At 38.0% G+C, this 144179-nt stretch overlaps 1 non-coding gene across 1 annotated transcript; it reads right to left on the reverse strand.

The window, feature by feature from the left end:
* Positions 1 to 89074: 89074 nt before the first annotated feature.
* On the reverse strand, positions 89075 to 89177 carry LOC111765400 (small nucleolar RNA U13). The gene has a single exon (XR_002797758.1). It is a non-coding gene; the product is annotated as a small nucleolar RNA U13 (small nucleolar RNA).
* Positions 89178 to 144179: the final 55002 nt, after the last annotated feature.

Below are 144179 nucleotides of genomic sequence, written 5' to 3' on the forward strand. Positions count from 1 at the left end.
ATAATGGGAAATCATTGAATAGTTTTAATAGTTGTGATATAATTTAATTTACATTTCCAAAAAAATCTCCTGGCCACTGTGTGTAAGGTAGCTTATAGGAGGGCAAGAGTGGAAGCATGTAAAACAATGAGAAGGTCATTGACATGATCCCAGTGAGACACCATGGCCCTTGGAGTATAGAGCTGGCAATGGAAATGCAAGTATTTGATAGACATTTTGAAGTTAAAATCAAGAAGTAAAGGGCAGAGTCAAGAATACCATTCAGAAGTTTGGGCACAGAATTAGAACTCAATTTGGATACTTTTTTTCTCTAATTTCTTATTTTGTTTATTTCTTTATATCTAATTTCTTATATTGAATGTTTAGTTCATTTATTATTATTTTTCTAAATTATAGCTTTTCTGTTTGATCTCATTAAGACTGGTCATTTTTGTTTTTTGAGTTTTAATTTTTTTTTTACAAATAGCCTATTGTATTTTTTCATTTGCTCTTTGACTCAAATTTGTTTAGAAGAATAATTTGGAATATCTAAGTGATTCTGGGTTTTTGTATTGACTTCTTTTATTGAATTGTGTTTGAAAAATGAAGCCCTTCAAATTCTGCTTTACAAATTTGAGATGCTCTTTGTTTCTAGCATAAAATTGATTCTTTTGGAAAGCATACTTATTTATCTCTATTTCCCTTTACCATGGCTACTATGTCTCAGAAGCACAACCAGGATTTCTTACCCAGATCTACTTCAAGGAAGAACAATTATGGTTCTATTTAGAATAATGGATGAGTTGTTCTGTCAATTAAAACACCTTATAGGAAATTAATCTCACGAGAAGGTAAAGTCAGACCATTTTTTCACATATGAATTTTCAAGTTAAAACAGTGAAAACTTGCTAGCCTACCATTTACTTCAGATTAGATTTTGACAAAAGTTTAACCTCTTCCAAGGGATTTAAGTGACTGAAGCGAGAGCGTTACAGAAAGTCCCAGGACACTTTCTCATAACACTTCTGTGTTCAGAGTCCATGTAAAACTGCTGGTTCCAGGGACATGCTGCTCTTTCCACCACAGTTCTCTCAACTGTGTATTTTCTGTGATTTCTGCAGATGCTCTTGCCTCTTTTCCCCACAGATCCTCATTTCTGTGAGTTCTTTGATAGCTTTTATGAAGTAGTGAGTCTCATGCACATCCATTTCTTGGAACTTCCCTTTATAGTTAAATACAGCTACCACGCAATGAAGTGACTGTCTTGGCACTGCTCTTTCTAAGGGATCTTTCAGCCTCCTTTCTTTTCTATTCAGTAAGTGGTCAAGCAGAGAAAACTCTGGCCAAACTCTTGCTTTAATTGTATTCACCTGATTTTTTTTCCGGTTTTCTTCTTATGTTCTGCATAACGTTAAAAAAAGCTTATTTTGCAAGCATAGATAATATTTTTGCATTTGTCATAAAAATAATGTATTCAGTAATAAATAGGTTTGTATATTCCCCATTATTTTGGACTTCAACTTACAATTTTTTATATCTCTTTGTGAATAGTTCTACTCATTTTCAGTAGAAAGAAAATATTGAAGAGTCTAATGAAGTCATCTATAGTAGAAGCTCAAGTGGGAAGAGATTCTGTTTCAGGCAGTTTATGAAATATCACCAAAGTGAAGGTTCTGCTAATGGTGAGACAGGGTAAAGAATTAAACTTAAATGCTTTTCCCAATCATAGTGAATATTTCTAAGGTACATTGCAAATAAAGTACTCTTCCAGTTACTAAGTAGGTTTAAATGCATTATTATAGAAAAAATTTATATGGGATTTAAGTGCAAGCTCAGGAAAAGAGATGTCTAAGTTAGCTTTCTCGCCTTCTCTGGTCTCCATTTAGTTGCAGCTTGCTTCTGAAAGAAGCAATCAGCATGGTTTATGATGCTCAAACATTTCTATGATGTGCGTTCACTGAAAATCATTGATGTTTCTGCTTTAACTAGATTTAGCTACTTTGAGTTGAAAGCACTGCACGGCCTGAAATCCCATTTTACTAAACCTGCCAGTGAGTAAAACCACTGAGTCCTTCAGGAAAATTCCATTGCACAGCTAGAGGAAACTGTTAATTACAGTTACAATCAGCTCTAAAGCTCTACCTTAAAGGTACAAGAATTCTGCCAGCTCCAGCTAGTCTTTGTATCCAGCCTATGTGATGCCATTCAAGTGGCATCATGTGGCTTAGCTTCTTTGATGTGTTTCCTGGGAACCTATGATTTTTTTGTCCCTGCAAAATGCTTTGAGGGCAAGGCCACACATCTTTTAGACACATTGTCTCTTTTCCATTCGTGGGATTCCAGGATTCCCCCACCTGCATCCCACCCCCCCTTAGTAAAATAGCCAATTCTTGAAAAAAAAAAATCTAAACTAGCCTCACATGCAATTATTTGTAGAAATAGTCCCCCTACACTGAAAATGTTACCTGGGGAACTGAAACAAATTGTAGGCTTATGGATTATAAAGATTTTTTTTAATCTTAATGAAAATTTAATTTGTTATGGATGGTTCAACATAACATATGCCAAAAAGAGCGTGCCAGAAATAACAATCTGAAGGAACACACGGGATCTAACGCTTCCATACTTATCCAAGAGTAAAAGAGATCATTGAAACAGCACATGTCAGATGCTATTACTGTCATATTGTTGAGGCCATCTGCTAAAAACCAAGATCAGGACCTGCTGGGTTCATTGAATTTGCAGTTCTGGAAAGGACAATGTCAAATGGAATTAAGTTGATTCTGGTAAAAGGAGTGTACCTGAGGGCTTAAAATTTCTTTCTTGCAAAGATAAATCCATGTTATTTACGTAGATGTACATACAAACCTAAAAGCCCTTAAATAAAGCACAAAAATTTCCATCACTATACGATTTAGTTTTTGAAACACAAAATTGCCATAATAGTATATTTAGGTAGGTATTTGAATGTATCTATGTAAAGATGCTGTATATGGAATACATACCTGATAAAGTTGGCACTTAGAGCACTTAGGAGTTTTCAGAATGAATCAAAGAAGACCATAAAAGAATATCTGATAGTTTATAAATGAAAAAAAGGTTGTTTCTTTTGATATTCTGATGAGGATGGAAAAGTAAAATTTTAAAGTGGTTTTTAACGAGATGCTTGCTCACTTTTCAGCTTTTTCCCCTATTATGCTGAAATATCAAGCTGGTTTTATTAAACAATAACTACATGGACCTTCTGATCTCCTAGAGTGTTTCTATGGACAGTATTTGAAGTGTCCCTGCTAACATTTCCATTTGTCTGTATTCTATGTCTTAAAAAAAAAAAAAATCTCCCCCAGTACACCCTCCCCTCACAGAAATAACAGAAGAACAAAACCTTTCAGCCTCTTTTCTTAACTCTCATCAGGCTCTGTGGATGAGGTTCTTTAGTAAAAGCACATTCGCCCAGTGCATTAGATCTTAACCAGTGGCCAAAGGCATTAGACAAGTCATGGACAATCCTTAGATTTTAGCTTCTTCATCTATAAAATATTTGGACTGGATCTTAGAGAAGGTAAAGCACTGTATATATTCATAAAGAAATACAAAATGTTCTATTTTAATTTTATTTCAGTAGATGATGTAGGGTCAGTTATATATAGCAAAATGGCCAAGAAAATTGAAGATTTTGAATAATAATGTTTGACAAAAAAATTCACCCCTTGAAGATGAAGACATAGTTTCTGGATAGTTCTTTAAATTTTCTTTAGATAAATATTTCCACTGATAGTTCTTCCATCGTCTCTCATATTTTACCACAAATTCCTATCTATCTATCTATCTATCTATCTATCTATCTATCTATCTATCTATCTATCTATCCATCTATCTATCTTAGGTAAGACATCTATTCCTCTGAGGTAAGAAGAAAGGAGGGAGGAGTAAGTATGGATACAGAATAATTTTATATTATATTTATACTAATTTTGGAGATCAGGAATTTGAAGGTAGAGGGAGTCATATCTGTGATGGCATCTATGCTTTCTATGAAATAGGAAGCAAGTAAAGTCCAATGATAGGGAAGGGGATGGCATGAGTGTGGGGTTATGAGTGGGTAGGAGATAGAGTAGAATGATAAAAACTTGGAATAATTGCTCAGGGAATGAGACAGAAATTTGAATAAGAAGAAAAACTAGAAAAAAATTTTGCTCCTTTGAGATTGGAACCATAACTAGTAGCAACCTGTGCATCTGTTTGGTTCTGACAGCAACTCTTAGCAACTGAGGTATAGGAGCAGAAGACAGGAAGGACTGTAGGATGGCTCAAGGGTTGAATTGTTTTGGGAGGTGTAGATTAATAGGGAAGAAAGTGAAGCCAAGAGAGTACTCACAGAGAAAAAGGAAGTTGGGGTGGTCAGGAATTGGAGGACTTAAAGAAGATCACTAAATTTGATGGGAATAAGAGAATAGACTGTGTGGAAGTTCAGGAAGCTGTGCTTGTCACACAGAATACTAGAATTTTGGGTGCTTAAGCTAAGCCATGTCCCAGTAGTAGAAAAGGAGTAATGTAGTCATCCACATTGATTGACATCAAATTAACTATGCTTCCAAAATCCTCAGTGATTCTTGAGAAGTGATCTGATGCTCAATAGTTGATTATAACAAGGAAGGGTGGAGGGAGTTATAGCCAAATCCAATGCACTTTGAGGAAGTAAAGGCAGATTTTAAAAAGTTGAGGGTGGGAAGAGCAGAGAAAATCTGTAAGAAACAGTGGGAAAATGGAAAGTGATGTCCAAATTTTCAGTTTAAAGTTACGGGCTATAGGAGAATGAGTACCTTACATCTGAAGGGTATATGAAGAAAACAATGGTTTTAGGGGAGATGTGATAGGTAGGAAGTTAGTATTCTGGAGTAGATTATGGACTTTGGAGTCAGAGAAACCTGAGTCAAATGCAGGCTAGAGAGCTGGATGACCCTGGGCAGCCTTGCCTTGATGTATCTCAGTTCCCTCATCTGTAAAATGAGGGTAAAGATAGTACCTGATTACTGTAAGGATTAAATACTACAGTGTTTTTCCTGGTTTATAGATCTTTCATCCTTCGCTCTTTTAATTGATCCTTCTTTTTTCCTTGGGATTTTAGGGTTGGAATGCTTTGGGGTTCAGAACTTGTTCTACTTTCTTGTTATTTCTTCTACTTTCTTCTCTTCTCTTCTCTGCTCTTGTCCCTTCTCTCTTATCAGACAACCTCAAGGTCTTAAATACCATCCATATGCTGATCACTCCTAAATTGTTGTTTCCGATAGAGCCTTTTCTCCCAGACAATAGACACTTTCAATTCAACATGTCCAGAACTGAAATCCTGATCTTCTCCATCAAACCTGCTTTACTTGCAGCCTTCCTCATTTCACTGATGTCAACTTTATTCAGTTGCCAAGGCCAAAACCTTTGAAGTCATCCTTGCTGCACTCTTTTACTCAGACCTACATCCACTTGGCTCTGACTACAAAGCTCATTTTGAGTTCAGCCACTTCTGACCATTTCCACTGCTACCATTCTGATCTGACTTATTTTCCTACAACTGTTTCTATCATTGGTCTCTACAGTCTTTCTCATCAGAGCTTGAGTTTGCTGTAATGAGTCTTTAAAAATATTAAGTCAGATATCACTCTTCTAATACTTTCCAGTGGATTCCATTTCTCTCAGAGAACCAAAGTCTTTACAAAGGCTTTATATGAGCCACACTCTCCTTAGCTTTCTGACATCATTATGTGTTGCTTTCTTTCTTGATTTCTTTGTTCCAGTTGGTGCAGCTTCCTTATTCCTTGATCTGGTCATTTATGCTCTCATGTTAGGGCTTCTGTGTTAACAATTTTCTCTGCCTAGTTTGTTTACTTGGCTAACTTGCTCACTTTCTTTGTTCAAATCTACCTTCTTAATGAAACCGTCCCTGATCACTCATTTAACAATGCAGTTCCTATTGGCCCACCTTTGGCATTCCCGATCTCCTAACCTTGCTTTATGTTTTTATTATCACCTCTTTATATATTATGTAATTTACTTTTTTATTATGTTTGTTTTTTATTGCCCATGTCCCCAAGCAATGAAATTTCAATGTGAGCAGAGATCTTTATCTGCTTTCTTTATGGATATAACCCAAGTACCTAGTATAGTGCCTGGCATGTGATAGGTACTGAATAAACATTTGTTGAACAAATACAATAATGAAGAAATTAATGGATGACTATAAAGCACTTTCTACATGCCAGGCATTATGCTAAGTACTCCATAGAGTTACCTGTTATTATTATTGTTATTTTTTTAGTTGGGGGGCAGGAATGGAGAGTATATTATAGGCAGGTTTGAGAAAAAAGAAAAGGTTTAGGGAGGAAGGCTTTTAAGTTGACATAGTTTGGTAAAATGGATTATGACCTTAAAATAAACCCTAGCAGGCTATTGTTTTCTCTGGAAGAGCTCTCTGGAAGAAGGCACCTTTGGGAGAGCATAGGAAATAATTTACCTAGGGATAATTATTACTAGCAGGAATGAGTCTTTTCCCTCCCTGGTTTACTCAATGGAGCCTACTTTTAAGCAATTATCTTGGTTAAGTTTTATTAATCTTTTGGCACTGAACGCAATGGTGCACTTTATTGGAGGACACTGTTCACCATTGAGGTTTAAAAGCTCTTGGGGGAGCATTTGAATGAGAATAGAATTTGATAGCAGGATTGATTTAGAAGTGATTGTTCACATTTTCCTTACTTTCCTTTTTTTATATCTTGAATGTTTGGGCAATTAGTGAGTTTAAGAGAGATTGCAAAATTTTAGTTCAGAGAAATGGGATTTTCTGATTACTTTGAGTGAGTTTTTATGCCTTTTGAATATTAACGCTTCATTCTTCTATTGTCCATTCCTTTAAATACTGAAATGACTTAATTACTATGTTAGACTTGGGAATTTCATGATAGATCCAGGGACCTAGGTAGAAATTTTTAAAAAAATTAACCTTTTATATTACTGAAATAATTCATGGTCATCATAGACAATGTTGAAAATGCCAAAGAGTTATAAAGAAGAATTAGCACTTATCTACCCCCAGAAATAACTACTGTTAGCCAATTCATTTATAGTGCATGTTCTCCCTTGAATTCTTTAAAAGACTGGAACTTGTTCACTAGCTATCAAACCATTCTATAGGGCAGTGGCTTTTAACCCTTTCTTGCATTATAGACTCCTCTGACAATTTAATAAAAGCTATGGATTCCCTCCCTGGAACTTCCTTTATGGTCATGGACATAATTTTTTCACTTACCATCAGGGGTTTTATGGACAATCTAAATTCAATAATGGCCTTTGGATTCTAGGTTAAAATCCTTGTTGTAAGGCAAGAGTTCCTTTCTCAAAAATTTAAAATCTAATAAATAACAAAAAATTAAAATACTTTCTTATAATGCTTACACTTGTTCAAAGATAATTACAGTAAACATCTGCCATTTTTAATTTGTCTAGCTCTGATTTTATCCATTTCTTTTGGTAACACCACCTAACCACCTTGTTATAAGGGTCAGCATATGTCCCAGTTTGCACCAAGGTGAAACCTGATCTAAAAATAATTAATGACCTAAAAATAAGTAAAAACCTGACCTGAAAAATTAAAAAGACTGACATTTTACAAAATAAGGAAGATTCTATACATCTGAGTGTTTCTTTTCCATTGTAATCATCTTGGGAGATTTCATTTCAATTATATTGTCATGGTTCAAAATATTTCTGAAGTTCTTTTTTGGAAATGACTTTAAATCATATTTATGAGCTATATAAGAAAATCAGATTATCAGAATTCTTTTATGAAAGTTACAGAAAACCCCATTCAAATTACTAAAACAAAAAAGTGAGTTTTTTTTTTATGGAACTAGAAAGATTAGGGAGAACTCTATTTTTAAATACAGGTGGATCTGTATTTAAGCAGTGCCATCTGAATCTAGTTTCTCTCTCTTTGATTCTGACCCCTGCTTCTTAGTTTTGGTTTCATTCTTATACAGTTTCTTCCTACATAGTGGCAAAAGTGACCATAGTAGCTGCAACCTATATCCATCAAGAGTAGAGTATCATGTCTGGTAGCTCCCAGAATCTTAGGCTGGATGACCACAGTGAAACCATCTGTGGGATGAAAGGAATGCAGTATGATTTTTGGTTTAGTTCTGGACCCGGTGCTTTTCATGGGGTCTTAGTTCTATCCAAAATGCACAAACTAAGAGTAGGGAAGTAAATTAAAAGCTAAAATAGGGCCTGTTGCTAGAAGAAGGAAGGATACTGAAAATGTTCACTCTACAGTCAGTGTAATTCCTTTAAGGTCACAACTTACTTGAGGCTCAAAACACCTACCTCCTTTACATTCTTGGCACCAAATAACTTTTGACTATTTTCTTTATAAATCATCAATAAAGAATGATGATTTACTACCATAACAGGTGGCCAAAAGTCCATGTTTCTAAAAGCCACTCTAAGGGAGGTGGATATCAAAACTTCAAAATACAGTTTACTCAGAGAAGACTTTTCCTAACTTAAGTAAAACATAAGGGATAAAGAATAAGATAAAGAAATCATAAAATAGCATGTAAGCAAATGTTTACTCTGAGTGTGCATTCTTAAAGGTCATCTCTTAAAAAGAGATTGTGAAATCCTCAAAGGATGTTTCCAACATTGAATTATAGACAAACTTACAATCTAGTAAGTATAGTAAATCTGAAGAAATGTACTGAAATATGAATTCTTGTATGTTCCTGTAAGCTCAAAATATTTACAGTTTGTATTATTGGTTCTAATGTGCTATGTGATAAATTATTTATTATGGAATTTATACATTGGATATTTTGCTTATTTTTTTCTATTGGGCTAGCAATTTCTCAGAGGAAATTGTTCTTCACCTGTAATTGCTGATTTAGCTCTTTATTTCTCCTAATTTTTCAGTCAGTGAAATATTATATATATTTCAAGGTTATATGATATTAGGTATACTTTTTTACTTTGTTTCTTCCCCCTAAAATTCACTCTGAAATTCTCTGTCTTTTGATTGATGAGTTTGACTCACTTATATTTATTGTAATTACTTTTATTAAGTCTTATTTCTTTTTGTATTTACTATTCTTCCTTTTCATCAATTTCTTCTTTTATATAATCCATTAGGTGGATGATTTTTTTTTTTCTGGTAGGTTGAAAGCTATACAGTTTATTTTTATTCTTGTGGTATTTACTTGCAACTTATTAAGTTATACTTGTGCTTATTTTACTTTATTGAAAATTTGGGAAGCTTATTGATATCTATATATTTTTTTCACTGAACAAGAAAAGAATAAGAACCTTAGCACATTCTAACTTCTCTCATGCCCCTTTGATGTCTTCCTTCAAATTTTGTTTCTTTTTCATGTTATTAATGTTTAGAATTTAGCTCTAAGTTTTTATGGATATATTTTTGTTATTGTTTATTAGGTTACAATATATTTTACTATGTTTTCCCTCATCTTTACTTCCCACATCTCATTATTTTCTTCTAGAGTCATTCCTTGTCATGTAGGAATATACCTTTCAAGAATTCTTTCAAAGAAAGTCTTTGTATGGACTTTTATGACTTCATAAGCCTACGAATATCTTTATCCCATCATCACATTTAGGTAATAGTTTATCTAGATATAAATTCTAGGTTCATAATTCTCTTTCCTCAATACTCTGTAGAAATTATTATAATTTCTTTATGTATCAATGAAACTGTTGAGAAATTTGATATCTGTTTCTTCTTATTATAAGTGATCTCTTTTTTCACTCTGAAAAATTCCAGTATAATTTCACTAGGTATGGATTTTTAAAAGTCTATCTGTTTGATACTCTATTGTTTCTTTTCCTGTTAGTTTCATTCATTCTTTTTTAAAATGTAAGTTTAGTTTGATTTAGTATAGTTTTAGTGTAGTTTATTCCTTTTATTATCATTCTTTCAGAATGTGTATTCTCTTCAGATATTTCCTAATATTTTTCTGGATGCATCTTTCACTCTTTTAAAAATTTCAGCTGCCTGGACTGGTAATGTCTCTACAGATGGACAGGCATAAGTCCAGACCTTGGTTTGTGATTCTTTAGGTACTTATAAGACATCAGTAAGTGTAAAGAGACCTGGGTGTTATATTCTGGATTTCACCCATCCCAATTTTCTCTGCTCTAGGTGTCACCGTCCTTGCCCCATCTAGAGCTCATCTCCTTTGTATGTAAATGCCTAGCTCAAGGAGTAGGGAGGGAGATCAGAAGAAGGAATGAGGGCAAGGAGTAGGGAGGGAGATCAGAAGAAGGAATGAGGGCAAAGCCCTTCTGCTAGGTCTTATTACTCTACGTTCTTCATCCCAGCTGGGTTCCAGTGCTTCCTGATTTTATTTCTTTCTTGCATTACTGTAGTGAAATGACAGTCAATATTCTCTAAGTTAATGTAGAGGAAAGAAAAAAAATTAATGGAAAGCTCTTCTAACCTATTCTCTGCTGTGACTTCTTCTTCTCCAGCATGCTCTTCTCTCCTTCCGTGGAACCTAACCATCTTTTGACTCCCATTGCTTTGTTACAGTTTATGTATAAGCATGACTCTGAGATCTATCTACCTTCTCACTTTTCCTGTGAGAAGGATAAGATGTTTTGGGAATGGGAGCCATCAGCCTATACTTGGTGTTCCTTCTTGTTATAAACTGCTTGCTACTTTGTTGAGAACTGGAAACCATTTTAAGTTATGAACTTTTTGCTACATTTATTTCATATTGCAGATAAAAGCAAGGCCTTAAGTATGGTGAAACAAAACTATAGCAATACAATGTTTTGAATATTTTATTTTCTCTGCATTGGGTGCCTCAATATTTCAGTCAAGGATCTGTATCAGTAGTTGGGAAGTTACGTATATATTGATCAACAAATTTTCCTAAGTAATCAGTGGTAGCTGTGATCTGGAGTGGCATTCATTCATTTCTTAATTCCCGCAACAAACATATTAAACACCTGTCATATGTGAGACAATGTCCTGGGTGAAGTGACAGACAAAAAAGTAAATGAGGAGTTATCTTTGCCCTTGGGAACTTACAGTCAAGTCAGATCAACAAAAAAACAGACATAAAAACAATTTTAATTCAGAGCAGCCTATGATAACACTTCCTTCTTTGTACTCCATCATCGCATCTTCTTCCTAATAGCAATTTGCCACTTTTTACGTATTGTTTAATTTTTTTCCCATGAGAATATATGACTCTTGAGGGCTGTAACACCCTTATTTGTTCTTTTCTCTCTGTCCCTCTCTCTCTTTTTATCATAGGCTAGGTGCTAAACATAAATGTGTTGTTCTAGGAATTTGAGAGAGTTGAAGAAAGCATTCCTAGACTACCAGTAATAGTGAAATTACTATTTGAAGTGGATTATTCTTGGCTTGAACTCAAGTTCTCTTTCTTCAGGTATGCTTTCAAACTTTTTTGATCATCTTAACTCATCTTTTCCCTCTGAGCAGAATATACTACAAATTCTCAAGAATACCCCAGCTCCCAGGAAAGAGCTGACATGTTTTTGTTATCACTTCTGTCTTTTAGATTCAAATTGCTTTTCATTTGAAAAACAAAAATTTCAAATGACATAACTGAGAAAACCCTTTAGCGTGGGCTACCTCTAACAGCTCATGGTCAGCTTGGCTAAGCTATTGCCAACACCCACAAACCCCTCATTGCCACTCTCAGCACTTTAATTTAAATAGCATAAAGGTTCCACTTTATTTTAAATAGCATAAAGGTTGGAGTTAGTGGAAGAAGACAATATCCAATTCGACATTTGAAATAAGTATTACAAACATACACTATAGAGATTCTAGGAAGAAGGATGGTTGATGGTCCTTGTTGAGAGTGAGAAATTAGAATCATGATATCATTGAATGTTGGAATTGGAAGGTATGTTGGACGTTATTAATTCTACTCTCTCACCTCAGAGATAAGGCAACTGAAGACCAGGGTAGTGAAATGACTTAAGAACCAGTCCTGTAACTAGAACTTCCATCTTTTGCCTCCAAACTAATTTTCCTCTGTATTTCAGAGATGGAAATCAATGATAGTACATGGGCATGATATTTTCCTATAGAGCTGGCTTTTAAGGCAGAAAAATTTAAATGAGGACATGGAGAAAGTTGCAAAGACTTGCTGTTCTTATACTTAATGAAACATTTACTTCTCTAAGCCAGCAATTAGACCTTAAATATTCATATCCAAAGATCTTATCTGATGTTTTGGGTCATCATGTGCAATTGTATATCCTTTAATGCTCTGTAAACACAAAGATGTTTCTCTCTTTATTAGTATTAAAAAGAAAATTATAAAAAATCATATCCTTTTTTCTTCTTTAATCATGGAGATCATTTCATAACGGTATTCCAACATGACCTTGTCAAATTCTGAGACCAGAGTTGCTGGCTTTACCTGTTGAAGGATATGGCAGCTTTTCAGCTTAGTTGCCATTGAAGGTAAGAGAGCAAGCACACAGCAACTCAAGTTCATACTTTTTCTGAAAAATTATTATTCTCCTGCCTAGTACCTCATCCTACTCTCTCAAAATACTACCAAGTCCTCTGTATCCTCCTTCTTTGCATTGGTTAAGCCAAAAGAGAATTTTATTTGCTTATGTAAAACAACAACAACAAAAAGGCCAAGGGGAGATGTATCATAGGTGAATTCAGAGCCTTAAGCATTGTTGTCAACTTCCAGTCTCTTTCTAGCTCTCTGCATGTTTTTCCTATATGTTGGTCAATTTTTCAGCAAACTGAGGTGTCCCAGCTGACATCCAGAACAAACTGCCAGGTATGTGAGAAAGGCTATCTCGGACCTCCCAGCACAGCCTATCTAGCTGAATACAACTGGGTGAATGAAATCCAGCTGAAACCCATGGAGGACCTGCCCAGTCAAAAGCCAGAGAATTGTTGGAAATAATAAATCATTGTTGCTTTGAATCATTAAGTTTTGGAATGTTTGTTACATAGCAGAGGCTAACTGAGAGTTATCTCACATTCAGAAACTTTAGGTATAAAACCTCTGAGGTTTTGTTCTTGGATTATAATATGGTAATAAGCAGGTGACGATTGCCTATATGCAGTTTGCATTTTTTCCCCCTTCCACACATTACCTGTCAGTTACTTTCATCTTGTCATATTTCTACACAGCTACTCACATATCAAGAAAATCTGATTAATACCAGCCTACTTCATCTCTCCTATTAGCGTGTGGAATTTCTAGTGATAGCTGACAAAACAATTTAATGGTTTCATGTAGATATGTACCCATCCCTGGTTTCTTAGGTTAATATTTATGTAGACTTGAATCTAGACAAATAAATACTTCAGTGGAAAAACTCACATTACTTTATTCTAAATATGGATATCCAGAATTTGAGCTCAAGAAGACTGTTCAAACCATCTTTTTGTTTTCTGAGACTCATTCAACTCTTATCACTTTTACTTTTGTGTTGATTCTAATGTTAACACCAGTGATAAATCTCTAACCAAAATAGTCTGAAAGGGTACATTATTTCAGAAATTCTAGGAAAGTGTCTGGGCATAGAGAAATTTTTATTAATAGTGAAGATATGAATGAGCTTATACTTTCTGGCTCTTTATATTTCTCTCTTAGACAGAGTAAAGGTTCATCAAATATACCAGTGAATAGATCTTTCTCCACATAATGGTTAAGAAATCAGTCTTTAGACTTAGACTCGCATAGTGAAGTTCTTATTATATCATTTACTCATAGTGTGACCCTAAGAAGGTTACTTAATCTCACCGTACCTTGGTTCCTGCATCTGTAAAATAGGAATAATATACCTGTTTAAGGTTTGCTATGAGGATTAGATGGGGAAATTGATAATTCCTGCTACATAGTAATTATTCAAATGTTACTTAACACTATGCCTCTTTACTTCTTCTCAAGTACTACCATTATTACTCTTTTTATTTACTCTCCTTGGCACCTAATATCAAATTTCTTAATCCTACCTTCTTCTCTTAACTCTAGGACTCTGAACATTTAACATAAGTCTAATAACTTGTTGTCTGGTTCATATTTTTAATTATTACAGTTAAATACATGCTTGGGATAAGGTCAGAAATATGTAGCATGAAAGACGCTCTCGATGGAGTTAAGAGGATCACCATGGTGTGTTTGTTGTCATAGTTATCTATCTTCCCTGGACATCTCTGCCACTTCCTATGAGGGAGCAGATCAATAAAACTTTCTGAAAATTGCTGTCTCCTGATCCCTTTGGTATCAGGGGAAGACTAGTTCCCTTGAAATGGAAACCAAAGTGCAAGGTTTATTTACATTTGTTGAATCATTGGCCATGTCATTGATTCCCTCACATACAACGAGGGGCTAGGAATGATGACAGCTCAATCCTTAACAAGATTCCTCCTACTTTCCTCTGAATAACCATTATTATCTTTGGTTGCTAAGTTCATCACAAAGTATATTCTGGATAAAATTCCAGGTCTCCTGGGTGCAAGTGGATCTCCAAATTCAGATGTAAATGAAGGGTAAATCACTATGCTAGTGTGACTGTAGTCTGGAAAATGAATATGAATCTATTTGCCCTCCATATTTCTGTGTCAGCATTGCCATACCAAAGTGGATTCTGTAAAGCTGATTGAATCACAGCATCTAGAAGCTTAATAAGCTGCTAAAATGTAAATACTGACCTGGAGAATTTTCCATGGCTAATAAAATGCAGAGTTCAGTGTCCATCATTATATTGCACAGCTTTACTGAAACAGCCAATAAATGTTTACAAATCCATTTGATCTACTCATTTTGTCTGCTCACAATATAGGTGGGATGATTATATTTCAGTAACAATTTAGCTCCTTCAGCAAGAATGACTTGAAGGGACTGAAGCAATACACACTGGATGAGTGTCTGCTTTGAAACCTGGTTTTAAGAATGGCTGATATATAATCCTCAAAATATTCTGTTTGGTGATTACAGAATCTGCTATGAACAGGGAGCTTTTGGCCAATAAGTCTTGCAAGTAGTTTAGTTCTGGAAGGAAATTGAGGGGAGAGTGGAAAAAAGAGAATACAAATGCTTTGTGCTATGAATGTTGGACATTTCCATCTGAAATCTGTAAATACAATATAGATTTTCCTGGCATTGAGTTAGATTTGGAAGATCCTTCATTCCATTGATCTTGAGAGTAATAATATTTATCATGGTATAGTCGTTTAGTAGAAGCAAAAATACTTCTGACCGAAGAGACATTCTGATTATTCATGTTCCTTTATTATTGTGCTATTATCTTTATGTTTGTTTTGTCTGACTGTTTTAGCAAGAGAACAGACTGAGAAAAAAAATGGAATATGAAATGGTTCAGGGTGGACACTGGAAAAAGATAAATGCATACATAATTTTTCACTTTGAATTAGAGGCAAAGTTCATCCCAAACTAAAAATGTAATTAGACTAATGACAGCCTATTTTGTTTAGATCGTTCTAAAGTTTGAAATGTTGCTAGATGCGTAGATTCTTTCTTCTCATCTGTTCTCCTGTGTGAATCTTTGCTGAAAGCAAAAGCCTTGGCTATGAAACAGTAATAGAGCATAATGAACACAATTGGGAGGGCAAAGACTTGGTGGAAATTAAGCTGTTCTAGGAAGTGGTCCTTAGATACCTTCCTTTAGATATCTGGATATGCTCAACCAATATCCTGTGGCTTACAAGGGTGAGGGGTCTGAGGGAGATGTTAATTCCCTGGCTATTCTTGCCTGCTGTGATCTTTAAGGGTATCTTTCTGGAAGAAGTCCTCAGACACAGACAGGCTAGCAGATGGAAGTCTGAGCACACCAAATCAGGGAAGTCCGAAGGGTATGGGTGTGTGTGTGGGGGAGAGTCTGACAATGTCTCTCAGGCACGAATTACATTATTCATTCTCATGTTTTCCCTAACCAGCACTGTGCCTGGCACATAGTATATGCTCAATAACTGTTTATTGAATTCCTTAATGATGAAATCAAATTCAGCTATGTTGATCTTGCATGACAGGAAATGAGCCTCCCAGCAGGCTAGAGAAGATGAATGTGCTGTGGCTCAGGTCATTTCTTATTTCTGGAAGAGAGACTGAAAAGGGTCAAGCACACTTATACTCAGTTCTCAAAGATTAATGTAATACTTGGTTTCCCTGATAAGCTCTAAATTAAAGTTGGAAATTACTGGTGCAATTCACAAAGGTGCATACACAAGAAGGGAGAAAAAAAATTCTGATTACGGTTTTATTTGCTGACACTCCTTAACAATTTATGTTCAAGTGCTATTTTGCTAATTAATGGCTGCTCAAGAAATGCCATGTGTCAGCAATGAATCACTTACCTTCATTGCTCTTCGATGGTATATGGATAATGAACAAGGACAAGTCATATAATTAAAACTGAAAATTGCCTGGCTGAGGAAAAAGATTCATCAATGAAAGCAAGATATTGTATTTGCCAGTGTCCATGCTAGGCTATTATCAGTTGGACTAGGTAAAACACAAGAGGAGACACTGACATATATAACCAAATAACCAAGGTAAGGGAAAGATGAGTGGAGCTGGCTTCAGAGACATTTGGAACCAGGGAGCAGGATCTCCTTGGGAAAAGGATATTTCAGATAAAGGATGCTAAATGAATAAGCGATTCAGGGTTGAGTGTGGGGCACTTGGGAGACTGGCATAGCTGGAAGAGAGTTGGCTATGTGGGTGTAGAAGGGAAAATTAGGGAAAAGAAACATTCTAGACAGATATGACTACCAGGCAGGGAAATCACAGTAGAATTTTGAACCAGAGAGAACCATGATAATAATCAGGGTAATAATAGCAAACACTCACATAGTGCTTCTTCTGGGCCAGGAACTGTTTTAAGTTTTGCATGACAAATCAACTCATTTAGTCATCACAATAACCTTATAAGTACAATTATTCTCATTTTACTGAGGAGGAAACTGAAGCACAGGTCTTACATGGTCAAGATCATATTAAGTGGCAGTCTGGCTCTAAAGTCTGCTTTTAACACTATGTTATACCACTTGAAGACAAAATAGCTTAAGTGTAACCTTAATAACATGTAACATTTGTTGGTGTTTTACAAACTACACAGTACTTTCTTCTACATCAATTCGAGTCCCTTAATAACCCCACGAGTTCAGTAGAACAGATATTTATTTCTATCAATGTACCCCTCTCATCCGAAATTTTGTGTAAACTCACATAGGTGGGAAGTGGTTGAACTCAGATGAGAGTTCAGGTCTCCTGAGTCTGGCTAGTATTTTGGCCTCATTGCCTGAACGTTAATGTATTGACAGTGGAGACATAATAACATGGGCTGGGTATGCAGATGATTCAGGAGGCTGTCTAGAACATCCAAGGGAGATGTGGTAAGAATCTGAGTTACAGTAGTACTGCTTACATTCCGAATTAGATGGAGGAAATATTTTAAGTTTTAAAATTAAACTCAATGGGTATATGGGAACTCTGTACTTTTGCATGATTTTTCTGAGAAACTACAGCTGCTCTAATTAAAAAACAATTAAACTCAACGTCTTATGTGTCTTTGAAAAAGCAAAACTAATCATATATTGATTTTCCATACCAAAAAATAAACTTGAAGTCACTTATTTTATGAATTAATCATTGCAAACCTAAGACTTCATTTGATAATTAGGAAAACTGCTAAAATACTCCTGAGCTTTTAATAAACTTAAGGTACCTTAAGTAAAAGGTGAATAAAAACAGTAAAACAGAAGTGAAGCAAAATAAATGAGTCAAAAGAACAATACACCGAGAGAACAACAGAAAGGCAGAGAGGTGAGAGGGGAAGTTAGGATGAATGAGATTATGTCTGTGAAAGAAATTAGCACAGACCCTGGTACATTTCTCTCTCTCTCTCTCTCTGGTCTTTACATATAAACAGGAGAACTTAATCAGGGATTTGATCCATGAGCTTCAATTGAAATTCAGAAAAACATTGTTCTTCTGGGGACATGTTGGTGTGGGTGTGATTTGTTTATTAAATAATATACGGTATATAGTGTGGACTTAGTAAGGGGTCTGTGGATTTCACCTGACTGGCAAGGGGTCCGTGGAACAAAAAAGGTTAAGAACCCCTGTATATAAATATAATGAAAGAATCTCAGTGCTCCTTTAGATATATTTTGGCCTATGTAGTTCAAAGTAAATGACTTTTAAAATGGTGATTCCGCAGAGATCTTTACTTGAAGATTTGAACACTATATTCTACTCTTAATGAGATAGAAAGGAAGATCCACTACAATAATGGAATTGTACTACTATTGATAAACTTTTTTTTGGGGGGGCGTCAGAGCTTGGGCCTCTTTTATTTATTTATTTATTTATTATTATTATTTTTAAAGATACCTAAATCACACAAAATGTTACAATAAAAAATATAAGAGGTTCCCATTTACCCCACTCCTTACACCCCCCACTCCTCCCACATTGACAACCTCTTTCATTAGTGAGGTACATTCTTTGCACCTGATGCTCTAAGGTGTACTCATCAGGTGCCTCTTACTTTTGTCCTTTTTCCTGACAGGCTGGTTTCCCAAGCTGTGCCTTGCTGAAGTATGATTGAGTCCCGATATGGTGTAAGGTGCTTGTTTTTACATTGTGAGCCTCCTTTGCCAGGAGCCATTTTGCAACCCAGGGCCTGGTATTCAACTTAGAGACCCTTTAGGAGGTTATCAATTTCTTTCTAAGCACTAATTTATCTGACATCCTATAAGTTTTGATGGACTATTTCTTCATTGAGTTCAAAATATTTTCTAATTTTTATTGTCATTTCAACTTTGAGCCTTGGATTATTTAGATATGTGCAGCTTAGCTTTTACACATTGTATTTTTCTAGTAGCAATTTCATAAAGATTAATTTCTAGTTTAATTCAACAGTCTTCTGATAACTTACTCTACATGGTTTTAGTTCTATGAAATTTCTTGAGAATTGTTTTGAGCTAGCATATGAGCTATATTAGCCACATTCCAGCTAGACGTGAAAACAGCAGGAGTCTATTTTTGTGAGCAGTGAAGGTTCTAATGGTCTTGTTCTTGATCTTATAAATCCTTACTGATGTTTTTCTTTTTTTCCCTTTTTTAAAATCTCCTTTTCTTTCTTTTGGTTGCTTGTTCTTATGTCTATCAAAAGAGTTGGGATAGTCCCTCGTTAATGTTTTAAGATTTACCTACTTGTCAGTCTGCCCTTTGTTCCTACAGAATTGGAAGGCATGATAAGGGGTACATAGAGATAGAGGGCTGTGGCCTTCTGCTCATGGATTCAGCCCTTTATCTTTATGAACAATCATGCCTCCTGACATCTGGTGAGGTTTCCTATTGAAAGTCACCCTTGCCTGATATTCACTGAGCTGCATCAGCTTTATTGGGCTCAGTGTTTACATGGTATACATTTTCCCTTCTCTCTTTCTCTTTGAATTAATTTTTATTTTTAAAGAAGCTTTATATAACATAAATGTTACATCAAAAATATAGGGGATGGGAGCAGATGTAGCTCAGGTGGTTGAGTGCCTGCTTCCCATGTATAAGGTCCCAGGTTTGATCCCTGGTACCACCTAAAAACAAACAAACAAACAAACAAATGAAAAAAAACCAACACTCATTGGGGAGCAGATGTAGCTCAGTGGTTGAGCACCTGCTTCCCACACACAAGATGAGATCCTGGATTCATTCCCCGTTACTTCCTGAAAAAAAAAAAAAATCCCACATACCCTACCTCCTCCCTGCTACCACACTTTCCCCCATTATCAACATCTTTCATTGGTGTGGTACATTTGTTACAATTGATGAACACATATTGAAGCATTTCTACTAACCATGAACTACAGTTTACTTTATAGTTTTACATTTTGTACCACACAATTTTATAGGTTTTGACAAAATGTATAATGCCCTGTATCTGCCATTGTAATGCCATGCAGGACAATTCCAATGTCACAAAAATGCCCCCATGTTACACCTATTCTTCCCTCTCTTTCCCCTCAGGACCTCTGGTGGCCACTCCCTTTATATCAATGATGCAAATTCTTCCATTGCTAATAATGTCTACTTTAGTCCATAGTTGCATTCCTCCCTTATGTTTAATCATTCCTAAATCTTGAGGATTCGGGGATGGTGATGTCCCCTCTATTTCTGATTGAGAGGGGGCTTTGATCCTATGGGGCAGATGGATAGAACTGTCCTGCTTGCAGTTGTAGATATTTTCTGTTTTTTTTGGCATGGGCATACCTGTCACCATGATGATGATGATGATCATCATCAACTATTTTGTTAGTTGTCCTGTGTCAGTCCAGTGAACTGTCCAGTGAACTGGAGAGTAGGTGCTGCTACTCTGCTGAGATTCAGGGCTCAACTGGCATATGAATCTTCAAGATTTAAGATTTAATGAGTATAGTGCTAATTATAGGTGCAAAGAAAAGGGACTCACGAGTCATGTGTTGGGAAATTGTAAATGAGTCTAACTCTGTTACATTGGGGAGTGTATAATCTAAAGTAAGGCCCACTGGCAGGCACCGAACTCCTGAGCTGTCTGCTCTGCCTATAGTGTCTGGATGTCTCTAGAGCCCTCAGGAACCCTGGTATTTGAGGCACTATATACTGTGGCAGTCATTGAGATTCTGCTGAGACGTACATAAAAGTAACCTATGGAATGACCTCCTGACTCACTTTGAAATTTCTTAGCCATAAAAACTCCTTTGTATTTACCATTTCCCCCTACAGTCAAGACCTTTTTCCAAATGCATCACTAGTTGGTGCTTGGTAATTATCCCTTGGTGCCAGGGAGGCTCATCCCAGGAGTCACGTCCCATGCCAGAGTGAATGTAGTGCATTTATATGCTGAGTTTGACTTAGAAAGAGGCCACATTTAAGCAACAAGAAGGCCCTCAGGAGGTAACTCTTAAGCAACATTTAATACTAGCTTAAATTTCAATATCCAAAGAAAAGGTTCATAAGTATAATCATCAATATCAAGAATACAGCTTAATGGTCCATCCTCCTTCACTAGGCACTGCTTCTGTACTTGGGGGATTCTTGCTGTCCCTTCAGAGAATGTACCTATAGTTAATACTGTACTTGATAGGTGTAAGTCCAAGAGACTTAAATCTTTGGCCCATCTATGTGCCATTTGGGCCCTGAATCTGAGCAGATTTGCAACATCTACTCTCCATTACTGGACTCACCCAGGACAACTAACAAGGTGATGATGATGGACAACACCCACCCCAAGGAACAGAGAGAGTCTGTAACTGTAAGCAGAATAGTTCCATCCATCTGCCCCAGGGTATCTAAGCCCCCTCTCAATTAGAGGCAAAATGGGCATCACTATCCCAAATCCTCAGGATTGGGGAATGAAGAATGGAGTAAAGTAGACTTCCTATTATTCTACTACAAATTTATTGTTATTCTAGATATGAAAATACTTGTATAAAGGCAGTGGCCACCAGAGGTTCTGAAGGAAGGGGAGCGAAAAATATGTGTAATGTGGGGGTATTTTCAGGTTGTGATTAGAATTGCCCTGCATGATGTTGCAATGACAGATACAGGACATTATATATTTTGTCATAACTTACAAAATTGTGTGGGACAGATTGTAAACTATAATCCAGGGTTAGTGGCAATGCTTCACTATGCGTTCATCAATTGTAACAAATATACACTAATGAAGGATGTTGTGAATGCGGGAAAGTATAGGAGGGGGAGGGAGTGGGGCATAAGGGAATCCCCTATATTTTTTATGTAAACTTTATGTAATCTAAAGTTTTTTAAATAAAAAAGAATGGAAGGGAGAGAAACTAAAATGTAGATGGCTTTGTTTTTCACAAATGTTGACAAAATAGGCATAATATAATATAAGAGGTATTATGAACTCAGAGAACTGACAGATATATTCTTTTCAGGCTAACATCATTCCACTAGCAAAATGGACAGACACTTTATTTTTGCCAGTAGTCACTAAGCTAATGTGCATGCCAGCTTTGATGTTTCAGCTTTAAGAAAGTTGCATTAATGGAGGGCAATTATGGTAATTTGAATTAGGAATGGAATTATGGTAATTGGAAACTTCTACGGTGACAGGTATTTGTGAGACCCCCTTGTTCTGGTGCAGTTCAGAAGTGCTATTAAGCATATGGTAATTAGCATTACCCCCTGAAATGGCTGAAATAATAAGGGAATATAAAACAAAATTTGACAGTGTGAGAAGGGAACTGGCAACAACATCAAAACCTACAGTCAATACAAAGAAACACAAATACACCAACAGTGGTGGGCTTTTTACAAGTAGAGAATCTAAGGAAAATCACAGCTTTGATTGGGGCACTGGGGAAGCTAAACGGTTACATTGTGGATCAGCAGCGTAGAGCCTTTTATAAGGGAAAGATGGAGCAGAGAAAGCTATTCTCATTTTCTGGCTTCATTTCCAAATCGAATTCTTGCAGAGACAGCATAGGTCCCCAAAATCCAAAGCACCAGAAAGCTACAACGAAGTTAGATGAACCACTCCACAATGCTTATGCAGTTATTCAACAAATATTTTTTGATTGTTTACTAAGTGCCAGGCTATATTGCAAATAAGACTACGACAGAGTGTTTGCAATCGACAGTCCCACCTTAAAGGCAGGGGAGCATCCTGTTAGAACCAGAGCTTATAATATGGGCTTCCCTCACCCTGGAATGCTTAAAACTGCTATTTTAGCTCTTAATCCATAGATATAGACTTCATTTATATCTTGGTGTTTTCTCCTGAGCCCTCTAGGGATAATAAAAGGATACAGTGTCTTCTATAAAGTAGGATATGCTTGGCGGCAAATAAGAGAATACCTGATTGAAAGTACACACACACACACATATATATATGGTTTACTAATCTTACATATTAGGTAGGCAATTCCAGAGTTGGTATCTCAGTCATATCACCAACAGCCCAGGCCAGTCTCCTATTCTTTCTGACCTGTCCTCTTCTGTATGTTGGCACTGTCTCCGTAATGGTGACAAATGGCTGACAAACTTGCAAGCTAGTCTTTATACACAATGTCCAAAGCAGGACGATGGGGAGCAAGAGCAAAAACGCCTTTCCCCTCAAAAGGAGAAATCCTTCCTAGCGAAGATACTTTTTGTTCCCAGAATCCACAAGAAGATGTCTGTTAATGTTTTAATGGCCAAACCTGGGTCACTTGCCTATCTTTAGAACTTTCATTGACAAATGGGAATAGCATTGGTGTGACTGGCTTAGAGAAGCTACTCCCCACCTGTGCCTGAGCACAACCTCACTCCAAAATGTCGTGGCTGCGTGGTGTCGAGGTGCAGTGCTGACAGAAACGATGCAAAGGACTGCAGATATTTTCCCTGTACTTGCCCTTTACCATTTGTAATTTTTTCCTTCTGGGTCAAATAATCTTTCAAAAATCTTTCAATAAAAATTCAAATGCTTCTGGAATGGCACCATATCAATTTCTTAATCCCTAGGTAGGCGAGATAAACTTTAATAGGAGACTGTGGGGCACCAGGAGGTCACTGGGATTCTGCAAATTCTAAGATAAGGTTAGTATTGAAAAAGGGGAAAACCATGTGGAAATAGAAAACTGGGAGTCCTGAGGACACAGTTTCCTATATAATGATTTTATAAATACTGTATTCAGAATTCGATTACCTTGTTTTAGAGGGGCCATATTGTTTGAACCACTCTGTAGAGTACTTTATCTTGTGGCCATTTAATCCCTATAATGTCCAGGTACAGGAAGACCTCCCTTTACCCATGAGGAAGATAAGACACAGAGATGTTAAATTACATGTGTAAGGTCACTCAGGGATTTGAACCCACCCAAGTATGATGTCAAAGTCCATGTTTTTTTTTTTTAATGGCATCACATTTCCGCTGAAAGTCCAAAGGAAAAGTGAAGGACATTTGTCTCTATCTGAGGTTGTGGTTTCCTAGGTATTTCTAATCATCGTTGTTGTTCAGTGGTAATTTCAGCATAACATACCTCAAGTCCAGCAAGATTACAAACAAACTGGAAGGAAATTTAAAAGTTCAGGGAAGCAGATTTGGCTTAACAGATAGGGCATCTGCCTACCACATGGGAGGTCAAAGTTCAAACCCAGGGCCTCCTGACCTGTGTGATGAGCTGGCCCACGCTCAGTGCTGAGGCATGCAAGGAGTGCTGTGCCACACAGGGGTGTCCGCCACGTAGGGGAGCCCCATGTGCAAGGAGTGTGCCCCATAAGGAGAACTGCCCAGTGGGGAAAATAGTGAAACCTGCCCAGGATTGGTGCCCCACACACGGAGAGCTGACGCAGCAAGATGATGCAACAAAACGAGACACAGATTCTGGGTGCCACTGACAAGAATACAAGCAGACACAGAAGAACACACAGCAAACGGACACAGAGAGCAGACAACTGTGGGGAGGAGGGGGAGAAATAAATAAAAAATAAATCTTAAAAGTTCAGCTATCAAATATCAAATATGTTAAACAACATTAAGTTATTTTAATAATATCCAGGCAATTAATGATGCTATGGCTCTAGGTGAACCTACCGCCACTGTCCCACCATTATTTCTTTTATATTAGCCATGGTTAGGAGCTTTTACATTGAGCAAAGTTGTTTCAATATGGACAGAGGGAAGACATATTGATACATAATTCCAATAGGAATTTGCAAATGAGTCTAAACGGTCAGTAAAAATTTGTGTTATTGTTTTAATGGAAATCAATGATGGAAAACAGGGAGAAATCTCAATTTGCTCAAATGAGAATTATGTCCTATTAAGTTGGCAAGTGCAAGTATGTCTCTTTTCCTATCACTCCTGAGCAATCTATGTTTTGAAATACATCCTATAGATGTCAGTTCAGCAGAGGGTAATTGACCAAGTCAACTTAGCTGCTGTCAGTGCTTTTTATTGCCAGCTATTCTATGTCCTTTGCGAGGCATCTGAGGCACAATTCAGTTATTGGAGCCTCACTTCTAGAGAACAAGTGTTTTCTTGCTGCTGAACATTAACTGATATTATAGATATGATTGAAATGACAAAGTAGGTGATCTCAGAGTGCAAGGAGATTGTTTATTGATGATCTGATTGCTGCATTCTGATAACATATAGGAGTCCATAAGTGTTTGGCTGCTCCTAGCAATAAAAGGAATGTAAGCAAGAGAAGAATCTGTGTATTAACTGTTTTTGCTTAGTTTCTCACACTACTTAACAAGCTTAGAAAAAGGTAAACCTTTCCTCAATAATTCAGAAAGGCTATTTTCTTGAGTCCTTGTGGTAGAAAGCAGGATGAAACAGATTATTTTACTTGGAAGAAAATCACATTTGGAGGTGTGAAAGAACAATATGACAATTATCTCAATAGTTTTAAGGTCTGAGGGAGAGAAATGACAACATTTTATTATAAAATACTTTTAATGAAGTAATTAGAAGTAAAAATACTAGTACAGGCTGAAAGATTATCAGAAGGGAAATGGATTTCTGGTCAAGTTTGCTAAGCTTGGAGGCTCCTGATGAACTTACATTATAATAATTAAAGTAATACTTCTGAGGCATTTTCAGCCTTGCCAGAAATTATTTTTCTCTGCCTTGTTCTTACAGACAAAATAATAATGCTTAGCACTTAACCGGCATCTTTCATTCTGATGGGTCCCCTGGTTCTTAAACAATTTTTCTATCTCCACATGTGTGAATATGTGTCTACACAGAGTCATTTCAGCAATTGCCAAAAATCTCAGCAATCCCACTGGGTAACACAGCGCAGCTGTTCAGTATTATCCAGCAAATCTACACAGTGTTTGGGGGTGTATACATTTTTTTTTAAAGTTAAAACCCAATGTTAATATTCTAGGGAGAATCTGGAAAGTAGAAATGTATATATACACAAAAGGATTTGGTTAGTGTATACTCACTCCTGCCTCTAATGTATGAGCCATGGAGTATCTGGGGACCAAGAGGGGATTGCAAACTCAGTTTTTAAGTACTTTTGAAATGTGATACTGTCAGCAGCAGGGTTTCCTGATGCTATACTGGGGCTTCCACTCAGCATTGATAGAGAGCAACACATGCCACTTCATTGAATTTGCAATATACTTTCTGTATGCTGCATTTTCCTTGTAGGTCTCACTCAAGGACAGGCCATGCCTGCTATTTAGGTTTTAGGAACCAATAAGTTACTGATTACCTATTCGGATTTCATTTGTGAAGAAAGAAAATCGTTTAGTTGCTTTAAAAAGTCATGTACACTTACAACATTGGTGTAATTGGAATTTGAGAAGTGATGGCTGCATTTCCTCAGAAAACAGTGTAGTACGAGGCACATAGTAGGCACTGTTTATTAAATGAATGAATGAAAGCTTTGAATTCCTGAATAACAACTTCCATATTTGTATAGTGGCGAGTACTTTTCAATGCACTTTCACAGATACCAACTCTTTTTTTTCAGTGGTGGGGAGGCAGGGGAGTCAAGAGTTTATTAAGAAACAAAAGAAAAACAGTACACAATCTGAGACATAGATTGCCTGCATGCTGCAGGGGGACATATGTGTGGGGTCGCAGGTTAGGCCTTTTTAAAACCTTTCCCCCACCTACTTCATAATGTTGGGGAGGGGCCCAAGCAGTTTACTGTTCTGATTGGTTGCCCCACCTGTTAGCTCTCAGGGGCCCAATGAGGAAGCCTGTTTGATACTAACTCTTTTTGATCTCCTAGATATTATACTTGACTTATTTTGATATTGTGAATCCCAAAAGAATTCAATGTAAGAATTTCATCATAGTGAAATCACTTTCATTTCTCTTTAGCAAACTAGTTAATGAAGTAACTAATACTTTCAGGCCTACCCTGCCCATATCCCACTCCCTTCTGTGGCAATCAGTCATTCTCAGAGACGTTGTCACCTGTGAAGCCATGATTTAAACCGTCTGATCCATTTCTGTTTTGTTGCCTCCTTCCTCACTTTCTGGGCCTAACTGGACCCTAGGAATAGGCCTCTGACTCAAGAGTAGGCATTGCACAGGCAGGCCTATGATGTATGACCGAAGGTTTGGTTTTCAAAGAGGATTTGAGTCAGGTAGATTTCCTCTTAATTTGAAATTAGAAGTGACGCAGGGCCTCGCAGCAGGCAAGACCGACGAGAGAAGTTACTTGGAGACTGGCTGATGGTGCAGGTCTGCTTTATTGCGGAAGTACACACATTTTATAGGGCACAGGGTGACGTGTAAGCCGTTCATTGGCTCAACTACTAGAAGCTTCTAATTGGCTACCATAAGCAGTTGCTAGGGAAAGGTTTGAATTAGGGGGACGGTTTTTAATGGGTGGCTAGCAGGGTTGGTGAGCTGCGGAGATGGGCAGAAGAAGGCTTGAGGGGAGGCGTTGGCCACCTCGAACCCTGACACCTTTCAAGGGAGACGTTTTCCCATCTCATACCTTGGACTCTGCCAAACTCGTCAGCCACACCTGTGCCTGCCGGGGAGTAAATGGTCCCTCAGTTCCCCCTCTTTTTTTATTTAAGGCAATGGTTGCAGCGGCTATAAGTTTTTGGTCGCGCTTCACTATCGCTAAGGATTGGTAAACACGTTTAGCTATTAATACTACAATAAGGATTATGATGAAAAAGGAACCATAAACGATAAGGGAAGACGGAGACAACAATGAACTTATTTTGGATATGATGTTGTTCAATAAGTTGGATGACATGGTTGGGATACGGATATTCTCCAAGGTGTTGAGGTGATTTTGAAGATTTGTGGTAAAGTTCCAAAATGAAGTATTATAAGAACTGACAATCCAGGATCGCAAGTTATATCTGGTATGATTCTTCACAGGAACAGGCGTGATGCAGAGAGAGGTAAAGGAATAGCGTCCATCACAGACTGTGCTGGAGACTTGCCATAGCGCGGTGACGTCTTCGGATAGGAGGTCGATTTGTTGTTGGAGGTTTAGAATGGCTTGATGGGTTAGGAAGTTTATTTGCTGTTGCTCTTTGACAATGACAGAGGTAGTGTTAGTGATATTTTGTAGGGTCTCTACGGTGATGGCATTCTGCGTAAGCGCGAGGGCGGCTGCGGTAGCGGCTGCCATGCTGAGAATGAAAATGCTTGCTGTGGCGGCGGTGATTCCAAAATCTCGTTTGGCTGCGTCAGACCGGGTACCTGTGGGGAATATTGGCGATAGACAGGGGCAACCCAAGAAGAAACGTTCATAGGGACCCATAGAAGTGTAGGTTGTTGTATGATAAATGCGTAGGGATATATGGGGTTCCAACAGTTGGATATGTTACAGACTTTTGACTCACTTAGCGAGGGACACGTAAGGAAGGCAAAGGGAGGTTTAACGCAAGGAAATGCAGAACAGTTGCGTGTATGTGTAGTATAAGGTGGACAGATGGTTCCCACGTATCGTTAGCTGTATATGTTCCATTGTGGAAGGTGCAGTTGGGAAAGCAGAGGAAGACACGGAGGTTAAGGCATGTACCTAGGCTCCCACAGAATTGATGTGCACCAAAGACAGTGCGAATGTGTTGTCTAGGATTGTGTTTAAAGAAGGGTGCAGGCGGTGGTTGGGAGTGATGGAATCTAGCTGTGGGATCTGTCCACAGCGAACCTTCTGTATTACCGGGGTGCAGGGTATATGGAGCAGAAGTAGAGAGGCAGGGTTGCCATGTAAAGTCCTCTAATTGAGATGATTGGTTGCGGATAGCTGTGCAAAGCGGGAGCGGAGGTGGTGGGGCGGTGCCAAATGTGGTTCTGTTTGCCTCGGGGAGGAGCCAAGGCCAAGTACCGTTAATAGCGATGTACTCTTTGCGAAGGAAGAAGTCTCCCATGGGGTTAGGGGAAAAGAGGATGGTATTGTTATAGCCTGTTGAGTTTGAAGTGTTAGTTCCTGAGATATAGTGGAGTAGCAGAGAATCCTTCGGTGGATCTATGGTTGCATTTATGGCTCTGGAAGTGATGGGTATGTGTGGGTTACAGGGTAGAGAGGTACTGCAATTTGAGGAGTAGGGTTTGGGAAAATTAGGGCTGTCAGGGGTAAGGAATAGGAATCCAGGAGGGTGGCGAACTGCACCCCAGATTATTTCTGCATTGCCAGGGGTTAGCAGAGATAGAAGAATGAGCAGGGCATGTAGCGTCGTAGGGGGAGAGTGATTTTGTCGAGCTCACCAGTAAAGGGAGTGGAGCTCTGTCAGGAGCCGGTCATCGGACGGTGTTCTCGGTATCATGTTGGTGCTGAGTCGCCTCATTTGGTAGATTACGGTGCGCAGGCGACGTCTCTCGCGGCGCGATGACCGGCGTGCCGGTGTAGGGCTTGGTGTTTCTGCCCAGGACCCAGATAGGTTGCAGTTCGTCATCTGGAAAAACACAAGCATACCCTCGTCCCTGGGTTAAGAGGGGGCTGGGTCCCTTCCATTGCTGAGATTGTGGGTCTTTCCAATATACTAGTGGAAGTGGTGTGGGGACGTGGGAGGGTCCCCAATGTTTATGTATAGGGGAAAGGCCTTTATCATCAAATGTGAATAGATTGATGTGTATAAGTGCTCTGGTGATGATTTCATCCGGAGATGCAGGCTGGAGGGACTGCTTCTTTTTTATTAATTGTTTGAGCAGATGATGGGTGTGTTCAATGATGGCTTGTCCTTGGGGGTTATATGGAATGTCGAAATGATGTGTAATATTGTACATTTGGATAAATTGCCTGAATGAGTCGCTGCGATAAGCAGGCCCATTGTCTGTCTTAACATCCCAAGGCACACCCATAAATAAAATAGCTTGTCGGAGAGCCTTGATGCAATGTTTCGTTTTTTCTCCCGCAAGTGCAGCGGCATACGTCATGCCAGAGAAGGTGTCTTTTATAACATGTACATATTTAAGTTTGCCAAAGCTGGGCACATGGGTAACATCTAACTGCCATCGGGCATTGGGCTTGAGCCCTCTAGGGTTTACTCCTTGTGGCTGTAGGGGCCCTCAGGGTAAACACATGTGGCACATGATCGTACAAGATGTTTGCATATTTCTTTGGTCAGGTTGGGTAGTAATTGATGGAGAGAAGCTGCAGAAAAGTGAAACCTAGCATGTAGATTTTTGGCTTGAGTTATAAGGTCTTCAGAGAGTATAGAGATAATGAATGTTTGTACATTCCTATCAGCTAATTTGTTCCCTGCGGTTAAAAGTCTGGGAAGGTTGGAATGACTATGTATATGGGATACATACCATGGGTGATATCTCTGTTGAATAGTCTCTTGGAGAGTGATGATAGCTCTATCTAACGGTGCTTCCTTGGGTGTAAATATACTAAATGCTAGAACTTTACATAATTGACATGCATATTGGCTATCTGTAAAAATATTCACTGGGCAATTGGGATATGCTTGCAAGGCTGCTACTATAGCCAGCAATTCTCCTCTTTGGACTGAATCTTTTAAAGGGAATTGTTTTGTCAAGGGATTGGTACAATGGTGGTACACAACAAAGCCATAAGCTGTTTTCGATGCATCAGTAAAGATTGTTATGGCATGTGGAATAGCTGTTCTTGAGGGGATTGCATGTCCTGGGCAAAAGGACAGGTGCTGGATACCTTGTAAAAGTTTATGTGAAGGGTAATGATTATCCCATGATCCCATATATGTGGTTAGCAGTGTTTGAAAAGATATATTGTCAATTAATAATTGATTTGTTTGTAATGTATTGAGGGGCCATATTATACAAGAAGGATCCCGATTGTATGTTTGTCGGGAAAGATGGACTAGGTTAGAAGCTAACTGTATGAAGGCTTCTATAAGTGGGGTGACACGACTAAGCTTGGAGAGGGAGACGTGGGACCAAAGCAATGGCCCGTCTTGCCATAAGACTCCCATAGGTACTTTCGGCGCATTAATGATAAGGGCGAGGATTGGAGATTGAGAATCATACTGCTGGCCAGGACTTGCGTAAGGGCTTGTGACACTTTGGACACGGCTTGTTTTGCCTCTGGTGTTATCTTAATTGATTTTGCTGGGTTGCTAATGGCAGATTTTGGTAGTCTTAAAAGGTTAAATAGCGGCTCCAAATCCGCTGCTGTAATAGGTAGACTGGGTCTAATCCAATTAATGTGTCCACATACTTGTTGTAATTGGGCGAGAGTTAAGGTGTCTGGGATGTCGATTTTTGGGGAGATGGGCCTGATATTGCTTTGGTTGATGTAATATCCTAAGAAGGTGAAGGGAGGTATTTCTTGTATTTTTTCTGTTTTAATGTGTAAGCCTATCTTTTGAAGATTGGATTGTAACTGTATAAGTCCTTTGTTAAGAGTAGCTTCATTTTCATGAGCTATGAGTAAGTCATCCATGTAATGAATGAGGTAGTACTCTGATCTAAGAGGTTTGACAGCTGCATTGACATAATTTTGACATATGGTGGGGCTGTTTTTCATCCCTTGGGGAAGTACCTTCCATTGGTATCTAGGGTTTGCTCCTTGATGATTTGGGAGGGGTACTGTGAAGGCGAACTTATGTTTGTCTTTTGGATGTAAGGGTATAGAATAAAAATAGTCTTTGATATCTATGATATAAATATAGTACTTCCTAGGGATGGCAGAGGGATGAGGTAGCCCTGGCTGAGTGGAACCCATTGGAAGAATGTGCTTATTAATTTCTCGTAAATCATGGAGAAGCCTGAATTGGTTTTTGTCCTTCTTATGAATAACAAAGACAGGAGCATTATAAGGGCTTACAGAGGGCTCAATGTGTCCTTCTTGAAGTTGTTGGTGAACTAGTTGTTGTAAAGCTTGAAGTTTGTGGGATGGAAGAGGCCATTGTTCCACCCATATAGGCTCCTCTGTGTCCCATTGGAGAGGAGTGGGTTGTGGTTGCTCCACGGGGACAATGGCCAACTCTATTGGGGGGGATGGCTGGTGGTAAGACAAACTGTAGCTTGCTGTAATATGTCCCGACCCCAAAGAATAGTGGGGAGGGAAGGCACGAATAGGGGTTGAAATGTGCCTGAATGTCCTTCTTCATCCTCCCAGGGTATGGGTTGTGTGGTTTGTACTGTGGCAGCCTCTCCTGTAGCTCCCTGGATAGGTGGACCGGGTATAGTGTCCCATAAATGTTGATAACACGCAGGGAAGCAAGACACTTCTGCTCCTGAATCTAAGGTGCCATGAAACCACCGATTGTCAGCTTTGATAGAGAGGAGAGGCTTTTCCTTTGTTATGGGAATTGTCCACATTATGGTTTTGGGGTGCTGCGAGTAGGGGGTACCCCTTGGGTGTGGGGCTGGGGTGTGCCCCATTTGGAGTTTAAAGGCTTCCCCTCCCTATCAGTTTTAGATCTGCAATCTTTAGCCCAATGGTACCCTCTATGGCACTGAGGACAGGGAGTGGGAGGTTTAGGACGTGTAGGTTGTCCTTTTTGTGGACATTCTTTAGCGAAGTGTCCTGGGGCTTTGCAATTGAAACAGGATGCATTTTGAGAGAGGGCCATAGCTTCTGCAAGTGTTTTTGCTAGGGTGGTAGCTAGTATTTGTGTATTTTGGTCTAAGTCCTTGCAGGCTAAGATCCAGTCATGGATGTTGGCAGTCCTAATGGGGCCTATAGCTTGTTTACATACTGAATTTGCCCCGTCTAAGATAAGTTCGCGGGCTAAAGCCTCTTGGGCTTGCGCGTTTTCTACCTTTCTAGTGCAAGCTTCTTGTACTCGAGATACAAAGGTGGAAAAGTCCTCATCTTTCTTTTGTATGAGTTTAGTAATTTTGTCAGTTTTAGTAGCTGAGCAATTTTTAAAGGCTCTTAAAGCACAGTGCTTACTTGATCCCAGTACTGCGGAGGAGCTTGAACGTACACTGCTGGGTTGGAATAGATTCCTGTCCCGAGGAGACATTCTAGGTTAAGCTGTACTCCTCTGGATCGATTCTCTTCTGCTTGTCTTTCACATTGGTCTTGATAGTGGGCCTTCCAATTAATATATTGTCCTGAAGTAAGGACTGCTCGTGCTAATTGATGCCAATCTCGTGGGGTGTTAAGGTTAATGCCTATATTATCTAGTAACTCTTGGGCATAAGGGCTATTAAGCCCATCATCTCGGACCGCTTCCCTAAGGCGTTTTATATCGGTATGCTCAATGGGATACCAAGGGAGTGGTCTTTGTGGTGTTTGGTTGAGATTCACTGGAAATATTTGAGCCTCGGGGGTGAGCGTAGGCCACAAGTTATCATCCCCTGAGGACAGTTTTTCTTCCTTAGACTTATTAGTTCCCAACATTGCGTTATAAGCACTCTGACTGGCGGCACAAGCACGGCACATTTCCTGAAAATAAGCATCAGGCAACTCGGGCCATAATTGGGAGTGTTGTTTAAAATCAGGTTGTCCGAAGAGGGCGAATAGGGGATTCCTCTCCTGAGTTGCCTTTTCGATATTAGAAGCTCGGGCTACTTGGGGATAATTAGTGCAATGTTCCTCCACGCCACCAGGTGGCGCTGATGGAAAGGGAGCACTCTCTGAAGAGGGAAGCTTGGCGTAGCCGTGCTTCTGCTTTTGTTCCGGGGAGGAGGGCGGAAGTTCAGGGTATAGGGACTTCCGGTTTTGATCTGGAGAAGAAGGCGGAAGTTCCTTTGTGCGGCTAGAAGATGGGTGATCCGCCATCTTAGCTTCCGCTTTTTCTAAAAGATTATTCATTTGGAACACCAGAGAGACCTCGTCGTCCTCGTCGGAGGAGGCAGATTTCTTAGATTTGGTCTCAACTGGGAAGGTTTCTGCGGGGGAGAGGGGGGGGGCACTGCCTTGAAGGCAGGATTTAATGGTGATTAGGGTAGGGATTAACCCTGGGGGAAAGGTTCTTTTTTCATGCTGCATGGAGGTAGTTACTCTGTCAATTAGGAGTCGGTAAGTATCTGGATCCCACAGGTTCGCTGTGAGGAGCCAGGGATTGAAGGGGAGAAGGAGGTCCCAATAGCATTGCAGTTGTCGGACCAATACTTTACAACGGTGGCAATCTAAGAGTGCGGCAAGTGCCCGTACCTGCGGAGCCTGTCGCTTAGAAAGCGCGGAGCCCATGATGTGGGCGGGGGGTCTTACCTGAGGTTTGTCGAGGGTCCCTGTTCGGGCGCCACTTGACGCAGGGCCTCGCAGCAGGTAAGACCGACGAGAGAAGTTACTCGGAGACTGGCTGATGGCACAGGTCTGCTTTATTGCGGAAGTACACACATTTTATAGGGCACAGGGTGACGTGTAAGCTGTTCATTGGCTCAACTACTAGAAGCTTCTAATTGGCTACCATAAGCAGTTGCTAGGGAAAGGTTTGAATTAGGGGGACGGTTTTTAATGGGTGGCTAGCAGGGTTGGTGAGCTGTGGAGATGGGCAGAAGAAGGCTTGAGGGGAGGCGTTGGCCACCTCGAACCCTGACACCTTTCAAGGGAGACGTTTTCCCATCTCATACCTTGGACTCTGCCAAACTCATCAGCTACACCTGTGCTTGCCGGGGAGTAAATGGTCCCTCATAGAAGCATAGAATGAATCTTCCTATTAGCAGGGAAACAGAAAATGAAAGGAGAGAATGAGTTAAGGCCTTGTGTGATGACAGAGCAGAAAAGATATTGTTGAGGGGGAAGGCTGTTTGGTGGTGAAGAGAAGGGAAGAAATATGCAAAGATGCCATGTATGGCTGAATGAAATAATGAGCCCTCTGAGAAAGAGATAGAGATTGTGACAACTTCCTATTCCTCGTGAACCCTTTTATTTCTTGAGGTGACTTAAGTGGGTCCTTGTTCCTTACAACCAAAGAAGCTGAAGGAGACATTGGCATGGAGCACATTTGATGATGCAATTAGAGTTTCCCAAGTGAAAATAAAATAAGAAAGTTGGTGTTGAGCTTGAACTTCTCTTCCTGGGTGGGATGTTATAGTAATTGACATGATGGTAGTGGAAGGAGTATACAAGAAATTGCCTTGAAATATGGGGTCACTTTCTATGTGATCGGGTGCTCTTCCTTTTCTACCAGTGATTAGGTGCTGATCAGCATCTGGTGACCACGAGGGAGGATTATGCCTGAGGCAGTGTGAAACATTGGTCAGAAATGATGTTTCAGTACAAGAATAATTAAATATTTTTTTAAAAAATTGCTTTCACAGTGAAAGTAATGCATTCTTAACAGAGAAAATTTGAAAAATGCAGATAAGTAGAAAAAAGAAGAAAACAAAGCATCCATGAACCTGTCCTCATCAAATCCCAAATGGTGTTAGCAATTTGGCATATTTTCTCCTAAACTTCTTTCCTGGTTATGGTTACATAGTTGTAATCATGCTGTATATATATTTACCCTGATATTTTTTTCATTTTTTGAAGACCCTTGAAATTTATCCTATTCATATAAAAACTTTAAATGTTTAAATTTGTTAATACTGTTAAAGCATATATATCTTTCTTTTTTAACAAGTTTTTTGAGGTGTAATTAAATGAAATAAACTATTTGCATATAAAGTGAACAATGTGATTAGATTTGACAGATTTATACACCCATGAAACTACAATCACAATCAAGATATTGAACATTTCCATCACCCCCAAAAGTTTTCTTGTTCCTGGTTATAATCATTCTTCTGTCTTCTCCTGTCCCTAGGCAATCACTGATTCATTTTCTGTCATTGTGTGTATTTTCTAGAATTTTATGTAAAAGGTGTCCCACAATATATTCTCTTTTCTCTCTGGCTTCTTTCATTTAGTAGAATGCATTTGAGACTCATCCATGCTGTTGCATGTATCAGTAGTTTGTTCCTTTGTATAGTGTAGAATTTTCTCCATAAAATTTGCAGAGAACAAATAAGGTCACACTGAGATTCAGATGCCTGGCACCTCCTATACAGTAGCACCTATATAGTTGATTCATAGTGCCAGCACACCAAATTCACACATCAGTGTAATTACATATTTTCATATGTCATAGAATTTGGGGTTACATGCATATAATAAAAATCACTAATCTCTGAAATATTCATTCATTTAAAATCTATTCATTAAATTATTTGAAATATATAAATTTATTATATATATAATTTATATAAAATCTATGTTTTAGTTCTTTTTTCAGCTCAGCTTTGGAATTAATGTTTCTATCATCATAAAGTAAATGGGAAGTTTCCTCTCTGTTTTTCTACTCTCTGTAATAGTTTGGTTTGGGTAGACATTGTTGTTTTTTTGAAAGTATAATCCAGTTTACCTGTAAATCCCCTATCTAGATCTTTATGGTGGGGAAAATTTTGCATTACTCTTAATTTTTAAATTGTTGTTGGCTAATGCAGCACTTTTATTTCTTGATATTTAATGTTATTAACATATTTATATTCCCTATAAAAGTATTTCATCCGAGTATTTAAATATACGGACATGTAGTATTTATGACACTGTTTTATAAATATTTAAACTCTATTATAGGTATAGTTCCTGTTTTCTCTGTTAATAGTATTCTTTATTTGATCCTTCCTTCTTTTATCCTGATCATTTTTGCCATTTAAAAAATTTTTGTTTTTAATTCATACTTTTAAAGAATCAGGTTTTGGTTTCATATTTTATTTCTTTCGGATTTTAAAATATATACATATATATATATTTACTTGTACATTCTTAGAGTTGTTTCTGTTGTTTATCTAGTTTTTTGAGCTAAATATTTAACTTAATTAAAAAAAAATTGAACTGCAGTTGCCCCCATACTCCTGAGTTCTATCCTATTTCTGAGTTCAGGGCAAGTGGTCATCACTAGGTAAGAACTTCACTCTAATTCTTTTGCAGTTTCCTTCCTCTGCTATCTTCAATCCTCCTTTTCTCTCCAAAATCCACTTCTATATATTTAATGTATATGCTTCTATTCCATTTATTTTTTTGGTGTAATTGAAAAATGCGTAGTATTTTTTTGTGCTTTTAAAGTTTACATGAATAGTTTCTGCCCAAGAAGGAATAATGGGAACTGGATTTATCCTCCTGCCTGAAATAACCAAACAACAACAACAACAACAACAAAACACAGACTAAATGTTTTAACCAATGGTTTCAAGGCACTTGACATGAGAAAATGAAAAGGAGTGATCCCTGAGGATGGAAAACAAACAAGGTGATCCTCATGATTTCTCCAGGTTCCTGCCTTGAGAGAATTTCTAAACCATAGCACAAGGGAGGGGGAACCCAAGACCATACTGGAAGACTCCTTGAATTGAAGAAATGGAACTGAGAATTGGGGAGACCAAAGGAGCTGTAGTTCACAGAAGAGGGTAATGGAGAGAGCTACAAAAATAAAACAAAGCAAAAATACAAAAACGAACAAACAAACCCCCCAACTCAAATATCTGAGAGTGCCCTGAGTGTGTTCAGCAAACTACTGATCAGTGCATGTATGTGAGGGGAGTGCTCAAGGCCAGGGAAAGAACCAACAAAGAGCAAAGAGAATGAAAGAAAACAGTGCCTTGTGCTCATACCAGGCCATGAACAGTATCTCTTTCCATTCTCTAGTCTAGAAAACCTCATAGTTCACAGTACATTGAGCAGAGTCTTCAAAAAGCTCTTGCTTCTGAAGGAGGGTATTATTAGCCCTAGAATAATTGCTGCTCTGGTCCTTTCTAACAAATCCTAAATGCAAGACCTGAAGAATCAGTTTTTAAAAGTATCTTAACCATTCTGAAATAAAGCTCAACAACATTTATAGGAATAAAAAAAGATCCAGCACCCAACAAGGAAAAATTCACAGTGTCTGGCACCGAGTCAAAGATTTCCCTGCATGCAAAGAAGCAGGGTGCAATGATCCATAATCCAGAGGAAAAAACAATCAATTGAAAATGACTAAGAACTGACATAGATGTTAAAATGAAAAGGCAAGGACATTAAAGCTCTTGTTATAACTATTTCATATATTCAAAAATTTAAATACAAACAGAGTCCTTAAAAAAACTCACTTGAACTTTTAGAGATTAAGACATATGGGATTAATGTAGATGAGGCATTGCAGAAGGAAAGATTAGTAGATTTGAAGACATTGCTATAGAAATGCTCCCAAAGGAAACAGAGAAAAGAGGTTTTAGAAACCAAAAGAGCATGAATTAGCTGTGGGACAACTTCAAAAAGTTGAATACACATGTAGTTGGGGTCTGTAAGCAGGGAGATTGCTGAAGAAATATTTTGAAGAAGTGATGGCTGAAAATTTGCAAAATTTGCTGCAAACTTCAAAACCATACATTTAAGAAGCCCAAAGAAGCACAACAAAAGAAAGAGTAAGAAAACAACACCCAGGCACATCATAATTGAATTGTTGAAAACCAGTTTTAAAGAGGAAACCTTAAGAGAAGCCAGAGAAAATGTCATGTTATATGCAGAAAACCAAATATACACAAACGCAGAAAGCCAAAGATAAACAAACAAAAAACACAGCAGATTTTTTTTTGGCAGCAGTGTAACATCTTTAAAGTACTGAAAGCATAAAAGTCCACTTCCAACTCTATACCCACCGAATATATCTTTTAAAAACATAGTTAAAATAAAAAAATATTTCAGATACACAAAAGCTGAAAGAATTTATCACCAGCAGCCCTACACTAAAAGAAATGTTACAGGAAGTTCTTCAAACTGAAGAAAAATGATACCAGATGGAAATATGGGTCTACAAAAAGAAATAAAAACAACAACAACACTGGAAATGATAGCCACAAGGATAAGTGTATGAATTTTTTTTATTATTTAAATGTTGTTAGGCCACATTTACTTATCCAGTCTTCTAGTGATGAATACCTAGATGGTATTCCACACTTTCTTAACATTCAGAACATTGTGATAAACTGCCTCATATTCTTTTGTGCATTTATGCAGGATTTCCTTGGGATATATACTTATTGGAAAACTATAATTTTTATAGTTTGTAGACAAATGGTTTACTGAGTGCCATTATTTATCAGAGAAATTTTGGATATATTTCATTTAATGGGAAAAAGATGAGGGTGACCACTTTGACTGCTACTACTCTTCATTCAACATAGCAGTAGAAGTCCTGGCTACTGTAAAAAAAATAAAGAAAAAGTAAATAAGTGTTTTGCTTGAATAGACAAAATTTTTATTATTTGTAGATAATATTATTATTTTTTAAAGAAACCAAGAAAGTCCAGTAAGACTGCTGGATGCAAAGTTCAATAGTATTTCTCTACACTGGTCAAGACCAATTAAGAATGTAATAGATACAATTCTAAATTGAAAAAATCATAAATTACTTAGTTAAATACCTAATAAAGTATGCACAAGACCTGTGTAGAGAAATACAAAAGCAATTCTATTGAAGGACATAAAATAAGACCTTAAGAAATGTAAAAATGTATTGTACTCATATATAGAAAGTTATCATTTCAAAAATGTCATTTTCCCTTCAGATAATTCTATACATTCAATGTTAAGATAATTTTGAAAAAGAAGTGCAGATATGCAAAATTGCCCTCCTTGATATTAAGACAAAATACAAACCCTTGTTCATAAAAAGAGCATGGTATTGGTATTGCACCAAACAAGTACACTAATGAGAACTGGTAACAGAAAAAAAATAGATTGTTTATAATAAAGTTGTCAGATGGAAGAAAAACCAAACAAAAGAAAATGTAGGAGAACATCTTTGTGACCTTGGGATATGCAAGGGTTTGCTAAACAACTCCCACTTCCCCCAAATAGTCCTAGAGGCAATATTAATTGCTTTTTTTACATTGAAATAAAAAATTTCTGTCCATTGATGAACACCACAGAGTTTACTGATGGATAACAGACTGTGGGAAAATATTTGCAAACAAACAAAAAAGAGCTCAAGAAATGCAATAGAAAAATGTGCAAAAGATATGATGAATAAATATATTCAAAGATTCCCAACTTCACTATTATTCTGAAAAATGCAAATTAATGAGGCAGTAGACAACTTTATAGCCCTGAGCAAAAATCAGAAAGCTAGGTAATATCAGCTGCTGGTGAAGACAACAGGAAACTAGAACCTTAATGAACTCCTGGTAGGATTAGAAATTGGAGACACCCTTTTGGAGAGCAAAGTGGCAATAACAAGAATATATTCACATATAGGCCTTTTCATACATATTGCCAAAATTGTTTTCCCAAAAGTGCAATGCCTTATATCCTTTCTAGTATTTTAGCATTTGTGGTAGTAGTTAAAAGTCCATATATACTTTTTAAGTTTAGCAAAAAATTATATTATCATTTTAATTTTGTAATTATAGGAAAGTTGAATATATTTGAACAATTGTTGAATGATTTGTTGAATAGTTGTTTATTAAGCTGAATAATTTGTTCATTAATGGATTTCCTCTTCTGTAAATTACCTATGTACTTTGCCCATTTTTCTTTTCAGACTTGGCATGTTCTTCTTATTAATATGAGTTTTTGTAGAAAAAATATTTTTATTTTGACATATTTATAGCAAAAACATTTTGATTGTTTGTGTCCATCAGCTGTGCTGCAGTTATAAATTATCCCAAATATCAATTACATGTGACAGGTTTTCTAGGATTTGCCAGGCTCTCTGTCACATGTGTTTTCTGTGCTGGGAAGCCAGCTTAGGAAGCAGCCCTGATCTGGGATGTGCCTATTTTTGTGGTAGAAGGTAAAAGTCATGAGAACTGGTACAACTATGGAATGGCTCTTAAATCTTCTGATCTATCACCTGTGCTCATACATCATTAGCCAAAGCGTGGAGGGGAAGTGCTCTCAACCTACAGAGATGCACAGCAAATCACATGGCGATGGGTAAGAATGGATAAGCCTCACCAGAAATGGAGCAATGAATGATAGGGAACAATAATACAGCCTACTCTAGAGTTGATTTGTAGATGACTAATATTTAAAAATGGATTCTCAGCTTTATATTCTTCCTCCAGTGATGTAAAAGTGGAATAGGTGTGTCTCAGGGGGAGGCTATTTTAACAATAAGAATTATCATTGGACAAAAGAATCCTGTTTTATCTTTTGGAGGCTGAAGCTTGCAGCTTGGGTGGGTTAATTGAAGCAGGAACTGTGGGGAGCCTGCTGGTTTGCCTGCTGGAGGCTGGTGAGGCCAGCTGACCAACTGTAGTAGTACTGACAATTAATAGCACCTGAAAAAAAGCACTGGGATTTCATAGCCAAGTGGGGTTTTCAGAGTTTAAGGGTACAGCAATTTTGAGAGGCACTGGCATTCCCAGTCTTTCAGGGGGCATTGCTTTGGGATGCCCAAAAGGATCTAGAATAGCAAGTCAGAGCAGGCATATCCAGGTACAGAATTTAAAAAAAGGTAGGGACTGGTATAGAGTCTCAAGACAAAAGCAGTTCCCTTTCCCAATCCCCAAATCTTTCCTGATTAATAAAAGTTCTTTCAATGTTAGTGAATCTTACCTCCTGCCAACACACTGCACTCACACTCCAACACTCCAAAAGCAGTTGTTGCAAAGAACTAGCACAATCCTCAACTCTAAATCTGCTCCACAAATCAATCGTTGGCATTTAGGAAGATTATTTATTTTGGCAAATGTTTATGGAGTGCTTACACGTGTCAGCTCTCAGCTGAGTGCTGAGGACACAGAAATGCTTAGAATCTGTCCCCTAAGGCATGGACATGAGCACAGCTTATTATCTTTTAAGACAGACAGAGAGATACTATAGGAGAACCCAGAGGAAAGACATATTATTTTGGCCTGGAGGAGCTGGGTCAGAAGATGATTCATAGAAAAAGTAACATTTGACCTGGATCTTGATGGTATGAGAGACAGCATGAACAAAGACATGGAGATGAACAGAAAAAAACAAAACAAAACAAAACCACAGGACAGTCAGGATCATGTGGCCAGAGCAGTGAGAGTATGGAAGGCAGTGCACAAGACGAGTCTACAAAGGTAGACTGAGGCCATAACAAAGAGTATGGGGCCACTGAATTTTTTGAATATATACATATAGTACTGACACACATAGACATGTGCTTCAGAAAATAGTTACTGACAATTTGAAGATGATTTAGAGAAATAAAAGATGGAAACTTGGGAAACCAGAAGGAGGCTAATGGTACAGTTCAGAGAAAAATTGAGTACTATGATAGTAGTTTCACAATGGATGAGGTGGGTAAGACACAGGAATCAATGGTGGCTGAGGTTTCTACCTTGGGTGGAACAGTGAGGGATTACAAAAACAGACTTGGGAGAGAGAGAGGGGTTGGATGGGAAAGATAATTTCATTATCCCAGAAGATGTCCTTTTACAGAATGTCTAGGCTAGAACATTAAGCACCCCCTGCAGTTATCCAATATCTTAGAGTATTTTTACATCTGTTGGCTGAACTTCACCATGGGCTAAACTTACATGGACACCATGGCATTTATGCTACACATGTGGTTTGGATGCTGATACTGAGGTCCACAGCTGGGCCACTAGTTGTCCCTCACTGCTTCTAAAACTTGCCCATCTCCTGATGTATGCTGTAATGGGTGTGCTTGGTTCTTGATGGAGTATTTAAGTGACTTACTGTCCCGCCCAATCTTGGGCTAGTCTCACTGCTGGAACTGCAAAGGCTAAGGCTTTCCTTTTCTTACAACAGCTGCGTCTTCTTCACCTCCACCTCAGCTTTTCCCTGAGTGGCTATTCTATATGCAGAGAGAAAGCAAGCACTGGAGATAGGTGATATTGCTGACTACAAGGGAGCAAACTGACTTCTCTAGGCTTTTGTTTGTGCTGGCAGCTAGAGTTGTTAATTCACTCCTTGCTCTAATTAAAATTAGAGTGTGCCAGGTCCTTGGTCAAATTTTTCTCAGGAACAAACTTGAATATCTTGTAATGGAACTGATGGCTTTTCTTAATTGTCACTGGCACAGACTAATCTCTGATTTTCTTCCCCCTAGGATTTGGATCAGAAAAGAAAGTGTGGTTTGAAAAGTCAAATCAAGGAAATAATTTCCTTGCTTTTGGCCTTTTTTCTTCTTAAGTTTATTTCTTGGAAGACTCTGGAAAGAGGCCTGGTCCCTATTGAGCTTCACCCTAAAAATAGGGTGTGTTCTGACAAATTTGCAAAATCCATCTATTGCCCAGGCTCAAGAAAAAAAGTAGTATGATGGAGAGGATCTTGGGGGAAAAAGTAGGAGAGGATCATGGGAAGAAGGTAAGGGTTATGTGAGGAAGAATGAGAGACATGGGAAAATCCATGCCAGCCCTGTTACATAGGGTTCGAGGCAGATTTACTTTAGCTTCAGGGATCCTCACTTGTATGGCCCCCTTCGGAGGTACTGAAAGGGGCCCTAGCAAAGTGTTGGCAAGGACATATATATTTGTAAAACTTTATTTGGGCTTTCTGTTTCTCAAAGAGGTCCCCCAAATTTTATAAGCTTTAGGCTCCACAAAACCTGGCTCAACTTTATTTTATGGCCCTAGAAAAAGAAGAGAAAGGAAAAATCCTAAAGTGTAGGAGTTTTCTGTGCTCCCTCTATGCTACATGTTAGCTTTATCTGGCTACCGTCATCCCACAATTCTAAATGGAGCTATTTTCAAAGCAGCAAAGTTTGGAGTTTGGTTCTAGGGGAGGGGATGGGAGACAGATTTCAGCTGGCCTCTTTGGTTCTGGAAATTGTATAATTTCAGATAAACAAATGATGAAAGCAGTGACTAATAGTCATTGTGATACTGCCTTAATTATTTCAAGCCAACAAAATGGTAATATGTTATTTGACGCTACTCTTCATGCGTTCTCTGTTTTGGATATATGTGTGAGCTTTAAAATTAGGCATTGCAACGTGCAAAGCTCTGTTAAAAAAAAAAAAGGCAAGGATGTGAGTGTGAATGTATAAATGCATCAAGCTCTCACATAAAATCAGAAGAAAACTGGCAGTGAGCCCAGGGTTTTTGGAATTTTAGACTCTAGCTCAGTCACTCAAATTTGGCACTGCAGTGTCATATACTACAGGCAAAATTAGAATGACCAGGTCTTTATAGCCTGTCCAGCTTTACCAGTTCTCTTCTGTTTATTAGTCATTTGTCATGTGATTTCCAAACATTTCAGCACAGTCTTCTCTGAAGCACATTTCCATTCATTATGAACTCTGCGGAACTCCCATGGGGTATGATGCCAGCTTTATTAGCCTGGTCTTTCCATTGGTAATACTGAGACAGCTTGCCTTAGGTCTCACATTCAATCAATACTCTTGACAAAGCTCAGCAGTAAGATTTTGATTTGCCAGTCCCATACCTGGCTACTGGGTTATTCTGCTTCCATGCTTGTGTGTGTGTGTTTGTGTGTGTATGTGTGTGTTTAACCTTCAAGTTATTTTTAAATAAAAGGATCAGGAAATAATGTGTTCTTATCTTAGCTGCCTTGAGTTCTGAAAAGACTCACAAGGGCTATTTATTGGTGATAAAATACAAGTGCCTTGTTGTGGGATGAGATCAATAAGTAGTACACTCTAGACTTCCCACTGAACTCTGAGGAGAGATTAAGTTTGCTCTGCCTTCACTAAGGATTCTTCTCCCTTTAGAACCAACTGCTCTGTTCCCATTTAGGTCTCTGACTAAGTTATGTTGATGGGACAGATGTGCTGCCACTGTGGCTTTGACTCTGTACAACCCCCTTTTTGTGATCAGTACTGACATCATAGCACTGGGCAGTTCAATAATGGCAATCTCGGGACTTATTCTTCTAGACACATCTGCTCTTCTGCCTTTGCTGATGGTAAGAATGCCATTCGTTTGCATCAACAGGGCTACCATCCTTGTCCTTCATCTGGGCCATGAATTTGTAGTGAAAGACTCAGAACTCAATTAATTTAGATATTTCTGAAATTTCTGAACTGAGCTTGGCTGGGGGAGGGAGGATGATTAGGCTTATTTTCAGTGCACAATATAAGCAGCTCTGTGCTATGAGGCTATACGAACATCTGCAAAATGGGCTCTTTATGTTTTCTTAAGAAACATGCACTGTAGTGGAACAGAAGCATAATATAGTCCATTAGCATTAGTGTCAGCATAACAGCCTCTGAACTGCATAATGGTGGGAAAATATTGATAGCAAAGTGTAAACAACTGCAAATGGGAAATGCAATAAAGCTCTTTTTATAGGGTCTGTAAGTTACAATTAAATAGGCAACATTGAAATGATATGAAGTAGAGGCATGTATGTTCAAAGTATGGGGAATTTAAATTAAAGCCTGTGCTTTGTGATTAACTTTTAGAAGAATAAAAACAAAAAAGTAAGGAGTAATGTAAACTTAGTGGATTGCAAGGCCTATAGTAGTACAGTTAATGTTTTTTAATCATATTTTGGGTTTGGGTTAAGTTTTCAGATTAATATTATTATATATAATCTTAATGTAGTAGTTTAATGATGGCAATAAATTGTTTCATTGGCACATGCACTTTCCACAGTGAGGGAATAGCTTATTGAAAGGAAGTGTTCTTATAAACATGCAGCTATTTTTTGGGAGAGTGAGCTTGCACTTAGTCTTACTAAATCCCTAGGGCTTGAGTTTCCTTATCTATACATTAATGGAGTTGACCTAATCAGTATTTTCCAATTTGTTTTTTACTCTGTCACTCCTGTGTCATGTAATAAGGTAACAACGTATAAGACTTCCTGCTCTGGATTTGGAAATAGTCAACTTCAGACTATTTTATTGTACGATTGTTGGTTGAGCATTTGGAATCAAAGCAGCATTATTAAAATTTTCATCATTCTGGGGTAGGGAATGCGGTAGGTGCTGGGATGAGGGATGAGGGAAGATGGAGGCTCTTTCTAGGTCTGGTGTTCGGGGTTGGAGACATCGGCCAGACAGACGTTGAGTTGAGGCCTTGTGGGAAGCAGGGTCTTAAGATAGATATGGAGCAAATGCTATCCTTGAATTTCCAGGGTTTTCCTCCTTTGGACACCAGAGGTCGAAGTAGAATATACTCTGTTTGAGACCCAACGTCAAAGGAGTATGATTCTCAAACCTTATGAGACAGTTCAGAGAGAAACCATGACGGAACTTTTTGCCCCAAAGGCGGCAGTGTTCTCTCTCTGAGGTTGTAGAGGAAACCTCTGTCTGGACATGCATAGGCTGAAGCTCAAAACTTCTGATGTGGTGTCCCAGTATACCCTTAGGAAGATGGCATCTTGTGTGCTCAGATGAAAGCAAAGTGTCATTATGGATCTATAACACCCCAGTGGTTCCTTGATAGATAGGCAGCTAGCAGTAGTATGGAGGAGAAGACTCCAGCACCTACTTTTATGGGAATTTATAGTGGCACAACCCATACCAGCTGCGAAGTGTTCTCAGGCCTGGGGTTGCTAGCTGATTGCAACACTTGTGGGGGGAGGCATCTTCTTCCTGCACCCTGAGAAAATACTGCCAGACCCATGACAGCAGTGTGTGCCTTGGTCCTTGCAACAGGTTTCTGGACCACCTGTTCTCCCATGGTGACATCATAGGGCAGTATAAACAGCAACAGCAAGTGAAATGAAGAACAGATTTTCCATTTCCTCTCTGGGAGCTGTGCCCTTTGGAAAGGGTAAGTCCTGAGGGCGTTTGTGCTTATCATAGGAAGGCATTCTCAAGGTAGCAAGTTGAGGACTCAGAGTTATTTAAGGTACACTTTCTAGGATATGTGGCCTGATTTTGAGCCCCAAGCTTGTGAGGCAGGACACTTGAGAAATATCCATATGTAGGACAGGCTGCCATTAGTAAGTGGGTTCACCCAGGGTCACTGTGTAGATAAGGTGGATTGTGAGTTAAGTTAGTAATATGCCTCCATTTTCTTTCTCAGGAACCCTGGTAGTACCAGACTGAGATGAGAACATCAAGATTCCTTAATAATCCCTACAGTTCTGATCATTTCACCCGTGCTTTGGAAAGAACCACTAATGATCTCCTCACTGCTTAAGGATTCTTGGAAGGAATACAATAAGGGTACTTGCCCTTAAGAGAAGGGTGTTTAAGAGAGAAGGGAAATTAGGTAAGGGGGAGAACATGGTATGATAATATCATGATACAGTCATCTTTGTGCTCTTCTTTTCTGCTTTTCATAGTGTAAGACCATTTTCCGGTTAGAACTATTCTCCTTCATGAGAATTAGGATTGTTAGAGCAGGAAGACAAAGAGAAACAGACATTGTTTTGTTTGCAGCTTCCAAAAGAGGTCCTGGAAGGTCACTTGAGAAACAGTAGTTTTGAAAGTCAACACTTTCTACTTTCAAGAGCCAATTTTTGCAAATGCTAAGTAAAGCATTTTCAATTCCAAATGGAAGACCCTGAAGGAAAGTTGGCATATAGTTTTTATCATAACAATAGATAAGAAAGAATAAAAACCCAGTGCTTCTAGACCCTGGTTGAACAATTGAATAATCCAGAATAGCTATTAAAATGCCTTTCCTGGGCCTCATCCCAGGCCACTTGAATCAGAATCTCTCAGGGTGCTGATTGGGCATTGGTGCTTAAAATCCAAACCAAACAAACAAGCAAACAAAAAGCTTCCTGGATTTTTGTAATGTGCAGCTATGGTTGAGAACAAATAGAATCAGGGGAAACCTGAGACCATCCTGATCTGGGAAGTTGAAAGAGAGGGTATAAGGTATGCACTTGGCGGAGGTGTTTGGGAACTGAAATCAGGAGAATAGGCCTAGGCAGACCACATGAAGGGAATCTATTTCAACTTGAAAAACTGTCCAACTCCATCTTTAGCCAATATCAGGTGGCTGTGTGGGACGTGAGGCAACATCTACAGGCCAATGATATTGGCATTTGAGTATGTGGCTGGCTGAGGAGTCACATTACTTGCACACTTCACTCACAGGAAAGGACACTCCTCAGCCCAACACTAGTTGGTCATCTGGATTGAACAGTAAAAGTGACACTTACCCGTGCCTGCAAACTCCGCTGAATCCTACCCAAACTGTTCTGGCAGCGGACATTTCCATCTTCAATGGCCTGAAACAAAAGGAGGGTATCCTTAACAACTTGAAGAAATGTGGGGTCATGCAAGAAGCAGCACCTACAGTTGGTGGAATATGACTATGTTAAAATTCACTCTTGTTATATGAAGCAGAGTTTCTCAATGAATTCAGATGGGAAGCACTAAGTTTATTTTAGAAAGAAAATGAATTGTGCCAAGATAGTCTTTGTCATGCCTTCCCCTCCCCTAATTAGTGGTTGTCATGGTGATTTTGAAACAATGCTTGATGCACCTGGACATATATCAGTGCTTGACTTTCTAGTTGGGTGAAGTTGAGGTGTTCTTTTTAAAAGGACATTTAAAATTACAATGAGCAGAATGAAGTGTTAAAGGAAGAAATACAAAGGAAGATGCTGGCACAATTTCTAATTCTACCACAAAAATTTAAATGACAGAACTAATTTTTATTTTAAATGTGTAAATGGCTTTTAAGGCTAAATTCAAAAGGCAATGTGTTTTGCAGACAACATTTTAGGTTTCTGAAAAGTTTATAATGATAAAAAGTGTAGAAAAATTATAATAGTCATACTTGCATGAATGTAATGTTAATAGGGTGATAAAACACCAAGGTGTGTGCTTTAACTAAGTGCTTTAACACTCAAAGAAAGAGATAAGAAAAACCTCACCAGAGAAAATTGTGGATTATTGAATCGTCCTCAGTGTCCAAGTGTAGCTATTATGAATAAAAATGTTTCTAGCCAAAGGAAGAAATTTAATTTTACATAGAAGGAACCTTAGGAATATCACAGGTGGTGGTGATGCTGAACCAGGAAAATATAATTCTCTGTTCCTTGTGTCAAGTAAGCTGCCACTAAGATCAACAGCACTATGCTTACTAAAGCACTGCTGGATCAGTTCCTTATTGGAAATCAAATTAGGCTATTGTGAGAAATAGTCTTTTTTAATGAGAATATAATTATCTTTATTATGACTAGTAACAGCCATAATATGAGTGACAGAGTGTGTTAAGGAGCTGGCCGACTTGGTAATCGGCCTGGGAATTGTGGGGTTGTGCATTCTCAATATGCCTTATTTTTCTGAGCTATAAGCTAGGGATATTCATTTCAATGGATAGCAAGGGGTTTTGGTAGAAACAGCCCATAAAAATGGTATAAATCCTTGGGTAGAATATAAAATGTGCTTAAACTTTTAAATAAGCCAGAGGATGAGGAAGGAGAAGCTGATGTGAAGGGCTAAGTACATTCTGAAAACAATCAGAAAACTACTATAATGTAATAGGTTTGCTTTATCAAAACAATTTTCCCTGCCAAATAAAAATACAGGATGCCCAGATAGTCAACAAAAACTATAAGGGCATCCTGTATTTTATCTGGCAACCCTAATTAGCTGATCACCTAGGAGGTGAGACTTGAGCAGAACCTCAAGGAAGTTTTCTGTAATATGTGTTATATATTATCTTCTCCCACTACCTGGATCTCACTTTGTGAGTCCTTACTATTCTCCAGTTCCTGACAGTTACAAAGAAAGCCTCTTACACCTGTAGGCTTAGCTCTCTCCATTCATTATCTAGTCCTAACTGTTGCAGACAATGTTTGAAAGCTCAGAATGACCAGCAGTGGGTTCATGAATTCATTTTATATACATGGTTTCAATTTTGGGAGAGCCTTGGCTTCATTTTAGTGAATTTTTTTTTGTTGTTGTTGCCACGGAAGCTGCAGGCTTCACTCGTTCTATGCCTCACACTCAACCAAGTAGGAGGGATGAGAAGGCTCGTAAGTAATGGCTTCTTACACTTACTGCCAGAAACAGGCTGAAGAGATAACTGTTATAATGTATAGGCTACGGTAGACATAGGCTCTGGATGCCCTGGGAGTACATGAGATGAACTCCAAAACCGAATTAGAGATATTAGGGTAGACTATTGAGAAGGTGAGACTTTGAGTTTTAAATGATAATTAGGAATTGAGCAGAGTGGGTGTAGCTCAGTGGTTGAGTGCCAACTTCCCATATACAAGGTCCCAGGGTCAATTGGCCTGGGTAAGAGGCTTTGGGGAAGGGGAAGGGCATTTTAAGCGGGATTTACCCTTGTAGGAAATCAGAAGGGAAAGAGCACCATGTGTTCAAAGGAATACAAGTAGTGAGTTCAGCTGAGGTCTTGGCTATCAGTCAGGTTTGAGGTACAGGGTATGAGAGATAATTCTGGATCAGCAGGAAATAGATCAGGGGGATGTCTGTTTCATGCTGAGACTTCTTTGCCACAGTTTCCACATTAAGTTGACTGATTAGATCCCTTCTGCATTCTTTACAGTTTTCATGTGTTCTAGAGTGTTGTACAGGAGTCATGTAATCCTTCTTGACTGTTTTAGTCTGTCCTTAGTAGTGATGGTGGTGGGATGAGTGTTGTGTGAGCATGCGCATGCGGGTAGTGTTTAGGGGATGAGCTGGATCCTATTTCTTTAATTACTGGATTGGGCTCTGATGCTAACATAGTTAGTACTGAGAAACCCCAAGACTGCACCCCAAATACATTAGAAGTATTTCCTGTGAGCTTACTACTGCTGCCTTGTTCGATTACCAGATTAGGTCCTCTTTATTACAGAGGCTAACCTTATTGATACTTAAGTTTATCACCCACTTTTGGAACCGATTACTGTTTTCGTGGAGCCAGCCTATAGGTAGTTCCCTAGTCCCAGTCCTATGCAGTTCAAGTTTCCTAGAAAGCCTGTGTCATCTTGTCATACCTCAAAACTGAGATTCTAGTGTGCAGCCAGATGAGACACAGTGAAGAGAGGAGGAATTTATTACTTTTAGGGAGGACATATAAAACAAGAAGACTGAATCTCTAGGAGGCCATGGCAGGGCTCAGTGGCAAAGGGAAAGAAATACGGGACAATGAGAAAACTGGATATTCTGGGCTCCTTCTACTTCTGAATTTCCATTTCTACCTGTCCCAAGTACATGGCTCTTTCTAAAAAATGTGTTGCTCTTACTGTATCTGATCCCTTATTAGGAGTGGACAGTTCTCCCCTACCCAAGGTATGATATAATACCTCTTCCATTGAGTTCATCACTGAAAAGTTTAAAATATTTCAAAAGAAACTTTTATTAGGAAATAAGAACACACAGCAAAGCACAATCATAGAGATAGATTCATAGCTCAGATTTTTTGTTCCATCTTCACTGAGGTTTAAGCTTCAGTTTGGCTTGATTAGTACAATTTATAGTACAACCCTTAATGTTCTTCCATTCTTTCAGACCTCTCTGGGTTAGATGCCAGAATATAGATATTGGCTACGAAGAATTAAACTTCTCTTTCTGGGTATATTTGGGATGGGAGTTGCCATCTCTGCTCCGTTTGAAGGGATATTCAAACTCCCTAGGTTTAGATCCTCTTGGAATATACTATTCTCCCTAACAGTCTCCAGGCTTAAATATGCTTCTACCTGGTAACTTCCCCAGGTAAGATTCTGCTCTGTTCCCAATAGCATTGTCTTTTGAATAATGAATTGTAAGTTTTCTTCATATATTCAGGATACAAGTCCCTTATTATATACACAGTTTGCAAATATTTTCTTCACATTTTAGGTCGTCTTTTCACTTTTTTAATATCATTTGCAGCACAAAAGTTTTAATTTTGGTGGAGTTCAATTTATTTTTGCTTTTGTCTCTTGAGTTTTTATTGTTGTATTTAAGGAAACATTGCCTAACCCAAGGTCATGAAGATTTATTCCTAAGTATTGTTCTAAGAATTATATTGCTTTAAATCTTACATGTAGATGTATGATCCATTTTGAGTTAGTTTTTGTGTCTGGTGTAAGGAAGGCATCCAGTTTCATTTTTTTGTGTGTGGATATCTGGTTGGTCTAGCACAATTTCTAAAATAGATTATTCTTTAAAGTTTTAGTTTGCTAGGTTTCTCAAAGTATATACCATGAAATGGATTGGCTTTTAGCAAAAGGAATTTATTAGCTTACAGTTTGAGGCCGTGAGAATGTCCAAATCAAGGCATCATCAAGGTGATGCTTTCTTTCTGAAGACTGGCTGCCAGCAATCCTTGGGCCCTCTGTCATATAGCAAGGCACATGGCAGCAGCTGCTGGTCTCTCCCTACTCTTCTGGGTTTTGTTCCTTACAGCTTCTTGCTTCATAGTTTTCTCTATCTTTCTCTTCCTCTCTCTCTCTCATTTCTCTGTATTTATTCCATTTACAAAGGACTCCAGTAAAAGGATTAAGACTCACCCTGGGCCACACCTTAACTGAAGTAACCTCATCAAAAGGTCCTGTGTCCAATAGGTTTATACCCACTGGAGTGGATTAGCTTTAAGAACATGATTTTCTTAAGAGTTAGGCCTAGAGCTGCAGGGTGCCTAAGAGTTACCTCCTGAGAGCCTCCATGTTGCTCAAATGTGGCCAGTCTCGAAGTCAAACTCAGAAGGTAAATGCATTGCCTTCCCCCCAGCATGGGACATGACTCCCAGAGATGAGCCTCCCTGGCACCAAGGGATTACTAGCAAGTACCAGCTTACCATGTGGCTGGAGAATGACCTTGAGTAAAAGGGTCAACTCAGACCAGCAGAATATCTCAGCCTACATGTAATATCAGGAGTTAAAAATGCTTTTTGATCTTGAATAAAATGGGGAAATGGAAAGGACAAATGAGTTTGTTTGGCTATGAGTCTCCAAAAAAGAGCTGGGAGGTCATCAGAGGGGTCACACTTACGCACACCTCAGCAGAGTTCCTGAGACAGCTAAAGTAGATACAACCCCAGGTATTGGTTCTTCTGAGGGCTTCAGAGACCCACAGGTTCTATGGTCATAGCAGATGGAGTTCAGTGCCATATCAGTTGGCCCTACTTTGGAATTTGTGTTCCTGAGTGTGATGGAGTTGGACTCAGATGTGATCTTTGTTCACAAGCCTCTCCTGTTACTTTTACTGAACCTGTGGTTGGTGCTGGGGTTTAGTGTATACTCAGGGGACCTGAATCTCTGGACTGTCCATGTGATAGCCAGGCCCTGAGCCTCAATAGACTTGCAACTCCTACCCTCTGGTTTATTGTACTTACCCCAGCAAACTAACATGGAGGTGAAGAAGGTCAACCACCACACCAGGAAGCGAAGAGTGCCTACAGTTTCAAGCAGGAGAATTACATCCATCATCCATGTGGAATCTAAACTCCCTCTTGTTATAGAGGTGGAGTGGACATAACCATTCTAGGGTCCACAGGATGGAGGAATAGAGTATGGATTTGAGTGATCTATTATGATTAGTAATTGAAGGAAATGTATCATTGATGTGGAGAAAGTGGCCATAGTAGCTGCTGAGGGTAGGGAGTGGGAAGAAGAGATGTGATGTGGGGGCATTTTCAGGACTTGCAGTTGTCCTGGGTGGTACTGCATGGACAGTTACTGGACATTGTATGTCCTCCCATGGCCCACTGGGTGGACTGGGGGAGAGTGTAAACTATAATGTGGACCATTGACCATGTGTTACAGCACTGCTCAGAGATGTATTCACCAAGTGCAATGAATGTCCCACGATGATGGAGGAGGTTGTTGTTATGGGAGGAGTGGGGTGAGGGGCATGGGGGGTATATGGGGACCTCATATTTTTTGAATGTAACATTAAAAAAATAAATAAATACAAAAAAAAACCACATGATTTTCTGCAGTGCATACAGTTCTAGATCACCATCTTTACCCATTGAATTGTCTTGGCCTCCTTGTTGAAAATCGATTGACCATAAATATAAAGTTTTATTTCTGGACTTTCAATTTTATACTATTAATATATATGTCTCGACCTATGTTAGTACCAACTTGTCTTGATCTCTGTAGCTTGTAATAAGTTTTGAAATTGAGAAGTGTGAGTCTTTTTTCTTTTTAAGATTGTTTTGGCTCTTCTCAGTTCTTTGCAGTTCCATAAGGATTTTAGGATCATCATAAAAACCAACTGGGATTTTGATAGGGATTGCATTGAATCTGTTGGGGAGTATTTACATCTTAACTATATTAAGTCTTTTGATCCATGGTTATTTAAAGATATTTTGTTTAATATACACACATTTGAAAATTTCCAAAATTTTCTTCTGTTGATTTCTAGTTCCATTCTGTTGTGATCAGACAATGCACTTTTTATGATTTTGATTCTTTTAAACTTACTGAGGTTTTTTTTTTTAATTAAAAATTTTTTCACCTAGCAAATGGTCTATCTGGAAATGATCCAGGTGAGTTTGAGAAGAATAGTAAACTGCTACTCTTGGTTGGAGTAATGTCAGTTCTCAGAAGATGTAGCCATAAGCATATGCAGAGTCTTCTTGACCATCCTGCCTTCTTTACCCTTCCAGGGCTGTCAGTGGCTTTTGCCAAGCTCTCTTCAACTGACTGTCTCTTTCTTGGACCTCTCTACTAAGGTTCTGGCTGATCTATTGGTATCACATACAGTAGTTAGCTACTTCTAATTGTCAGCTGATTTCTCTATTGCTTTTATTTTATTTTATTTTTTTTTAATTTTTTTATTTTTTATTGACTTTGTAATAATATTACATTAAAAATATATATGTGAGGTCCCATTCAACCCCACCCCCCCACCCCCCCTCTCCCCCCCCCCAACAACACTCGTTCCCATCATCATGACACATCCATTGGATTTGGTAAGTACATCTTTGGGCACCTCTGCACCTCATATACATTGGTTCACATCATGGCCCATACTCTCCTCTATTCCATCATGTAGGCCCTGTGAGGATTTACAATGTCCGGTGAAGCACCATCCAGGGCAGCTCCATGTCCCGAAGACGCCTCCACCTCTCATCTCTTCCTGCCTTTCCCCATACCCTTTGTCCATTATGTCCACTTTTCCCAATCCAATGCCACCTCTTCTATGTGGACACTGGATTGGTTGTGTCCATTGCACCTTTATGTCAAGAGGAGGCTCAGATTCCACCTGGATGCTGGATGCAATCCTCCCATTTTCAGTTGTAATCACTCTAGGCTCCATGGTGTGGTGGTTGTCCTTCTTCACCTCCATCTTAGCTGAGTGTGGTAAGTCCAATAAATCAGATTGTAGGTGCTGGAGTCTGTTGAGGCTCAGGATCTGGCTATCACATTGTCAGTCCAGAGATTCAAATCCCCTAAATATCTATTGCTTTTAACAATGCCCTGGAACCCAAATTGCTCCACAGTCTGATCCAGTTAAAGTTGGGCCTTTTTGTTGAGGTGGTCTTTGAAACAGTCCTTGAGGCTTTCTGTGATCCCATGAGGTCTATTTTTAACTGGCTCTTTCCCTGGTTCTCTCAGTTAAACTTCTAGCATATCTACTCTTTTACTTGTTGTTATCATGGAGCTACCATCCACATTTTAATTGCTCACCACCAAAATTTCCATTGTTTTTATCAATGCCCCTATGCTTGAACATGCCTCTCTCTGTTGCAAATCAAGTCTGCTCCCTTAGAGAGAGTTAAGAACTCTTTTCTCTTGCAGCCTGCCTCCCCTCCTCCCCCTCCTTCAGGAGAATGTTTGTGCCACTCTTCTGGAGCTGGGATCAGATTTCAGAATAACTTCTTCTTTTGGAATGACAATCCTGCTCCATGGTGAGTACTGGGGAGGTGGGGGATACCATAGCTCCTGCTCTTCACAGCTTGCCCATTCTGGTGTGGAGCCTCTGCCCTATAAGAGAGTTGAGCTGTAGGTGATCAGGGCCCAGTCTTCTCAACTTGCTGTGCCTGTCGTAGAGCCTCTGTCCTACTAGTGATGACTAATGGACGAAGGGAGTCCCAGACCTCTTTGTCTCACTTGCCTTGAATAGAACTTCTGCAACACAAATCAGAGTGGGAGGTGGGCATGATAAATGCTTGTGGTCTGCCCCTTCCAGGGAGAAACCATCACCATCACCTGGATCCTGAGGGGAGAAGGTGTGTTTCTTAACTGCATCTGCCAGAGTAGAGAGCTGCTATCATACTGAGCTGTTCTTAGTGAGGTTTACTAGTTTTTAATGAATAAACATTTCTTCATTTGCTATAAGCCTTTAGGACAATTTCCACAGATTTTAAATAGTTTTTTTTTTCTTGAATACTTTTTCTTACGTTACAGTTACTTAGCTGAGGAGAGAGTCCATGGAGATTCTCATACTGCCTTTCAAAAGTGCTTCTCTTCTACATCGTTTTTTAAAATGTCATGAATGGGGAGCAGGTGTAGCTAGTGGTTTAGTGCCTGCTTTGCATGTATGAAGTCCTGGGTTCAATCCCTGGCACCTCCTAAAAAAATGTATTTTTTCTTAATGGTATTTATCTTAGGAATTTATCTTAAGGAAGAACCATAATTTATTCAACTTCTCTTCTTTTTGGGGGCATTTTAATTTATTTACAACACTATGAAACACTGCAAATCAATATAGCTTAAACATTGTATGCATCCTAAATTATTTACTTAGGAAAAGGCCCTTGACATTTTATAGACAGTTCTAAGCTAGCACTTGTCTAGATTCTCACAAAAGGTCTACGTGAGCTTGATGGCAAGTATTATTTTTTTCTTAAATTATTTTTTTCATGGCATCAATTTTGTATAACAATCAAAAGCAGACTCCTAGGCTCCTCTTGTTTCAAAGACTCTGGTCCTTCCTGTATGACTCATTTCATTCTGTTTCTTTATGAAAGCCTCTTTCAATCTTTAGCTCATTTGGACAGCAGAGATGGCTTTTGAATTTAGAAAATGATTAAATATTTCCAGTCTTGATAACTAATTCCTCCCAGTTCTGGAGTTTCTTTTTTAAAAGTTTTAAATTTATTTTTATTTTTTAATATTGATATAGGACATGTTAAATTTCACCAAAAATATATGAATGTCTATTGGCTAAAATATAAACCATAATATAATTAAAAATTTAGAAAATTATACAGCCTAAAATATAAACCATAATGTAAACCAAAATGGAATCATGTTTGGTAGCTATGTTTCAATATCTGTATATCAGCTACAGCAAATATAACATGGACATGTATTTTTTTTAAACGATATTTAAATTACATAAATATTACATAAAAATGTAGGGGATTCCCATATGTCCTGTCCCTACACCTCCTACATTTTCCTACATTAACAATGTCTTTCATTAGTGTGGTACATTTGTTACTATTCATGAAAACATTTGGAACATTGCCACTAAACTTGGATTATAGTTAACATTGTAGTTTACACTTTCTCTCGCACATTTTTGTAGGTTATGGAAAGATGTTTAATGGCCTGTATCTGTTACTATAATGTAATTCAGGGCAATTCCCAAGTCCTGAAAATAACCCCGTATTTTTTTCTCTCCCTGACTTCAGAACTTCCAGTGGCCACTGTCTCCACATCAATGATATAATTTTTTCCATTGCTAGAATTGGAGTTTCTTTTTGATATCTTTTTTCCTCATCTGTTCTTCCAATTGAATATCATCCAAATATCTTAAACAAAAAACATAATAACTTAGGATTTCCACCAAAATTAAGAATTGTTTCTTTGTAGGTTTTGGAATTTTAAGTGGGAATTCCTAAAAATAAATTTTTCCTACTTTAATTTCCTCTAAAGACATTCCTGGTGTTAGACATACTTAAAATTTTATCTTGTATATTTAGGCATTTCCCACTACTAGAAACATGCCACAATAATAACAAATTAATAAAGGGATTAAAATAAGCATGTGATATTGAAGGTATTTAGAAATGAGGTATATTTATGCCTTATATATGAAATTGGCTAGACAATGTTGAGAAACCAAATTTCTTATTTTGTTAAACATTCAAGAAAATGTATGTGTCCTGCTATCACCTTTTCCTTATTTTCCTTAATCTTAGACTATTTTAATAAGATTCCATTCCATAATTTTCCCATTTCTAACTTATTTGGAAAATAATCATAATTATTACATAGCAATAATCTTTCCCCACACTGCTTTGATAATGTTAGTATCTTGTGCAAAATCCTTCAGTGTTTATAGGGTAATATTACTTACTCTGTCAAACACTGCTCTAAATTTATTGTTTCCAACTTCCTCACACAAACTCTGTTCATTTGTCCCTGCGTATGTAATGACCAATCTCATCTCTTATGTATGCTGCCTTCCTTAACCCTCTTTCCATCTGTTACTCCTAATTATTATTTCAAGGCACACCACAGTAACAAGGGGAGGCTAACCCCTTCAGATCTGAAAACATTTAAAAACATTTAAAATGGGGTAGAATTAAAACAATGGTGCCAAAAAGCAGTAAGCAATAGATCTAAATACATAGGAAAGTTGGTATGTGAAAATGTAGTTTTCAAAATAATTGGAAAAGGGTTTATTTACATGTCTACCCATTTGGGAAAAAGAAGATACAGTTTTACTTCATCCTTATGTTAGCAGGGAACACCTCCTTCTCTGGACGCACTTCCCATGAGAGGACTTCTCAGAGCGTAACCCTCCTGGCCTCTTTTGGTCTGCCTTACGCACTTCTCCCATGAAAGGTGACTTACTCTCTTCCCCGTGAAAGACGAGTGACTTCTTTTCTTCCCATGAGAGAAAATGGGACTTTCTTGACTGAGCAGATTTAGAAAGGATTTGAGCAGCCTCAGTTCAGTTTCTTCTGGGGTCCTCTCATTTGTGGAGTGGACTGTTGGCAGGATGTACAAGTTCTCTTTCGCCTTGCACTGCTTGGACAAGGCCTGCAGTTGTGCACTTTGTTCAACCTGAGTGCTAAATTTACTTAAGGGAGTATGATGGCGACAATAGCCTGAGCTGCATTATACAATACAATCTTGTATGCAGTAAAGCTGATTTTTTCAAAATCTCTGATATCTCTGATATCAATATCTGCTTATGAATTGGCACTGAACTCAGAGTAGGAGGGAAACATGAAGATCACTCTAAAATCACAGTACCTTGTTCTAAAGTACTTGCCACATGGACCAAAGACTTGGATTTAAAAATTAATAGAATATTAGAAGAAAACATGGCAGAGTATATTTATAATTTTGAACTGGCCTTTTTTTTCCCCCAAGATTTATTTATTTATCTCCCCTCCCCATTGTCTGCTTTCTGTGTCCATTTGCTGTGTGTTCTTCTATGTCTGCTTGTATTCTCATTAGGTGGCTCCAGGAACTGATCCTGGGACCTTCCAGAGTGGGAGAGAGGTGATCATTCTCTTGTGCCACCTCAGCTCCCTGATCTGCTGCATCTCTTATTGCCTCTCCTCTGTGTCTCTTTTTGTTGCATCATCTTGCAGCATCAGCTCTCTGCATGGGCCGGCACTTCTCTGAGGGGCAGTGCTTCTCTGTGGGGCAGCACTCCTGTGCAGACCAGCACTCTACACACACCAGCACTCTGCGTGGGCCAGCTTGCCAAATGGGCTAGCTTGCTTTCACCAGGAGGCCCTGGGCATCGAACCCTGGACCTCCTATATGGTAGACAGAAGCCCAATTGCTTGAGCCACATCTGCTTCCCTGAACTGACCTTTCTAAATATGGATTATAGAGTCCAAAAAGCCATTGAAAAGGATAAAAAAAACAAAAAAACATCTGCCTATCAAGGCTAAGACACCTCTTGACTATTGAGAGTCATGGTGAAATCTTTTACTTCTTTCCTATCATTACCCATCAGTGTCCATCATCTGGTACCTATTTACTGACATTTATTGACATTTTATCTGTGTTAGGCTATCTTTATTACACTGTGTACTTATTGAAGGAACACAATATTTTATTCATTTCTGAACTTCTGTTGAATTGATGTTGAGCAATATCAATTGTGTTGAATAGTTCCTTTATGATTATTGCAAACTAGCACCCAATTACTTCTCTTAAATAATAATAATAATGTTATTGAACTTGTTTTATATATTACTGTTTTCAAACTGCATTACATATAACAGGGCTTATCTTATTTAATCTTTCACGAATCTTAGGAGATGGCAGAACAAATCTTATTTACACTTCTTAGATGTAACAGAAAGATCACAGAAAGATGACTTATTTGCTCAGGGTCACATTGCTTATAAATTAGAAAATTTATTCTTCTAATTCCTAGGAGAAGACTCTTTCATTCTGCCACAACTGCTTCTTGTATGAAGGTGAGACTCTCAGGTGACTTTCAGAAATGTGAAAAAACTCACTAGAAATTATACATTTCGAAGGAGCCAGTTAAAATTTGATGTGAAATTCCATCTGACATGTTTTTAGCAACTTTAATTATTTAATCAATTTGATAACAGAATATTTAAAGCAGCCACAAAAATCACTGGGCATAACCAATTTCATCCAGAAACCAGACATTTTGCACCTCAATTTTCATTCTTGAGTTCTGTTTGTGAACTAATTGGCAACACTTGATGAAAATTTAAGATGTATACAGACTATAACAGGTGGAGCAATCACATCTTCACAAGGAAACTAATTTATACACACATGCACATACACACGCATATTCATAGGCTCTGATCCTGCCAAGAAAAGGATCCCAACAGTGTGGTTAGTTGCAATTATGGCTAAGTGTCATAAACAATTTTGGCATATCATGGTGCCCATAGGAATCACAGCAATCTCTCAGATCTTGGGCTTCTAAACATGTTTCACTCTCATATGAATTCATCCTGGCAAGTTTTCTTTTCTGTTTTATCAAAAAAGTAATTTTTTTTACAAATCAATTTTATGGATACATATTAATAAAGTGTAAGTAATTGAAGTGCCCATTAACAAAATATTATTTTCTCCAAAGCATAAAAATGAACTATGGAACAAAACTTTTTTCCCAATTTTATTGATACATATTAATAAAGCACAAACCCATCCAAAGAGTACAATCAATGGTATTTGGTGTAATCACATGTTTGTGCATTCATCACCCCAATCACTCCAAGAGCACTTTCATTATTTCAGTAATAATAAACAACAAAAAACAAACAAAATTCATCTTCTCTCAATCTCTCTATGCCTCGCCTACTTGTACATAGCTGCTATTCTCTTTCCTTCTTTCTAGTATTTTTGTATTTATATTTTGTAAAAAGTCTTATATATGCAATATTATCGATATTCATGTTTTACATGAGGTTTTACTATCTTATACAGTCCCATGTTACAATTTTTAGCTTTCTTTCTAGTAATATACATGACCTTAGACTTTTCCTTTCAACCACTGTCATCCTCATACAACAGCACCGCTAGTTACAAATACTATGATGTGCTTTAACCATTTTTATTCATTTCCAAAGATTTACAAACAACCTTTTTTAAAAATTAATCTGTACAGATTATCTCTCAGCTTTCCATTCTCTTCATTCCTTCTATTTTCTGGTGACCTATATTCTAATTATTAACTCCATGAGTTTACACAGCATGTTTAGTTCATAGTAGCACAATCCTTTTGTGTCTGGCTTGCTTCACTCAACATAATGAATAAAATTTTTTTAATGCATACTAGGTAAGAAAACTCAATATTGGTAGTAACACCTCAGAATTCATTCATTTATATAGTAAGATTAAGAGAAGAAAATACTTTTCTTTTTTCTAAGTTTATTACTGTGAAAAGTTCCATTCAACTCTTTGGTCAACATGGATTAAGAAGAAGGTACTGCCCCTGAACCATTCCAGTGATTTTATATTTGAAGCCAATAAATATAGTCTCAAAAAGAAAACAGTGTATATTTAAGAGATTCCACTATTTCTTCTCCTTTTGTTAAAATTGAAGTCACCTATCTAAGCATGTTATTTAAAACCAGGATGCCCAGAGCTTTGTTATATAGTCACAGGAAAGCACATCCACACTTATTTTTCCCCTTAAAAATAAAAATAGCTGATTTAGTTTGCCAAAGACTGCCAATGCAAAACTACCAGAAATGGGTTGATTTTTTACAATAGGGATTTATTAGGGGAATATCTTACAGTTCTGAGGCCATGAAATGTCCAAATCAAGGCACTATCAGGGTGCTTTCTCACCAAGGTGGTTGTATTAGTCAGGGTTCTCTAGGGAAACAGAATCAACAAGGGATATCTGATGATAGTAAGAGATTTATCAGAGTCTCTCATGCAGCTGTGGGGATGCACAAGTCCAGGTTCTGCAGGCGGGCTGCAACCAGGAGCTCCAATGAAAGTCCAATGAAGATTCTTGATGAGTTCTGGGAGATGCTGGCTGTTCAAAGACGAGCTGGGAAATTCTCTCTCAATGCTGGAATCACTTCCTCTTTTAAGGGATTCAACTGAATGGGTTAAGTATCACTCACTGCTGATGGCAATCTCCCTGATTGATGTAATTATACCCAGCTATCTATGATTTACCACTGCAGTAAAGTCAATGGTGACTAAAGTCCATAAATGCCCTTGTATTACAGTTAGCTCAGTGCTTGCTTGACCAAACAAGTGGGCACAGTTACCTGGCCGAGTTGACACAATAACCTAACCATCACAGTGGTCTGCTGGCAGACCCAAGCAGCAGGCAAGATGGCAGCCTATCTCTGCCAAGGATCCTGCCTTCCCCTTCAGGTGCACCATCTCCCAGAGCTCAGCTGTGGGTGGTCAAACATATCACTTGTCTCTTTCTGGGTCTCCTCTCTTAGCCTCGGCTGCTCTGCTTTCTCCCTGAGTTCAGCTGTGGGCAATCAGGTATACATCAGGGCTTGTCTCCTCAGCCTTGAGCTGCTCTGTGGGCCCAGCCCTTCAGGGGCCTCTTTCTGTGCCTCTGTGCTCTGCTGATTCCAGACTCTGGGACTTCTCTCAGCTTCTTGGGGTTTCTCTGATTTACTGCAGCCCTCTCTTTCACATGGCAGGGTCAAAATGGCAGTTGTCTTTTTCTGTGTCTCTTCAGGTATTCTCAGCTTATATAAGACCAAGCAAGAGGGCAGAGACAAAACCTGAGTCATGCCTCACTGAGATTGTCCAATTAAGAGTGATCTAATCAAGTGATTTAATCAAGGTTACTTAACTGAATCTAATGCAACCAAAGGGTCTCCACTCACAGGAATGGATTAGTTAAAAAACTAATCTTTTCTGGGATTCACCAAATTTAAACTGTCACAGTGCTCATTGAAAATTAAACAAAAAAACATTAAACTACAAAAAAATATAAAGAAGGTAAATAAAATGTGAAGTCTTGTTGCTCAAAAGAGAGCAATTGCTAATATTTTGTTATATTTCCTACCAGACATCTAACCATACATTCACAAACACAAGCATATTTACAAAAATTGGATCAAACCCAATCTGTATTCCTTTTCATTCATTAATACATTGTGGTCATTATTCCATGTTAATAAATATAGATTTGTATTATCATTATCATGGTTGCAAATTATTCCAATGTATAGATGCTCTATAAATATTTTCATTCTTTACTGAAAAATTTTTAAGCTATTTTCAATTTTGAGCTTTTATAAATAACAGATTCAAAGGCACAAGCATATTATGTATCATTTTTAGAATTCATTCAAGACTTTAATCTTTAAAAAATACTTTCAAACTTACAGGACGCTTACAAAAATAAAACAAACCTCACACAGAGAACTCCAACATATTCATATTTTCTCCTCCCTTGATATTCAGATCTACCAATTTTAACATTTTGCTACATTTGCTGAATCATTCTATCAATCTGTTGATCCATCAATTTATCTATTTGTCAAACCATTTGCTGAACACTTGAGTGTAGGTTGTATACATCATGCTCTTTGAACAGTTAATACTGTCATATACATTTCCTAAGAACAAGGGCATTCATTTCTGTAAGCACTTAATTGCAGTTACAGAGTTCAAGAAATTTAACAGTGATATAAATGTTACATTCTATAAGCCAATTTTTCTATATATTCTAATAATGTATGTCCCTTTGAGCTGTTTCTCCTCCCTTTCTAGGTCCCATCCAGGATTATGTATTGTATGTAGTTATCATTGTCTCTTTAATTGCTCTTTTTTTTTTTAAATTGTGGAGACATATATATAACATTAACTTTACTATCTCAACTACTTCCAAGAATACTATTCAATGGGTTTACTGACATTTACAGTATTTCAGTACCCTCACTACCTTACATTACTAAAACTTTCTGATTTCCCTAAACAAAAACTCTACATTTATCTTGCATTAAGTACCCATTCCTTCTACCCCTATCCCTGGCAACCTGTATTCTAATTTCTGTCTCTATGAGTTTGCATATTCTCCAATATTTTCTTTGTAGGTACCATGTGCCTTGAATTTAACATACTAAATATATAACAATCTCATTTGCTTTGTACCAACTTAACTTCAATAGTATATATAAATTATGTTCCTATACTCCTCTGTCCCTTCACATTTTTGTAGTTCTTGCCTCAGATTACATGTTTATACATTCTGAGTCTAAAACCACTGATTTACCATTACATTTTATGAATTCACCTTTTAGATTCTGTAGGAAGAAAAAGTGAAGTCACAACCCCCAAATCCAATAGTACTGGCATTTATATTTACCCCTTCATTACCCACACTGGCAATTTTTATCTCTTCATGTGGCAGTGATCTATTGCCTAATGTCCTTTCCTTTCAACCTGCAGAAATTTTGTTAATATCTCTTGTTGGATCTGTCTAGTGGTGATAAACTCCTTCAACTTTTGTTTATCTAGAGATATCTTAATCTCTCCCTTATTTTTGAAAGACAGTTTTGTCAGATGTAGACTTCTTGGTTAATGAAATTTTGTTCTCAGTACTTTAAATGACATTCCATTGCCTTCTTACCTTCATGGTTTCCTCTAAGAAATCAGGACTTACTCTTATTTAGGTTCCCTCATATGTGACATGTTGCTTATCTCTTGATGCTTTCAGAATTCTCTCTTTATCCTTGGCATTCAACAGCTTGATTATATATACTATGATGTATATATAATCCTGTTTGGATTTCGTTGAGTGTTTTTGGATATATAAATTCTTGCCATGTTATATATGGAAAGTTTTCAGCCATCATTTCTTTGAATATTCTCTCTGCCCCTTTCTTGTCCTTCTAGGACTGCTACAATGTGTATATTGTAATGCTTGGTGGTGTCCCACAGATTCCCCAGATTCTGTTTTCTTTTGTTCATTCTTCTTTCTGCTCCTAGACTGAATACTTTCAATTGCCTTATCTTCAAATTCACTGATTCTTTTGCCAGTTCCAATCTGCTATGGAACCTCTCTGGGGAATTTTTTATTTCTGTTACTATGGTCTTTAGCTCTGTTTGGTCCATTTCCATAATTCTGTCTTTCTATTGCTATTCTCTTTGTGGTCCTCTGTTGTTTTGCTGATTTCCTTTAGCTCTTTGCCCATGTTTTCCTTTAGCTCTTTGAGCACATATAGGACTATTTGACCATTTCATTGTTTTTGAGGTACTGGGACTGGATATCGAAAGTGGGACCTCATATTTGGGAAGCTGGTATTCAACCATGAGCCACATCAGCTTCCCTGAGTTGATTTTTTCATTTCTTTGCTTGTTGTTTGTTCTTGTTTTTAGGAGGTCCTGGGGACTGAACCCAGGACCTCCCTTGTAGAAAGAAGGCACTCAACTGCTTGAGCCACAGCCACTCCCAGAACCATTTTTTAAAGTCTTTTTTTGGTATGTTCCAGTCTGGTCCTTCTCATTGATTGTTTCTAATGCATTAATCTCTTCTCCTTTGCATGGGACATTGCTTCCTCTTTCTTTGTATGTTTTGTAATTTTTTTTTGAAGCCTGGACATCTTTATATTTCAATATATTATTGCTGACTTTGAGGTATTTGTTCCTTAAGTTTATATCCAGCTAGTGTTATGACAGAACTTTCCTTGAATGCCAGGAACTAACAGCAATAACAACAGAAAAGAAGGTGGAGAAAGGGAAACACCTTTTTCATTCTTTGCAGATGGACCTTGCAGGTACTCTCCTCAGGGCTTATACATATGATGAGTTTATTGAATAGCTCCAGGCCAAAATATAGGTGCCTCCCTTATCTTCCCTGTGTATGCATATTGTCTTGGTTGTGTGGCCTTAGTAATTCCCCCATTTACATGGTTGCAATTGTCTGCACTTTCTCATGAAACAATTTCCTCACATTCTTGGATTCTGCTTGGTAGAATTCAACAGTGAAACCATCTAGACCTTATTCAATTGCTTTACTTGTTACTAATCTGTTAAGATTAGTTTATTCTTATTTATTCTTGAGTCAATATAGGTAGTTCATGTACTTCTAGAAATTTGTCCATTTCATCCAGTTACCTAATTTGTTGTAATACAACTGTTCTTAGTATCCTCTTAAAATCCTTTTCAAAGAACAAACTTTTGTTTTTATTGATTCTATCTCTTGTTTTTATCCTCTACTTAATTAATCTCTGCACTAATTTTTGTTATTTCCTCCTTTTGCTCACTTTGGGTTTAGTTTGCTCATTTTCTAGTTCCTTCTGGTGTGAAATCAGGTCTATGATTTGAGAGCTTTCTCTCTTTTTTTTCATTGAAGAATTTAGACCTATAAATTTCCTTCTGAGGGAAAATTATAGCTCTAAATTGGTGGGTCATATATGTTTTGATAGTTTGTGTTTTTTTTTTTAATTCTCAAGGTATTTCCTGATTTCCTTGTGATTTATTCTTTCAAACATTGATTATTTAAGAGTGTGTTGTTTAACTTCCATATATTTGTGAATTTTCCAATATCCTCTCTGTTATTGATTTCTAGCTGCACTGTGGTCAGAGAGGATGCTTTGTATCATTTCAGTCTTTTAAAATTTAATGAGAAATGTTTTGTGATCTAATATAGTCTGTCCTAGAGAATCATTCACATGCACTTGAGGAGAATGTGTATCTTGTTGTTTTGGGGAGAAGTGTTCTGAATATGTATGTTAGTATTTGATTTATAGTACTGTTAAATTTGTATGTTTCCTATTGTTCTTATTATTAGGTGTTCTATTCATTCATGAGAATGGTATTTTGGAGTCTCCAATTATTACTGGTGTCTATTTCTCCCTTCAATTTTGTTAATGCTTGCCTAATGTATTTTGTGCCAACATCTATTAAATAACCTAAGTCTATTACCTATCAGTCAACAAAAGATACCAAACTTCAATAACATACATAGTCTTTGCTCCTATATGAGTCTGTTTCTCCTCTCTCTATTGTTTTTTAACTATACCTTTTAATTTTTTAAAAAGATACTTAGATTATATTAATGTTACATAAAAATATAGGGGATTCCCATATGCCTCACTCCCAACCCCTCCCACACTTTCCCACATTAGCAACATCCTTCATTAGTGTGGTACATTTGTTACAATTAATGAACACATTTTGGAGCATTGCCACTAATCATGAATTATAGTTTACATTGTAGTTTACACTCTCCTGCACAATTTTGTAAGTTAAGACAAATATATATAATGGCCTGTATGTGTCATTGCAATGTCAGTCAGGACAATTCCCAAGTACCAAAAATATCCCAATGTTATACCTGCTTTTCCCTGTCCCTCCCCTCAGAACCTCCAGTGGCCACTGCCTCCACATCAATGATAAAAGTGTTTCCATTGCTAGAATCACAATAAATCTATACTAGAATACTAGTAAGAGTACTCTAGTCCATCATTCATTCTCCACTTCTGCGGATTCTGGGATGGTGAAGCCCACTCCACCTCTAATTAAGAAGGGGCTTAGATCACATGAGGCAGATGGATGGGACAATCTTGCTTGTATTTGCTGACCCTCTTTTTCCTTGGGATGTTTATTTTCCATCATTTGTTAGTTGTTCTGGGTGAGTCCAATGAGCTGTAGAGTAGGTGTTGCACCAGTTGTTGAAGAGGCCATTCTCTCCAGTTGAGTGGGCTTGGTGTCCTTGTCAAATATCAAATGACTGTACATTCTGGGATCTATATCAGAACTCTCAGTTTGGTTCCATTGGGCAGGAAGTCTATTCTTGTGCCAAAACCATCGTGTTTTTTTTTTAAAGATTTATTTTATTCATTTCTCTCCCCTTCCTCCACTCCCCCTACCCCAGTTGTCTGTTCTCTGTATCCATTTGCTGCATGTTCTTTTTGTCTGCTTCTGTTGTTGTCTATGGCATGGGAATCTGTGTTTCTTTTTTTTGCATCATCTTGTGACAGCTCTCTGTGTGTGCGGCAACATTCTTGAGCAGGCTGAAATTTCTTTTGCCCTGGGTAGCTCTCCTTACAGGGCGCACTCCTTGTGTGGGGGGCTCCCCTACATGGGGGGCATCCTTGCGTGGCACAGCACTCCTTGTACACATCAGCATTGCATGTGGGCCAGCTCCACACGGGTCAAGGAGACCTGGGGTTTGAACTGCAGACCTCCCATGTGGCAGACAGGTGCCCTATCCACTGGGCCAAGTCCGCTTCCCACCATCCAGTTTTGACCATTGTAACTTTGCATTCATTATGTTTTAAAGTCAGGTAGTGTGATTCCTCTGATTTCATTTTTCTTTTTCAATATGTCTTTGGCTATTTGGGGCTTCTTACCCTTTCAAATAAATTTCATAGTTAGCTTTTCCAGTTCAGTAAAATATGCTGTGGTAATTTTTATTGGTATTGTGTTAAACCTGTAAATCAGTTTGGGTACGACAGACATCTTAATGATGTTCAGTCTTCCTATCCATGGACAGAGAATATTCTTCCACTTATTTAGGTCTTCTTTGATTTCCTTTAACAGTGTTGTGTAGTTTTCTGCATATGTTATTTAAATCATTAGTTAAATTTATTCCTAGATATTTGATTCTTTTAGTTGCTATTGTAAAGGGGATTTTTTTTCTTGATTTCTTCCTCAGATCACTCATTATTGGTGTACAGATGTTACTGATTTTTTTCACATTAATCTTATAACCTGCCACTTTACTGAATTCCTTTATAAGCTCTAGAAGTTTTGTTGTAGCTTTCTCTTGGCTTTCAAGGTACAGGATCATGTCATCTGCAAATAGTGAAATTTTTCCTACTTTCTTTCCAATTTGGATGCCTTTTATATTTTTTTCTTGCCTAAGTGCTTGTCAAGTACTTCTAACACAATGTTAAATAAGAGTGGTGCCAGGGGGCATCCTTATCTTGTTCCTGATATTAGAGGGAAAGCTTTTAGGATTTCACCATTCAATATAATGTTGGCTATGAGTTTTTCATGTCCTTTATCATGTTGAGGAAGTTTCCTTTTAATCTATCTTTTGAGGTATTTTGAGGTGCTGTATTTTGTCGAATGCTTTTTCTACATCTATAGATATGATCACGTGATTTTTTTTCTCCATCTTTTTATGTGGTGTATTACATTGATTGATTTTCTTATGTTGAACCATCCTTGCATACCAGGGATGAAGCCCACTTGATCATGGTGTATAACTCATTTGATGAGTTGATAAATACAATTAGCAAGTATTTTGTTGAGGATTTTATCATCTAGGTTCATTAGAGAGATTGGGCAATAGTTTTTCTTTCTAGTGGCATCTTTGTTTGACTTTGGTATTAGGGTGATGTTGGCATCATAGAATGAATTAGGCAATGTTTCCTCCACTTCTATATGTTTTTGGAAGAGACTAGAATGTTTGGTAGAATTCACCTGTGAAGCCATCTGCTTCCAGGCTCTTAATTGGGAGTTTTTTGATTACTAATTCAATCTTGTTACTTGTGATTGGTCTGCTGAGTTCATCAATTTCTTCTTTTGTCAATGTAGGCTGCTTGTGTGTTTCTAGGAATCTGTCCATTTCCTCTAAATTATCCACCTTGTTGGCATAAAATTTTTCAAAGTGTCCTCTTATAATACTCTTGATTTCAGTGGGGTCAATGGTGATATCTCCTTCCTCATTTCTTATTTTTTGCATTTTCATCTTCCCTTTTTTCTGTTTAGTCTAGCTAAGGTTTGTCAATTTTATTAATCTTCTCAAAGAAATGGCTTTGGTTTTGTTTATTTTTTCTAGTGCTTTCTTACTTTCAATTTAATTTAGCTCTGCTCTGATCTTTGTTATTTCATTCTTTCTACTTCCTTTGGGGTTAATTTTTTTTTCTAGTTCCTCCAGGTGTGCAGTTAGGTCTTTGATTTTAACTCTTTTGTCTTTTTTCATATAGGCATTTATGGCTATGAATTTCCCTCTTGGTACAGTTTTTGCTGCATTTCATAGGATTTGATAAGTTGTGTTGTTATTTTCACTCATTTCAAGGTAGTTACTGATTTTTTTGTGATTTCCACCTTGACCCACTGATTGTCTAAGAGTGTGTTGTTTAACTTTCATATCTTTGTGCCTAATCTGCTTCTCTGCTCTTTACTGATTTACAGCTTCATTCCCTTGTGTTCAGAGAAATTACTTTGTATAATTTCAATCTTTCTGAATTCTTTGAGAGTTGACCTAGCATGTCCTCTATCCTGGAGAACAATCCATGTGCACTTGAGAAGAATTAATATCCTGCTGTATTTGGGTATAATGTTCTGAATATGTCTATTAGGTCCAGATCCTCTAATGTATTATTCAAAGTCTTTGTTTCTTTATTGATTCTCTGTCAAGATGTTTTGTCTTATGGTGATAATGGTGTACTATAATTGTAGAGGTATCTATTTCTCCACTTAATTTTTCCAGTATTTGTCTCATGTATTTTGAGATGCTCTGGTTATGTGCTTCAATGTTTATGATTGTTCTTTCTTCTTGATAGATTTCCCCTTTTATTAATATATAGTTTTCTTGTCTCTTACAATAGTTTTCCATTTAAAGTCTATTTTGTTTGATATTAGTATAGCTACTCCTGTTCTTTTTTTTTTTAGTTATTGTTTACATGTAAAAGTGTTTTTCAACCATTCACTTTCAGTCTCCTTGCATCCCTGGGTCTAAGGTGAGTTTCTTGTAGACAGCATATAGATGAGCCATATTTCCTAATCCATTCTGCCAATCTGTGTCTCTTAACTGAAGCATGTAAGCCATTAACATTCACTGTTATTACTGTCAAGGAATTATTTATATTAGCCATATTTTCTTTAGGTTTTTTGTATGCCATATGTTGTTTTTATTTCTCTTTTTTATCTTTTTAGTTATTCTTACACTCTCTTCCAACTCTATCTCCTGATTTTTCCTTTCAACCTGCAGCATTCCCATTAGTATTTCTTGAAGGGCAGGTTTCTTATTGGCACACTCTCCTAATTTCTGTTTATCTGTGAATATTTTGAATTCTCCATCATTTTGTAATGCCTGCTGGATACAGAATTCTTGACTGGAACATTTTCTTTTAGCACCTTAAGTATGTTATACCACTGCCTTCTTGACTCTCATGGTTTCAGATGAGAGATCAGCACTTAATCTTATTGAATTTCCCTTGAATATGGTGGTTCTCTTTTCTCTTGCTGCTTTCACTATTCTTTCTTTGTCTTGAGCATTGGACAATTTGACAAGTATATGTCTTGGGGTAGGCTGTTAGGATTTATATGGTTTGGTGTGTGCTGTGCTTCCTGGATATGTAAGTTCATGTCCCTCATTAGAGTTCAGGAATTTTCAGCCATTATTTCCTCCAACACTCCTTCCCTTTTTCCCTTCACTTCTTCCTCTGGGATGCCTATAATGTGTATGTCTATGTATTTCATGTTGTCATTCAAGTCCCTAAGTCCCTGCTGGATTTTTTCTATCTTTTTATCTATCTGTTCTACTATCTGTCTGATTTCGGATGTACTGTCTTCCACATCTCTGATTCTTTCCTCTGACTGTTCAAATTTGCTGTTATGTGCTTCCAGTGTATTTTTGATTTCTTGCATTCTGCCATTCATCACCATCTTATCCATTATCTTTTTATTTATGTTTACAATTCCTTTGGTATGTTCTCCCAGTGTCTTCTTAATATCCCTAGTCTCTTCCTTCACTTTATTAAGTTGATTCATGATATTTGTTTGGATGTCTTTGATTAGTTGTTTCATATTCTGCATCTCCTATTGTTTTTTTAGTTTGTTCATTAGACTGGGCCATGTCTTCCTGTTTCTTCATATGGCTTGCAATTTTTTGTTGGTGTCTAGGCATCTGTTTATCTTGATGGCTTTATTGAGTTGGTTAGCTTCTCTTTCTACTCTAGGGTTTTATTTTGTTGTTGTTTTGTGTGTTGTAAGGTTTCACTTGGACACTTTGTTCTTCTTATACTATTTCCTTGTGGTTGTCCATGTTCCTTTGGAAAAAAATTAGGGCTAGAGGAAAGGAAAGAGATGAGAAGAGAAAGAATAATAGTAATAACAACAAAAAAGGTATAAGAGGAGCTGTAAAAGACCAGGAAAATAAATAATTATCACAAGTAAAAAAATCTTAAGAGTACAGAGGAATATGATTTAAAAAGTGGAACAGAAAAAGTGAAATGAGAAACAAAATATAGAAAAATATATAACAGGAATTAAAAGGCCAGAATGATGAGAAGTGAGGAAAAGAAGAAAAAAGAAAAGGAAAAAAAAAAGAGTAACAAAATAAGGAAAACAGAAAAAGTGAGAGAGAGAAATTAAAAAAAAAAAAGACCAAACAAAAAGAGGTGGAGTGAATGAAAAACAATAGAAAACAGTAGATTGAAAAAATGAAGGAAAGAATAGAAATAATGTAGGTAGAAAAAAATCGGTAAAAGAAAAAAGGGGGAAACAAAGACTACAATAAACAAGAAACAAAACAGCAGCAGCAGCAGCAGCAACAACAACAACAACAAAACAATCAAGGAAATATCCTTCCCTTTAGGCTCATAAGAAGCTTCTCAGGCTGCTGGTTTTCATCAATCACCCTGCAGCCTGCCCTCTGCAGGTGATGTTCCAGGTTTTAGCAATTAAAAATTTAAAAATTATAATAAAAAAAAAAAGAAACCTTAAAAAAAAACCAGATCCAAGAAAGCCTAAAACAAAAAGTATGCCTATGCATTCCCTGTCATAACGTATCAGCTGGATGCCTGATAACCAGGTGTATCACTCTCTTGGAAGGCAGAAATTCCTCCACTGAGCTAAATTGTCTCCTTAGATCATGCTGTCTTCAGAGAGCTCTCTTCCCCTTTCCCCAGGCATTTTTTAGACTTCTATACCTTGCTATAGTCCTGCTGATTAGGCACCTGGCCCTGCCTTCTCTCTAATCTAATTGCATTCTCTCCCTGGGGAGATGGAGGCTGGGCTTGACAGTGTGTCTGAGTGGATCCCCTCTCCCCTCTTCCTATTGCATTGGGATCCCTTCTGAGATTCACAGGGGGCTCAGCTGGCCAAAATCACTCTCCACCCTCTCCAGACCCCTCTTCTTCCCAGGGAACATCCCCTTGCAGTCCCTTGGCAGCAGTAAGCCAGGGGCATCAAGGCTGTTTGCTGTGAGGGCAGGATATATGTGTTGCTTCCATTCACAGGGGCAAGCAACTCATGATTTTCTTCTTTATCTTTCCACTACAATCCTAATTGACTCAGAGCACCTTCCTGTCCTATACATATCCAAAGCACCTCCTTTAGATAGGTACCTACCTTCTCTCCCCCTCTTTGTGGGAGGGTCAGTCTCTGCATACTTATTTCATCACCATTTTCCTAGAAGTCCTCTCTCTATATATATTGTTTTTGTTCTACAATACTTCTTTGTATTTTGCATGTCAATGACATGGAAATATGATTATTTCTTATTCAATTGTATTCTAAATCTTATAGAAAATAACGAGTAGTGTTATATACTGAGGATTTCATTCTATTTGGTTTTGTATTTACCCATGCATCTTCTTCATACTGCTACAAGCTACTATCTTCTGACCTTTCCTTTCAACCTGAAGAACTCTCTTTAGTGTTTTTTATAAGAAAGGTCTTTTGGTGACAAACTTTCTGTCTTTTGTTTTCTGTCAATGTCTTAAAACTCTCCCTCAGTTTTGAAGTACAGTTTTCCTGGATAAGGAATTTTGGCTAATAATTTTTCTCTTTCAGTATATTCAATGGCATACCACTACTTTCTTGCCTCCATGGTTTCTGGTGAGAAATTGGCACTTAGTATTGTTGAGGAACCCTTGTATGTGACTAATAGTTTTTCTTTTGCTGCTAATAGAATTCTCTCTTTATCTTTGGTATTTGATATTTTAATTAGTAAGTGTCCTAAAGAAGATCTATTAGTGATTATCCTGTTTGGAGTTAGTTTGTGATTCTAGAACACGTAGATTTGCCTTCTGTTGAGGTGGGAAATTTTTGGCCATTATTTCCTCAAATATTCTTTCTGTCCCCTTTTCCTTCTCCTCTCCTTCTGGGACTCATATAATGTGTATATTATTATGCTTCATACTGTCACTTAGCTCCCTAAAGGTCTGCAAACATTTTTCATTCTTTCATCTGTATGATATTGATTTCTTGTCTTCTAGTTAGCTGATTCTTTCTTCTGCCTGTTCAAGTCTACTGTTGAATGCCTCTGGCATAATTTTAATCTTCATTATAGTGTTTTTCCTCCACATAAGTTCTGTTTTGGCTTCATTTTAAACTTTCTATTTTTCCTTTATGTTCTCACATCTTCTTCCTTGTATTCTCTAGTTCTTTATCCAAATTTAGTTTATATTTCTCCCCATTTTCCTTTAACTCCTTGAGTTGATTTAGGAGATTTGACTAAATGACTTTGAGTAGTTGCTCTACTGTTTGTGTTGCTTCTGGAGTTTTAATTTATTCCTTTGAGCCATCTTTTCCTTTTTCTTTGTATTGCTTGTGATCTTTTGTTGATGGCTGGAAATTTGAGAGTTTTGATGTGTTTACTTTGGAAGACATTTTCTCCCTGTTACCTAAGGTTCTGGTGTAGATTAGGGTAAGAAAATATATACAGAAGTTATAGAAAATCACTCATGAACTATTTTGCTATAAAAGGGAGCAGAGAAATGGGAAAATTGCTAAAATGTTACATGAAATCAAGGAAGGCTTATTATTTGGTTGGTAGTCAGTTTTTAAAGATGGCAGAAATTACAAAACTTTAAACATTCACCTTAAAACATAAAACTTAATGATTTAAAGCTTTAATGTTGACCTCAGACTTGGAATCAGATCATGGGGTTGAGAGTAAAAGCAAGATTAATTAGGCATCTATTGCAAGAATACTAGGAAAATATGATGGACTAAAAAGTGACTAATGGGGAGAAAAGGAGAGGATAAATTTGACACAGACTTTGGAAGGAAGATTGAAAAGACATTGATGAGATGGGAAAAAGATGAATCAGAAGTGAACAAGTTTCTAGCTAGAACAACTGGGTATCTGGAGGTGCCATTTATTAAGATGGAGAAAATTGGGAGAGTGACAAGTTTTGTTGAAGGTATGATAGTTTCTTTTTGACAGATAAGTTTGAAGTCTAAATTGTGTATTATCTCCTTAGGAGAAATTCTTTAAAGTGGAACTGCTGGATCAGTGTTAATTTTTTTATGTATATTTCTAAACTATACCCTTTATCAGTATTTAAGAGTATCTCTCTATTCTCTGGCCAATTACTGTCACTGTTTTAAATATTTTCTAATTTTATGGCTAAAAATTGTATTTACATCTATTTTCATGTCTTTGACTAAGCTTAACAGCAGTTTAAATTTTATTCTTGGGGGACCATAGGAGTATTTTTCATGATATGAGAAGTAAGTGTATGTGTTTGTAATTGTATTTTTATTTTTGTGTCCTTTAGTAATTTTCCTTTACTTTTTCTTATTGTTTGTAAGAGTTATTCGTATATTAAATACAATAATCATTTACAAAATATGTTGCAACTTTTCATTTGGGTCATCATTTCTTATTCAGTCTTTTTTGTGGTATGCATTATTTTTATACTACAGGAATTTAAAAATTCTTCCTTCAGGGTTATGTCTAGATAGCCCAGATGACAGCTTTTCTTTCAAAATCAAATAAGATCTGGATAAGCCTTTATTCTATGACTATGGAAAGTCTTTTAAAAGACATCTGCAAATTCATGATGGCTTATATATTATAGTGTTTTCTGAGTTCATGTCACACTAAACTTTGGACTTGACATATATCCTATTTTCTTCTTTTTATTCTATGCCATTCTATCCACTATTCCTTGGTTTCCTCAAAAGTCACTCACACAATGATTGAGTCTTATTAAATTTTTCCAAATATCCTATCAAAACACCATCTACCTTGGTGGCCAAGGATTGTGGTTAATAATACAAATATAAGAATGTTCTTTTAGGATCTATATCACTAGCACAAGTAGTTAATAATAAGGGTATAAGGGGAAATATATACTAAAGGCAAAATGTGGACTATAATTAACAGTAGTAGTTTAACATTCTTACATCATTTGTAACAAAGATACCATACTAATGTTAAGTGTCAAAACTGGGATGTGGTATGGGAATGAAGCATCTTTTATTCTTTGAAAAATGTTATATGTCACAGAAAGAACCAAATTTTTTTGTCAGTTATAATGTTTAACTCCAAGGCGCCTCTGAAAGTACATGCAGCCAGCTGCAGGTCAAAGCTTCATTTTCAAAAAAAAAAAAAAAAAAAAAGAACTTTACATGAGAATAAGGCCAGTATATAAATTATGCTCTATCTTTCAATTAACACACCCTGGTAAAAACGTAAAGGTGGGACGCAGTCAGGTATCTCAACAGACAGCACATTTTGAACACCTTGAACATTATATAGTTACATATTTCTATGAGATATAAATGTGTCCCTGTTTTTAATGCTATGTTTTCTGGATAGATAGATGCCCTCACAGTAGCTAATAAAATATTAAACTTCCCTCCTGGGTAAGTCCTGATACTTTCTCAAATAAGATGGCCAAAAGCACTGGAATATGAAAGTCTTGCTTAATAATAGAAAACAGGCTAATCAGTCAAGCCCTCAATCTTAATGCTTGTATTTATGAACCTTATTCCTGTAATAATGAAACTAATCCTCATTATAATTAATATTGAGGAATTACTTCCTGAAAACCTGCTTGTTACTCAAGTGTGGCCTTTCTCTAAACCAAACTCTGCAAATAAACTCACTACCTCCCCCTTCTCACCCATCATGGGACATGACTCCCAAGATCAAGCTTCTCTGGCACTGAAGGATTATTACCAAAGTGTTAATGAGCAATGCATTTGGAGAAAGACATTGACCAGAAAGGGGAAATATTAAATAAAATAAAGTTTTTATGGCTAAGAGATTTCAAAGTGAGTGAGGAGGCAATTCTGGAAGTTATGCTTATGCAGGTCTCAACCAGCCTTGACAAACTGCCACAGTAAACAAAACCTCAAATGAAAGTGCTCCTGAGGGCCCTAGCAACACCTGAATACCATAGGCAAACCATACATACACAAAATCAACACCCCCTTGGCAGGCTGTATCTAGGGATTTATGAAGAGCTAGTTCCCCAATATAAAATAGTTATACCCATTTATAAATCCCGTACATCATGATTCTTCTGCTTCTTCTTTTTGAACCTTTAATTTTTAATTGTGAAGTATATTTCTTGGAGACTTAAAGCCATTGGATTGTTCCTATGCCAGCTGAGCTCTGAAACCTAGTAGTTATGCAGCCAACTCCTACTCTCCAGTTCTGTGGGCTTGCCCTGGACAGCTAACAAAATGGCAATGATGGCCAGCCCCACCCCCAAAACAAGGAGTATCAACTGTAAGCAAGACAATTTTATTCCTTTGCCCCATAATATCTATGTCCCTTCTCAGGCTAAAGCAGTAAGAGTAGATATCATCCCAAATCCCTCAAGACTGAGGAATGAACAATAATAAGGGCAGAGTGAAACCACTGACTAAAGAAGATTTATTCTTATTTAGTTATTATGTTGTGTTAACTGAGTAACTTATGACGTTGATCTAAAAAAGAAATTTTTACATCAAAAGAACAATGAAGAAAATCCTACCATGTACCAAATATACCCTCTCCTAATTTAAAATGCCATCTTAATATATTCAGAATTGCCAAAAATACAAGGGTCTAATTCTAGACTCTAACTTGTTCCATTCAGTGTGTCAGTCTAAAATATGTTTTAAAGCACAGTAACTCTGTATTGACTTATTCAGCACATACTTATTGACTAATTTTAATTTAATTGTCAAGAAACAGATTCTTAGGGTAGAGTGGTAGTAATTCAAACATCTATTTTATAGAGAAATGTCAGGAAAGGCTTCTTAAATATTGATATTAGACCTGAAAAAGAAGGATGAGAGTGGTCCAGCCATTTGAATTGTTTCATCCAGGCAAACAAGCTAGTGTAAAGGTCTCAAGGTAAGATTTCAGTAAAGTGATTGAATATGACATGATTCTTCCACTTAGGTGCTTTCAGTTGGGCCACCCCTTATCTGAAGTGACATCTTTAAGAGATCTTATTTACAAGGGGTCCACACACACCAGGATGTGGACCAAGACCAAGAACATATCCAAGTTGGTGTACACAATTCAATCCAATACATACTGTGAACTTTCATTTCCTAAAGAGGATGTGCCATTATTTTTCACCCTCTAAAATGCATATTCATATTCTTTAAAATAAGAAGTCTAATATTGACATTATATACTTTAAAAAGTTTTATTTTCCACTTATTCTGTTTTCTTTAGACATACTAATTAGCTATATATTGGATCTCTGTTGCTTTTCCTTCCTATCCATCATCTTCTCTCTAATTAGTTTTATCTAATTGTGCTTTTCTCCTTTATTTCTGTGTGATTCGCTCAAGCCTGTCTTCTACATTATTGATTTTGGTTTCTCTATTGCTTGCTTGCTTGCTTCTGCTTCAGATGCTATGTTAAATTCTCCAACGGTGTTTGCTTCCCTGAATTTTTTGCCTTTTTTCTACTTGTTCTCTTTTCATCTCATCTCTAATCTTTAGATTAAACTATAGAGTTTCTGATTTATGTCATTTCCTTTGTAAGTCAAAGTAGTTATTTTCTTAAACACTTCTTTCCTTACCTGAATTATCAATTACTAATTTTGTTCTTCTTCTATCATTATCATGGAATTTTTTTCTTCTTTTGGGGCATGAACTTTTTGCATACATTATTTTTTTCCTCTGCTATTTATTCCTTAAATGGGAGAAGTCTACTCAAGGTATGTTATACACCCCGTATTGTTGGTCAGGCCTCACTGGCTGCCCTCCCTGCTTTTCTGACACTCATTTGAATATTCTTACTAGGAATTAAGCTTGAAGTCTAGATCAGTCAGTGATTCTCAAAGGAGAGTTCCCTAACTAACAACATCAGCATCATCTGGAAACTCATTAGAAATGCAAATTATGAGGCCTCACCTCAGACCTGAATCAGAATCTACAGTGGTGGGATAAGCAATCTGTATTTTAAGAATCCCACCAGGTGATTTTGAGGTATACAAAATCTGAGAAGCATTCTGATTTAGATGTTTCCCCCCAACCCATGGTTTCCATCCTATTTATGTTCATTTTACACTTTTAAATGCAAGAATTTGGGGACAATGTACTTGTAATTTATCACACTGTTCTCTTGGTAATTATTTAGCATTAAATTGATATTTGAGTAGAATTGTTTACTGCTCTGACATTCTTTCTCATATATTCCGTTGGTGATTGAATCATAATTTTAACCTGATCCGTGTTTCTGTTCATTTGTAAATAAGACCTTTTAAACATGTTATTATTAGTTAAGGTGTGGTCAAGTTAAATCAGGGTAGGTTTTAAATCATTTTACTGCTACAGACTTTGGGGAGATAGCATGGTTTGTTGAGACCTTAACGTTAGACTTATAATCTTCAAAACCATGAGACAATAAATTCTTGTTATTTAAGCCAACCCATTGTGTGTTACTTGTGATAGCAGTGCTGGCAAGATATATACCGGAAAATTTCTGGTTGGTTCTGTAAATACAAAACCTTTTTTGGTTCTGTGCACCTTTCATTTGCTGTCCTACTCATCTCTTACTGGCTGCATATTGTATCTGTGTTTTATGACCTTCTCATTTCAGTTGCTTCCAACAGACATTGGCTTAATAACCTCTGTTTCACATTTATCCTAATTTGGTGGGATATCTGTGGTGGTAACTAGATATCAGTGTGCTGTTATACACGTTTATGAATCACTGGCTTATATTATCTGCCTAGTCATTTTGATTTTTGTGATGGGTAAGGAGAGAACTGGGATTATGCCACACAATGATAGCTTTCTTCTATGTTATCTATGAAAGAATTGGAATTTCTACATGCAAGATTAACCTTCTGGATTTGAGAACATACCCCACTCTGTTGGGGGTTTGGTGGGGAGTGATTTGGTTTATTCCTATGCTTAAGAATGAGTTGGCTAATTTGATGTGATGTCAAATTAAAAAGAACTCCCTTTAGGATGGATTACAAAAGGACATTAGAAAACATTTGAGGATGATGGATATGAAGTCTTTCTAGTCTGCAAAGGACAGAAGCTAAAACTAAATTCCTAGACTCTTGAGGTTAGAATTTTATATGTGATTTAGGTTTCAGCAAAACCTAAATGAGATGCTGCTGCACGAGACTTTGATTTTAAAAAAAATCAACATAAGGGATAGAGGTAGAGTGAGGGCCACAGATTGTGACAGAGGTGACATGGTTCTAGACCCTGCATATAAAATGGTGACCCCCCCAAAGTGGCAGGTGGCTTCCTGATTCAGTGTCTCCTATCACTATTGGCAGCATTTCTAGTATGGTTTTGCAATCAGCAATAGTACAAACAGCTTCCTGATTTGCTATCTTCCTATGGTGGCAATGATTGCTTTCTCAATCAAAGAAGAGGCAGAGTGGTTCTGAGGACTGGGAGTTGATCCTAGGAGATTAACATGGAGCCTGCTCTTCCAGCTCTTCAAAATATTATCTAAGTACCTGTGGCAGTTTGATATTATTTATGAATTCCAAAAAGAGAGATATGTTTGTAAACTGGTCTGTTTCATTGGGCGTGATAACACTTTGATTGTATTAGATTCAGCTGAGATGTCTGGTTAAATTATGTTAAGATCAGAGCTTTGATTCAACCATGTCATTAGGGTGCAACTCAGTATTGAGTCCCAGCCCTCTTGTTGGGCTGATAAAACAGACTCTCACACAGAAGTAGACACACAGAGAAGATACCCAGAGGATCCTGCAGCCCTGGGAAGAGAAAAGGGCCTGATAGTTCATAGCTTGTGAAGAGAGCACAGCAGCTGAACCTGGAAAGAAACTAGTCCTGGGAAGAGAGACAAGCCTTATGGCAGCCTACAGCTGAGATCAGAAGAAGTCGGGACCACGGAGCCTTAAGAGGAAGAAGGAAGGCTGAACTTTTGCAGGCATCACTTGCCATCTTGCAACAACATGTGGGAACAGACTTTGGATGAGAAGGTACCTCTTGTGGTACCTTGAGTTGGACTCTTTAGGGCCTTGTGACTGTAAGCTTCTATTCCAAATAAATACCCTTTATAAAGGCCAGCAGAGTTCTGGTACTTTGCATTAGCAACCCTTTGGCTGACTAATAGAGGACCTAATTACCTACATAAAACCGTTTCTGCTTAAAACAGTTATAGTGGATTCTGTTGTGTTCAACTGAGCCTTATGTGGTATAGTAGTTAGTTTCTGAAGTGGTTGCAGGCAACAGACCATCAAATAATAAGACTTGATTATGTTTAAAGGAAATTATGGCACTGAATGAGCAGTTATTTAAATTATCACCTCTGGTCATCGGAAATTATATGACTAATAAAAGCAAGGGTTTGGTAGAGAGAAACTGCTGTGATAGACCATTATGTGGGACATGAGACTAAAAAGGACTTTGGTGGTGGGTTGACTTTTTCTAAACTTTGCTGGTAAGCTAACAGAAAGAAAGTGATAGGCTCTGTATTTTAAATTTTCAGCTCTAGGCACTGTCCAAGAATTAAGGAATTTCTACATCTGTCTAAAAATTTCTCATCTTTTGTAGACTCAAGGCTAATTTAGATGGAAATCGGATGGAAAATTTTGTGCTACAGGTTACTGAATTACAATGTAATTTGAATTCACTGCTTTGCCAGATCTTTTTCACAAAGTTGAAAACATTGCCTTGGGAAAAATTGAGATCCCATAATTGAAATGGTATCATTTATGAGAACTTGGGTAAATCTGATAAATTTGCATGCTCTATACCTCTATATCTCACCAAGCCTCCCTGGCTAGCAGAAGCAGCCCTAATTTCCCTGTATGACAATTTTGATCTTGCCTTGCTTCAAGACCCTGTTCCAGCCTTGTCTGTGGCAGGTTTCCTGCCAACAGATGGCAGTTCTCCTCTTGCAGACCCTGTGACCCTTATTGCATCACACCTGCAGCCAGTGTTCAATTCCTTCATGTCCCAGGGAACAATTGCTACACCAGGCCTAGAGGAAATGGCTTACAAGCAAAAGAAGTTAAACAATTATGCATGGGAAATGAATGTGGGAAATACTAGACCAAGGCTTTAGATAGGGCTGAATTATTTGATATGGCTGCAATTACCAGAGATTTTGGATTCGAGGTTAGCTTGAGCATCTGAGAGTGTTTCTGTTTCTTCTCGTGGCTGACTGAATCCTAGACTTGATGGTGGATTAGGCTGAATGAAAGCACGATGCTAGAAATTCCTTAATATCATGAAAAAGAAGAAATCCAAGTCTTAGGGAGTTGGAAATGTTATAATGGGTTTAAGAAATTTGACCAGTTCAATAGCCCCATAACTATATCTCATAAGACAACATCTTTGACAAGTGATGGCTGTCCTGTCTTGACTAGAAGTGAAGACAGAATATGCTGCCATTCAAACAAAATCCCAGCTTCAGTAGAAGTGATAGAATTTGATATAGCAGAGACCAAATATAGCACTTAACCTCTCCAGGAAGTCAGAGCCTGGTTACCTCAATAGACAGAACAGCATCAGTGGTTTGATGGCTGGAATCTTTAATAGTGTTTTATAGGTCTTGGGGCCCTAGGAATAGATGGACAGCTAACTAAAAATACAAAATTTGTCTACAGAAGCCTAACCTGAGATATCAGGATAATCATTGTCTCATGAACCTGTTTGTAATTCCAGAGCCTCTTTAATGAAAGAGAATCATTGCTTGCTCTCCCTGTGACTTTGAATTCCACCTTCCTTATTATATTAGGGGATTTCTGGCATATTTACTTTATTCATCCTAGGTCACCATTAAATTCAAATTTTTCAGTCAGCCATTGATGAGCATCCTTGAGGAAAGATGCTACCAAAATATCACAAGTATCTTCCTCCCATGACTAATAAAAAGGTAACTAATAAAAGGTAACTATGTGTGCATAAAGGAAGATACCCAGACTTTTCAGTAATTATTGATACTAATTCTAAGATAATGTTAGTTCATGGTGATCAACCATAACCATGGTTTACTGGTTAGAGTTGGGGCTTATGAGTTGTAGTGTAAAAGAGACTATCTAATCATATGTCCCTCAGGTATACATGCAAAATGAGAAGCTTCTCATGAACTGGTGTCTGCTTCTTAGGGCATGTCCAGCAGTATGCCATCACCAAGTGAAGGTATGATATATGCAATCTGGCTTTTGCAGGTCATTATGCTGCACTCCATTCTTCCCTCAACCCATTCCCAAACCTCATGGGAAGTTCCATATGATCTGAAAAAGGAAAAAAAATCACTTCTGCTTTTAGATGGTTCTGCATATGTAGCATGAGCTGGAAGGGGACTGCTGAAGCATTGCAGCTTTACTTGGGAGTGTTCCTGAAAGACAGGGTAGAAGAGAAAATCATTCTAATGGGCAGAACATACAGTGGTATATGTATGTATTAGTCAGCTAAAGGGCTGCTGGTGCAAAATACCAGAATTCTGTTGGATTTTATAAAGGGTATTTATTTGGGGTAGAAGCTTACAGTTACCAGGCCCTAATGAGTCCGACTCAAGGTACCGAGGTACTTTCTCACCCAAAGTCTGTTGCAATGTGTTGACACAAGATGGCAGGCATGTCTCAAGGGTTCAGCCTTCCTCCTTCCTCTGAAGGCTCCGTGGTCCCAGCTTCTTTCAATCTCAGCTGAAACTGGCATAAGGCTCCTCACTCTCCCCAGGACTCATTTCTTTCCTGGCTCAACAGCTCTGTTCTCTCTATAAGGTCAGCTGTAGACTATCAGGCTCATCTCTCTTCCCAGGGTCATGTCTATGGAACACTTTCTCTTCCTGCATATCTGCTTCTGTGTGTCTACTTCCATGTAAGAGTCTATTTTATCAGCCCAAGGGATCTGGGACTTAACACTGATTCAAACTCTAATGATGTGGTTGGATCAAAGCCCTAATCTTAACATAATTTAATCAAATGCCTCAGCTGAATCTAATACAATCAAAGGGTTATCTTGCCAGAGGAACAGACCAGTTTGTAAACATAATCTATATTGCTTTTTGGAATTCATAAATAACATCAAACTGCCACAATGTGGTTGTTTATTTTGCCTAGAAGGAGAGAGAACTGAATGTCTGCATCTCTTTTGATTCATGGGCAAGATCCAATGATGAATGATTTTGGAAAATACAAATTTGATGAGGAGCTTCAAGGAAGAGTAATAATGCATCCTTTATAAGTCTTCTCCAAATGGTCCCACTCTGCATACATACATACAACATTCTCAAAATCAAATGAATATGATGGTCTCTCAATAGATAATAGATAACATCTTCCCCAGCTTCTCTAGTCTTTGCTCAATGGATTAATCAACAAAGTGGCTATGATGACACAGGTGGAAATTCTGCATCAGCTCAATAACAAATGAATTTTCCTCCACCATAGCTGATCTGGCTACATATCAACAGAGTCCCCAGTCTGCCAGAAACAAAGGAAAATGCCTTGGAGAATTGATGGTACATAGATTATATTAAGCCCTTTCCATCATGGAGAGAGCAGCAATTTTCCTCACTGAAAAGGGATTAGTCAATCTGGGTTTGGATTTGCCTTCTCTGCTTACTATGCTTATTCCAGCAAACAAGTAAGGATTTACTAAATAACTTATTTACAATATCTCACACAATACTTTTGCTGATGAAGTAATTCATTTTGTTAACAATCGAAATAAGATGCCAAGTTAATTCTCATGAGATTTAGCGGTAATATCCATCATCCAAAAAGCAATTGACCTTTTAAAATGGTGGAATGGCCTATTGAAGACTCAGTTATGGCAACATCTAGGAAAAAACATCTTGTCATTTTGGGGTGCTGTCTGATAGATGTGATATTTACTCTGAAGCACTGGTCAATATATTTCTTCATAACTGGAGTACATGGGTCTGAAACCAAAGCAAGGGACTTGGGAATGGCATCTCTCATGATTAGGCTGCTGCAAAATATTTGCTTCCTGTTGCTGAAATTTTAGGCTCTGCTTATTTAAGGTCTAAGTAAGAGATACTGCATCCTCCATGGATGCAACATGGAATTGAAAAATGAGACAATCAATGGCCATTTTGAGAAAAAAAGACCAATCCTGTGTTGACTGGGTAACTGATTCTTAACTATCAAGGTAAAATAAGGTGGTTGCTATACAATAGGGTTAGGGAGGAGTATGCCTCAAACACCATTAATCCTCTTGAATGACTTCTATTACTGCCAGGCTACAGCTGGAAGATTGCAGAATATATGCATGTTGTGGAGGTTATTTTTTGAGGTTTTGAGATATAAGTATGGAAAGTAGGTTGTGTATGGATGCTCAGTAGACAGAAAGTGACTTTGTAAACAATTGTTCCAATCCCCTTCTAGATTCAAAGCCTAGAAAACTAAAAACTGTGCTTCCCACGTTCCCTTGCATTTAGGATTCTGAATATGATTTAGAAGCATTTTAGGAATACATTGATTAGTCACTGAGTTATATAGATTAAGAGGCAGGATGTGGGGCTTGCATTTTGCTTATGTAAACAGAAGATGAGAGAGGGGTTGCATGGTTTTGGGGTCATCGATTAAAACTTCCAAATTTAGAATGTGTCTCCCTTATTCAGTAGGTACCTGGAGTAAGAGCAGTTTTCCTGATCACCAGAGAGGCAGTGCAACTCCATTTCAGGGAGTATTTCTATACTTGTTTTGCTGACCAGAAGTTTATTTTTTTTCATTTTCAAAGAAGCTTTAAATTATATAAATGTTCCATTAAAAATTTAGGGGATTCCCATATACGCCACTCCCTCTTCCTCTCACACTTTCCCCCATTAACAACATCTTTCATTAGTGTGGTACATTTGTTACAATTGATTAGCACATATTGAAGCATTGCTGCTAACTATGGTCTATAGCAGGGGTTCTTAACCAGGGGTCCATGAATTTGAATTAAAAATTCAAATAAACATTCTTCTTGTGGGGAAATGTTGGTGCATGTGTGATATATTTTTAAAATAATTCACAGTATAGTGTGGACTTATTAAGGGGTCTGTGGTTTTCACCTGACTGCCAAAGAGGTACATGGAACAAAACAGGTTAAGAACCCCTGGTTTTTATAAACATTATAGTTTATACTTTGCACCATGCAATCTTATAGGTTTTGATGAAATGTATAATGGTCCATATCTGTCATTGCAATGCCATGTAGGAAAATTCCAATGTCCCCCGAATGCCCCCATGTTACACCTATTCTTTCTCTCTCCCCTCAGAACCTCTGGTGACCACTGCCTTTATATCAGTGATACAAGTTCTTCCACTGCTAGAATAATATGGACTGTAGGCCACTGCATAGTTGCAGTCCCTCCTTATTATGTTCATTCCTCAGTCTTGAGGATTTTAGGATAGTGATGCCCATTCTGTTTCTGATTGAAAGGGAGCTTAGATCCCAAAGACACTCTAAGAAAGAAGAGGACCTTGGACATTAATACAGTATGTAAGTGGAAAGGACCTATCATGTCTGCTAGGAGACTGGACCATGGCATACCAGTATCCTTCAAGATGAGCACAAATGGAGGAAAGATATGTCTGTTGTTTATAAATAGCCACATCTCCAGCAATTTGATGTTTCATTCGTCTACTGAGTAGCAGAAAGGATGGAAATATCTGGTTCAATTGAAGTACAAGTAATATACAGGCAAAAGGCCTATGCAGTTGCAGACATAAAAGCCTGGGAACACTTTTTGAGAGCTAAGATTTATTGGACACTTACTACATGCTAGATTTATGCTAAGCCTTTCGCAAGTATCATCTCATTAAATTTCCCATCACTCTGTAAAGTATGTATTTTTATTTTCTCATCTTAAATATGAGGGAGCTGAAGTTTAGATTATGTAACCCGCCCAAGGTCACTGTGTTAGTCAGGGTTCTCTAGGGAAAGAGAACTGACAGGAGAAATCTGTAAATAGTATGAGATTTTATAAAATTGTCTCAAGTGACCATAGGGATGCACAAGTCCAAATGCTGTCGGGCAGGCTGCAAGCCAGGGACTCTGATGAAGTAGAGATGGCTGTCTGAAGTAGAGATGGGAATTCTTTCCTGAGTGCTGGAATCACTTCTCCTTTTAAGGCCTTCAGCTGATTGGATGAGATGTCTCCTCAGTTGATTGTAGATGTAATCAGCCATTTATGCAATCAACTCACTGATTATTAAAGTCCATGAAATACCCTTATATTGCAATTAGCCCAGTGCTTGCTTGACCAAACAATTGAGCCTAACCATCACAATCACACAGATTGCAGACCTCAGGTCTGCCAGACTCTACAGCATATACATGGCTCCATAGCATATAGTTATGCAATTAATGTTTTATAGTTTAAGTTCAAGGGTAAGACCAATCTGATACTGACTGGTATTTATGATAGAGGCTCATAAATCAAAATGGGAGGTGGAAATGGGTCCAATGAGGATAAAAGTCCAGGAGATGCAAAGAGTGGCTGGGATAGAACCAAACCTGAGAAGATGCTCTGATCACTCATAGCTAAAGATTTCAACTTTCAAATTTTGAAGTTTTCTGTCTTAGTTTGCCAGGGATGCTACGACAGATAGCACACACTGGTTGATTTAACAGCATAATTTTCTCCTGGTTCCAGAGGCTGAAAGCCCAAAATCAAGGTGTCATCAAGGCCGTGCTATCTCCCCAAAGTCTATAGCAGTTCTGGTGCTGGCTTGCCACAATCCGTGGAGTTTCTTGGCTTCCATCTCTGCCTCCCATCACATGGGGATCTCTTTCTCTTTGAGTTTGCTCTTCCAGTTTCCACTAACTTCTGGCTTCTTCTTTTGGCTTTTTCTGATTTCTCTGACTGTACCTGAATTTCTTCTCTTTATAATATCCTAGTAATATGGATTAAGTCTCACCCTGATTCAGTTTGACCACACTTTAGTAATAGCATCATCAAAAGGTCCTATTTACAATGGGTTCACTCCCACAGGAATGTGGGATAAGATTAAGAACATGTCTTTTTTTTGGGGCACATGATTCAATCTATTGCAGCTTCTTAATAATACCAGTCCCACTAGATGATTCACGGGAAAAAGCTCCATGGTTAAATACACTTATTAGGTGCTGCAGAGGATAGCTGCTCTTTAAAGATACACGGTGTAAATAAGCTTATTATCAGAACCTTTTGATGTTGATTTTACCCAACATTTTTCAAACATATGTGGATGCAGACCTTCCTTCTATGTAACAACAAATTCCCTAGAGGGCTTTGCTACCCTAGCTAAATGATTTTACTAGTAAACTTCAGAAACACACTGAGGCTATATCAGAATATTGTCTTTTATTATTGTATTGTTTTTACACTCTATTTTAAAATTTATATTTAAACTCATGACTAGTGAGCTCTAAGTAGTTCATTCCAATGTAAGTTATTTTAACTATTTCTTTCATTGTCTCTATACTATTCAATTAAATAAAACACCTTCAGGTATTAATAACCATGTTCAGGGGGCCCCTAATGCCATTGGTAATCATTATTTAGATGCCACAATTGGGCAGAATAAAGTGAAGTGGTAATAGTATAACTTTGTAACCAGATGAACCTGGCACTGAAACAAAGCAAGGAGGGATTGGTGTGACCTGACAAGAGTTCTGAAGGATTATTATCATTCTCATGCTCATCAGCTATCTCACAAAAGGTTCCAGCTGACATTAAAGAGAAATAGTATAACTTCCAGGGATACATAATTCATGTAAGGAAAAAGATGCAAATATGAGTTTAACTAAATAGGAAACTAGCCAAAGCCCAGAACATGGTACACCCTTGAGTAGTTGCCCCAGCACCCTCCTTTAAAGATGTCCTTCTCATCCTGCCCACTTAGTTCTTGGGTCTGCTGTCAGTGACCTCAGAGGCCAGGCTCAAACTGAACTGACCCAATACATCAATGGGATTTTTTTTTTTCATGTCAGACATGTAATATGCCGACTCCTAACAAGGTTTGAGGGAGGCACATCTCACACAAATGTGTGAACACCCATTCGTTATGCTTATGAATCACAAAAGGATCTTTGCTGGGATTTTTAACACACCTTTTCATTATGAAATAATTGTAATCTGAAAGAGTTACAAGAAAAGCACACAAACCTCCCAATAACCTTTATACCCTTCATTCAGTTTCAGCAATTATAATTTTGCTACATTTGCTTTCCCTTCCCCTCTCTGTCTGTCTTTCATTGTATATGTATACACACACACACACACACACATATTAGTATTATTTTTTTCTGAACTATATTTAACTTGCAGGCATTATGCCCCTTTTATCCTTAAATATTTTAGGGTGTATTTTCCAAAGACAAAGACATTCTTTTACTTAACCATAGTATGTTGGGTTGTAAAATGGCCAAATTCTTTCCATGCCTGCATGCATGTCCCTTTATAATGTAACTTTGAAGCTCTTCCAAGAGATGAAGTCTATTTCTCCATCCTTTGAATCTGGGTTTAGCCATGTGACTTGTCTTGGACATGGGATATTAATCATTGATGCAAGCACAGACTGAAAAGTACTTATGCTTTGGAGCTTACCCTCTCTTGATGCTGGGAACCTTTCAGCCACCATGTGAACAAGCCTGGACAAGGCTTCTAGAGGATGAGAGACATGTGTCAATCATTTTAGTTTACATAAGCCAATTGCCATTGATGTGAACGAGACCATAAAGACCATCCAGCTTCAGCTGGAACAGTCCAGACCAGGAGAATCCCCCAGTCAAACCATAGAACCATGAAAATTAAAAAAAATTTGCAGCTTAAAACTACTAAGGTGTAGGGTGGTTTGTTATTTGACAAAAGATAATGAAACAATAAAACTAATGTAATACAAGAAATTTAACATTAATGCAAAGTTATTATCTAATCCGTATTCAGTTTTCCCCCCAGTTTTCCTATAACTGTTTTTTATAGCCTTCTTTTCTCCTTCATCTATATGACAATCCAGGATCATGCACTGCAATTAGTTGTCATGTCTCTTTCATCTTCTTAAATCTGGAAAACTTTTCCTTAGCTGATTTTTTTCTTTTATAGCTGACAGTTTTGAAGAGTACAAGAAAGTTGGTTTTAACATTGTCTCTCAGTTTGAGTCTCTGTGATGTTTTATAATTAGCTTCAATTAATGTATTTTTGTCAAGAATACTACATAAATGACCTGTGTCCTTCTCAGTGATGCTATCACAAGTCACAGGATATCTGTCCCATTATTGGAGATGCTAACTTTATCACTTAATTGGTGGTTACTATTACCAGATTTCTCCACTATAAAACCACCTTATTTCCCCTTGATATTACCCAATAATCTACAGAAAGATTCATTGCCTAAGTAAATAATCTGTTTCCCACTAAACTTTCACCCAATTAATTTAGTATCCATTAGTCATTCTTTCTGAACTGTAGTGGTTACAATAGGGGTTGCATAGAATTTTTTTTTTTTAGGATTTATTTTATTTATTTATTCCTCTCCCATTCTCCCCCATTGTATGCACTTACCGTCTGCTCATCTACTCTTTAGGAAGCACTGGGAACTGGACCCGGGACCTCCCATGTGGGAGAGAGGCACTCAATCACTTTAGCCATCTCAACTCCCTGGTTTGTTGTGTCTCTCACTGTCTTTCCTGTTTGTGTCTCTTTGTTGCATCATTTTGTTGCATCAGCTTGCCACTCCTGTAGTGCTAGCTCGCCCTCTCTAGGAGGCCCTGAGAGGGGACCCTGTGGTAGGTGGGAGCTCAATCACTTGAGCCACATCTGCTTTGCATGGGATTTTTTAACATAGACATTGACAAAGCATCAAGTAAATCTCCCTGCTATAGCTAAGCCTCTACGATATCAGTGATATCAGTGCATGTCAGAGGACATGGTTACCCTTCATATAGGGAAAGCTGGTCAGCGTTGAGAGGAATGAAACAGAGCACTGTTTCTGAATCTCAGCTGTATCCCTACCCTTCCTACACCCTTAGTGTTCCAACCTTCTTTATTCTTTGAGTAAATGAGTCTACCTTTTGGTTAAGGTAGAGCAGAGTTTCTGTTACTTATTACCAAAAGAATCCTAAATCTATATACTCTGGTATACCTACCTCCAATTAGAAGTAAGACATATTCAGATTATGCTGTCAACCTAAAACTTGGTAAAGATTACATAATCATGAGCATGAATTGTGGACATCAACACATCACCTTGATGTTATGAATAGCTTCAGGGGACAGAAGCAACTCAGAAGAATTTTGGTCTCATTGTAGAGTAGGATCTAATTCGGACCTTGCATTGGAAGGTAGATTCTCTGGAAGCAAATGCTGAGATGGAGTCTGGGATGTAAGATCCTTATTAGAAAGAAGAAGCAGAATTGGACCAAGAAAGAACTGATGCAAGCCCAGCAAAGCCATGGTCAACCTTGTGGAGCCTTACTTCCATTTTACCTAGTCTGGATATGGCTGACTTGAGAAGGCGTGACCACAGGCTAAATAAATGTCTGCAGCTGAGTCAGACTTTGAAGGAACTGATAACTGGAGGTGGTCTGCTGACTACTCTCACCACACCCGGGCAGCAGCTCTTCTGGGCGGTTCATCTCTGTGTCAAAAGGAGAATGGTATATATACATTTCTATAGTATTTGTGTTATATTGTCTATCAGTCAAAACTAATTTCATGCATTAATGTAGCGGTGTGTTTTCCCCTAAAAATCTGTTATTAAATTTATGATGCATGTGTAGCCAATGTCATTTTAGAATAGAAAAAAATACAGTGATCAAAATTGAGTCATTAAATGAAAAGTGGCCATTAACTTGAGTGAAAATTTCTTGTCTTATTCCATTTATTTCATAGAGTGAGAAGGGACTTTGAAAACTTTACTTTCAAAGAGTTGCTCATTCATAGGAGATGATAGTAGAGAAACCAAAATGGTCTTTTTGATATTTTGATACCAACATTGTTGTGGATTTATTTAGAAGAATAAGTTGAATAACACCTTACACAGACGCAGATAGCATGCAAGAACAAGATAAATAATGGAAAATAAAAAGTTTTTTTTCCCCAGTGGTAAGGAAGCTGGGGCAGTCTAATAGATCACAGTGACAAGTGAGCAGTGATAACTATAAAAGATATTCTTGGAATGGATATCCCCACAATTCAAGTGACTGGCCTTAGTCCAGGTCTTTATTCCTAAGTCTTAAAAATGATATGTGTCTGAGCATCACCTCAGGATTTTTTGTTATTGGAAATTGCTATAACTAAGAACAGATATGATTGGAATTTGGAAGGCAGCATTTATCATTGCTAAATTGGACTGCTTATATTTATAGTTCTTTCAAAAGTACTAAACATGGAAGATTTCCACTTGCAACAATTCCACAATATTGTATGTTAGCTCAAAAAATAATAAGAATGAGATACTTTTGAGAATTGATTTTATAAGTATGCTTTGGCTGATATACATTGTGACTGGAAACCCGATACCCAGAGGTCTCATCAATTCAGGTTATTTGGTGGCATTTATCTAGGAATGCTCACTAAATGCAGGCATTTTAAAGATGAAAAAAAAATAGCTACAATGAAAACATCATAGTAACAACATAGTAATCTATGACCAATAAGAAAAAAATTATGAAATTTCTACAAATATTATCATAGATAAATATATATTTTAAATTCTACACATATGGAATAAACACTAAATACCAAAATGTTTTCCACAAAACTAGGCAGAATGCCACAATGAGCTGCGGACTTAGACAATGAAATTTTTTTTTTTTCTTTAAAGAATGTATATTTAAACTGCATGGCAATGGACTTGGCCCAGTGTTAGGGCGTCCGTCTACGACATGGAAGGTCTGCGGTTCAAACCCCGGGCCTCCTTGACCCGTGTGGAGCTGGCCCGTGCGCAGTGCTGATGCGCGCAAAGAGTGCCTTGCCACGCAGGGGTGTCCCCCGCGTAGGGGAGCCCCACGTGCAAGGAGTGCACCCTGGTTAAGGAGAGCCGCCCAGCGTGAAAGAAAGTGTAGCCTGACCAGGAATGGTGCCACACACATGGAGAGCTGACACAACAAGATGACTCAACAAAAAAAGGAAACACAGATTCCCATGCCGCTGACAACAGCAGAAGTGGACAAAGAAGACGCAGCAAATGGACACAGAGAACAGACAACCGGGGTGGTGGTGGTGGTGGGGGAATAAATAAATAAATAAACTGCATGGATGCCTGGAACTCTAGCTAGCTATTGTATTGCCTTTAAAATAATGTAGTGATAAACTATCATTAGAGTCTATATATGTATTATTCAACAATCATTACTTTTAGGCCCATGAAAGGAAAAAAATAAACAAATGTAAGTGAGTACTTAAAACAGTTTCCTAATCTTACTTGTTTATTTTGTCAAAGTAAGCGCCAAAATACATGCTCCAGTCATTGTAAGGGGAAAAGTCCCATAGTCTTCCTTCATGAACTGAAAAAAAACAAAGATGTTTTTGAGAGATAGATTGGGGACTATAATGATCAAACAAACATATAAATGGAAAATGTTGAATGGTTTTTTTTAAAGATTTATTTATTTCTCTCCCCTTCCCCCCACCTCCGCCAGTTGTCTGTTCTCTGTGTCCATTCACTGTGTGTTATTCTGTGTCCACTTGTATTTTTATCAGCAGCACTGGGACACTGTGTCTCTTTTTTGTTGTGTCATCTTGCTGTGTCAGCTCTCCGTGTGTGCAGTGCCACTCCTGGGCCAGCTGCACTATTTTCGTAAGGGTAGCTTTCCTTACGGGGTGCACCCCTTGTGCATGGGCCTCCCCTATGCAGGGGACACCCCTGTGTGGCATGGCACTCCTTGTGCACATCAGCACTGTGTGTGGGCCAGCTCACCACATGGGTCAGGAGGCCCTGGGTTTGAACCCTGGACCTCCCATGTGGTAGGCTGATGCTCTATCAGGTGAGCCACATCTGCTTCCCTTGAATAGTTTTTTTGAAGTTAATTTTAACATACATTTCAGAACATGAGCAATTTCTATGATGCCAAGCACCATTAATTAAAGTGTTTGTGCCTTTGCTTTGGTAAGTTTGCCTACTGACTTGATCCAAAAGCATTATTATTTAAATAATCTATGCTTCTAAGTTGAAAAAGACATAGGGTGAATATATATGTATTTTTGACTTAGTTGGGGAAGCATTGTGCTGTAAATAGAATACCGTATTTTGTACCAGGAAATTCAGGTCCAGATATTGAATCATCAGACAATATACTGCTATCAGAAATAATAATATTTATAATAGCATTGATAATATACAGCTCAAAATTTAAAATGCCCTAAGAAATGATGACAGTAAAGGTACTGTTAAAAACATTAAAAATCTTCCCCAGTAGACCAGGTATTTTATTCCCCAAAACTAATAATATAAATGACCTTAGGCTCATACTTGTTCTACTAAATAGGACATCTCAATAACAGAGGAGAACAGAATTAGTGTAGCCTATGGGTTTGACACAAGATTTGATAAGAGATGGAAATTGAGGCATATCAAAATAGAGGTTATCTTACTGAGTGGAATAGTTTCAGAATGGCTAATTGGAAATCTTACAAATCTGGAGAATCTATTGCATGATGACAGTTAAAAAGTTACTGCTTTCTTCTACTTGCTATACATTTGGGTATTTCTAACATCAACAGAAGAGATTATAATGTATTTGACCAGTACTGTTAAATTGACTTCAGAGTAGATTTATCTGAACTGTGAAAACAAATATAAATTGTAAATCCAGGGTAAGAGATATCAAAATGTTTCTTTAAAACAAATAAAAGAAATATCTTTGAGTCTACTTATCATGAAAAATTGACTACAGAATAATATCTACCAATGAAAGTTATATAGAAGCAAAAATTTGGAAGGTTCCCAAATGGCACTGAAATGATATGGCCTTGAGAAGAGATAAATTGGACAGATGGAACCATGCAAATGTCAGCTATTGAAAATTTGAACAGGAGGTGACTGATGTAATAAAAGCAGCTTGTACCAGAAAGCTCAGGTCCTGACTTATTACAGATTTCTGGTACAAGAAGTTCATGACAGTGCTTGGAGTTGTTGCAGGATATATCATTGGTAAATCAGAATATTGAATTGAGTAAGATGTGAAAACGAGTAACAACTATACTCCATTATAAATACTACTACTTTGAAGTCACTAAGATTAATTCAGTAACATTTTACCACTTTCTCTAAACTATTGGCATAGTTTAGATTTGGTCTCATTTGGAAGGAAATATTATCTTCATTGATGAACTGCAAGGAATTTAAAAATTACTGATGTAATAAAGGATTGAAAAATTATAGACATTCTATTTTTATTTGTACTTAGGTCCCTTATGTTCCAGCCAATGCACCCTCACACACTCCTTGCATTTTCCAAGTTCTGTGCCTTTCTAATGTTCTTTGGAATTCCTACTTCCCTGCTTCTACATATCTAAATCTTACTTTCACATGACACTTTCCTCATGGAGCCATTTCTGATCATCCTTAGTCAGATAAAGTCTCTCCCTTGTCTAAGCTCTATAGTCATACCTATAGCTCTTTTGCTTTTGATTATAGCTAGTTATGCATTCATGCTATTTCTTCATTAAAATATAACATCCTCAAGGGATACAGCAGCTAACTTGATGTCTTGTAAGTAGAGTAAACATTTGTTAAATGAATAAACAAACCACAAACTAATTTCCAAAAGATTAATAAACTAAGAAACGTGGATGATTCTTTTAATTATTTATAGGATTTATAAAGGTATAAGCAGTCCCTGTCCTTTGTTGCTTTAGATAATGTTGTCTTCTATGCTATACTGCCTAATTAGTACTCATGTCTCCATTCTGAAGTTTATTTGTTCTTTTATTAGCTTCAGTCTGTACAAACATGTAGTTTTGTCCTTTTTTTTTATTAGTTATGTTTTTAGAGCCTAAGTAGGCTTTTTAAAGCAGTTTGCAATTTGCATACTTTGGGGACAAATATTTGTGTGACCTGTATATTATTTTATAAAACATGGAATAATAGCTACCATCTTAATATTGGAAGAGTTTACATTTTAAAAAATCTAGATTTCTCACTTCTTTTGAGAAAGTATATTTGGCAATACTCTGTCCCCATTTTTCAAGGTAACAGTCTGCTATATTCAAATAGTGCTGTGCTGGCTCATTTAGGCATGGAACATTCTCCAGTTTTAGACAGTTCCCACCAGGCCCCATATCTTGTTACTTATATGACCATTTTGGACCTTTGAGTTCATAATTCCTATTTTAAGGCTACTCTTGAAAAGATAGGGTATGGTAGAGACAAGTAGCTGTTCATCAAAATCAGTTTCTTTTTCCTGGACATGGAAGTTTTCTAGCTTCTGCAGTTAGGTGTGGTTATGTGATTGCATTCTAGCCAGGTATTGGGTGGAAGTAATATGTGCCACTTCCTAGCCTACTCCTTGAAAACTTTCCCTGTGGATTTCCCCATCCTTCTCCTTCAGATGGCTGGATGAACATAGGTACTATGTACTGACAAGGCCACAAAACTGAAGGAGCCTGGTTCCTTGAATGACTCTACAGGAGAGCTGACCTACTGACTTGTGAGAGTAAGAATTACACTTCAATGTTTGGTTATGACAGTTAGGCCACCCTGAACAATGCATAGTGCTAATGACCTGGTAATTATTAAGGCAGTCCTGTATGGTGTGAAGGGTGTGATACTTGGTGTTTTAGTTTCCTAGGCTGCTTAAGAAAATTCCATGAAATGGGTTGGATTACACAATGGGAATTTATTTGCTCATGGTTTTGAGGCTGGGAAAATGTTTAAATCAAGGCATCATCAAGATGATGCTTTCTCTCTGAAGACTGGTGTTCTGAGACTGGCTGCCAGTGACCTTGTTTCCTGTCACATGGCAAGGCCCATGGTGATGTCTCCTGGTGTCTTCCTTCTCTTCCAGGTTCCATTTCAGCTTCTTTCTTCCTGTGACTTTCCTTCATGTCTGAATTCATTCCATTTACAAAGGACTCCACTGATAGGATTAAGATCCATCCCCACTGGGCTGGACCACACACACCTTAACTAAAGTAGCCTCATCAAAATGTACTACTTAAAATGGGTTCACATCCATAGGAATGGATGATATTTAAGAACATGTCTTTCTGGGGTACATACAGCTTCAAACAAGTACACTCCACCCTCTGAATGCCCCAAATTCATGCTCCTTCCATATGCAAAATATATACATTCTATCAAAGGATCACAAAAACCTTGTCATTTCATAAACAACGTTTAGTATAAAGTCTCATCATAATTGGTTATAGATGTGGCCTGTCCTGGGGCAAAAGTCCTCTCTGTGGACCTGTGAAATCTAGAGCAGTTATCTGCTTCCAATATGTAATGGTAGGACAGACATAGGATGAACATACCCATTCCCATAGATAATCATTGGAAGAAGAACGGGTTATAAGTCCCAAACAGTTCTGAAATCTTGAAGGGCACACTCCAGATTTCAAGGTCTGCAAGTATTTTCTCTGAGGCTGATAGAGTGGCAGTCCCAACCCTTCGAAGCACTTGCCCAGTGGCCATGCTTTCGCCCAAAACTGGGGTTAAGTATCCACCTTCTCCAAGTCTCAAAATGGCAACCAGACTCTCTGCAACCCCCAGGGCAAAGGCTTTACTTTCTCTGAGCATTGGGGTGGCAACACTCTCCCTGAACAAAGGGGTGAAAGGACTACCCTCTCCAAGCTCTGGGGCAGAATCTCCATATTCTCTTGGACTGGAAAGATGTCTTTGTTGCAGACCTCAACTTCCATGGTTCTGCCTGTGAATTGTTTTTTCCTTCAATTTGTTCCTTCTCTGTTCCTTTTAGTCCAGGCCGGCAGTGGTTCTGTTCATACAAATTACACAAAAAAAACTTGTCAGGTTTTCATGTACTACATAAGTGTCCAAATCATCAGACGAAAGAATTTTCCACACATCCTTCTTGGGTAACTGCATTTCTAAGCCTGACTTTCACAGAAATTGCTGACTGCTTTCATATCCAATTATACCCAAACATTATTCTCTGGGACTCATCTTTGGGAAAATCAGAATTTTTCAAACCATCAATTTCTGGTTTCTTTGTGCCCAGGAGTCAGTTCTCAGCTTATTCCTTTCCTCTCACATTTTACTGTATGCCACAAGGAGAAACCAGTCTGCACTTTGCACACTTAGCTTGGAGATCTCCTCAGCTAAATATCCAAGTTCTGCCTTCTATCTGACATTAGTACTCAATTTTACCAAGTTCTCTGCCACTTTTAAAACAAGGATCACCTTTCCTCCAATTTCCAACAACACATGATTCATTTCCATTTAGGGTTTCACTGGAAATACCTGTATCAGCCATATTTCTACCAACAGTTTCTTTGAAGTAATCTATGCCTTTCTATCAAACACCTCACAAATCTTTTGCCTCTACCCATTTCCATTTCTGATATTTCCAATAGTAGCAACCCAATTCTGGTGCCAAAATCTGTTTTAGTTTCCTAGGCTGCTTAAGCAAATTCCATGAAATGGGTTTGGTTAAACAGTGGGAATGTATTTGCTCATGGTTTTGAGAATGGGAAAATGTCCAAATCAAGGTACTGTCAGGCTGATGCTTTCTCCCTGAAGATACTGGCATTTTGGGACTGGCTGCTGGTGATCTTTGGTTCCTCTGTCACCTGGTAAGGCATGTGGGGGGGTCTCCTATTCTCTTCCTTCTCTTCTGAGTTGTCTCAGCTTCTTTCTTCCTGTGGCTTCCTCTCTCTCATGTCTGAATTACTTCTTTTTATAAAGGATACCAATAATAATATTAGAACCTCTCCTGGATGGGATAAGCCATACACATCTTAACCGATGTAAACCTCATCCAAAGGTCATACTTACAATTGGTCCATACCCATAGGAATGGATTAGATTTAAGAACATATTTTTTCTGGAGTACATAGAACTTCAAACCACCACACTTTGTAACAAATGTCAAGTAGGCCATTAAGTAATTTATAAAAACAATATTATAAGTATGGTTGTATGCCATTGAGCTTATTACATGCAAGTACAATTGTACAGAAAGTCAAAGTAGACTGCTTCCTTTTCCTTATCCCCATAGTTTAAATCACCTGCCCAGTTAGCAGACAGAGCAACCCAGTTTCTCATTATACAGGGTAAGCCTGCCCTGACGAACACTTCAAAGATAGACACTAATCTCCAGGGGAGAAGATGTAGCTCAGTGGTCGAGCTCCTGCTTCTCATGTACAAGGTCCTGTGTACAATCCCCTGGTACTGCCTATAAAAAATTTAAAAAAAAGAAAGAAACTAATCTCCAATCAATTAAAATATTAAAATTATGGTACAAATCTTATAAATGCCTATGATTCTCTCTACACATTGATTATACCAGGGCCAATATATTATTAACATATAAATACATAATTCAAATTAATTGCTGTATGTAAATAATTAATTTTATAATCTCAAAATTTGACCTAAAACTCTGAAATGAACTGTAATAAACATTAAATTCTTAATTTAAATTAACTTTCCTTGCAACCTGACAATTTAGAAAGATTCAAGTGGCATAGTTTGGCTTGCCCAGGGCTCTTGAAGAGACTGCACAAGTAACTTGAAACTGAGGTTTTCTTTTGCTCTTAACACATTTCACTAAAGCTAGCAGAAAATTTAAATATCATTCCACTGACCTTGGAGGTGAACTCAAAACATTAAAACAGGTGCTAAGTAAAGGTTTGTTGCTAATGCTAATGATAGGACTTCTTTCAGTAGAAAACATTTAAAAGCCAGCCTTTCTCTCCTTCACCCCTTTCCACTACTATATTTTATTTACAGGGCCCTGCATACCAGGCATTCCTTAATTGTGTACTGAATTAAATTCAAAGCTTTAAATGTAGCTCTTCATAACAGAACCAATTGTGCCACCAGGAAACAAAAAGTAAAGAACGCTTGAAATCCTTTAAATGTGTGGTTTGAATGGAAAGATTTTATTTCTGCCAAATTGAGAGCCATTCTGTTACTAAATTCATTAAGTGGAACCATTAAAATAATAACAGCTCTGAGTGGGGAAGTTGAGTTGGAAGGAACTGATGAACTCTGGAGATTTTTAGGTCTGTGGTTAAAACTACAATGGTAGGAATGTTCTTTTGGCAACTGTGGCTGGGAAGGGTTACTGGTGTGGGGCACTGGGAGTGGGACATATGTGGGAGAGGGCGCACCTGGGGCATGCTTCTATGAAATATGAAAATGCTCATCTTGTCCTGGTGTGTTATCTCAGTGGGTGGAGGCCCATACAATAAATAATAAAATATGAAACTCCCATACTGGGGAGTCCTGCTATGTTCTCAATTAGAAGGACAAGAATCCCTTGAGAACATTGGCAGTGCCTAATAAAATAAAACAGACCAATATGTCAAACTCAATATTAATGCAAGTAACTATGAAATTTATTCTTCAAAAACTGAAGCTTAGTGATTACCATAAGTCTCCGAGGGGAGGGGAAAGTAAGAATAGAATAGATAGATCATAGGGCATTTTCAAGACACTGGAATTGCTCTGCATGATCTTACAATGATGTATACAGGCCATTAAAAATTTTGTCAAAACTTATGAAAGTATATGGTGCAAAATGTAATCCATAATGTAAATCACTGACCATGGTTAGTAGCAATGTTATTTGTTCATCAGTTGCAACAAATGTACCATACTTATGTGAGATGTTATCAATAGGGAAAAATATGAGAAGGGCAGAGGTTGAGATATAGGGAAATTCCATATATTTTCTATGTGATTTTTCTGTAACCTAAAACTTCTTTGAAAATAAAGGAAAAAAATATAAGACACTGAGAGAACATACAGAAGAAATTGTTACTGTATATAAAAGACAATATATGGTGATAAAAGACACTATACAATATTTTATTTTTAAATTTATTTTTACTTTTAATTTGATTTGTTTTTAATTATTATTATTTTATTTTTTATTATTTTTATTCATTTATTTTCTGGCTTTGTTTTTAGGGAGGTTTTAGATTGCAGAATGGCCATAGCCATGGTGGGGTAGGATCATTGGTATGGGATGTTGGTGATGGGGGATGTGTAGAGAAGGGTGCAGCTGGGGCATGCCTTTATGAAATATGAATATGTTCAAGTGACCATGGGGTGCTGTCTCAGTGGGTGGAGACCCACAAAATAACTGAAAGAATATTGAATTCCTATCCTGGGGGTTCCTGCTACATTCTCTAATAGTGTGGAAAGAATCCCTAGATTACATGGGTGGTGCCTAGTGAAGGAGACTTATATGCCAGATCCTTAACATTGATGGTTGTACTTATGAACCTTGTTCTTGTGAAATTGAAACTTAGCCTCATGTTATGTATTGCCTAAGAGTTACATCGTGAAAGCCTCCTTGTTGCTCAAATGTGGACTCTCTCTAAGCCAAACTCAGCATATACATGTACTACCTTCTCCCAAGTGCGGGACATGACTCCTGGGAATGAGCCTCCCTGGCACTGAAGGATTATTACCAAGCGCTGACTAGCAATGCATTTGGAAAAAGACTTTGACCAAAAGGGAGAGATATTAAATACAAATGAGTTTTTATGGCTAAGAGATTTCCAAGTGAACCAGGAGGTCATTCCAGAGGTTACTCTTATGCACATCTCAGTAGGATCTCATTTACTGCCACAGTAAACCATGCCTCAAGCAGTGGTGCTTGTGAGAGCTCTAGAGACATCTAGACACAACAGGCAGGGTAGATGATCTCAGGAATTCAGCACTCTGTCAGTGGACCTTACCTTGGAATATATGTTCCCCAATGTAACAGAGTTAGACTCATTTATAATTTCCCTATATATGGCTCTTCTGCCCCTTTCATTTGAACCTATAATTAGCACTATACTCATTAAATATATGTCCCAGAGGCTTCAATCTTTAGTTTGTTCATTTGCCATTTGAGCCCTGAATCTCAGCAGTGTTGCAACACCTATTTTCTAGTTCATCATACTCACCCAGGACAACTAACAAAATGATGATGATGGACAATGCCTATTCCAAAAAACAGATTATCTACAACTGCAAGCAAGACAGTTCTATCCATTTGCCCCATGGGATCTAAGCACCCTTTCAATTAGAAACAGAATGAGCATGACCATCCTAAAGTCCTCAAGATTGAGGAATGAACAAACATAAGCAGGGAATCAACATGGACTAAAGCAGACTTATTATTCTAGCAATGGAAGAACTGTATCATTGATATAAAGGCAGCAGCCACCAGAGGTTCTGAGGGAGGGAGAGGGAAGAATTAGGTGTAACATGGGGCATTTTGGGACATTGTAATTGTTCTGAATGAAATTGCAATGATGGGTACAGGCCATTATACATTTCGTCAAAACAAAAATGTGCAGTGCAAAATGTACGTTTTACTGTAAACTATAGTCCATGATTAGTAGCAATGCTTCAATATGTGTTCATCAATTGTAACAAATGTACCACACTAATGAAAGATGTTGTTAATGGGGAAATATGGGGGAGGGGAATTTGGAGGGGTATATGGGAATGCCCCTATATTTCCGATGTATCATTTATGTAATTTAAAGTTTCTTTAAAAATAAAACAGAAAAAAAAAAAAAAAAGAATACCTCTAAGGGTGAATGCTATTATGGAGGCTTGGAATGCTACAACTTAGAGATCTTTGATGTGGCAGGTCTATCCAACTCATTGCCCTTCCTTGGAATTTTCTCCATGATTTCTGTTATTCCTTCCTCTTAACACTTTGGCCACAACTGAATTTTACCAGTTTGTTTCAACTAAGAGCCATAGAGACTGAGGCAGTTTAAAACTCTAGAGCCATTGTTAAGATTAAATGGGTCAAATAACTGCATTAGGAAAGAGTCCCGAAACTTAAATAGGAGCCAAAACATCAGCTTTGTTATTATTAAAGCTGTGTTGGAAAATATTGGCCAGATTCAGGGCCAAATGGAATGGTTTCCTTCCTACTCCTTATTACCTGCAGTTGAAATCTTCTAGTAGCAGATAGAACAGTAGAATTCTACCTCTCCCACAGGGGCAGGGCCTGCCAGATGGTCACACTGTACATGACCACACAGCCCTGGCAGAGAGAGAACTGTCAAGTCTTCTCAGCAGGACAGGTCTGAAAGGAAGATAATTAAGAAGATCCTGGGTTCTACATACTTTTTTCTCAACCTCAACAATCCCTTTCCAAGGGAAAGGAAGAGAGAAAGCTTAAAAAGAGTATATACTAACTTCCCAAAACTCTCTGAATAGGGACAATTTCCATTTTTATGAGCCAAAGCAGAATCTGGGGAGGGGAGAGGCTGGTTTCCTCTATATGGCCTTGGACTAGGGTTGCAAGCCAATGTTAGGAGACAGTAGGAATTAGAAATCTGCAGAGAGAGAAAAAAAATAAGAGCAGAAGAGGGAAGAGATCATAGAGCTGAGAGAAAAAGTGGAGAGAAGAGTTACCAGATATTTCTCTTCCCATGAGGCCTGACCCTACTTGCTATAGGTTCTGTGAGAGTCCCCAGGATCCTAATAACAAACCTCTATTATTTAACTTGGCTTAAGAGCTTTACCCTCTCTTTAACCATCCCTAAGACACTAACTAATGTTTAAGGAAGTTTATTGTGTGTTAAACACTGTGTTATGTGCTTGACTATGTTCATTTAATTTGGTGAAAGGCTGATTTGTTATAATAAAGATTAAGTTATTAAGGGTTTGGTTTTTAAAGGATTTAGCATTTTTAGGAACCTCTTTACCCCAACATACTGGGTGTCTACCCAGTAATTGTGTAGAATATGGTAAGACGCACTTTAAAAATCCCCCTAAAACACTAGTTCATGTGTGGAGAATTATTACACATTTTCTTCACAAGAGATATAATTCCACGGAATTGCTGCAAATTCAGTTTTAGTAGTTCTAACATTTACTTGACATTATAAAATGGTCAAGTGCAGACAGAAATATCATGGTATTAGTTGAACCATATGAAATTTTCTTTCTTTTTTTTTTTTGATATGTCAAATAGACATATCAGCAATTTCATGTGAGTCAACCTCATTATGCAACATAACAGTGTTAATGGCTTTCTGAATCTGAGAGTTCAGAGTTTCTTCTTGCAGAGAAATTGCTTAGGCTAGAGTCTAGGGAAGTGGTTCCCTACTTCTAAGTTGAAACTTTTTTATGTAAAACCAGAGAAATGACAGACTAAAGAATTTTTTTTTAACACGTTAAATTTCTTCAAACTTGAAACCATAAGATTACACCCTTCTTAGCCTTGAAGGGTTAAAATATCTTTGGTAAAATGATATTATAGTAGAAGTTACTTTTAAGAAAATATACTTATTTGAGAAAAAATAATGTCAACTGTATATCAGCTTTTGAAATTGTTCTTGATATTTTACTATTGTGTGAAGTCCAAATATCCAGGAACACTCCACGGCACTCAAAATAGCTAGAAACAGTATGACACAGATGTAAGCAGGCAAGGGAAATTGAAGAGTGTATTCTCCCGTCATTCATCACAGATTCTTCATTCTTTCCATTATTCATGCAGAAATTGGTGAAGCACCAGAGGTTATTTCTTCCTACCACAAGGGGAAGGGAGCCCTGGGTGCTTGGGGTCTTCCCTGCTGCCATTTGCCCCCATATCTTTTCTTTGTTTGATAAACAGTCCTAACTCTGGATTGTAATCCACTGGGGGAGGGTTGAGGGACATTGCCCCTCCCACTCCTTCTCCCCTGCAACCTTAGCAAGATGACCATGGGAAAGGTCATTCTATCCCTAGCACCTCTTGCCTTCCCTTCTTCTCCAGCATAAGCACAAATCTGCTTACAGTGGAGGTTTCTGGAGTTGTTTGATGAAGGGTCTTGTATGTCTCAAAATATTAGAACTATACAGAGTTGAAATATAATGGAATTGAAGACTTTATCTCACTTCCTTTCCTCTTGTGCTACAGAAAGGTAGAAACTTCCTTTAATGAAATTACAAAAAGTCTACAAAAAACGTGCCCTCTTTCTTGACCGACTTCTCTATCTTCAATATTTTGCAGTCAACTTTTCTAAGTTCCCTGTCCTGCTCCCCATTCTCTCTGTCAGGGAATGGAGTTTCCATGACCCCCATTCCTTCTTGTGTCTTGAAGCCTTTTGGCACTGGCTATGTCCAGTCTGGAGGTGAAAGGGGTGGCTTTTGGCTCCTGCATGAGGCAAAGGTCAGATCCTCTAATTCTAATTCAGTCTGCTCTCTGGTGGGTGGAGGGATATTTTACCTATGGAGCAGGTGAGAATTAAGTTTTTTTTTTTCATAGACAATACAGTCTTATCACAATTGAGTAAAGTATATTTCTTCTATTAGCATGACTTGACCTTGCCTATAGCAAAGTAACAACAAAATGAACAAACAGGATTAATTAGTACAAATTTTTGATTCTTTCTTAGCTTTGGCTTTAAAAATTTTTTACACCACTATTGCAATTGCAAATGGTCCTCCTTTATTGCCCTGGAGGGATGATACCAGTTTCAATGAAAGTCCATTAGATTCTAAATATCCTGTCTGATACAAACAGGATGGAGAGATTGTATTGCCAGTTGTAAGCCACAACTAATATTATAAGTACTATATATAGGATTGATGATACAGAGGTGATTAAAGCACAGGATCAGCTCTTAAAAAGTTCACGGTCTAGTTGGAAATCTATCATAGGCATTTATATCACCTTGTGCTAAATTGTATAATAGACAGGAAACAGAGCTGAGGTGCCTTGATACTGAGACAACTTTTTAAAAAGTCACAACCCTGGAGTTGTATAATCAGGAGACTTGAATCTCTGGACTGGTCATATGCCAGCTGGGCCCTGAGCTTTAGCAGAGTTGCAACTCCTACTCTCCGGTTCATTGGACTTACCCAGGTCAGCTAACAGGGAGGTGAGGATGGTCAACCACCACACCAGGAAACCAAGAGTGCCTACAACTGCAAGCAGGAGAATCACATCCATCAGCCATGTGGGATCTAATCTCCCTCTTGATTTAGAGGTGGAGTGGACATCACCATCCCAGGGTCCACAGGATGGAGGAATAAAATATGGATTAGAGTGGACTTACTGGTATTCTACTATATAGCTGTTGTGACTCTAGCAGTTGAAGAAACTGTATCCTTGATGTGGAGACAGTTGCTGAGGGCAGGGAGAGGGAAGAAGAGATGTGATGTGGGGGAATTTTGGGGACTTGGAGATGCTGGACATTATATGTTCTGCCATAACCCACTGAATGGAGTGGGGGAGAGTGTAAACTACAATGTAAACTATAATCCAAACTGTGCAGCAGTGCTCCAAAATGTATTCACCAAATACAATGAATGTGCCACAATGATAAAAGAGGTTGTTGATGTCGGAGGAGTGGAGTGGGGTGTGGAGTATATAGAAACCTCTTATATTTATTTATTATGTATTTATGTATTTATTTAAGATTTATTTACTTATTTATTTTATTTCTCTCCCCTTCCTCATCCCCCCAGTTGTCTGCTCTTTGTGTCCATTCACTGCGTGTTCTTCTGTGACCACTTCTATCCTTATCAGCAGCACCAGGAATCTGTGTTTCTTTTTGTTGTGTCATCTTGTTGTGTCAGCTCTCCGTTTGTATGGTGCCATTCTTGGGTAGGCTGCACTTTCTTTTGCACTGGGCAGCCCTCCTTACGGGGCGCACTCCTTGTGCGTGGGGCTCCCCTACTCGCGGGACACCCCTGTGTGGCAAGCACTCCTTGCGCACATCAGCACTGTGCATGGGCCAGCTCCACACGGGTCAAGGAGGCCTGGGGTTTGAACCGTGGACCTCCCATGTGGTAGGTGGATGCCCTATCCATTGGGCCAAGTCCACTTCCCTTATATTTTTTTTAATGTAATATTTTTTGTGATCTATGTATCTTTAAGAAAAAGGCAATTAAATTAAAAAATTTTTAAAAAGATTAGTTCATAAAAGTTTGCAAAATGTTTTCACTTTTATTATTTCATTTGATCATTACAATTATGTTGCAGGTTGATGTTATCCCATTTTACAGACAATTAAAGCTCAAAAATTGAAGTAAATTGGTGAAGGTCACCCAGCTTCTGAGTGGCAGAGCTGGAATTCACGTTGTAATTAAAAGATACATGGGAAGCGGACTTGGCCCAGTGGTTAGGGTGTCCGTCTACCACATGGGAGGTCCATGGTTCAAACCCTGGGCGTCCTTGACCCGTGTGGAGCTGGCCCATGCACAGTGCTGATGCGCGCAAGGAGTGCCCTGCCACGAAGGGGTGTCCCCCACATAAGGGAGCCCCACGCGCAAGGAATGCACCCCATAAGGAGAGCGCCCAGCGTGAAAGAAAGTGCAGCCTGCTCAGGAATGGCACCACACAAACAGAGAGCTGACACAATAAGATGATGCAACAAAAAGAAACACAGATTCCCTTGCCGCTGAGAACAGAAGTGGACAAAGAAGACGACGCAGCAGATAGACACAGAGAACAGACAACCGGGGTGGGGGGGAGGGGAGATAAATAAATAAATAAATCTTTAAAAAAAGAGAGATATATATATTGCCTTTGACTGTTGTGGGTGATATTACCCCACTAAATGTAGCTAAGATTGGTAGTCCTTAATTTTAAACGAATAAACAGATTTGGGCTGTATTATACACATGAACCCAAGGATGTGATGGAAAATAAGCAATAGAAAACATAAGAGAATAAACTTCTGACAAAAGAAAAGATGTTCTAATGTTTGATAGACTTAATTAACAGTGAGGGTCGAGATTTTATTCTTCCACAAAGCAAGTATATGCAGAATTTAGGCAGCAATGACATATATGGTTGAGTATATGATTCAGAGGAATTGTGAAAACAAATGTGGAGATTGAGGAAATTGAAGCTATTTTGGATACAGAGGTTCAGTAGGTGATAGTTAAATATCTTGAGGAAGATGCAATTCATTATAATTTTAAGTATACTCATTTGATTACATTGACATTTTGAATAAAACTAATCTTCAGTTTGTTTAAATAGTTAAAGCAATTGTGAAAATGGATCCTAAAACAATTGGCATCAAATCAAAAGGCAGTGCTTTTTTATCTCAGCTATCAGGATCTTAGGCCAAATTATTTATGCTCCATTCCCTTCTACTCTCCCAACCCTGAACCAAGTAGAGATGGGAGAGTAGCAGTTAATTTAAGTGCACACAGAAACACTGTAGGCTGCTTAAATGAGGGTGATTGGCCAGGAGTAAATAGACTGCTGGGCACTATGGTGAGTCAGAGTGTGAACTCATCTAATGGGGCAGCTCATGCTTTAGCCTCTGCTGATATATTGCCATGTGAAAATGTGGGTCCAGCATTGCCACATCATCTAGTCATTCAAAAAATGCCAAGAAATCTGGAGTTTTGCATGGAAGAGTTCATTTTTTAAATGCTAAGAATAAATTCAGCATTAAAAAACATTTAGTGGAGGAGGTCAGGGTTATGGAATCCATGCCTATGGCCTACATTTGGTTTGCAGGTTGGCAGCTTACTACTTCTGACGTTTAGCATCCTTCCCTATACCTTATCCGTCTCTCCCAGACCTCCTGAACTGTGCCATAAGCTACAACTCTCTTCCCTGTCTAGATACTCTTTGGAAACAGACAGACCTGCCATTTTAGCAACTTATATTTCTACTAATTCTTTCCCACTCTAAAATGGAGATTATAAAACCTAACTTCATTGTAGCTGCCTTAAATACTTGGTAGGCACATAAAGAATGAATGAATGAGTGAAGTAATATTATATCTATAAATTCCTGGAATACAAAAAATTCTTCTTTGCTTCATTGCAATGACCTCCAATAACTACAACAGAATAAAGAGATCTGATCAACTAACTTTTACTTAGGTGTAAGTGTTTGATAAGAGCTCAGTGCTCTACTTTTATTTGGGACATTCCATCATTCATATTCATGAATGCACTTGAATTTTAAATAGTAGGATTTCAGACTATACAGACAAATAGATATTTCAGAGAAAAGTTGATGAATGATGTGGATTTAATTTTTCTATGTAGAGACAGGACCCCCTTACTGTCATACATTAGACTAATATCAACTCTCCAGCTTTCCATCTTGCTGCCTGTAATGTAGTATGCAGAGTTCTTGATCATTTCACCACCCTAAAGGAGAAGGTGCTAGCCTCCTGCATTGATGATGTCATGATGGCAAGTAGGAGAAAAAAATTCAGTGGCCAGTCACTTCAGTGAAGTTTCTGAGGGAACAGCAATCTGAGGCATCAAGGAATATCCCTTCTAAAGAGCCTTTAAGAGGGAAGCGCAATGCATAGTAGGTGTCTTTGGATTTTGCAGGCAACATATCCCGCAATTGGAATCTGCTCTGACTCAGGTACTAAGGAATCCACAAGGCTACCAGGTTTGAGTGGGGCCAAAAGTAAGAGAAGCTACTGTAGTCGGTTCAAGCCTTGGTGCAAAGTTGTTCCATTTTGTTCTTATGAGGCAGCAGATCCAATGATGCTGGCAGTGTCTATTGTACTTCGGGATGCCTTATGTAACCTCTAGTAGACTCCTATAGGAGCATCGTACATAAAGCAAGCTTGTACTAATTTCAAGCAAATAAATAACCTACTGTTTTGAAACTGCTCCTGGCTTGCCACTGGGCCCTGCAAGACCTTAAAAGTCTGCTCATGTAAACGTAGCCTTCAATAATGATCTGGGTGTTTTCTGCTCCACCAGCCATTAATGTCAAGTTTGTCCAGCAGCACTCCATCATCAGGCCTACGCAGGTCTTGTGGACACTAATAAGTTGTAAGCAGGTGGCTCATACTCTCAGTATGACTGCTCCCATTGCAGTGCCACCTCTCCATCAACCCACATATGGCCTCATAGCATTTTCTATAGCTAGCTAACTGAGAAAGCAGAAGTTAAAGTCTGGTTTTCATATGACTTTGTGTGATATGTTGGCATTGCAGACATGACTTCCTGCAGCACTGTAACCCCATTGTAAGGTGGACCCAAAGTAAAATGGAGAAGGAAAATCTTTTTAGTGGGCAGATATTTGAGTGGTATAACCAGTTTTCCATTTTTGTCTGGAAGAAATGGTCAGAATCATCATGGATCTACTCCAAATTCATGGACAGAGGCTATAAGATTTTGACTTGATATTCAGGTATTTGGAAACACCATGATGGGAGGATTGGTGATAATAGATTTGGGAAAGAAATATGTGGACAGACCTCAAGAATGGGCCCAGAATACAAGATCGCTTGTCTACCTTGTGAATATTTTCCAGAGGCCCCTCTGTAGAGAAGATTTTCAATAACCATGCAGAGGGAAGCATATGTGGCTCAAGAAACTGGGCTCCTGTCTACCATATAGGAGGTCCAGAGTTCAATACTCAGGGCCTTCTGGTGACGGCAAACTGGCCTGTGTGGTGAGCTGACCCACGTGGAATGCTGCCCTGTGCAGGAGTGCTGGCCCATGCAGAGAGTTGGTGTAGCAAGATGACACAATGGAAAGAGACACAGAGGAGAGAGAATAAGAGATGCAGCAGATCAGGGAGCTGAGGTGGTACAAGAGAATGGTCCCCTTTCTCCCACTTTGGAAGGTCGCAGGATTGGTTCCTGGAGCCGCCTAATTTATGAGCAGATACGGAAGAACACACAGCAAATGGACTGAGAGAGCAGACAATGGAGGGAGGTGGGAGAAATAAATAAGTAAATCTTTAAAAAACAAACAAATACATAGACAAGATAATCTTTCCTACAGACGTCAGTAAATCTTTCCCTGCCACTCTGGTGCTTGATCAATGGAGTAATGAACAAAATGACCATGCTGGCAGGGATGGAAGTAATGCATGGACTCCAAAAATAGAACCTCCTTTATCAAGGCTGATCTGGCTATTGCCTGTGCTCATTACCCAATCTGCACCTTAATTAGGGGGAAACTGAAAGCCATGAAGTGGCTGGTCAGTTAGCTCAGAACCCTTTTGTTATAGAAGGGGCAGCAACTTGTTCTCATTGGAAGAGTTTCTCATTCTGGATTTGATTTTATCTTCCCTATTGCCATATTTATGCAAGCACTATTATCTAGGGGCTTTCTGAATGCCTTAACCTCTGTCATGGAGTCCCATGCAATACTGAATCTGACCAAGTTACTTATTTTACAGAGAAAATAAAAGACAGTGGGTGTGCATTTATGGGATATGCTCATCTCACCTGTACACCATCACTCACCGACAGATGGCTTTCTAGAATGCTTAATGGCATCTGTGGAAGACTGGTTAGTGTGAACCATGGCAGACATTGTGTGGTTCTGGTGCTAGCAACTACAGCGGTGGCTTCCTAATTCAACAGGCAGATTACTCATTCTACAGTTTCCTGTCTGTGTCAGGATTAGCAACTCCCTTGGTGTCCAGGGTCTGTGATGTGGCTTTGAGAGTAATTCCATGAATTCAAGCCTACATTCAATTTTTGCAGTTCTCCTAAAGACTAAGTTATTTAATATCCTTCAATAACTTCCATACTGCTTTAGTTAGCTAGAATGGATTCTATTTTCTACAACTGAATCTTGGTTGATAAAGGCAGGAAAGCCTTCCCCAGTACTCTAAAATTATGCTGAAAACTGTTTACTCCATGCACAGGTAAAAGCAATTTTAACCTGTGCCTTTTAGCATGTGGCAGATTGAGAGTTTCAATAGCAGCTGATTATAATGTACCTTCCAAATATTTTCTTGCTGCCTTAATACTTAGCAAATTTGAGAAAGGGAAAAAGAGTTTAAATTTTAAAAAAAAAAGGAAAGGTAAACTAGCAATAATATTGTGTTCTGATTGTGTCAAGTCACTGAATTTTTTTTATTGGGGAATTTAGAAAAACAATTTGTTCTCTTAAATATGTCATAAAGTTGTTAGAGATGTCAATATGGTATTTTGTGATTCATAAAAGTATGCTACAAAATAGAAGTACAAACAAATCTTGGTATAATATGAAAATCATTTCATTATTATTTAATTCAGTGATTGAAAAACTTTGAGAAAAAGTCCTCCCCTGAAGTTGAACATATTAATAGTTCTAAATAGTAGTAAACCTATCTTCTTTCAAGTCTCTAAATAGTAACTTTCCAGGGTTAGCATTATACATTAGAAATTTTGGGGAAGTTTCAAAAAAATTCAGCACTTCCTATAATTCACGTGGTATAGTCACTGATCTACTTTATTCACCATTACCAAGCAAAAGAAGTTTGTAGTGCCTACTTGCAAATGACACTTTTTAAACATCATTGTGATTTTATATAATTTTAAAGAAGATTGGTGCTAGATCTCCATGAACCTGGATGACCTATTCTTTTTAACTGTGCTTCTCATTTTGGGATCTTGTTCAGTAGGTCTGGGGTGAGACCAAATTTCTGCATTTCTAACCAGATCCTAGCTGGTGTTAATATTTCTGGTCTATGGACCAAACTTTGTTTAACAAGGATTTATAAGCTGAAATTTAAAAACTCAATCAAATAGTTTCTTTTTTTTTAAGATTTATTTTATTTATTTATTTCCCCCCAGCTCCTAGTTGCTTGCACTTGCTGTGTCTGTTCATCTTCCTTGTTTCTTTAGGAGGCACTGGGAGCTGAACCCAGGACCTCTGATGTGGAAGGGAGGAGCCTGATCACTTGAGCCACCTCCGTTCCTTGCTTTGTTGTGTCTCATTACGTTTTCCTCTCCACACCTCTTATTGTGTCATCATATTGCATCAGTTTGCCATGCTTGCCTGTTGTGCCAACTCTCTGTCTCCTTTAGGCAGCACTGGGAACCAAGCCGGGGACATTCCATGTGATAGGTGGGAGCTCAATCTCTTGAGCCACATCCACTTCCCAATAGTTTCTTTTTTAAGATAAAGGCAAATAATTTGATTGAGTCCCTCTTCTAATTCAGACTGATTATTTAGATACTGTATTTAACTCAGTCCCAGTGCCATCTCAGGAAAAATACTTATAAAAGAAAAATAAAATGGAAGATGAGTTGACAGTGATTTACAGCACTGGCAGATTCACAACATAGGGTTGACTCTAAGGTTTTCTTTCGAAATTATAAAACAGTCTACTTAAAAGTGTGGATTCTGGAGCTGACAAGAGCTGGGTTTGAATCCTGAATGGAACTTTTTTTTTTTGCCTATGAAGTTAGGGCAAGCTACTTTAAATTCCTAAGCCTTGGTTTCCTCATTTGAGTGTCAGAACATCACAGAGTTGCTCTGAGGGTTAAAAAGGACAATGCAGGTAAAGCTCAGAGTGCCTGCACACAGTAAACACTCAATAAATATTATCTGCTTTATTAGTGACTATCTTCAACAGACAAAACGGGTCTAGATCCAGTTTAATTGTGACTCTTACTAGACAAGGGATTCTTTTTTTAAATTTTAATTTAATTTAATTTATTTTTTACTTATTTCTCTCCCTTTCCCTCCCTCACCCCTCCAGTTGTCTGCTCTCTGTGTCCATTCGCTGTGTGTTCTTCTGTGACTGCCTCCATCCCTATCAGCGGCACCGGGAATCCGTGTCTCTTCCTGTTGCAGCATCCTGTTGTGTCAGCTCTCCGTTTGTGCGGCGCCATCCCTGGGGAGGCTGCACCATCTTTCACACTGGGCGGCTCTCCCCAGGGGGCGGCACTCCTTGCGCATGGGGCTCCCTTACGCACGGGACACCCTGCATAGCAGGGCACTCCCTGCGCACATCAGCACTGTGCATGGACCAGCTCCACACGGGTCAAGGACGCCCAGGGTCTGAACCGCAGACCTCCCATGTGATAGGTGGGCACCCTATCCATTGGGCCAAGTCCGCTTCCCAGACAAGAGATTCTTGATGAAAAAGCTGTTGGTTATAACCAGTTAGTAAGGTGGCTTCATGAAAACATGTCTACAACTACCACCACAAAAAAAGGACCTAACATTTGCATATAATGTTCTGCACCTGGAAGAAAAATTGCAAATATTAAAATTGGATACATTTTGTTTTCAAAATTTATATGGTTATAATTGGAAGCTGTCTCATTCATAATTTTTGGCTTTTATCTTTAGATATCTGTATACTTTTTTCATTGTTATGAATATATAAGGAAAATAAAGTATGTATATTTTATTCTTTATGAATATTTAGCTGTATAGTTGCCCTGAAGCTTTCTGATAAGTTTCATAAACATACAGATTAATATTCAATACTTCAAATGTTTCATATTTATCCAGCACACATTAGACACTTTCATTTCAACCTCACCGAACCTTTTCTTTTTCATTGAGGAGGCATTTGTGCAATTGGTCATGTCTGTAGAACCCCCAATACTGTATTGATGTAAAATTACACTTCAGTATAATTGTCTAGGTAATTAACATTCAAGAAGAAATTATTTATTCAGGAGCACACTTCACAATTCAATTTCTGTCTGTGACAAAGGGGCTTTTAAATGTTAATCTTTTGAAAGAAAATGGAGCATATAGTAAAGGCTGTGGATTAATACAAGAGGCAGCTATTTACAGCAGAACATTTTCCCTCACTGGGAATCACCTATTTTCTACCAGAGAGTCTGGGCATGCTTCAGATCTCACTGGGAAAAGTGGGGTTGAATCTTGTATCTTGTGCATGTTGGATGGTTTCATATCAGGTGATTAAATAAAGGAGCACATGGTGGTCAATACATTTGTTGTTGAAATTTTAAGAGAGCTAGAAAGAATAATAAATGCATAATCTTGGAGTTATAAAATGATCAAGAATATTAGAAAATAAAATAGATATTTTCTCAGTCTCGATCTTATGGAAATTTTATTCTTTGAATAATAATACTTATGAAACTCTACCCTCACCCTCCCCTGCATCAACTAGCTTTTAACCTAGCATCATACAGTAACAGCTTTGAAACGCACAGGAACTATTTTGGTCACATACCTTTATTGTGGGGATTGGTGGAAGTATCAGGGAGACAAGAGTAATCAGAACCATAGAGAAATTGAGAGGTGGAAAACAGAGAGAGATTGAGAGGTGAAGAATTTTCTTGTTTGTTCTATTATTGTTATTACTGAAATAGTGAAAATGCTCTAATAATGATTGAAGTGATGACTACACAACTAAGCACAACTATACGATTATACCAAATACCATTGGTTGTAAACCTTGGATGAATTGTATGTTTCATCAATATTTACTAATTAAATTGATTTTTTAAAAAAAGGGAAAAAGAGTAATCAGAAATATAGCCATCTATTATTTGCATGTTTCTTTGCAAAATGAATCTATAAACAACAAATAATAACATATAGACAGGCTATTGATGATAACACACAGAGTTGAATATGTAGGATTGTAAAACATAATGTAAGATTTCATTGTCATCATCACTATTTTAGTCTGTGACCTCAAGGTCTCTTGTCTGTGCTATTATACCAGCCTTCTTTTTTTTTCTCTCTCTCTCTCTTTATTTTTTTTTAAATGTTACATTAAAAAAATATAAGAGGTCTCCATATACCCTACCCCCCTTACCCCACTCCTTCCTCATCAACCTCTTTCATCATCGTGGGACATTCATTGCATTTGGCGAATATGTTTTGGATCACTGCTGTACCACATACATAATGGTTTATATTGTAGTTTACACTCTCTCCCAGTCCACCCAGTGGACCATGGCAGGACATACAATGTCCAGCATCGGTCCCTGCAGTACCACCCAGGACAACTCCAAGTCCTGAAAATGCTCCCACATCATATCTCTTCTTCCTCTCCCTACCCTCAGCAGCTACTGTGGCCACTTTCTCCACATCAATGCTACAATTTCCTCCATTACTAATCACAATGGTTCCATAGTAGAACATTAGTAAGTCCACTATAATCCATACTCTATTCCTCCATCTTGTGGACCCTGGGATGGTTATGTACACTCCACCTCCATATCAAGAGGGGACTTAGATTCCACATGGATGATGAATGCAATTCTCCTACTTGCAGTTATAGGCACTCTTGGCTCTCTGGTATGGTGGTTAACCTTCTTCGCTTCCCTGTTCACTGGCCGGGGTAAATCCAATAAACCAGAGGGTAGGAGTTGCAAGTCTGCTGAGGCTCAGGGCCTGGCTGTCACATAGACAGTCCAGAGATTCAGGTCTCCTGAGTATATACCACCACAGTGCCAACCACAGGTCCAGTAAAAGTGACAGAAGAGGCATGTGTATAAAGGTCACATCAGAGTCCAACTCCATCACACTCAGGAATACAAACTCCAAAGAGGGCCAACTGACATGGCACTGAACTCCAGAGCCATCTGACATGACCTCTATGGTGGGTCTGTGGGTCTCTGTAGCCCTCAGGAGAAGCCGTACCTGGGGTTGTATCTACTTTGACTGTCTCTGGGACCCTGCTGAGGTGTGCATAAGCGTGACCCCTCTGATGACCTCCAGACTCTTTTTTGGAGACTCATAGCCATATAAACTCATTTGTCCTTTCCATCTCCCCCTTTTATTCAAGGCCAAAAAGCAGTTTTTAACACCTGATATTACATGTAGGCCGAGATATTCTGCTGGTCTGAGTTGACCCTTTTATTCAAGGTCTTTTTCTAGTTACATCATCAGCTGGTGCTTGGTAGTAATCCTTCGGCGCCAGGGAGGCTCATCCCCAGGAATCATGTCCCACCCTGGGGGGAAGGTAATGAATTTACATGCTGAGTTTGACTTAGAGAGTGGCCACATTTGAGCAACATGGAGGCTCTCAGGAGGTAGCTCTTAGGCACTCTGCAGCTCTTGGCCTAATTCATATTTCAGGTGCACAGGCTCACAAGCATAGTCGTCAGTATCAAGGGCTCATTGTTGGACCATTCTTCTTTATTGGTCTTTTTCATTGCACTTGGGGGATTGTCGCTGTTCCATTGGGGAATGTGATAGAGCTCCCCTGGTTAGGAACAGCACTCCCTCAGTTGTCATTTTTAAGTGTAACCACTATGAAAATATCCAAACATTTTATGTACCCTGTATACATGCCCTGGAGACTCCCTCCCAACCGTGTGCCCCCTATCAATAACACCCCACACCCATCTTCCTCCCCTGCCATAGTTGAACCTCTCTGTGGTTCAAAACTTCTTCAAAAATGAAGCCTAATATATTGCCAGGTTCCATTAATAGGAAAATAGAATATAGTGATGGGTTTATTGGTTAAATATAGAATACACACTAATTTAGAAAAATTAAATAAAGTAAAAATAAATTGGGGTATCAAAAAATGAAAAAATGAAAAAGCTTTGATTTTGATGTTTTGCCTTTCCTCACTGCAATAGGTGTTGCCCTGAATGTACAGTGGCAAGACAATTACTTTCATTTCTTCCTTAGTGTCTACATCCTTTCTTTTTTTTTCTTTTTCTAATTATTAGTTTTGTCTTAAAAAAAGTTTTAGATCACATTAACTCACATATATAATATAGGATACTCCCACATATCCAACATCAAACACTTTGTCCCTTCCCCAGCAATGATATTTTTATATGTTCATATTATATTTGCTGTAGCTGGTGTACAGACATTGAAACATAAGTTTCAACCAAGGTTCCATTTTGGTTTACATTATGGTTTATATTTTAGACTATACAATTTTCTAAATTTTTTGTTATCTTCTGTTTTACATTATGGTTTACCTTTTAGTCTATAGAATTTTATACATTTTTGGTGTAATTTAACATGTCCTATATCCATCATGGCATGATCTTGTGGAACACTTCCATTGCCCACATTTTCCCTGATTCCATCTATTCAATTCCTCTCTCTCTCTCCCCACAATGCCCACAGTGACAATCAATCAATCTTCATTACTCAAAGGACCATATTCACAGATACTTGCAACAATGTTGAGGGCTTGTTATACTTGACTGCCCTAACCCACTGGGAGCCACCAATTCTCTCAAGAGACACAATTCCCTCTTGTTTGAGAACATCAGTCCTCCCCAGGATGTGGGTATAACTTCACACTCATTGTATGGGTCTCCACCCAATGATATAACCCACTATGACAAAATGAGGACTCACACACTCCCTAGAAGCCTGCCCTATGTCAGATGTCCCCCCTTAAACATTTTAAACAGGTAAACTTTCTTATTATATTTTCTAACGAGTTTTCTCAACATTATAGTTTCAACCACATACCTGACAATCTCCTATGTCCAAATGTTCCCCCACCCTCCCCCCAATTTTTGTTCCATCTGACCCATCCTCCCATCCCTAGCCCCCCTCAAGCCCTCAAAACTCTACACAAAGGTATCCCTATGCCCCTGTTTTATCCCTTCCCTGTACAAATACTTACCTTCGGCTGATCATAGATTTCACCCATGTAGGTATCAGCTCGCAACTTTCCTCTCCCCGCAACTTCCTTTAAGCCTATCATCCAGTCTCTAGCTCTCTGAGATAGCTTGGTTTACTTATTTCATATCAGAGATGTCATGTCGTATTTGTCCTTCAATGCCTGGCTTGCTTCACTCAATATAAGGTCCTCAAGATTCATCCGTGTTCCAGTCTTGAAGCCAAACTCAGCATGTAAATTCGTTGCCTTCCCCCCAGTGTGGGACATGACTCCCAGGGATGAGACTCCCTGGTGCTGAGGGATCACTACCAAGTACCAGCTGATGACGTAACTAGAAAATGACCTTGAATAAAAGGTTCAACTTGGACCAATAGAATATCTTTGTCTACATATAATAACAGAATTTATGCTTTTTGACCCAAATCAAAGGGGAAATGGAAAGGACAAATGAGTTTATATGGGTATGAGTGTCTAAAAAAAAAGCCGGGAGGTTAGCAGAGGGGTTGCCCTTATGCACACCTGAGCAGAGTCCCAGAGGCAGATAAAGTAGATACAACCCCAGGTATTGGTTCTTCTGAGGGCTACAGAGACTCACAGGTTTTATGGTCATGGCAGATGGAGTTCACTGCCATGTCCGTTGGTCCTTCTTTGGAATTTGTGTTTCTGTGTGATGGAGCTGGACTCAGATATGATCTCTTTTCACAAGCCTTTCCTGTTACTTTACCAAATCGTAGTTGGTGCTGGGGTTTAAGATATACCCAGGGGATATGAATCTCTGGACTGACCATATGATAGCCAGGCCCTGAGCCTCAACAGACTTCAGCTCCTACACTCTGGTTTATTGGACTTACCCACTCAGCTAACATGGAGTTGAAGAATGTCAACCACCACACCATGGAGCCAAGAATGCCTACAATGGAAAGCAGGAGGATTGCATCCAGCATCCATGTGGAATCTAAGCCCCCTCTTGACATAGATGTGGAATGGACACAACCAATCCAAGGTCCACCGGATGGAGGAATAGAATATGGATTAGAGTGGACTTACTGATATTCTATTCGTGAACTATTGTGATTAGTAATTGAAGAAAATGTGGCATTGGTGTGGAGAAAGTGGCCATGGCGGCTGCTGGATGTGGGGAATGGGAGGAAGAGATGAGATGTGGAGGTGTTTTCGGGACTTGGGGTTGTCCTGGGTGGTGCTGCAGGGACAATTACTGGCCATTGTAGGTCCTCCCATGGCCCACTGGATGGAATGTGGGAGAGTAGGGGCTATGATGTGGACCACTGACCACGAGGTGCAGCAATGCTCAGAGATGTATTCACCAAATGCAATGAATGTGTCATGATGATGGAGGAGAATGCTGCTATGGGGGGAGTAGTGGGGTGAGGGGTGTTGGGGGTATACGGGACCTCATATTTTTTTAATATAATATTAAAAATGAATTAAAAAAAAGATTCATCCATGTTATCATATGTGTTTGTAATGTATTCCTTCTTATAGCTGAGTAGTATTCCACTGTATGTATATACCACATTTTATTTATCCATTCATCTGTTGATGGGCATTGGGGTTGATTCCAACTTTTTGCAATAGTGAATAATGCTGCTATAAACATTGGTGTGCATATATAAGTTTGTGTCCTTGTTTTCAGTTCTACTGGGTATATACCCAGAAGTGGAATTGCTGGGTCATATGGCAAATCTATAGCTAGTTTTTTGAGAACCCGCCAAACTGTCCTCCAGAATGGCTGCATCGTTCTGCATTCCCACCAGCAGTGGATGAGTGTTCCCATTCCTCCACATCCTCTCCAGCACCTATAGTCTTCTGTTTTTTTGATAGTTGCCAGTCTCATGGGAGTAAGATGGTATCTCACTGTAGTTTTGATTTGCATTTCCCTAACAGCTAGTGATTTGGAGTACTTTTTCATGTGCTTTTAGCCATTTGTATTTCTTCTTTGGAAAAGTGTCTGTTTAAGTCTCTTGTCCATTTTTTAAATGGGTTTTTGTCTTTTTATTTTCAAGATATAGGTATTCTTTATATATGCAGGATATAAGTCTCCTATCAGATAGATGGTTACCAAATATTTTCTCCCATTGGGTAGGCTCTCTTTTCACTTTCTTGACAAACTGCTTTAAGGTGCAAAAGGCTTTAATTTTGAAGAAGTCCCATTTATCTATTTGCTCTTTTACTGCTCATACTTTGGGTGTGAAGTTCATAAAGCTGTTTCCTCTTACAAGTTCCTGTACATTGCTTTCTAAGATCTTTATGGTCTTGGCTCTTATATTTAGGTCTTTTATCCATCTTGAGTTGATTTTTGTATAAGGTCTGAGTTGATAATCCTCTTTCATTCCTTTACATATGGATATCCAGTTCTCCAGGCACCATTTGTTGAAGAGGCCATTCTCTCCCAGTTGAGTAGGTTTGGTGGCCTTGTCAAATATCATACGACTGTATATATGAGGATCTATATCAGAACTTTCTTTTTTTTTTTAGATTTATTTATTTATTTTATTTCTCTCCCCTTCCTTCCCCTCCCCCTGCCCCAGTTGTCTGTTCTCTGTGTCCATTTGCTGCGTGTTCTTCTTTGTCCACTTCTGCTGTTGTCAGCGGCATGGGAATCTGTGTTTCTTTTTGTTGTGTCATCTTGTTGTGTCAGCTCTCCGTGTATGCGGTGCCATTCCTGGTCAGCCTGCACCTTCTTTCGCGCTGGGTGGCTCTTCTTCCGGGGCACATCCCTGTGTGGCAGGGCACTCCTTGTGCGCATCAGCACTGTACATGGGCCAGCTCCACATGGGTCAAGGAGGCCCAGGGTTTGAACTGTGGACCTCCCATGTGGTAGACAGACGCCCTAACCACTGGGCCAAGTCCACTTCCTTATATCAGAACTTTCAATTTGGTTCCATTGGTCAGTGTCTATCCTTGTGCCAATACCATGCTGTTTTCACTACAGTAGCTTTGTAATATGTTTTGAAGTCAGGTAGTGTGATTCCTCCAATTTCATTTTTCTTTTTCAATATGTCTTTGGCTATTTGGGGCCTCTTTCTTTTCCAAATAAAATTCATAGTTAGTTTTTCTAGTTCATTAAAGAATACTGTGTTGATTTTCATTGGGATTTCATTGAATCTGTAGATCAGTTTTGGTAAGATAGACATCTTAATAATATTTAGTCTTCATATCCTTGAACAGGGAATGTTCTTACATTTATTTAGGTCTTCTTTGATTTCCTTGAACAGTGTTGTGTAGTTTTCTGTGTATAAGTCTTTTACATCTTTAGTTAAATTTATTCCTAGGTATTTGATTTTTTTATTTACTATTGTAAATCTTTTTGTTTCTTGATTTCCTCCTCAGATTGCTCATTATTGGTGTACAGAAATGCTGCTGATTTTTGTGCATTGATCTTATAACCTGTGACTTTACTGAACTCATTTATAAGCTTTGTTGTAGACTTCTCAGGGTTTTCTATGTATAGGATCATATCATCTGCAAATAGTGAAGTTTTGACTTCTTCCTTTCCAATTTGGCTGCCTTTTATGTCTGGTTCTTGCTTCAGTGCTCAAGCAAGTACTTATAACACAATGTTAAATAGGATGATTGATAGTGGGCATCCTTGTCTTGTTCCTGATCTTAGAGGGAAAGATTTTAGGATTTCACCATTGTAAATGATGTTAGCTGTGGGTTTTTCATATATACCCTTTATCATGTTCAGAAAGTTTCCTTCTATTCCTATCTTTTGCAGTGTTTTTATCAAGAAAGGGTGCTGTATTTTGTCATGTTTTTCTGCATCTATAGATATGATCATGTGAGTTTTTTTCCTTCTATCTGTTTATGTCATGTACACATTAATTGATTTTCTTATGTTGAATCATCCTTGCATACCAGGAATGAATTCCACTTGGTCATGGTGTAAAATTTGTTTAATGTGTTGTTGAATATGATTAGTAAGTATTTTATTGGTTTTTGCATCTTGGTTCATTAGAGAGATTGGTCTGTAATTTTCCTTTCTTGTGGTGTCTTTGTTGTCTTTGGTATTAGGGTAATGTTGACGCCATAGAATGAGTCAGGCATTGTTTCTTCTGTTTCAATTTTTTGGAAGAGTTTAAGCAAGATTGGTGTTACTTCTTTCCAGAAAGTTTGATAGAATTCACCTGTGAAGCCACCTGGCCCAGGGCTCTTCTTATTTGGGTGGTTTTTAATGACTGATTCTATCTCTTGTGACTGGTTTGTTGAAATCATCATTTTCTTCTTCCATCAATGTAGGTTGCTTATGTGTTTCTAGGAATTTGTCCATTTCCTCCAAATTGTCCTTCTTGTTGGAATATAGTTTTTCAAAGTATCCTCTTATGATAGTCTTTATTTCTGTGGGGTCAGTGGTGATCTCCCCTTTTTCATTTCTTATTTTGTGTATTTGCACCTTCTCTCTTTTTTTCTTTGTTAATCTAGCTAAGGGTTTGTCAATTTTATTGATCTTCTCAAAGAACCAGCTCTTGGTTTTATTTTTTCAAGTGCTTTCTTCCTTATTATTTCATTTAGTTCTGCTCTGATCTTTGTTATTTCTTTCTTTCTTCTTCCTTTGGGATTAGTTTGTTGTTTTTTTTTTACTAATTCCTCCAAGTGTGCAGTTAGGTCTTTAATTTTAGCTCTTGGTTCCCCTTCACACTTGCCCTATTACCCAGAAAGCAGCCAGAATTAACTTTAAAAAAAAATTGATAGATTTTATGCTTTATAGCAGTTTTAGGTTTAGAGAAAAATTGGCCAGAAAATACATAGAAGTCCTATATGTCTCCCTATCACCACAGTTTCCCATATTATTAATATCTTGCACTAATATGGCACATTTGTTACAATTGATGAAACAATATTGATATATTATTATTAATAAAGTACACAGTTTTAAATTTACATATGTATTTTGACAATTGCATAATGTCATGTGTCATACATAATAGTTTTAATGCCCTAAAAATCTCCTGTGCTCCAACACTCCCTTCCCTTTGAGTTCCTAAGATTTAACTTTTTAAAATTAACTTTGATTATATCCACAGGTCCCCATCACTTCATCTATTCATCTACTTGTGTCTGTACTCTGCCTTTATGCCCTTCCTCCATTAATTTGGATGAACTCTTCATGTTCTCATCTGTATTAGCCAAAGGTGTGCTGATGCAAAGTATCAGAAATCTGTTGGCTTTTATAAAGGGTATTTATTTGGGGTAAAAGCTTACAGTTACAAAGCCCTAAAAAGTCCAATTCAAACTTACTTTTCTCACCAAAGTCTGTTGCCACATGTTGAAGCAAGAGGGTGGGCAATGTCTGCGAGCGTTCAGCCTTCCTCTCTCTTAAGGCTCCATGGGACCAGCTTCTTCTGATCTTAGCTGCAGGCTGGAGGGCTCTTCTTTCTGGGCCTTCTTAGCTGCTTGGTTCTCTGGTCTCCTCACCTGCAAACATCAGGTGAGTGGCTCATCTTTCTTTGGGGCCAAAGGATTAAGTTCTCTCTTCTGCCATTTCTATGGACTCTCTCTATTCCCATGTATCTTTTGTGTGAAGTTCTATTTATATAGCCCATCAAGGGGATAGGGACTCAACACTAAGTCACCCTAATGACATGGTTGAATCAAAGCCCTAATCTTAATTTAATCAAGTAAATGTTAAACCTTTGAATTTAATACAATCAAAGGGTTATCATGCCCAGAGGAACAGACCAGTTTACAAACATAATCTATATCTATTTTTCTTGGAATTCATACATAATATCAAACTGCCACACAATCTAAACCTTCCCCTGTGTAGGAGATGCCTGCCAGCCTCTCCAACTAAAGGACATCGCTTCAGGTATTCTTCCCTTCTGCTCTAGCATCATCATTTCTTCCACTGGATCATTTTTTATGAGCATTTCTCCCCAATCCTCCCTCCTGCTACTGCTCCATTTCTTTGCTCCCTTTTACAGAAACATTCCTTTAAACAGTAGTTTATACTTTCTTCCTCCAATTCTTCTCTCATTCTTTTTGAATCCATTCCAGTCAAGCCAACCCCTACCATCACTTTACCCAAAATTTTTGTCAGAGTTCCCCAATGATCTCCATATTGCAAAATCCAATGGTCAATTCTTAGCCATCAAATTAATTGAGCTATAGCCAGCATTTGGTAAAACTGATCATTCCTTATTCCTTGAAACAACATCTTTAGTAAGCTTCTAGGCTGTCACATTCCCAGTTTTCTTCCTTCCTCACTGGTACCTGTTTCTTGGATTCCTCCATACATACTCATGTCTTACTTCCTCACTTCTTTCTGGTTTTTGTTCAATTATCACCTCACAGTGGGGTCTTTCCCTTCCTCTCTAATTAAAATGACAACTCACACTGGCTTACCTATCTACTTCCCAGACTTCCTTGCCTCCGTAGCACTCTTTGCCATGTCCTTACTCTATGCCTCACCTATTTATTGATTGAGTGATTGTATCCTCCACTGGAATAGTAAATCCGTGAGGACTTTTTAAAAAAAATTATTTATAGCTGTTCCTTTTGATCCACAACAGTGTCTGGGGCATAGTAGATGTAATTAAATGCACTGAGTGAGGAAACTGGTGTTTATCCCTTCCTTAAAGATTTCAAGGGCTGATTTTTGCACTTATGATGAAATCTAAAGTGTTTACCTTAGCCTACAAACCCTGTGTGGCCTGTCCATTCCATCTTCTTTGATTTTGTATGGCCCACTTTGCCTTGTTGGTATTTTGAGTTCTTAGAACACACCAAGTCCTTTTCTGCCTTGGGGTCTTGATGCTGCTCCCTATTTCAGACACTGGAGCATGTCAAACTTTAGGTATGGGATTACCTAGGACCTCCTCAGAGAGACTCTCTAACCACCACATTTTCTAGGCTTTCCTCTATTATTTTCTAACCTGTACTCTCTGTTTCATTCATATCTCTCATTTCTGATTACATTTTTCCATTTTTAATTGAATATTCTATAAAATTTACTCCTTTAAAGGGTGAAATTCAGTGACTTTTAGTATATTCAAAAAGTTGTGTAAGCATCACCACTATATAATTCCAGAACATTTTCATCATCCGAAAAGAAACCCTATATGCATTAGCTGTCATTTCCTCATTTACCCCTTGTACAGCCCTTGGACAACACTAATGTGCTTTCTGCCTCTAAGCAATTGCCTTTTCTGGACATTTTACATAAAAAGAATCATATAACATGTGACTGCTGTGTCCAACTTCTTTCACTGAGTTAATGTTTTTAAGGTTTATCCATGTTGTAGTACAAATCAGAACATCATGCTTTTGTTTGGCACCATTGTTTGGCAATACCACATTTTGTTTGTTCATTCATTAGTTTGAATATTTGGGTTGTTTCCACTTTTAGGCTATTGTAGATAATGCTGCTATGAACATTTATGCACACATTTTTGTGTGGACATATTTTATGTTTATTAACTTCCTGTTTAATTGTCAGTATTGAACAGAGGATGTTCTCTGTCTTATCTACCTCTAAATCTCCAGTGCTTAGCACAGTTCTGGGCACACAACAAGCACTCAATATATGTTTTCTGGATAATGAAGGCTTACAGGTAAAAGGTTGCATAACAACATGAAGCCTGCCTTTTCACTTCATGGTTCAGCATATAGGCTAGCATCTGATACTGAACTTTACTATAGTGGGGCTACTGCATTCTGAACTAGGACACCAGGCTTGGAAGTTCTATTGCTCTGCCTGAACTAAGACTTGTGATTTTGGGCAACTTCATAATATTGGTGAGTCTTACTTTCCTCATTTGTAAAATGAAGAGATTAGACTCTATCAGGAGTTTTCCAAATATGTTCTGTGGAGATGAGTGTGGGTGTCCGCAGATGCCATTCTCTTCTCTCAACTAGAATGACTCCAGTTATAATGTGCTTCTTAGAGTAATAGGTTTCCACATGTGATTTCATTTAAAAACTGGTCAAGGGAGGTACTCCCGTGATTAAAAAATTAGTTAAAAAACTAATAGACAAACCAGAGGGAAGTCAGGCTGCTCTCAGCTCTGAATTTGCTTTTGAAAATCAAAGGAGAGAGGGGTAAGATGAGTGTCAGTGGCTAAGAGAAGAATACAGTCAGAAGGCAGCTGGCTGGGGTTTGTTGGGCTGGCCAAACTATGTGAAGACCATGTGCTTGTTAGGCAGCACGTGGAGGGTGCAGTAGATTGAATTATGTACCTCAGTTTGGACGTGTTCTTTATCTGCACTCCTGTGGCAATGAATCTATTATGAATAGGATTTCGTGATGACATTATTTTTAGTTAAGGTTTGACCCAACTGAGTGAGGTTCAGTCTTAATTAGGATTACTGGAAGCCTTATAAAAAAGACAGCCACTTGAAGCCAGAGTCAAAGAAAGCCATGGGAAGCCAGAAGTCAGCAGAACCCAAAGTCAACAGAACACGCAAGAAAAAGGAGAGGGAATCACTATGTGAAGGATACAAGCCAAGAAGCCCCAAGGATCACTGGCAACCAGCGTCAGAATGTTCCAGACTTTGGAGAGAAAACATCGCCTTATTGATGCCTCAGTTTTGAACTTCTTTAGCCTCAGCACCATGAGCCAATAAATACCTTTAGTTTAAGCAACCATTATGTGGTATTTGTCATAGCAGACTGGCAAACTAAGACAGAGGGAAAAAGAAAAAGTCACATGGGAGGTGTAAATCTGATGTAGATGGAAGCTAAGTCATAGAAGGCCTTGCACGCTGAATGATGTCTGTGCCTGCAAGCGCTTGCAAATATTAAGGAACCACTACAGTGCTTTGAACAGGTGACATGATAAAAATGGTCTTTTAGGAAGATAAAGACATAGCAGGCTGGCAGGCCATTCCAGGAACTGAGATAAGCCTTCAAGGACAGGTAATTTGATTAAATTACTTTGTTCATTATTCACTCGGTAAATTAGGGGCTTGTCATTTAATTCTTGGATTATGTGAAGATTCTTTTGGCTTCTGTGCACCAGTGCATTCTGATTAGAGTTCACACAATTTTGGTGTTCAGATCCTATTATGAATTTAAATTCTAAAGGGTTAGCCTGTTTGAGATTTCTTTTCCATTGTTCTAAATTTGTCAATTGTGGTGAAATTAAGCTTGAAGTCCTTCTATTCCCATCTGTTGTCATCTGCACGTCTAGGTGTTTGTTTTTTTCCTTTGTTCTGTTCTGTTCTGTTTTTCAGTTGGGGAAGTGTGTGTCTCTAAGTTGAAAACAGGGTACCTCTGAATAGTTTTACAGAGTTCCAAGGTTTTCCTGGGTGAATAACAGAATGACCCGAGAAGCCCTTGGATTTCTATCATATTGATGGATGGAGATTTATTTCCTATTGACCATGTTCCTTGAAGGGAATAGGAAGAGTGTCGCCCCTAATCCATTAGGCTGACATGTCTTGTAATTGAAAGCCAAACACGACTGTATAGTAAGGATTGCTTTTGGATTTGTGTATGTGTTGAGGGAGGAAACAAGGTGGGGGAGAGAGAACAAGGAGGGCCTTCTCTAAAGTAGTTGTTAAAAACTCAGTGTATTTGTGGAGCTTGAGCTCTAACATAACAGGGCATGACTGTTGAGGAAGGTGTCCAAGAGAGTGTTAGAATCGGTACCTGCTGCCTGGGAAAACTAGTGTCTCCTTTTTTGTTACATTTCCTTCAGAAGTATCAATTGTAATAAAGGTTTATAACGCTTATTATGGAATCATTAAAATGCATTCCCTGAGCATAAGTGGAGAGTAGTGCTCATTGGAAAAAATAAATAAAAATAATAATTAGAAAGTTTGCTTTCTAATGGGACATGGGATGGGAAAGTGCAGGGAATGAAAGGAGATAAATGGTGAAATAACTTTTAGGGTGCAGGTTGTGTTGCTAACACCTAGTACAATAGTGAAGATGTGGTTGTGCAAGTTGGTATCCTAGATTAAGCTTCAGGTATCGATTCATTCAGTCCCTTATGTTCCTTGTCCTGATTGCAAGCGTCTGGCTTTTTAGTGGAGAAGACAGAAAAATAAGCAAGCTCCTGTAATCAGTTTGATAGGGGCTAAACGTACAGGCTGTTGAGTGCACAAAAGAAGGTACCTTACCCACCCTTGTGGACATGGGGTTCAGGGGAGCATGTGGGAGTGGCTAAGAGCTAAGCTGAGCGTTAGCAGGGAGTTTGGGGAAGGACAGTGATAAAGGAAGACTTCCTTGCAGAGGTAGCAGCATGTGCAAATTTTAGAGGTACAACGAAGGAGTTTGAATGCTATTAACTGTAATAGTTTCATATTCCTGGAGACTTCTCTCCCTCTGTCTCTGTTGTAATGGGGGAGTGGAAATAAGAAGGAATGGAAAGAAATGACACTGGAGCAGTAAGCAGGGGCAGATCATGAAGGGCCTGATAAACCAGGTGAAGAGATTTTAGTCAGTGAAATGGATATATCTGTTCCCTTAATTATAGGAGAAAAAGAAAATATCACAGCTGTAAACAACAACAAAAAGAGTTGTATCCAAATCCAGTAGCTTGCAATTAGAATGATTATCTCTAGGAAACAATTTTAGAGAGCAGAGAAGGATTAAAAGAATAAAGTAAAAAGGTGGAATAAGGAGAGATCAATATTTTTGGCTTAGGTTGGAAGTTGCATTCTTGTCCAATTCAGCTTAATTCTGTTAAATTCCTGGTTATTTACACATGCTATCTTTAGTATTGGAGGATTTGGAGACATAAGGAATGACTCTGGAACCCCTCTCGTTCTAGACCCTATGAGGTGATTTTCAGATGATTACAAGAGGGATCACTTCAAATGCTTGTAGAAGTGAGGGACTGAACCTAATGGAGTGAAGTGTGCTGGGAGGGGAGCAAACTGGGGTGAGCATGCTCCACTAAAGGGAGCAGCAGCTACTGGGCTTTGGCTGATTGTTACCAGGTAGCAACCTTGCCTTCCTTTTGCTACCTCTGCTTTTAAAAATACTGACAACTGATTGCAATTTCTTCTGTCCTTCTCCTTTGTTTATATCACAGCTACCTTCTATCATTTTTGTGCAGTTAAGGACATAATATTGTGCAAGGTATTATTGAATTTCCACCAGGAAATAACCAATACTTCAAAGAGTTTCCATTTTTAATAAATCCCGGGTACTATCTAAAAATTTTGAATGAGACAACAAAATGCAGAGTGGACCAGCTATTTGCACTGGCCAGAAGAGTGCTGCTTCTTTCTGTGAGCAACCTATATGGAAAGCCAATTAATTGTGATGGTTGCCTGGTGACATAGCTGAAATCAGAACAAGAGTATGGGTTTTTCATTTTAATATGCATCCATCTTCATGGTAGTCATATGTCATGGAATGGTCCAGATTCCGCATGTTTCTTTGCTATGCAAGGGCAAATAGAAATTTAAAAATAAGAAAGGCCTAATTCTTCCTTTCAACACCAAGGAAGAGATTTGCTTCTCCTGCCCATCTCTCTTAGTAATTACTTTAAAAGACCTGTGGTTGTAAATTCTTTTCTTTGTCCTTTTGAAGTGCAGGGGAATTTGAAATGTATGTAAAAGGCTAAATAAGCCTCTGCAAGTCTCACCTTGAGAAGTTCTTCTCTAGCAAGGAAGCCATTCTTAGGAAAAGGTTTCTGAAGAGTGGAGGAGCTATGCATAACTTCAGGGGGAAAGGCAGGATTCCTAGTTCCAAATCCTAAATCAACCTCAAACATTCTAAAACATCTCAAGAATGAGCATGTATTGGGTTGTAGCTGCTTAGCAACACAAAACTGGTGAGCTTTCTTTCAATCTTGGCCATCTCTTTGCAGACTGCTTGTGTTGCATCAAATTCTGGTTTAATGTTTTTATTTCCCTTTCATCTTTGTATATGTTTGAAATATTCCCTGAGCTTTTATTTTTTTAGTGTACCCTGATGGGTATAGTGCTTTTAATACCAAGCAAAAGTGGGTCTTACCCAAGGCACTTCATTAATGACCAATTCCTGAGGCATTTGGGTTTTAAAGAGAGAAAGAGTTAATTTGCTTGTGAATAACAAAGGAAGACAGTGGACTAAGGGCTCCAAAATGGCCTCCCTGATTTTGAGGAGTTTGGGGTTTTAATGGATTCAAAAGGGGAGGATGGAATGGTTCCAATTACAATAGTAAGTCTACACAAGGATGAGTCCAGTCTGGTGAAACAATAGGCAGGGGTGAGACCATTTAGCTAGCTTCAGTAATTTCAGGTATTAACTTTTGGCTATTCTAGAATACACTGGAAAACACATCTATCTATATAATGATTCAGTAATCATAATCTTTTGTTAATTCTTAACTCTTGGTTATACTTTTACACTTGTTTGTCCTTCTGCCTTGAATACTCTTATCCCCAATTGCTACAGAGTTGGCTTTTTCTGAACATTCATGTAACTATTTAAATATTACCTCCATACTCAGTAATAAACCAATGCACTTAATTGTAATATGAGTGACTTAATTTACATAAATAGTATCATATATATGAATAAGAGCTGTGAATCTTTGAAATTTCCTTTTGTAATCAACACTATATTTTTAAGGTATATCTTGATAAATGTAGACCAAGTTTCATTGTTATAGACTTTGAGAGAGGTTCAATTATTTGCGTAGAGAGAGACCAGGAACCAGGACTCAGGAATGATTTTGAGAAGAAAATATGGTTTATTGACTGCCGGCTGGACTCAGGAGCTTTCTGTTTCAATCCTGAGCCCGGAACAAGATTTTTGAGTCCCTTTTATACAGAGAGGAAAGGCCAAATAGTCCTTTTTGTTTCAGTTCTCAATAGGCTTGAATTAGCATATATATCTTCCACATCTTAGATAAGCTTTTAGCATGGACCTCAGGCATTCTAGATAAGCTTTTAGCATATTTGGTTTGCATTTTCTCTGAATACTTAAAGTTTATAGACCTTGCATTGTTAAACTGTTTCCTGGGACTGGAGTCCTTGCTAGGACTGTAGCCTTTTATCACCCCACACCCACAAGTCACAGATAGTTTAGGTTATCTCTGAAGAGACAAAGAGCCTCCCACCCATAGCCCACATCATCATAAATCATGGTTTATTTACACATTTTCCTAAAGGTTCACTTACTTTTTTCCCCATTATTATAAAAATATCTACAGTGAATGTTCCTGAATGTGTCCCCTTGTGCACATATGTGGGAATTTTTTAGGGGAGATTTCTTTATATTTCTTCATCACCATTTTCAGAGACCTATTTTATGAGTCTTCAAAGGAATAGCTTTTGGTTTTGTTTATTCTCTCTATTGCTTCTATGTTTTCTATCTTATTAATTTCTGCTCTTATCTTTATTATTTCTTTCCCTCGATTTGGGCTAACTCATTATTTTTCTGACATTTTGTGTTTGACACTTTATTAATTAAAAGTTTCCTTTTTTATTATTACTTTTTGCATTTAAGGCTGCATGTTTTCCCCTATAAATACTACTATATCTCCATCCATGTGTAAATAGTAATTCATTGTTTTCTCTTCTAAATATTTTCTAATTTCTATTATGAATTCTTTTTTGACCCAAGAATTGTATGGAGGCATATCTTGAACATTTTAAATATCCGAGTTTTTTGGACTTAACTTTTGTTATTGATTTCTAATTTTATTTCAATGTGGTTAGAAAATGTGGTCTATGTATTCCTACCAGCTCAGACTTGTTAATTATATCATTTGAAATCTTTTATGTACATTGTAAGGTTTGCCTGCCTTATAAGTTACTGAAGGAACTGTGTTAAAATCTGTTATTATTATTGTTAATTTTTCAATTTCTCTGTGTGATTTTGATGATTTTTTTTTTAACTTTATTCAACTTCAAAAAATAAAATAACAGACAAAAGGCAGCTTGAGAAATTATGGAAGCATTACTTTAAAAAATCCTGTCTAGGGACATTTATCTTATTTAATCCTAAAACGAAACTCAATTGTTTTTCAGATTTTGAGGTATGGTTTTAGGTACTTACAAGTTCTGAATTCTTACATAACTTCTAGTGTTTTATGTCACTCTTTATTGTCATAAATTCTATTTTGCCTAATGTTAATAGCACTGTTGTGGCATCAGAGAGGATTCAATGATCATATATTGAAGGCTAGGACTCAGGAGTTTTCGGAGAAGGAAGATTTATTACCACTGGCCTGGCCGGGTGGACGCCTGTCCAAAAAAGCAGAGCCCCGCCCCCCAGTCTCGTAGGTTGCTTTTATACAGAGAGTATGGGGGGTGGAGTTAGGAAGCATTTGGCACATAGGGTTAGGATTCAGTTTTATTTTGTCAGAGATGGGACTTTCCGGGATCTAGGCAGGCTGGAGTGGGTGGCATGGTTATGAGAAGTGGGGCTGTAGTTCTTATTGTTTGCATGGGCACATGGCTTATGCTGAAATGTTAAGTTTTGTGAGCGTACATACACAGCCCTAGTTATTTTTGAAGAAACACAAAGCCCACGCACACAGCCCATATCAGCACTACATCTGCTCTTTCTTCATTTACTTTTGTCATTTTCTTTTCAACCTTTCTGTGCCCTTATGTTTTATGTGGGTTTCTTACAAATAGAATAGAGTAGGATTAAAAACAATCCAAAAAAGAGAGTATGTGTCTTTTACTTTCTGGTCTTTTCTGTTTAATTCCCTCATACCTGTTTTCTGGTCAGGAAATCTCTCTTCACCTATATACAATCTATATGGATTTTATATATACAATCTATATACAATGCAAGCCTTCTATAGAATTTTTCATTTCAATGACTATATATATTATTAAATTTCTAAATGCTGTTTGGTTCCTTTTCATATTTTCTCTTCTTTTGTTATGGTGTTTAGTTTGTTACTTTGGGTTTCACTTCTTTAATATCTTTATTTGTTTAAACATATTTTGAAAATCTTTTCAAATTTCATTTTTACAATCTCAGGTTTTTAGAGTCTAATCCTGCTGTTTCTATCTCTCCTAACTTTTACACATGGTGAACTTTTTCATCATATCCTTTTTGTTCTATGTGTGCTCATCTTTAATTGGGCTCTGTATGTATGGTTGTGTGTATATGTGTGTATAAGAAAGGGAGAGAAACCTTGTGGTATAGATCATGGGAGTGTGTCTCTAAAACTTTTTGCATTTGTTTCTGCCAGGAACTCCAGTGAAATCAGCAATTATATTAGTTGCTGAGCTTTGGAGTTTTGAGTATCACACATTTGCATAGACTTGTTATTTTGATATATCAAAGAACCTTTTTCATTGTTTACCCATTCACAACTCAGGAAGAGTCAAACAAGCTTCCTTGCCCTTGCTCTATTCTGGTGGGTGAGTCTTTTCTAGTCCACCCTCATAATAAAGCTTACAATCTTTTGAGGGCCTTAGTATGTGAGGGGTGTTTCAGTTGCAACTCCCCACATCACACAGGACAGATGCACTGTCTTCTCTCTTTACATGTATGTTAAATCCTGAGATAGTTTAGCAAGATTAACACCTCTCCCATTCCTATCCATTCCCAGTCACATCACCAGTTAATGTTATTACCATGATGCTTTGGGGATTTATTTTCTTGTTTGGGACTTTGGCATTTTACTGCTTTTTTCTAAGTTTAGCAATGCATTATGTTAAATTATAGCCAGATTTTCCAGGATTTGCTGTGGGAGAATTTCAGGTTATCTAGTTTTGTCATATTTTGGAACTATACTGTATTAGTAGGGGTTCTCTAGGAAACATATATATATCTATATATATATACATAGTCTCATGTAACTGTCAGGATGAACTAGTCTAAATTCTGTAGGGCAGGCTGGAAGCTGGGAATGCTGATGGAGGTTTTTGATGAATTCCTCAGGAGAACTGGCTGGCTGAAGTAGAGATGGAAATTCTCTTTTCTGAGTGCTGGTATCATCACTTCTCTTTTTAATGACTTCAACTGATTGGATGAGACTTTTCTTGTGGTTGAAGGCAGTCTCCTCAGTTGATTGTAGATGAAATAAGCCATAGATGCAATCAACTTATTGATTATTTAAATCCATGAAATATCTTCACTGTAACAATCAGGCCAGTGCTTGCTGACCAAACAAATGAACACTATAATCTGGCCATGTTGACACATGAACTGAACCATACATACAAATCTCTTGAATTCACTAACTTTTCTACTCTGATATATCTAGCAAATTAATCTAATAATTGGTCAAATTAGTGGGCATGCTTCTGTTTTCTCCTGCCGGGCTGCTACAGCATTTGATACTTTCATTCACCTATTCCTCGTCTAATTTGCTACTATTAGAGGTTCCCTCTTACAAGGTTTACAGTGTTTAACAGGTCATAAGGCTGTGACTCAATTCCCCCCCCCAAGACATAAATTGAAGAAAGAAAGGCAGCCTCCAGCCATAACCTATGTGACTGGTTGAGCAAGCCGTAGCCTACATGCTTGGACGCAGCTCATCTCCTCCCAAGAATGAACAATGGAGCCATATGGTGGTGAGAGTGGAACAGATAAGGACCATCACCCCTTCCAGGCCCAGGCACCACCATCCCCTCCTGCATTCCAAGAATACCCTACCCCTAACCCACTACCCCTTAGCTATACAAAGGGAAAATTTCACCTTTATGGCTCCTTATTGGCCCCAGGCTATACTCAGTCTCATCCCCTCCCCACAGACTGTTTCCCCACCTCTTGATATACTGTATAAAGTCATATATACCACCTTCCTTCAGACCCCTTTTGCTGAGAGAACCCCTCAATAAATTTCCTGACTGCAATCATCAGTCTGTGTGTCCCAGCGAGTGCCGTTTTCCCAATACTACCTCTCTTTGCTTCCAGGGCATTGCTCACATCTGACTTACATTTAGCCTCACTTTCTTTGATTCCTCTCCTGTCCAACTTTCCATTGCTGTGCTTCCTGGAATTTGTTTATAGTCATTATCTCTTTTCTCTTACATGTACTCCTGGGGTGATTCCATCAAGTCTAGTGACTTTTGGGTTCATGCCTCCCAACCTGTTCTATCTGCTCAGCCTCTTTCCTGAGCTCCAATTGCCTACTTTAATTGGTTATTCAACATTTTCCTCTTGATGTCTCATAAGCATATCAAACATGGCACATCCAACTCTAAATTCACGACTTTCCTCTAAATTCTCTTCCACTTCCTATTTTAATTATCAACTAAAATTGATTGTCATATTAGATAGGAATTAGTTTGGGCCATTAAGGTTGATAACTATCTTAGAAGACTTGACCACACCAAATGTCTCTTTATATATGTGTGTTTGTATATACATTTGTGTATATATGTATCTATCAGAATCACAAACTAAGTAATGAGCATCTTATATACTTTTTTTCTCAATTGTATTTTCAATGTCTGTGTTTCTTGGGTTGAGTTACTTTGTTCTCTGTCAGGTCATGAAAAATAGCTGTTCAAAATTTAAAGACAAAAAGGTCAAGCTTTAATGGAATCAAACTCCTCATTTATTTTCACTCTTTCCAGGAAGGTGCTAAATATGATGATGTATGGGATTTTTACAATCAGAACATAAAATAACATCCTATCCTGGTAAGATAGCTGTAAATTGTAATAGATAATAGAAAAGATGCTATTGTCCTTTAAAGAAACTTGTTTGATAAATGGTCTGAGCTGATCCCATCATGGTCTAAATTCCAACCACTCAGATTACTTGTTCCTCAAATAATCCATGGACTTTCACTCTTCTGGGTTATTGTTCATACTTTTTCATAGCCTGTTCATCAAAATTCTGCCCACTCTTCAAAACTTAGGTCAAATGTTGCCACAGCTCTGAAGTGGTGATCCTCTAAATATGAATTAATTTCTCCTTCCTTTGTGCTAACAAAGCACCGATTCTTGTTTCTTCTACGGTACATTTAAGTTAGTTGTTCATATCTGTCTCTTCACTAACCATAGAGTAGGTGCTGATTATTCTCAGTAACCTCACCATGCCCTGCCTATTTCATAGTAGCTTCTCTGTACATATTTATTATCTTAATTCCTATTAGCAGGAAAATAATATTCTATATCTTATCAGCTATACCTCTGCCAGCACTATGGAAATAATTGATTTTTCAAATACCAGCCATATTCTCTACTTTTAAAAATGGGAGAATATGAAATATGTCTCAATATTATTATTTTCCATGGAATTCAGCTGTCTTAATTGTTAGTAAAGTCCTACTATTCCAAAATGAAGATAAATATTTTAAAAAATAAATAAAATAATGTAGGGAAATGGATGTGGCTCAATCAATTGGGCTCCCATCTAGTAGGTCCAGGGTTCGATGCCCATCACCCCCTGGTGAGGGCAAGCTGGCCCATGTCATGAGCTGGCCCACACGGAGTGCTGGCCCAGGTGGGAATGCGGCCCCAGGCAGGAGTGCCGCCCTGCATGGGAATGCTGCCCTACGTGGAAAGCCACCCCGCACAGGACTGCCAGCCAATGCAGAGAATTGGCACAGCAGGATGATGCAACAAGAGATGCAGAGGAGAGAAAATAAGAAGAGGTAGAAGAATAGGGACCTGAGGTGGTGCAAGAGAGTAATCGCCTCTCTCCCACTCTGGAAGGTACTAGAATTGGTTCCTGGAGCCACCTAATGAGAATATAAGCAGACACAGAAGAACACATAGCAAATGGAAACAGAGAGCAGGCAACGGAGGGAATGAGTGGGGGGTGGGGGAAGGAGAAATGAATAAATAAATCTTTAACAAAAAATAAAAGTTATAGAATTATATATTATTTTTATATAATGCTTTATTATAAAATAAAGTATTATATGCTATAACATAATACTTAAATTCTTACTTATATGTAAAAATTTTTTTACATATAATATATATAGGAGAAAGTATTTTGCATATAATTAATTGGACTTGATAACTAACGACACTCATAATAAGTGAACTAACTGGTTGAAAGCGATTGGAACTACTTGATTTACTGAACTCAATGGGATAAAAATAAGACTTTTTTCCTTTTTTCTTTTAATCGTGTACTCTAAGGCTCTCCACATTTTCTATTACAGTCTGCTAAAGTGCATCAATAAATCACTACATTTTACTTGCAATGTTATTTTATCTTTCTGTTGGACATCTGCTTATACTTCATCCTTTTGAGAATTTTTCAAAAGGTCTCTTCCCTACAAGATTGCCTGCTACAGCTGATGACCAGAATAGATAGGTACAAAATAGAAAAGGGGAGATGAACGGCAGGGCTATTACATATGGTCCAGGCACATTAGCATAGGCAAAAATGCTTATTCTAGTTTTTCCCCTATGTTACCTGATCCTCACTGGAGTCTGATTTTAGGTGAACTAGAAGGTACAGGCTTGGTGGGACAGTTACAAGGACACAGTTAAATTTCTTAAGACTTGAGTGCAAATATGTCTAGAGGAACAAGCATGAGTAACAGACGTCAGTACTAATTAATGGCAGAAATGCCCTGAAATTTGCACATTATGAGAAATAACACTATACCAAAAAGGACAACCACTTTACTGTATGGTTAAAGTTCAATGTTTATGACAATGATTTCAAAAATAAAACCTCAACAACAATAAAAAATGTATCGATAGATTGCAAGCTATTCTGACAAATGTTTGTGCTGCCCTTTGTTAGTGGAATACGTCGGCAGCTGTTCTTGATAGTTTATGTTGCATTGTTCTTTATTTTCCTTATTCCTGTGCATCCAGCAAATTTAGATGTCCCCAGGCCTTATCAGTCTGCATTCAAAGAGGCCACATTCACATTGATACCTGTATTTTGCTGCTTGGTTGTGCTTACCCACACGATTCTGAGGCCCCAACGCTTTCCTGCTTCTTGTGAAAATCTACCCTGTTTATTTCTAAGCATCTCTAGAAGGTATCTGATGAGCTATCAGGCAAAAGGCCATTACTTTTCTTGTGTCTCTTTGATTTCTGCTGCTCATGAGTCCCTGAAGGAACTGTTTCAACACTGTCACTCTTTCTGGTGATTTACTGACTATCTCAGTCCTTTTGGTTTCTTCCACACTTCACCACTTGGGCACCATTCAGCCTGATGAATCAGAAGTCTCAAGGAGTTCCTCCTAAACAGTCACTCCACTTCAGCCTTTAACCTTTAGTTCTTCCCCAGTTTCCACCTTCCATCCCAGTCCATGCCCCTCCTGAGTGTGTGCATGCATATGTGTACACTTCACATCCCTCACACAGTGCAGGCACTTCAGCACCAAACTTCACCTTAAGCCGAAACACAAGAGTCACAACTATATGATTGCATTGAACACCATTGATTGCACACTTTGGATGGATTTATGCTTTATTAATATGTATCAATAAAACTGATTTGTTAAAGAACACACACAAGGGCCTTCCTCATTTCAACTCATGCAAATAAATTGGGAGGAAGAGAAGCAGGGCAGGTTTTATATATGTGTGCAATCATTCATTGCTCAAGTTCCACCATGAATCTGATTTTCATGATATAATAGGGGAAATCAGGGTGAAAGGGGTTGAATAGGGAAAGGAGAGTATAAAATAAGAAAACAAGAAGAGCCATTGCAGTCTCTTGGAAGATGAAAGGAAATGAAAGTCGTGCACTGTAGTGGTCAGGAATGCAGACTGCTGAGTTTCAAATCCAGCTGCACCATGTGAGTGGAGTTAGGTGAGTTTGGGCAAGTTAACTGAAACCGTCTGCCCCTTATTTTACTCATCCGGAAACTGGGAACAATAGTACCCACCTTACAGGGTTGTGGCGAGGATTGATTTGGTTAATCTATGCAAAGTGTTTAGTAAGTGCTACGTAAGTATTGGCAAATGTTATTGTTATTATTTACCACGTTGCCTGTAATTTTAGATTTTATATTCTTGCCTTAATTGGGGGTTGAATTAATCCACACTTGTCTGTCTGTCTTGAAGCCACTATCTATGCCTCTGGAGGCAGCAGGCCATTGAAACAACCCCGGTTTTGTCTAGGTTCTGAAGCCTCAGCCCTGCTCACCAATGCTGCTCTTACAGTGTCTCTGGGACCCTGGGCTCCACATAATTTCTGCCCTTCTGCTGCTCTCAGACGCCACCTGTGCCTTCCTGGCCTTTCGGACTGGCCTCCTTGCCTAACTCTCATCATAGAGTATCTTCCAAGCGTCTTCTGCTTAGCTGGACTTGTAGTCTTCGTCTCTGATTCAGTCTTCTCCTGTCGTCAGCTGTACCCTGCCATGACAGGATCAGATATTCAGAGACTAGAAGCAGATGGATTGCAATGAATAGGATAAATTGTGCCCTTGTTCATCTCGGTAACAGGTGGCTGCTCAGCCAGCTGGGGTCTTCTTGAGGACACTCTCCCAGGACTCCCTCTGACCCTACGCACTCCGCACTCCAGTCCAGATGGTGACAGGGTTCCCGAGAGTCCTGAATCAACTTAACAGGAGGTGGCAGGGACATGCTGATTTTGCCTAGGGTCTAATAGGAGCATGGAGTTTTATATTTTACTTTCTAATTCAGGAAAAAGGAACAAACCTTATGCGAAACTCATGTTCACAATGTGGTTTCAAATTCTCTCACAGGAAATCTAAATTTGTGTGATGAAATTAGCATTCATAAATGCCAAAGCAAGAAAGTAAATTAAAAAATTTTTTTTACTGTTGTGAAAGAATAAAGATGACTTCAGGTTATCTAATGTATTAGGTTGTTTACTTTGTTTATCTGATTTCCCTTTGTAATGATCCCTTCTACATTAAAATAGGGGCAAACATATTTATTATGTAAAGATATATTAGCTCAGGTTCCCCTTGGTAAGAGATGGAGGCAAGTTTCACCTAAAATTAAAACAACTACTTTATACTATATCCAAGAACTAACCTTTCAAACAAATTATGGCTTGCAACAACAGTACATATTAATTTAAAGTTTATCTTTGCTTATGTAGTGTTTTTTTGATACATTTATGCAAGTGTTGATTAAATCCTTCATGTTGCTTGAATGCTTAGCATCACTGAATTGTTGGGTAAGGAAATCAGGGGAAAATGTCCTAAGACTAAGACATAGACACTTTTGAGGCTTAAAAAGGATAAATGTAATATGGCATTAAAACTTGTTGAGAAATTTATAATAACTGTAAACAGGATCATTTTTGGACTTTTACAGAGAATTTTAAATTCCTAATTATTTATATTTTCAATCTTTATAATTTACAACATTGCTTTTGCAATATCTAGAACCACAAAGATTCTAAGTGCTAGAAGATAAATTTAAATATATTTAGTTTTTTTCTGACAAAGTAGCATACCTACTCTCTGAGTGTGTGTATCTTTAATCTAAGATGTAAAAGCTTCAGTAACATTTTTCTCGAACAGTGGACTCTGGCTTCTTATTGACATGTCAGAATTCTGATGGTGGCTACCATTGTTTCCCTTCTCTATCGCCTATGTTCAATTTATCTGCCATCTCCCAGTTCTAACTCTAAAGATTAAATTCAGTGAAGAGGAAACAAAGTTTTGGAAAGGGAGGGGTGGGTGACAGAGAAGCATGATACTGTGCAAAAATGACAGAAAAAGCAAACTATTGGCCAAATAATGATTGACACTTGTCATAAGGGATAATATTTTTTAAAAGGTAAAATCACGACTCATAAAATGTAAAACGAGCAAATGTCATAGATTTTATTTAACTCATTAATTGTGAGGGAACCAGTAAGATGTTATAACTGGTTAATATGCAAATTTAACCTACAGAGATTTATATTCTCTATTGGACATAATCTATTTGCATTTTCATGAACAGGAATCATTTGCATAGCTTTGGACAAGATATTTTGGCATTATTATCATTTTCTAAATAGTCTAGTTAAAGACAACCAAATGGTTGAGCTAGACAGGAAACTACCATTTCTTTCTTCCTTCCCCTCCCATCCCTTTCTTTCCCCTCTCCTCCCTTTCCCTTTTCTTTTTCCTTATCATACACATTTTTTTGGCACTTGCCTACAAAATATTTAAATCCCACCACAATAAAATAACAAATTTCTATAGTGTAAAAGGGAGTTTTGCTTTATTCTAAAATCAATGAAATTATGGGACCCTAACAGGCTGAACAAATAAATGACACCTATCCATTGATACCAACCCCTCTACTTCCTCCCCACCTCCATCCCTAAGCCCCTCAGCTTTTATTCCTTCCCACTTAAAGGGAATTCTGTGGGTCAGGTGAATACTATAGAAGCAAGAACCTTACCTCTCCTTCCTTCATTCAATGGCAGGTTTGCCTGTCAGCCCATCATCTTCTCTTACTCTCCCCCACTTCCCCTCACTTCCAACTCCCCCTCCCTCTAAAAACATATCCAGTCCCCAGGGACAAAGCTTATGGTTTACATTGCAATACTGAGTCCTGGATTTTGTTTTAATTTGACTGCTATGAAAAAAAAAAGCAAACACAAGCTTGCTGGCCACTACTACTCTGTGAACCTTGAAGGTCTACTTCAGAAACAGATCTGAGAGTAGTTTTACCCCAGGGCAATTACAATCTTAATGGTCCTGAAAACATTATCAGCACAATCTGAAACTCACAGTTATTCATAAAGATGTCCCATGTCTTTTGATACCTGCCTGAAGAAATCAGCATCCTTAGCCCTTTGCCTCTATGTTCCTTCTTTGTCTCTGTAACTTCTTAGGAGAAAAGAACTTTGGAATCTTTTGAGAATACTTTAAAGCCTATAATGCTTTCTTCCCTGAAAGTTTCTTCTGTTAGAAATGTCAGTAGTACCTAAAAAATCATCATAATAGGAAAGGCAGAGTAAGGAGCCCAGTGGACCTCCCCAGCAAAACAACAACTAAACTGATGAAAATTAGAACAACAACAGCAACAACAGGCACTTAAAAGCTCTGAGCTACAGCCCATTCCATTACCACTCTCTCCTCCAGCTCCATGTTTTGGAAACTCAATTTAATGTGCTCTTACCTGGACAGATGTGGTCAAGGAAATGGGAACTCCTTTCTCATGATCAAGACTGCATTAACTTCTCTCTAGTTTGACTAAACTTTAGGCAGGCTTCTCCTTGACTCCAGGACTCTGCAGTCTCTTTCCAATCAGCCTTTATACCGCTTAAATGGGTATACCTTATTTCCCTCGTAAGCCTTCAGGACACTTGGAAACTCTAGGTGGCCTAATTATCACAAAGAACAACATTCCAAAGCAAGTGGTCCTAATGGCAACCTCAATAAATCACTCACCCATTCCACTGATCAAGCTTCCTTACCATCTTTCAGTACTTTTCCACTAACCTATGCTTAGCCTTTAAAAATCTTGCTGTCCTTTGTTTCCATGGAGTTGAGTTCTACTCTCTTCCCTACCATGGTAGTTAGGAATAAAGTCATCCTTGTCTGATTTATCTTGTCCTGTGCAGTTTTCTTTTTGATCCTCGCCAGCTCCCAGTCTGATGCTACAGTTTCACCCCAGGAAAGGCAGGTTGTCAGCATTTCTCATCCCTCCCCCACCCTAAATTTTTCTGTTGTAGAAACTCTACTGCAGACAGGTGAAGCCAAGAGGACCAGGTCTTCCTTCCCTATCCTACCCTCAGTCACAGTGTTTCCCAATCTTAATCTATATTATGAGGCATTATAAAGATAAGCCAGAAGTTACAGAAAGACATAGGATGGAGGCAGAGAAAAGGAACTCACAAAATTATACACCATGATTAAGTGGAATTTGTCAGGAGTGCAAGGTTGAACATTCAGAATCAGTTGCTGTAAAACACCATATTAATAGAAAAAGGACAAACACCATAGGATCATTTCAATGATGCAGAGAATGCAGTTGACAAAATCCAACATATTTTCATGATAAAAACACTCAACAAATGCTCAACCTCATAAAGTACTCACAGGCAACATAATATTTAATGGCAAAAGAAAGCCTGATGCTTTACCAGTAAGATCAGGAACAAGACTAGGATGTTTTCTCTGGCTACTTCCATTTAGCCTTGTATTGGAAGTCCTAGACTACAAGAAATAAGAGGCATCCAGGTTGGAAAGGAAGAAATAAAACTTATCTTTATTTGCAGATTGCATATTCCTGTTATAGAAAATACTAGGGAATTCACTAAAAAAAAGTATTAGAAGTAATACATGAATTCAGCAAGGTTTCATGATACAAGATCAACATAGAAAAATCAATTACATTTCCATACAAAGCAATGAAAATATGGAAAACAAAATTCAGAAACAATTCCATTTATAATAACATCAAAAAAGGTAAAAGATTTATGTATAAATTTAACGAAAGATTTGCTGGAGTGTCAGAGTGAAAACTACAATGCCTAATGGAAATAAATGAAAGAAGATATAAATAAATGGAAACACATCTCACGTTCATGAATTGGAAGACTTAATATTAAGGATTTTTATTGTTATTGGTTTTTTCTGTTGTTTTTGTTGTTGAAAAATTAAGGTTATCCTAAATTTTATATAGAAATCAAAGGGACCCTCAGGAGTCAAAACATGCACTTCTCCATTCCAAAACTTACTAAAAAGTTAGAGCAATCAAAACTGTGGATTTGACATAAAGATACATACATAAATCAGTGGAATAGAATTGAGAGTTGAGATTAAATCCTTATATTTATGGTCAATTAATTTTCAAGTAGGATGCTGTATTAATCAGTCAAAGGGGTGCTGATGCAAAGTACCAGAAATCAGTTGACTTTTATAAAGGGTATTCATTTGGGATAAAAGCTTACAGTTACAAGACC

This window comes from Dasypus novemcinctus, chromosome 12, assembly GCF_030445035.2.
Source record: "Dasypus novemcinctus isolate mDasNov1 chromosome 12, mDasNov1.1.hap2, whole genome shotgun sequence".
NCBI lineage: Eukaryota > Metazoa > Chordata > Mammalia > Cingulata > Dasypodidae > Dasypus > Dasypus novemcinctus.